This window comes from Phycodurus eques, chromosome 3, assembly GCF_024500275.1.
Source record: "Phycodurus eques isolate BA_2022a chromosome 3, UOR_Pequ_1.1, whole genome shotgun sequence".
NCBI lineage: Eukaryota > Metazoa > Chordata > Actinopteri > Syngnathiformes > Syngnathidae > Phycodurus > Phycodurus eques.
In genome coordinates this window covers 2,244,477-2,385,252 of record NC_084527.1, presented here as the reverse complement: position 1 = coordinate 2,385,252, position 140,776 = coordinate 2,244,477, and the positions used below count along the sequence as shown (strand labels likewise).

Sequence of the window (140,776 nt, the reverse complement as noted above, 5' to 3'; positions counted from 1 at the left end):
TGTTGACTTTTAGGACAATATTGGCAAGTCTTCCATAACTTAGGAAAAGAAAACAATGATTTACTGTGCACGGTTAAATCGTGTTAAAGTACAGCATGTATGTTGGGTGTCTCTTTATGGGTCTGGATGTAGAGTGACATAAACAAATATTGCCGATCTGGCATATAGGAAGCATCACGACCACAATACAGAAAGTCTGGTGTGTCAGAATGTTTCTTCGTTTTTTTCACAGAGTGTGACATGTCCTACGTGGTTCAATGTTTTATTCCTAGACACTGACCAATAGGAAGACAGAGTAACAAAAATAAATGGATGCGTGGGAAACACTCAATACAAATCCTGACAATTTCCCCCTCCTGTCTATAGCAAAGCTGGTAGCAAACGGTAGTTAGAATCTATTACCAAACATTAAGTTAACAAATTTGTTACATCAAGTTCTGTTTGGAGGATAGACAGCCCATACTGCCCTCTGCCCACCATCTCCTTCCCCCCCCCCCCTTTCTGAGCAGAGGGCAGCCACCATGATACAAAATGCCTGGATTGCCATGACTTTGACCCCTCGGGCAGGAGGCTACAGGGCATTCGATGCAGGACCACCAGGGTTTAGAACAGTTTATGTCTTGAAGCTGTTAGACTGTTAAACTCGAACAGCGCTCTGTAGCCCCGACATCACCCCCACGTTCCCTGCCCACCCTCAATGCCTATTCATCCCTGAACGATGAACAATTCTACTCTTCAAGTACAAAGGACCATGGAAATCATGTATTAAGTATGTGCAATTCAAGCATCTAGCATTTGAAATTTTCCTGCATCAAAATCTTTGCTCCATGTCAACATCATATAAGTATATATTTTTTATTATTATTTTTTTAATCTCATCTCATTTTATTTTATTTTCTTAGTCTTGAGATTTATTGGGCTAATCTGGGACTTTGGGTATCAAATTTTGTGCCGTATCATATGTAAATGTGTATCGCTATAACGAGTCGAACAAAGTCCTCGAATCCTCGAATCTTTGAACTACGCTGCAACACACTAAAAGACAATTCCATTGTATTGTGCACTGCATAATTCATCCCATTTGATGACATCTCACCAAAAATTCAATCCCACCTAATATTCACCATACATTGTATTGTTCTGACATTCTGTTAAGACTTGAAGACTTCCCAAATACTACTCCATGCATCCATTAATTCATCTATTCATTTTCTGAACCGCTTATCCTCACTAGGGTCACGGGTGCGCTGGCGCCTATCTCACTTGACTTCGGGCGAGTACCGGGGTACACCCTGAACTGCTTGCCAGCCAATCGCACTACTACTCATATAATGTAAAATCAATATAGGATAAATTCATCAGAAAGTACATTAGCTTGAACAGAATGTGGCATAAAATTGGGACGTCAGAGAAAAATTGGAATGATTACACTTAAAATACGGCCCAGCGCCTCCATTACCGGTTAATGGATCATGTAGAAAGGTTACCAGTTGCTCATTGACCATCAGTCAAAAGAACAAAGTACTTGTGGCTTTATCCTCTTATGCTTTTAATTCAAAGGGATATAATGATAGTGAGACAATCAGAGCAAAGTGCAAACATAACAGAATGAACTCATGGGGAGAAATTCTCCTGGAGGAATTTGAAAATATTTTTATTGACAACATTTTTTGCTTTATTAAGACACAATTGAATCCATACTCTGAATCTTAAATCTTCATTTCCCGGAGATATTTTGGACAGTTCTCATTTCCAACTTTGTGGGAACAATTTGGGAAAGGTCCATTTATCTTCCAGCATGACTTTTCCCAAGTGCAGTTAGCAATCTTGGATGGGTTTGCTGTGGAGGACCTTGAGAGTCCGTAACCTCAACCCCATCAAACATTCAGAGATCTTTGGGATGATCGAAGAGTGATTGTGAGTCAGGCGCTTTCATCCGGCATGAGCGACCTCTGACCACACAAATGTTCTTCTGGGTGAATAGAGAGAAAAAAAAATCACATGAACAAATCTTTTTCCCAGAAGAGTGGAAGCCGCTGTAGCTGCAAATAGATATCTCGTTTACTTTGTCTATATATTGAATGTGTCAATCCATAATGTGTGAAGATTAATATTAATCAAAAGCATTATTGTTGGATAATTTAACATGCATGTACTGTGAGAACATCCATTTTTGTTTTCTCTCTATTTTCTTTTTCTCTATTCAGTAAAAAAAAGTTTTAATGCTCCATGGATTCAGTGACTTAGGCTGAATATGTACCTGTCAAATGGATTCCCCTGCTAGGTTAAGAACTACATTTGAAAGAGAAGTAGCAGAGCATCTGAGAAAAATTGAGGTCATAAGGTATTCTTCATTTTGCTGAGTGCCACAGAAGCGAAGCCGCTTGGGATGTCGCGGTTCGCAATAGAGGACATCCGCTGCTAAAACACCAGAATGCGGCAGCGTAATTATGACTTGATCCTTCCTGCACTGAAAGCTCCTGCTGGCGGAAACCAAGTACCCCGAGGCTTACAGCATGCGGCTCGAGGCCTAAGAGGTAATGGCATGAAATATAGATACAGAGGTGACAGATGTTTACATGCCTTGCGAGATGGCATTGAGACACTACATAGTGGCTCCCTCCAATGGAGAGGAACCTGACGAGGAGTCGAGGAAGACGATGGAGTGATAAAGGAGGTGCTTTGCCAGTGTTTGCTGGCAGATCATTAGGGCTCCTCTTTAACTCAACCCCCAGTGACAATCTATTGCTCTCCTCCCCTGTCAGCGAGTCATTATGGTCTGATCATTAGTGACATCGCCACATGCCCATCACTCAGGTCGCCGCCGTATTGGCAGATGAACGGCCTCTGCCCCAGACCCACTCATCTCCGCTCCTCAGACAGGGCGGATGAAGGAATGTTCTCCGAGCATCAAAAACCCTCACTCGCGACAGTCAAGATCTCCATTCATTAAGATAGCGCTATTGCTTCTTTGATCTATTGACGAGTATGCGGCTTTCAGACGTAATCGCGTTCGCAACAAACAAATCAATCAAACTGATGTCAAAACTTCTATTGTTTGCAAAGATTCAATACTACGTTGTACATGCTGGCCACATACGTAGGATGGAATGAAATCTATTCCAAGAACTGCATTTTCTGATAGTGTCAACCAAAACCGGGAAATGTAAGGACATGGTTTTGGATTTATACGTAATCCTAATGTTGCGGCCGGTGATTCTCCCTCGCTCTTTCTTAAAGGTCAGAGGACAACGATTTAAAATTTGTTCTTGATAACTCTTGAAACCCTTTTCAAACCACATCTGCCATTTCGAAGTGATTATACAGCAGTTAAATACAGCAGAAGCAGATATACAGCAGTTAAATCGATAAATATGATGCAGAATGCGCCTTCTGCTTTTTTGCATCCCGCGCCTTCCGGTCTTCGTTTCTCTCTGGCGCTGTGACATCACATGAACCAAACATCCTGTTCATTCGGCGTTGTGTGCTATTGTTCCATGCTGTTGTTCCCGTCCTTGTATATTTGTCGTATGATTTAACGATGTCACGATGGTTTATTCTGTGGCATTTGGTTGTACAAATGGTTCAGGCAGCGGCAAGAGTTTTTTTTTGGGGGGCTTTCCAAGTGAAGAAGGAATATGTGACCAGTGGATAGGGAAAGTCAATCGACAGGGGAAGAAACGTGCTCAGCTATGCGTGCCTAGCAAGCATTCCAAACTCCGTACTTCGAACCGGCGTGTTTTGAGAAAGCATTGGATACACAGGTGTAGTTAGGCACAGGCCGCAACCAGCTGCGGTGCCGACTATTTTTGCCACGGCCATCGGGACCTCCACCGCCAGCAAGCTACGCGCTGGGGGGTAGGAAAAAAAAAGACCCACACAGTACTTTTCAGTACTGTCGTCTGTACTTTTGCCAATATGACAAGCCAGCAGACACGCGGCAAAGACTTCGTGTGCGACGTGTTATAACGCTACTCGAGCGAGGGGCACACAATATTTAGGAATACCGCATCCTATGTAAAAGCTTGTGCCGTGTCACTGAAACATATATGAATATATTATAACTTCCCAAGGATGATAAACACAAGGCACAAACTCACATCTTGTTAGGAAGGCATAAGAAAGAAACAATAAAAATCATTTGGATCTATTACAAACAACTCCAAATATGTTTCAGTGCAGTTATACATCTGCAAATGACAAATGTACATCATAAACACAGTGACTAGTGAATTCATATTCATAATTTTTGCTTGTTTGTTTTTTGCATAATGTATGTGATACACAGACATGAAATGGGCATATTTTCAACTGTTGTGAGTGCAAACATAAAACCCAAAGCTCAACTTTAGTAAATGTAAACTTTCAGTGACACGTTAATAGGACTCAATGAGCCTATTTGTAGTAAAATAAAGGTTCAATAAATAAAAAACAAAATCATATGAACTATATGTGTTAATGTAAGATGATCTAGATATAACTAACAGGCATAGATCAGTTTATGAATTTTAGTTTATCAATTTCGGTCACTCCTTAGCTCATTGTCCACGCCCCCCCCCCCCCCCCCCCAAAAAAAAAAGATGACTGCTGTGACTTCACATGGTCAATATTATTAGTGCTAACTTAGCATATAATATTAATGTTCTAATACTACATTGGGTAGTAATGACTCGAGACTCTGTGCTGTCCACAGTCACAAGAGTTAAACACTGAGCTGAGTGAATTTTCATTTAATTCAGAATTTCACATTTAACATTGATTATAATTAAATGGTACATGAGTAAGGAACCAATAACCCATGCATACTTGGGTAGCCTGCCATACCACAAGCAGCATAAGAAGTAATTAGTTTGAACATAATATTCGTGTTATGATTGATTTCATGCGAGGGAAGGTGGCAGAGACGCCGCGCTCTGAGCTGCTTCGAGACGACGTCACAATGAGAACAGCAATGCTTGGCCTCTGCTCCGTGACCTGTAAATAATGGATCAATCCATTTTCTTGACTAGAAGACCAAATAATGAAGCAATGCGATTTCTAACAATTGCGTTGCTTTGTCTTAATTGTTGACTTCACTTAGTACAAATCAGCATGGTGGAACACCGGGCCATTTTTCAATTAAAAGGTCCAGATGTTTTTGGAGGCTCCAGTACACACAGGCAGTTGTGAGGAATGCTTTATCTGCATTGTAATCATCAGTAGAACATCAGCTCCAGGCTGCATTTGTATACTCATGTTTTATTCCAGGCCTCTCTCTAATGCACGGCTTAATTATAGCGAGCGCAGACAATGCCAGACCCCCGTAGCTCTGAATGGATTAGTGCACTGTGTGAAGCTGCAACCATCAAACTCTGCTTCCCCCACCGCCACATCACACGCTCGTTCCTCTTCCAGCACAATACAATCATAATGCATAATAATAGCACAGATATATGTTATAGGCGTTAGAATCCACTGCATATTATTGGAAGACATTGAAAGTCCAGTTATAAGACTAACAGTCCAATGTTCTATCTTACAATACGGAATATTTTACAAAGGAATATATGAATATTTAATGAAAAGTTATTGGCTATACACCTCATTGAATTTGGCATACTGGTGATCAGTGTGATGTTGATTTTTTTATTTTTTTTAATTATTGTTTTATGTCCTGACTTTAGAACTTGAAAACAAACTAAATAAAGAAATACTGTGCATCTATTACCATTTGCTATGCAAACTATAACTAAGTCACAAATGATTAATCATTGTGTTAGCTGCATTCATTACATTTATTATGAGCAAAAATACAACCAAAAACAATGAGTTCTCATGACTTTTAATCCATCAAATATCCAAAATGTCTTTCATAAGAAAATGTCTGGTGTCGTTTTTATTCTGTTCTCAACTTTGATGGAAGCATCGCTGTCATTTATAGAGTGGTCGTTGTTGAATTGGTAGTGTTGATCACTTTAATGTGTTCTACTACACATTTATATAGACAGACAAAAATATGATGAAACAGAAAAAAAATTACGCTATTGCTTTCGATAAAATAGACATCCCAAGTGCACACGACATTTAATGCTAATTTAGTCTGACATCTCCCACTTGGTGAGGTCACCAGCGCCGTTCTCAAAACAACAAAGCTCCATTCACCCCACTTACATCCCACGCCTCAGGTCGGCTACACAACAACAATTGTGAAAACTGCCTCGCCTGGAAGAAATATTTTTATTCAGATGATGGCTGCAGAAGTAGAAAAATACATGCGTCGAGAAGGACTCCGATACTGGCCGCTTTGCAGAAAGGCAATCAGATCTGGCAGTCGTGTGGAAAGATACTTATCTGCCTGGAGAGGATTTCAACACCATATTTCTGGGAGAAATGGAAATCAGTGCTGACAGCAGCGTGTCAGTGTGTTGTATGTTCACAACATCCGATCTCAATAGAGAGAGTTCCTTTCAAAACAGTGGAAAAATGAAGAGATATTCCAAAGCAAAAGGTCATTCTGTGTTGTTTGAATAAACTTGAAACCCAGAGCAGTGCACTACGAGCTGATGCACATCACAGATCTCCTGGCTCTGGTTTTGTTTGCAATTTGGTGGATAATGTTGTTTCACAAATGCTCAGCCATATTTCTAAATCCCCAAATAAATACGCCTTGCGTTTGCTTCCCTTGACATCTATAAATCCAGCGTCAAAACTAACTACCACGTCACCTCCTGGGGATTCATGAAATATGACAATACTCCGCTAAAGAGATATTTTGGCAGCGGCAAAAACACTCGAGGAGCCGCTATTCCGACAAATGTAGAATCGTTGGCCAAGCAGTGAAATGACTTCAGAATTTCAGCGTGCCGTGTTAATCAGATTTTCCCACCGGAGCTGTAGTTCATTGTCATTGCTAATGGAGCTTCCTCCGCAGGTTGTTGCTCTTCACTAAATTAGTGTGAAGTCTTATCCCCAAAACATTGACTAACACTGCACTTAATCTTCGAAAACTCTCAACTCCCATGAAAAATCTCATACGGAATGACACTGATGCATCGGAGCTTCCCCCAGGATCGTATTCATCACGTGGCTGACAAAATGAATCTTGACAGACACGAACCAAATTACACCTGAGTTCACACCCACCGCTAACCACAACACCTGAATAATATATAGTATTTATTAATGATATGGACACATTTTAACGTGGGATTTCATCACTTCAGCGTGGAAGAGAAAATATTTGAGAAGAAATAAATGTTATTTAATGTTCCCTGTTCGAAGTCACATTTGGAAGAGGCAAAGTGTAGAAAATTGCCAAATTGACAAAACTGTTTCACCAGCACAGCATGAAACTTTGAGTCTCTAAAAATATGGCCCTTCCCGTGACAAAATCACATTCGTTGAAATGTTTACACTTCATCAGAACAGCAAAAGTGTATAAACTGTAGCAGTATAAAATATTGTGGAAATATTCTGCCACATCCCACAACAATTGTCATTTCATGTGCGCTTATTCAGGATTTGGAAGCTTGCTGCAATGGTGTTTGAGTAGCTGTGTAAGAAACGTAAATGTTGTGTTTTCTTTACATGATAATGCAGTGAAAAATACCCGTCTTTAGTCCTGCCAAGCCACAACAGACACGCACTATTTATCTTCCAAATTAACTCATTTTTCACCAGTAATTAAAAGACGTTGAGATGAGGGAGAACATGGAAGAAGGAGAGCAATTGTTCAGGATGCGCACAGTCGTTCATTTTGTCTTGTCGTGTGTTTGGCTTCTGAAAGCCAAGTGTTGTACGAACACAGCGCAAATGTTGTCACTGGCAGTGAGATGGGATCGGTCGTATTGTTGTGACAGCGCTCACACGCCGTGCAGATTGACAAGTCTTCTCTCAAGTGATTTGTGGATAAGGAAACAGTTTCAGCGATTGTGTGTGGAAAAGGTAAAAGCAGGTCCCATGCTCAATGTGAATTATTTTCGGATGACGGTTTAGAGCGGGTGTGTGGCAAACTAATTAATAAAAGGATAGCATTTCACAAATCATCCCTTTAATTAGTTGGATGGTCGCCGCCTGCAAACAATGAGGCGGGTTGGGGGAGCAAGCCACAGCTCCAGCGGGGGCCCAGGGGCCATCACGGTGTTTGGGAAGGCTGGGGAGGAAGCCGGCGCGAGGGGGCCGAGGCAGTCGGCGGCGGCGCCGCACGCTCAGGTGCTGCTGTCAGCTGGAGTCCTTCTTCAGCTGCTTGCCGCACATTGAATTCATTGAATTCATTCTCTATAGCGTCGATTCCTAATCTGTTATCGATTATTCTGTGATTCCCGCATGATGGCGATTCTACTTTAAGGGCAGTTCCCCACCAAATTCAGCAGATGGTGCTGAATTTACCTGAACCAGTTCATTCAGTGTACTGGTTCAATTGTTTAAATACAAGTGAAATGATAAAAAGAAATAATTGGTTAAGTGCACCGATGTCCAAACAATGGCCCGTGGACCATTGGACCACTTAAGTCAAGTCGGGCGGTGTCGCTGGGTGAGAGAATATTGTTGTTTGCCAGGTATATATGTTTGCACTACAACCCCTACAGTATATAATGGTGTGTTAAATGCACATACTTTATATCATACAGAAGGTCTCAGTGCCCAATTCCCATTTAGTTCCAATAACAGATTTTGTGCACCGTTTATTTACAGGGACTGTATTTTCAAGTGACCCATAGCTTAAATCTTGTTGAATCAGAATCAGAATCAGAATGATCTTTTTATCCAAAGTATGTCCAAAAAAAACATAAGGAATTTGTCTCCGGGAGTCGGAGCCGCTCTAGTACGGCAACAGACAGTCAATTGACAGAGAACACTTTTGAGACATAAAGACATTGAGAAAAACAGTCACTGAGCAATAAAGTTATCTGGTAATGCCGCCACAATATCTTTGTTGACAATCGTGCAAAAAGATGCAGAGTCCTCTAGCACTTAGAGCAGTTGGAATGAGTCATCTCGCAATAGTCCGGTGCAAAGGGCGCTGAGACTTCAAGGAGTGTATGCAGTTTAAAGTGACTAGTAGCGTGATAATCTGGGCCAATGTTGATTGTGAAAATGTTGCAGTGTGCAAGTGGTGCAGATGCTACTCTGGCATGCGTGACCAGTATTGGTCAACAACAGATGTGCAAATAGTGCAGCGTGGCGAGACTACTACAGTGAGTGCACAAGTAGTATATAATTGGCCCGACGGAAATGTGACAACAAACTCAAGACCCAAAAAATGGCAGCATTTTGCAATGGAATTGTAGGTTATCTGTTTAAGAAGTTGATGGCAAGAGGGAAGAAGCTGTTGGAATGCAAACTAGTTCTAGTTTGCATTGATCGGTAGCGCCTACCTGAGGGAAAGAGCTGGTGACCGGGATGCGGAGGGTCCGAGAGGATTTTGCACTCTCTTGTCTTAGTTCTGGCAGCGTGCAAGTCCTCAAGGGAGGGTAGGAGGGGTACCGACAATCCTTTCAGCAGTTTTGATTGTCCGTTGCCAGTCGGAGTTTGTCCTTTTTTGTAGCAGCACCAAACCAGACTGTGATGGAAGAACGCAGGACTGATTCGATGACCGCTGTGAAGAACTGCCTCAGCAGCTCCTGTGGCAGGCCGTGCTTTCTCAGAAGCCGCAGGAAGTACATCCTCTGCTTGGCCTTTTTGAGGACGGAGTTGATGTTGATCGCCCACTTCAGGTCTTGAGAGACTGTAATTTCCAGGAACTTGAAGGTCTCGACGGTTGACACAAGGCAGCTGGACAGCGTGAGGGGCAGCTGTGGCCAAGGATGCCTCCTGAGGTCCACGATCATCTCTACAGTCTTGAGTGTGTTCAGCTCCAGGTTATGTCGCCCGCACCGCAGCTCCGGCCGCTCCACTTCCTGTCTATATGCAGACTCATCACCATCTTTGATGAGGCCGACGACAGTGGTGTCATCTGCAAACTTCAGGAGTTTGGCAGCTGGGTGCGTTGAGGTGCAGTCATTCGTGTAGAGAGAGAAGAGAAACAGGATCGTACTTCGCACAGTTCCAGAGATCTATTGAAGATCTGTGTGAAGACTGGAGCGAGCTGGTCTGCGCAAACTTTGAGGCCGGATCAGGACGCAAGGTCCGGGCCTGCCTCTTTGTTAATCTTTTGTTGTTTGAAGCTGCGTCTCACATCCTGTTTGTGGATGGTCAACGCAGAAGTCAGAGGTGTGATGGTGGTCGGGGGTGCGGCCGGATGGGTGGGTGTGAAAGTGTCCTTTTCAAATTTGCAGTAGAAGGTATTCAAGTCGTCGGCTAGTGTGCTATTGTTCTCAGCTTGGGGAGACCGTCGCTTGTAATTAGTCAGCGATTGGAATGCATGCCAGATTGATTTAGAACCGTTAGCGCTAAACTGTTTTTCCAACTTTGCCGCATAGTTCCTCTTTGCAATGTTAATTTCTTTAGTCAGCTGGTTTCTAGCTCAATTATACAGGGCCCTGTCCCCGCTCTGATATGCCTTAGCTTGCCGAAGTTGCTTACGTTTGACAGTGAACCACGGCTTGTTGTTGTTGAATGTGCGAAATGACTTTGTTGGTACACACACATCTCCACAGAAAGTGATATAGGATGCGACAGTGTCCGTGTATTCATCCACGCTGCCAGCTGAATTTTTAAAGACACTCCAGTCTGTGCAGTCGAAACGGCTTTGAAGTTCCATCTTTGCTTCATTGGTCCACTGTTTCACTGCTTTCACTGTAGACTTTGCGCATTTAAGTTCTTGCCTGGACATTTACATTTACATGTCCTAACACCTGAAACAACCAGGGTGGGCACATGCCGAAAATGCGTGTCAAAATACGGCGCTGCCAATATCAGGTACATGGAATTAAACAATAACAAATAAACGAATAACACAAATTATACGCCGCTAAGTTGGCCTCGACTGAGTGCAGGTCACTTGGCATTACTACACTGGTAACTGCCGTGGCTTTCTTTTTTTCCGCACTGCTACATGGAAATATTTACACCATATTTGAACGATCTTCCATGTGGCTTTGTTTTACACAACACAGATAATTGGCGTTGTTTGTGAAGATATCAGTTTTGTATCCACATTTGAAAGAGGCACAGAATTCACTTTGACTATCCAGTCCCAGTCTAGTACCATAATGCCAGAAATACTATATAATATAATATTAAACATGTAAGAAGACCTTCATAATTCCAAGCAGCGCCATATAAAACCTACATTGAAAAACACTGTATAGTTCTTCCTTTCTAAGTCAAATTTGGACACAATCTTTAATCGACTCCTACTCGTTCCATTTTCAGACATAATAGGACCGATTTATTTTATAATTACAGATGTACTGCATTGTTACAGTTCACATGTGCTAGAGGAGATTCCCGCTCCGCTTTCTGAGTCTGAGGTCGTATGACTCGTGTTATCAATTCTCAATGATTTAAATGGCTAAAGTTCTTTTTCCTCTTATCTGATCTTTTAAAGGGCAATGAAAAGAGCCATCTTTTCATTGAGACCCGTCCTCAATCACTGTTAATGTTAGCTCCATGTACACATAAGAGGGCTGATAAAGAATCATTAGTCTCGTTAATGGAATCACGGCTCGATCCCTCCATCCTTTTCCATTGAAAAGCGCTCTTTATTTCAAAGTTGTTCTGCTTTATTAAAGCTCATTACCATTTCCCTTTCAATAAGCACTCTTTAAAGTCATTACCTGCAGTGGAGTTAAAGGCTCAGCTATTAAAAGGTTACTTTAATGTGAAAAATGGCTTCGCGATATACTCAAGTTAATTACTATTGGATACTGGTTCTGGTTTAATCTAGTGCCCAAACCTTAATGAAAGATATGTTGCTGTACAATGAGAGGCAAAAAATATTTGTACTAAATTTTCCTGATGCACAAGACTTTTTGTGTTATCTCTTGTCATACATCGTAGTCACCAAAGCTCATTCCCAATTCTTTTAATTACAGCCTGCGCCATGTTGTGCAGAATATCAATGGACACGTGGTTAGTATGGTTAATGGCACCTGAACCTCTATTTTTTCATCAATCTTTATTTTATTCCAGTTTTGTTTTTGCAGTCAGTAACCATGCCTTAATGGCATGGTTACTGACTGCGCTATTCTGACTGAGCTATTCATTATATTTCATCTTTTCCCCCCAAAACTAAGAAATTTAATATCGGTTATTCACCAAAGGTGCTTGTTTTAAGCCATTTATTTTGTTCTACTAACCACTCGAAAATACATACAGTACATACTTTGACTCTGTTTTTGTCATGAACCCTCAAAAGAAAAGGAATCGCTAATGTGTCAGATCATGGAGACTATATCCATCCATCCATTTTCTGTACCGCTTATCCTCACTCGGGTCGCGGGCGTGCTGGAGCCTAGCCCAGCTATCTTTCGGGCGAGAGGCGGGGTGCACCCTGAACCGGTCGCCGGCCAATAGCGAGGCACATAGAAACGAACAACCAGTCGCGCTCACATTCCCGCCGACGGGCAATTTAGAGTCGTCAATCAACCTACCTTGCATGTTTTTGGGAATCTGGGAGGAAAGCGGAGTTCCTGGAGAAAACCCACGCAGGCACGGGGAGAACATGCAAACTCCACACAGGCGGGGCCGGGTTTCGAACCCCAGATGTGCTGACCAATTTTCCACCGTGTCACCTGGTGACTATAATATTTACATAACTATGTGTATAACAATGAATCATTAATAACTTTTGTGACTTGTAATATCCTCAAGAAAAAGTGGGATTTTTGTCTGGTTAAATCCAAAGAAATCGAGTAACCATGGCAGCATAAACAGAAAGCATTAAAGTCTGTACTACTCCAGTATTGACAAATAACCAAAATGATTGAGGCCAACCAAGCGATCAATTCCTGCAATGCATTTAAGCTGCACGACCAATGTTGTAAGATTTAAGGGCACGAAAACGAATGTTTTTGAGAGTAAAAAACTTAAGTCTTTGGAGTATAAAGACCAAATTGGAGCAAGTTTGAGTATTCACCATAATCTGCCATAATGAAGCACTTTTGAGGTCTTTTTCCACTTGAGGTCAAGGGTCAGATGATGAAAGCTGACCTTTTTGCTTCCAACAGCTTTAATTCACATGTGGAAAGTGTAATTACTGTGATCTGCACAGTGGGCCAGAGGTAAAGACTCGAGAGGAGCATTAACCTTGAGAGCTTACTTAACTATACATTCTTGAGAAATATGTGCAGTATAAGTCAAAAGGAGGATTGTGATCAAATGTTATTGTTTAAAACAAACAAATCTTCTAACAGAGCAAATCCAAACCCATCTGTTGCCATTACTGTTTTTTCTCCCCTCTTGATGGAATACTGAAACCTGTCAAATCAGCAATATCCACTATTCACTTATCACCCAAAAAAAATGACTATGATATCATCATTTACTCAATGAAATTCACTGCTAATTGCTGAAGAGCAGAATCATGTTACAGACACGGGAAATAACGAATCGTCATAATGCTTCATTAAAATGTTTCCAACGGTGAAATATGTCGCCTGCATCCACAGAACTAATGTGCACCACATTAGCATTTATCAGTGGTACGTTTCCCTATCTCTTAAGGTCATGTGGCTTTAACAGGAGTCTTAAGTAAGACGCATGTGCAAGTAAACGACCCATTTCATAAATTCCACGGCCTCGTCAGGGAGACGGCGGCCACTGAATGTCACAAAACAGCAGGTCGTCTCATCCTTTTGTCTCAGCCAAATGCTCTAAAATGGGAGCCGGGAATATGCGGCTCATTGTACCGAGGGCTCCGCCGTGCGAAAATACTTTGAAGGATATACAAATATATTCCGCGGTGTCAACAAGAAATGACTGAATGGGACTTTAGATGGCACGGACAGATGCAGGAGCATTCGTTGGGCTCCATGCCTGACAGTTTACTTGCAGAACTTCAATGTATCTTTGAAGCCCAGAGGTCGCCCACTGTCAGAGAAAGGATGGACAGGCGACTCCCGGATGAAAAGATACAACAATTGTTTCTTGATCAAGAGCGCGGAGCAACGGCTTTTAAGATCAAATATCTCGGCTGAAAATTGGCTGCAGCGCAGACGTGTGTGGCGGCGCGCTTCATAAATATTGGACTGCATGTTTCATATGAATGGGACATATTCACCTGAATGTGTTTGAAGGAAGCTGACAATTAAGTGTTAGCGTGTGACTTCATTGAAGCTAAAAATAAAGACATTTCTTTTTGCATTTATTAAAATGCCGACATGACTGCATGTACAAGTGTGACTGCTGAGACACACGTGATCCCCGTCTGACTTTCTTTTTGTTTTCAGCCTTCTTTTCTGCCGAGGACCTGAAAAAGACAGCGAGTGGTGAGTGCAGTCACATTCACACCAACACTTGTCACCACAGCAACATGAATGAATTCTCAGTCTTAGATTTAATATCACTGTTCTTTACTTTTTTTGTAATCTGTCACGAGTTCATGCAAAGGGATGGATAAAAAAATTTAAAATAAAAAAAATCAGGGACATGGCTGAAAAAAAAAAAAAAACTAAACTAAACCGCATTGTCTGTTGCTGCACACAGTATTGCTGCTTAATGCATTCAAATAGAAATTGAAGAAAAAATATATATTTTTCAAAATACAACATATATGTACCTTCTCTAAAACAAGACAGGGGTTGCTGGTTAGACTGCACGTTTCAAGTGACACAATTCCGGAATCAGATATCCTCCGATCGGAATCGGGCCTCTTCCAAATGTGGAGTGGATACAAATCTGATACGTTTCGGATACCAGCAACTCCCGGTGCAGCGTTTATTGGATGCATTGCGAGCCCGATTCACCAATTTGTGACGGATGGACAGAGCCATCTGCACAAACAACACAAAAATGAACGCATTCAACTCCAGCGAAAGCACAGAAAAAGAAATCTGGTCAAAATATTGCACATTAGAGCTATCGATCATGTAATACGTAAAATAATTGCGCACGGTGACCAATGGAGTAATGTAGAGTTCCCCTCATTTAAATAAATACTAAATAAAGAGTCAGCCTAGGCCAACTAAAAGCAGAACGTTACGTTTAATATTGATATTATGTATTATCGTTTACTTCTGTTTTGACCCTTGCGGAGTCCCTTACGCACAACTTGTGTTCCGTCAATGTCACACAGCCATGTTATCAATTTACTGCATGTCACTTGTAACGTAAAAGTAAACAGAGAGTCAAACAGATTTGATGTAGGCATACAATTGTCCAATTTTGTTCGTGGGCACTTGGACTTGCCTAAGTTAAAACATGGCCAGTAAAAATCATTTCAGCACATCCATTGATGGACATTTCTACATGTGATAGTTGACTTATTCGCAGCTTTTTGTTTTCCAACGAATCATGTGTTTTCGACACTCACAGATCCTTACAAACTTGCTGTTGGAAGACAAACTGGAATAAAACAGAAACACACCAGACAAGCACAACCATTGTTTTTTTTTTTTTTTTATGTATAAAACGCCACTGTCGGACGGCTTCACGCATACTCTGCATAGAAATATAAGACGTGACCTTATGAAAGTATAAGTATTATATATTAGAATCCCTATTTTTTAAGGTTGCGCTCAGGTTGAAAGAGGAGGCTGTTGGCCATTGTCATTCCAACATTTTTGCCTTTCATGTGCAGCGTACGGCGTCTCCTGTTTGCGGCCGTACCGCGTTGGGAATGTGTGTCGCCAAAGCAACAAAGTCATCACTATCCTCAGCGCGTGCTGGCCTTATGCTGATGAATGGAAAGCCCTGCCAGATTACTTGATTTGATAAGCAGTACAACCCATCGGAAACATAATACATCACAAATTGTTTTGTCAACAATTTATGATAGCATTTATCAAATGACCATCGCAGTAGGCTGAGTTATGGTGTCATAGCTGGCATAATGTCAATATTCAAGCTGAACAGAGGGCAGCTTGGCCGCAATGATTTAGACACCGTACGTACACTTTTTTTCTTCTTCATTAGTTTGTCCAAAAGTGCTTTGGAAGGGGGGGGGGGGAAAGAGCAGAATAATTTTAAGTCTTAAGCTTTTAATCTACATTTACGTACAACTCAAACGCAAATATTTCGATGTTACCAGACTGTGCGGGTGTAGTTTCTTTTCCAGTATCTTAGTGCTGTCGTTCTTGCGTCCGCGCACATCTATGTTGTTGACCACCCAAAACAGGTTTCATAACGACAGGGAGGAAAAAAATGTAGTTAAAAAACATCATCTTGAGCTGCAGTTATTGTCTTCCCAATAAATTGAACGCATGCCAAATTGCCAACAGGTCAGTTCGACAGGCTGAACCGTTCGCTTCGTTCGATTTTTAACCACCTTTTGTCCGAAATGTCCGTTTTTGTTGGAAATGCTTTCAGATGACTGATCGGACTAAGGTTAACGACGAAATAGGTACACGCTGATTTAGAAATCTTGTTGAATCGCCATTTTGAACGTATTGTGTCGTACTACTTGAATCATTTGATCGGTTTTAGATCTTGCTTATCACTGATCACATGTTGTGCTCCCAGCTAACATTGGGCCTATCGCTATCCGCCAGGCCATCGATGATTTCATTGATTGATCAGCACGCGGGAATCAATTAGAGCTCCCGTCGTGTTGACAGCGAAAATGTTCGACCTCTCTGAGTCATTCTCCGTCTCCTATTGAGCAGGATATATGGCACATGTCCAGACCAGTCTTAAAGGTTACTGCAAGCACAACATTAACAGGACACCCGCTTCCAGGTTTATGGCGCGTGTCGTAATTTTAAGCCCAAAAATGGGATCCCTTTTGGTGGAGGCAGCGACAGACAGAGATGAGGCAGTCCGCGTGGAGTATGATTAATCATGATTGAGCACAGACAACCGTGCAGCAGTGGCGCTTTCAAATATTTACTTTCAGAAATTATTTAGCGATACAAAATGACATGCGCTTGCTAATATGTTTTAACGTTGTTTCAAAGAGAGAAACGATTCAGGATTTATTGTTTTCGTTTGTGCAAAACCGCTGTGACTTGTATTGCATTGCTTACTAACATACTACTTATGACACAATTTTGACAGAAATAATTACAGTAGGTATATGAATAAGATTAACCTGGGAGGTACGTGTCAGCTTGCCTTCTCTGTCATCACTTGAGTTTCCCACAAAAATAAGGCTGAGCATCATCTTCAAACGCAAAAGCAAACCTTGGAAGAATAATTTGCGACCCCTTTGCGGACAGTAAAATTGTGTGAAATTAGGCACCCTTAACTTCTCACTTAATCTGCATTACTCTCATCACAACAGAGCAAGCCACTCCATCAGTAAATGCTAATCTTCTAATTAACAAGCTAATTAGGCAATTACAGCTTTGCTGAAGGATGCCTAAATGAAATATGACAACACAGTCACTTTGTACAGCACCTGTGGGTCTTTTCAGATGTCACGATGAGAAGCATGATGACAAAGTGTCGTCTCCACATTCCTGCGTGCTCATTCCTGGGCCGGCTCAGCTCACTTGAAAACGATGTCATTCGCTCCCGTCGAGCGTTCAGGAAGTGTGAAAACAGCTTGTCCAATTACCTTAAAAGTAAATATGCTTCTACTGTGAAGACGAGCCGCTGCATTTTAATGACATTTGCAAGAGCGTGCTGTAAGGAGGGATATCTGCAAAGAGTGAAAGGCAGCATTCGCATGCTGATGTGAACATTTGAACTGCCAGTGCCAGACTCTCCCAGTCAGGAGCTGTCGCATACAGAAATGAATTACGTTGACACGGGCCTGAAAACAAACGCGAACGGGCCTGCGCTGCAATTCGATGAAGAATCACGCACTGCAACAGAGGAGAAGAGCTGCCTCTGTACCTTTGAGCCCTCCGTGACAGGTGCGCGGCGTGACTTGACAGCTCAGCATTTCAATGATAAATGCAGCGGTCTCGGGACTCCTGTTCACTAAACTCGAGACTGCCTTGCTCTTGCGCTTCAAGGTCGAGCAAATGAACCACGCTCACCGCTAAAGACCTTTGTCTTTTGTTCAGCCAGTCGAATTTCATGTATACATTTTTTGATGAACAACTCAAGTTACACAATCACCTTTGACTGTCAAGGCAACGGGAATCTACTGTGTAGTGTAATTCCCATCACATACAAGCCCTGGTTGGAAGCGGAAACGATGACGTCAGCCGCGCACTCACGTCAAGACGGCGCACGCGCAGACAGAGCGCAGCCCAGCACCGTTCCCGTTGACGGCTTACACGACGGAAATTTACTTCCGATCGGTTTCGAAAGGGAATGTCCCACCCTGTGAAATTCTGTTTGCATTCGGCCTGTTTTTGTCCCATTGCGGTGTTTGTACGGAGCATTTTCATTCGCTTTGGGCTATTATTTGCTGTGTTATTTGCTGTCAAATTGCTTAAAAACCTTTGTTGAAAAGGGTAAAAAAAAAATAAAAAATAATAAATACAACAAAAATTGTACAGTTAAAAGAGCACATCCGTGTGTTTTTTTTTTTTTTTGTTCCTCATGTTATAATAATGAAAAGCAATTTCCCTTGTCATTTGACTGGGCAATTGTGTACCATTTACTATGCTTGGTTTCATTTGTGGCCACAGCTTTAGAAGCACTCACCAATCACAGTGTTTTCAGTTTTGTCACTGTTCTCTCGGTCTGCTCAGTCGGCTCAGTTCACAAACCACCCGCAGCTTGGGATCGGGATGACTGTAAAAAAAAATAATTAAAAAAAAACCCACATTTAAATGTCTTACAACAACAGCGCAATAAAATCAAGCCACCTTTAAGACCTTGTCCAATGAATTCAGAGATTTGTTTGTTTGAAGATAATTGCTGAAAGCATCTGCAAAGGCTAAGAACTGCGTAGCGGCCTTCTCAATTGTGGCGCTGTAGATAAAGACATTTAATCCACTGGAGGCTTTAAGCGGATATATTTCCGCGGCTCCAACATATAGGTAGGTATGTGTAAGCGTACGAAAGACGCTCGACGCGCCAACGTATTTGATTGATAGTTGAAAGTCGAGCTGGGCACAGCGTCGACGTCAGCGCGCATGTCCATAGGATTCTCGTTCGTACGAATGTGCGCATTCGTCGGCCACAACATTAGGTACGTCGAGTAACTAGAAGGTCGCTGAGTAGCAAGGTTGTAACAATCCTTTTAGCCTCCGGGGACCCGCGCACCCCTCAGGCCAGTTAGCCAGCCCTGAAGCTGAGCTCGTCTTCTTCCGCTCTATGGCGGAACAACGTGGCGTTGTTCGGGCGCTCAGATGGCTGAGCAGCGGTGCTTCTTCTCACGTGTTCGGACCAGCGGTTTATTTTGCTACCATTCATAAAAAAAAGCAGACCACTGAAATTATTATCCCTGCTTCCCTTTTTATCGCCTTTTGCCCTGAACCTAATAAAATGTGTTGCTGCCCGACGCAGACGTAACATTTATAAATGTGTCCGCTTGAAAACAAAATGGGCCCAATCTTCATCGTGGGCGCAATGGCAGCGGAGCGTAAAAACCTATCGCTGAGCAGTCTGCGACAAGCTGAGCGTTACGGCACAACGAGGGGGTCTCCTTGGAAATGCGCCCGCCTCAGTGGCAATTTGGTGGCAGAAAGTCAGTCTAAACTTACATCTGCCTAGACCACAGCTAAGTCCAGCGCAGTACGTAGACCGCTGGTCTAACGTGATTTCGGTGGATTTGATCGAGGCGCACGTAATCAATACATAAATATGTGAACGGCAATTTCCAATTTGGGTATTTTAACAAGAAAAAGTTATTCGATGGAAATGATTTGCATCAAATGATGTGTCGGGCCAGATCTGGCCCCCGGGCCTTGAGTTTGACACCTGTGGACTACACAATTCGTGACCTGAATGCAACAAGTTAAACTATATTTACACACACACACAAAATGCCTTTTATCGTATTGTAGGATATATTTCATTTTTGTCCCAATGTTTTCTTTCAGCTCGACACGCTAACGCGCTTTTGTGTCATTTCGACGGCCACACGAACCACGACGAAGCGGCATTTGTTCCAAGAGTCGACGCAAGTGAATTCTTTCCCCCCCCCCCCCCCCTTTTTTTTTTCTTTTTTTTTTTTTCTTCCAGCTTGTTTCTCAATGTTCGGCTCCAAAAGGCCCTCGGCGAATGCAGAGTACAGTAGATTTGCTGCCTCGCATCCCGCAGCCCAACAACGTGTCTGCTGCCATAGCAACTGCGGAGGAGCACAGAGCAGCGCCGCCTGCTTTGTGCAATGGATGTCGCTCTTAGCAACGACCAATCACAAGTTGCCATTCTTCCTTTTTTTTTTCTTCTTGTGCAGGGGCAGTGTGAAGATGGAGGGATTGAGTGGGTGGGCTTTGGCCATCACGCATCTGCCAAGCAATTGGACACGCGCGTCGTCACTCTTGCCGCTTCTGGACGTGGATTGGTGGAGCCGGCTTGATTTTGCAATCATATAAACATGTCTGCCGCTCGCCGAGCAAAGCCTTAGCAGGAGCGCGCGCTGCTCTACATCAAACTGCATAAAAGTCTCGTTATGCATTTGCCTGCCCGGCTTGCAGGAGTAAATCTTGATGACTGCGCGGGACACGCACGAGGACGCCTCCCCGCAAAGACTGCCGCGCTTTCATCACTATAATCAGCTGCCTAACTACTCGCTCGTAACATTTTGGGCTTTTTCGCTGCTCGGGTGAGAAGTGACAAGGAGCGCGGAGCCCTCCTCTGTTGGGCGGGGCCTGCATTTCATTTTCTATTTTCTCTCTCTCTCTCTCTCTCTCTCGCTCTCTCTGCGTGCGTGCACGCGGCGCGCGCGCGCGTGTGTGTGTGTGTGTATTTTTTTTCCCTCTCCCCCCCTCGTGTTGCCTGCTCTGACACGTCTGCACTGAGTGAGTGGCATTGGCACACTGTCAATCGCTCACCATCAAACAACATAAAACACACACAGGCACACAGGCTGCACCTCATAAATATTAGCAAGGCGAGGTCTTTTTTTTTTTTTTAATTTTATTTTTGGCGCATCGCTTTATAATACAGCGCTGCATCCTTATTCATTTCTTGTGTTTTTTTCCCCCTTTCCTCAGCTGACATCGCACAACTTTTTTTGTATTTTTTCTTTTTTTATTTATTTAAAGATATTCGGACACCACCACATTTTTTTAAAAAAAAATACGTGGACTTCATTTCTGCACTACGATTTTGAATTTTTTTTTTTTTTGTGGTTTTATTTTGCAAAGAATGATTTGCAGCTCTGGATTATTTTGTTTTCCGATGATGCTTTTTGTGGACATTCTTTGGTGAGGAGATGTTCCGGGAATCCCACGAAGAGCGCCAATAAATGAGAGATCACCAAAGGAGCAGTGGTGTCCAAAGCCGTCAAATCTCGCGGACAGAGAGAAGATCCATTGGCGTGAAAGTCCAGGTGGAGAAGATGGACAACCTTGGGCAATTTTGACAATAGAAGTTTTGCACGAAATAGCCAAATTAAGGCAAGATTCCCGTTTTGGCACTTTGGAGCTCGCGTCAACTTGGACACATTTCCGCCGCCACATCGCTGCAATATTGTTGTTTTTTTTTTTTTTTTTTTTTTTTGTGTGTGCGTGTGTTTCGGACCAGGCTGCCGCGCACCCTCGTCGTCTTCGGCACATGTTCTAGCCCGTTTCGTATATGAGTTTTTCAATTTGTGTGGCTCAGTGCACAGACTCCTTAGCGGCTCCGATGGACGATCAAGCCCGGATCATGCAGTCGATCGGCGGCGTCAGTCTGGCCGGCCACTCGGTGCAGGGGGGCATGGCCCTCCCGCCTCCTCACGGACACGACGGCACGGACGGGGACGGACGCAAACAAGACATCGGCGACATTCTTCATCAAATAATGACCATAACTGACCAAAGTCTGGACGAGGCGCAAGCAAAGTTGGTTGCTTTTTTATGATTTGTAACTCCTAACCCCCCCACCCCCAGTTAGAACACGCATTCTTAGTATTCAAACATGCCCCCCCACCCCTCGCGCGCCATGCATAAGAGCAGGCTGGGGTGCGTTTAATGACGCTGACAATGATCAGGTGCATTTAGCGCCTCATAAAGATGAAGCACATGAGAGGCTTGTCGCGCTTTGGAATTGAAATGATTGTCTGTCCACGCAAACGTGGCTCGTGTTGTTCCCAAAAAGTTGAAGTGCACGCACACACACACACACACACACACACACACATTCTTTGGTTGGAAAAGAAGTGGCATAAATAAATCAGGTTCATTCAAATTCGGCATTGACATTTACTGACGCTGTGTTTAGTCTAATCCAATAATGTGTAAGTGGCACTATACCAAGCAATCTCTCTTTTTTTTTTTTTTAAAGATAATGTTAATTATAGTGCAGATGTGACTCATCAGTGAACTTATATCAATATTGTATCTTGTCTTATACTGAAACAGGAAACATGGACTGAACTGTCACAGAATGAAACCAGCCCTCTTCAGCGTTCTCTGTGAAATCAAAGAAAAGACAGGTAAGCTTTGTCCAACTCTTATTTTTGAAGAACGCCGCGAAAAGCTGCACAACAATCACACACTTTTGCCTGCAGTCTGCCTTTGACACACAAGTTGCAGGGGAACTTTGTCCATTTGAATCGTTTAAACATGACAGCGAGCAGTGGAGCTGTGTACGTACATTATTTTGTCCTTTATCTATTCAAAACCTGCAGCTGATATATATATATATATATATATACACCTTATATATTTACACATACATGCACGCTCGACACAGCTGCCGTTATTTTCTATATGGCAGCAATGCTCTATACACACCAATTGGTGAATTTGTTTCATTCTTTTTTTTTAATCTTCACTGAATTCTGGTGAAATACAAATACCATATTTCACAGTACATGTTAATTTTGGAGAACTATTTTGCGGCAATTTCACCCTTGCTTTTTGTGACCATCACGTGTACATTTTAGTGAAAATATTTTATATGTGTGTTCATGTCATGAAATATCGGAGACCGATGTTGATATTGTCTCTGATTATTCAGAGCGTAATCATGGAAAACAAAAGTTTCAAGCTGCCACACTGTATATTAGTCAAGTATCTTCTCTACATATGTTACATTTTTGAACAAACACACACTGAAAATGTCCACAATGCGCACTGTAAAACAAAACAAAATACTCTGTCATAAATATGTCGATTAAATACATTTAAAAGAAGACTGTAACGGCACCTGCAAAAATGATGGCACTTTCAAACTATTGGACTTCACATACGTAGATGAGATTTCTCATGCGACGCCCAAGCTGTCAGAAAACAAAAAAGGAATAGGAAGAAAAAATAATGCTGTGGATTGGAAGTCATTTTAGCACCTCTGATAACTTGTCAGATTTGTGACCTTTGTGCAGTTTAGAAGGAAATTGGCTCGGGGGAGATCATAAAAGTTTATGAACTCCCCCCCCTGCTCAGGTGCCGGTCACAGAGGCAGACGGAGGGTCCGCGCCGGAGGCCGAGGTGCTCGGCTTTTTGCGAGAGACACGACCGATTGTCTGTCGCTTTGCATTTTGCGAGAAAGTTCCCGGTGAACTGCAGACTTTTGGGAATTTGATGTATTCCCACAGTCGCACCTCACACAATGAAGTCCAAACGGGCAAAACCAGATTACCGTGTTTGTGGAAAACATACATGATGGTCTCAGCGGGAGTGGTTTTTTTTTTTTTTTTTTTTTGCTGTCAAATACGTGGCACCGTTTGAACCAGCTGGCGAAAGCTGCGGCTGCAAAAAACGTGCACACCCGTGAATACGTAAATGCGCCCGCCACACAGAGCGCCAGTGTGGATGCGCATGTTCGGCAACTTGCGGTTCGGAGTGGGTGACGGAGCTCAGCCGGTGCGGCGGCCTTGTCGGCCGCCTTCTCATTGCGGCGCGCGGTGCGACGCGTGGAGGGATTCCTCGGCCCTTTTCATCTCTCCTCAAAAGGGGGATGCAGGCCTGCGTGATCTTTCATACTCAAATGTTCTTTGCTGAAAGAGTATGGAATGTTTTCAGGACGTCATTGTCGATATTGGCTCGGAGGCTCTTTTTGTATGTGAAGGTTAAATGCAGTTGCGCTGTAAACAATTTCAGAGCTGCATTTGAGATGAGGGCTAAAGAGGATGTGGTCGAGGCATTTCCAGGACTTTTGAGAACTTTCTGGCTCTTTGTTTTTTTTTTTTTGTCGAGCGGGAGAATATTTTCTACATTACTAATGTATTAATTCACTTTGATATGCTAATCAAGCATTATGCAGGAAATGAGATGAAGTGGCAGCATGAAGTCATTTGCTTGTCAGTAAATTCAGTGTTTTTAGCAGGCGTGCTACAATTTCCTTGGGTTTGCTCGTCAATATAATACACGTGAGCGGTGTGCTTTCCTTTTTTGCACTCCTTTTGTTTGTCTTTGCTTACGTGAACGTCACTTTAAGCACAAACTGAAGTCACTTCGGAACGCCGGGCACATTTGGTTGCAAGTTGTATACGCAGAGTGAATTGTGCATTGACAGAAAGTCGGACGAGCTTTGCAGTTGTTCTCGCATGTGTGCTGGCTTTATGTGAACCCGCTGGCGACTCCCCCCGTCTCGCTTTCATGCTTGGAAGAGTGGCTCGCAGGGGCAGCGGCGGCAACAGCAGCAGCGGGAGAGGCAAGAATAACAAAGGTGAAAGATTACCTCCATATGGTATTTGTGACCGGGAAGAGAGAGCTCGTGTTGCAGGACTCCTCTCTGAAGTGAGGTTTAATCAATAGAAAGAGATTACACAGAACTATTACAGGCCGAATCACAGAGTGCCACGCAGGGGCTCGGTCCTCTCCACAGCTCTCTCAGCTGCTTGGCGCTGCTTTGGCTATGTATTGACTTGTTGTTTTGCTGACCTTTGACTCGCCAGGTTCCAAAAACAGGGGGCGGGCTCCGCAAAGGGTAGTACTACAAATTGCCGGAAGACTGCATTGGCACGAATCCCGAAGTACGTTTGGAAAGCTAAAGATGCCTTCAGAGATGCGTGTCGGCCATGGCCCGTCTCACGCGATGCTGAGCGGGGGGGGGGGGGGGAACGGTGTTAGCGAAATACGGGCCGCGATGAGACTGTAATTAACCACGAGCGAGGCAGACGACAAGCGTTAGCTGCGGTAAATAGCGTTAGGCGCTAGGAGGTAAGCGTTTGTGAAATCTATCGGGAACGTTCATTTCAGTGTTACTCGACGCGCCCAACGAGGCAGCTCAATTCAACTGGTTTATCGGCGTCATCAATGCACATTTGCGTATTTGCACGTTTGATTAGATATACAGTGCTGAAAACATTCATTCGACCATTTGCTACTATTTGCTCTCCGACCATACAGCGTAGTGTCGTGCTTTAATGCGGATGCCTTCATTTTCAGTGAACTCTCGACAGACATGTTTCCATTTTGAACAGGAATGAGAAATTCATCTTTTTTTTTAGGACATTTTGAGCTGCTTTTTCTTGGATTCTCTCAGAAGTCAGAAATGAATCAATATTAACATTCAACCACTAAAACAAAACTCTTTTGTTCAGGAATGCAAGTAATTAACTATAATTTAACATTTTTGTCCCCCCCCCCCCCCAAAAAAAAACAAAAAACCTTAAAAGTCACATTGTAACATTTGCAGCTAACAATAGTAATTAGATTCAATCATTAAAAGAATTATTTTGATTAAACAGCTTTTACATTCACTTGTTTTAAGCATAACAGAAAGATAAAAAATGATGTTTGGATTGACAAATGATTTTGATTTAGGGCAGGTTTGGCATAAACCTTACATGTCATGGTGGTGTAAAACATATCTATGCAATATATATATATATATATATATATATATATATATACATATATATATATGTTGTGTGTGTGTGTGGTTTGTTTTTCTATTGTGATTTTCCTATTTTTTAAAAATTGTTTTATTGTTTTGATTGTTTTTCTATTGTGATTTTCCTGGTGTTGAAAAGCTCCAGTGCGCTCACGGGAGAGAACGGCAAGCCATTCAGCAGCAAAGACAATTGACTTTGGCTGCTTTTTTGTCTCAGGGAGCCCCGGTGATGCGGCCGCGGCGACTAGATAGCGCGGTGCCCGATGGCTCCCGCACAGCCGGGTTCCCGACTGCCTTCTACGGCAGGGCCGCTCGTGCTTCCTCTGAAGCGCGAGGGGGACGCGGCAACATATAGCTATTATCTACACGGCGCCCAAACACCCTCCGATTCCCCATCAGCGAAGAGAAGATGAAGCCGAGCCAGACAAAGAGCGAGGGGGGACCAAAAGCAAAACAAAACAAAACAAAACAAAGAATATGTATCGGTTTCATTTGGAAGGCTAAATGCCTTTGTCCTGTGGCTATAAATGTCTTTGCACGGCTCCTATCAGGTTTTTGCACAATGGTGTCTCTCCATCGGCACCCATCTTGCACGTCTCTCTCTCTCTCTCTCTCTCTCTCTCTCTCTCTCTCTCTCTCTCGTTCTCGCCCTCCTCCTCTGTCGCTGGAAGCGTTTTTCGCCGGGCTCCTGTGCGATCAACAGCTCATAATTGTTTTTTGCACATACGTTATGCAAATGAGTCTTTATGGCAACTGGCATAACAATTAGCATCCTCCAACAATATTTTAGTAGGTTAATTGCAAAATTTCTGAATTGTGCGTCTGAGCTGTTAATTAGGCATGACAGAGGTGGTGAAATCGTTATCTTCAGGCGCTGGCAGCCAGCAGAGGCTGCTTGGGAAGCAAAAGGGAAGGATTGATTGAAACCGGTTCACAGCGCGAGGCTGCTGCAGATTTTCACTCCTTGCGCTGTTGTTCTTAAAATCCAAATGTAAACCAGAAACAGAAGAAAAGAGGCCCTCAAATGTTGACCCTATTAGAAATAGACTGCTGACTTGATCTCAAATGTGCCAGTCCTTAAACCTAAGGATACTTTTTTTTCTTTGAAGTTTCAAATGCATTGTCAACGGTTCATAATAGATGATCCCATTCTATTAGCACAAAAAAACAAATAAATTTGGGCTTGCAAAAATACCTGCCTTGCAAGAAGAGAAAAAAAAGTTGACTTGGACGAAAAGGGGGAAATGACTGAGGAGCCACGATACAGCATGCTTCTGTTGCACTTTTTCCCGAAGAATATCTTTTGACGTCGACGCTCCCGTATCGGTGTGTCTACACCCATGTCCCCACGGTGTAACGTCACTCAGCGCGTTATTGGTCCAATACGAAGACGGCTCGTGTGAGACTGGTGCAAAGCAAGTCCTCTCTCAGTAATGACTCTGCTATTTATAGGTCCCGATTTCATTAGCTCGAGCGTTTTCTCCTGGGACAATAGACGCCGTGATGTTCATTTACTCTGCACACATTACATGCGGACACCTAAATGAGCGATCATTTGCGAGTGCAGAGTCCGGCCGTCCTTTGCTGTCGCTCACCTAATGTGCATTGTCGGTGTTTCATTTTAAAAGTGCTGGAATTGCTGCGAGTCGAGGGGTTTACCTGCAGATGATCATGAATGAACTCCATTTGTATCCAAGATATTGTGACATCACCTCTCTTGGTCTAAGATAGTTTCCCCAAAGCAAAAAAAAGGGAAATACAGTACATGCCGTTATTTCCCCCATTTGCAAGCAAGAAAATGAAGATCTGCTCCTCGTTGCTCTCCACCGTTCAGCGTTTCCCCACATTAGAATGATGCATTGAAGGCAGAAATAGGAAAAAGACGGCAATGCAATGAAATTTTAATCAGCGTCTTCTGCCGCTTTAATAAGGCAAATAATTCTTATTGGCTTTCTAATATTTAATTCATAGCAAACCTTGCATTATTCCGTGTTAGCCTTGAGTTAAGCTCCACATGCTGCCTTCCAGTGCGCAACCGTGGGGACACTGCGCCTTTTTCTATATGAGTTGAGGCACTCTACTATTAAATTGTTTTGATGTTGTCTCTGGAATAAAATATGCATGTATAATACCTTTAATTAACTATTGTACTGGGAGAATGCAATGACCCCAGTCGCTGATCAATGCGTAAACACTGACTCGCCTGCCTTTGTAATTTAGCCAGCTGTCAGTAAGGTATGACCATTGGCTGAGCATAGCTTTTTTTTTGACATTTTTTTTAAATTATTATTCTAAGTCCTTGAAGTGCATTTTTGTGTCTGAAGTAATGGAAAGATGGCAACGGGCCAGCAGGCTAGGTGCTGGCTCACGTTACACTGAAACAGCGGGCCCTGTTTTCGTCTCTGGCTGAAATGGCTTAATTGGTGTCAGAGCCCCGGGATAAAGGCTCCTTGCTCTGAAACGCAGCCACACAGGCCCTGTCTTCCCTCAACCGGCAGCGGCGACCGGCGTCTGCTGGTGAACGAGCACTAAGCCCTGGCTCAACAATACCAAACGATGTTCGGGATGACAGAAATTAATATGCGCTTGCTCCCGGAAAGCTGTGATTAATGACGGCGAGCGGGGGAATGCTGTTCCTCTCTTTGCTCCTCTTTGATAGGCTTTGAAAAACAAAACAAAAGACACAGATATACAAGGTTGTCCTCGCTTTCCGAAGCGGAGGTCACCAAGAGTACATAAGTGGACTAAACCTGGCACGAAGCAGAGCAAAGGAACATCTAAACCTGGACATGCTTACTGTCTAATTACAACTGAGAGCATTTTAAATATCCTGTGTGTCACACTGATAGTATTTTTTCATAACATAACGCGAGATGATTTAAAGAGATAATACGACTGAATTGGCACTCAATACGGCGAAGACTGTGCCAAGACCAAACAATCCTAATTTGGATCAGCACCAAATTGCAGCCCTTCATAGTTACGCACATCATTCGTATGTCTGCATTTTGTCAAGAGGGCTCATGCATTATTCAGTGAGAAATTAAGCAATATGTCGAACAATGGCCCGCTCACACTGGAAACAAAAATCCCTGATCTGCATCTTCATCTGCACCATCATGTGTTTGGGAAATCGTCTTTGGCCCCAGCTCCTTTCCTCAGCGTAGTTTTGTGAAAAATCTGTGCTTTTTGTCGCACGGAGAGAAGCTATCAAAAGCCATGCATGCCTCTTTTACAGAGCTTACAATAAATCACATTTCATTTCATTGAAATTATACACGCGAACAGACGCACATCGAGCTAGAGCAAAACGTGTGAACAAAATGGTGGTGCGCCGTTGCCATGATAATGATCTGTATCTGTTGTGTCCTAAGGTGGAGACGCATGAATATTTAATTGTGTCTGTGAGAGAGAATCCCCAGACCCTTCTGTTCATTTTCGACTTTCTCTCTAATGTGCATCCAGTTAGTTCCTCACTGAGTAATGCCGTATTGAAATCATACAAATTGCAATGTAAGGGCTTTCACAGGACATTTATCTCGACAAAATGCAGTATGCAATTCAAACGGCAAGTTTTGTTCTGCTGAATTGCTGCGAGCGCCTCACGCTGGCTTCTTGAAATCTGTCCGAATGATTGACGGGCACTTTTGACGTCACGCCGTTCCGGAAGATGATGCGGGTGCAAGGATATGAGTTAAGCACTGAATGAGTTTCCTTCTTTTATTGATCCATTTGTAGAGCAGGTGCTCGGTGAAGACGCGTGTCAGCTTTCGGCGCCCGCGTCAGCGTTGCACACCGACAGAGAGCTCATTGCGGCGTCATTTGCGTGATCGAACAACTTCAGTGTGCGTTCTCGCCGTCTTACATTTGCCAGGAAGGGACCTAGACGCCCGTCCTTAGGCTAGTTTTTGCTCTCGTAATGCAATTAAGTAAAAGCTTTCCATGCAAACAGAATCAGTTGTTGAGGGACAGGAGGCGTGGTCGCTCGCCTCTAAATATTCAACATTAGCTGTTCAATTGCGTGCGTGTTGGCAGGCCTGCGAGGCTGCAGTGTGAAGGTGAAGTGCGTGATGCTTGGAGATGCCCGTGTAAGTATGCAGAGCACGGCAAGCATCTCGCGGGTGCTGAAGGAGAGCGTGGAGTGGCAGAGTTAATTTATTTAATGACTGAGCGTCTTATATCTCCCAAGCCCTGATTAGAATCCATGCTTGATGAGGGAAGCGATAGAAGGGTCTGCACTGCCCCCAGGCCCTTGCACACACGTTCTTGCTTTGCTTTTTTTTTTTTTTTTTTTTTTTATACCCCCACCGCACCTCCTCCATAGACTTTTTTTTTTTTAAAGAAGAAAGAAAGAAAGAAAGACTACTTAAAACTTGTTGGCAACGATCTCATTTCCTGCAACAATGTCCACACAGCTGCAGGTACTTTTAAATCCTTGTATTTCTTGGGGGGGGGGGGGGGGGGGGGCCCTTTTGAACTCATGTAAATTGTGTCACTGATAATGTAATTTTTGAAAAATGTTGTCCGAGCGTGAAACCTTTCAAAAGCTTCATTTGAATGTTTGCGTGTAGATGAGGAAAAACGGACTTGCGTGCACCATTTCCAAAAGGGAGATTTTTTTTTAAATACAATTGAGTGGAGAATTTTACATACCCTGAACAAATTTTCTGTGAAAATGAATTTGTATTTGTTGAATGGGTTTGACATCAGACAGTGAGTGTCAAAAGACTGTAAGACAAATGAAGGCATATTTACTCCCAAAATATCCACAATTTTCGTGACCAAAAGTTCCATGATTAGCATTATTCATGGTGATTCTCAATACATGCATCTCAAATGTTGTAAATTACAATTTGTTGCTGTCTTTAATCAAACAAAAATGTGGTTTCCTCAACACAGGTGTCAGTTAAGATCAGGTATACGAATGACTTTTAAAACACGTAAAAACAATGCAAATGGTGAAAAGGTCAACAGTCATTTCTTTCACACGGGTTTTGGGTGGGACTGTTTCTATTAAAGTGTGATTTTCAGGTTATTACATTGCAGTTCAGTACACGTACAATTCTAAGTTTCTCATGTTGCAAGCTCATGTTTTTTTTTTCTACTTTCCCAGAAAGTATTTTCTTCAAGACTCCCACTGGGCAATAGTGCCCTTACTGTTAGTGCTTATAGATGTGGACGAAGTTGATGTTGTTTGTTTTCTTTTTTTTTTTTTTTTTTTAAATTGTCCCAGTGTGGACATTTAAATTTTCCACCATGTTTGGATCAACATAGAACAAATATGCGTTTGTTTGTGTGCAAGAGCGAATTGATGTTTGAGTGCGGCGGGCTCTGTGATAAAGACAAAGTGCCGGTGCACTCTATGAACGTGGGAAAGCCAAACAGAGTGTGTCACTTTGGCAGCATAGGCTGTCAGCTATGTGGAGCCGCAGTTGTAAAAATCATGACCTTCCTCTTTGCCAGCGTGTCTCTCGCAGCGCCAATGCTCTGCCCTGCAGATCTGTGCTGGCGGTGAGAGGGAATACAAACAGCGGGGCGGGGGGAAAAAAAATAGCCACAACCATAATTGTGAGTGGGCGTGGGTGGCGAAATAATAAAATACTTCTCGGCGCCGTCATGAAAGCAAAGGTGAGGCAGAGAAAGCAAATGGACAGGGAAAGAACAGGGAAAAAAAACAAAAAACACGAAACTTCCCGGCTTCTTCTTTTCCCACAAGCTATCATCAGTAATGTCGCAGCAGCCTCACAAAGCAGAAATTATTTCTTCCGGCGTTGCTGTCAAGTGTTATTCAAATAACGCCAGCCTCACATTTGAATAACAGCCGACATTTTGAATTAATTAATCAGACAAGATAGTCTGGGCCTTTTCTCATTAGTGTACAGGTCAGGCTGTGGAAGATATATGCGCTGGTGATGATATACTTGTCTTTAATAGTGATTTATGGAGATTTTGGATTGTACTCGATTTGTCAAAGGGTCTGCTAGCAGAAAAATAGGACAATGCATATTTCATTACCTGATCTTTGATACGTTCCGTGATGCTGAAAGATACGCTCCTGTTGTTTACATGCCTTTTGATAGTCACTCTTCTTGATTCAGGTGTGTGCGCACACACACACACACCGCCCCCCCCCCCCCCCCCACATACACACACACACACGCACACACACTTTTCGTCTCCTTTCATAGATCTTCCCCATTTTACTTTCCCTATGCAATTAAGCAGGAGCTGTAAATTATAACTGTGTTGTACTTTAATGATCACAGTGTAAAAATAGAGTTCCTGTCTTTGATAGGATTTCATTAACTCACTCAGTACTCCATGTCAAAGTCAAAATGTATTATTATTATTTTTTTTAATGCAGGAAGATTTGAACTGAATAAGCTTGAGGTGTGAGTCAAATGCATTTTTACTGTATATACTGTATCCTGGTGGAAAAGCTTTAACACAGACGTAGCTTGCGTATTTTCAAAAGTGTGTTTTTATGGACTAAATATAGGCGTGGTGTGTGAACGACAAGTATATTTTAGAATAACGCCACGTGTTAATGATCTAGTGACACCTGCCGTTTCAGGTGTTAGATAATAATCAACACATTCCATTTGCAAGCTCAGGTATGCCGCAAATACAGAATGCTTGTGCGTCGTGTCGCTAATGTGAGTGTGCGCGCACGATCGGGAGGAAAGTGCGAGCTGTTGCCGTTGCGCCGAACAGCCCGCACAAAATGCACCAACAGCGAGCGGCGTGACAAAACATTCAAACAAATTGCTGTCAGGCTGCCGTAACAGCAAGTGCAGCGATTTTGATCTGACACGTGGAAGCCCCAGACATGCAACACTGACATGCATTGCCGAAGCACCTTTGAAAGACGGCTGATAAAAATCAGGATATGCCCAATCCTCTGCACAAGAATGGCCATCATTATTTGATATTATTACTCCTTCCTTCAAGAGTCAGTTCCAGATAGAAAGATATGCATGTGTTTGTTTTAAGTCGTGATAATATATATTCCCGGGTTGTTGTTTTTTTTAGCAGCGCTTCAGTACAAATGAACAGTTCAACTGAATTATGCGGTCTTATCAGAGAGTACAGAACGCCGTTTTATATTCATAGAGAAATATTTATTGCTCGGAGCAAAGCGCCTTGTTTTTGTCTGCACGCTCACTGCAAGCTAATTCCAAGGTTAGGACATCGGTTGAGTTGGGTCGAGCATCATCGTCCACAGGTGGATCATGTCGAGGACACGCGTATACTTACACCGGAAAAATGATTCTTTTCTTTTTTTTTTGTCTGTGATGACAAAAGCGTCTTCCATTTTGTCACATTACTAAGCTCAAATGTTGTTCACCTTATTCGTTTTCCACGTGTTACCGTAATGGGTAATGATAGCCTCTTGAGTAAACACTGCAAATTCAAAATATTCTCATTGCTTCAAATTGTTTCAGATGCTGTAAAACAAAGAAGTGACTGCAGGATGCAGCGTCTATTCTCGACTGTATTGTTATTTTCTCCCTTTAAGGTTCCTAATGAGGAATAGGCCCTCATTATGATTTTAAGGATGAGAGAGGAAAGCTTTTAATTAATGATATGTAAATGGTTCTGAATTGATTATGTTACAATATCAAGAGAGATGGGTAGAAGCTGTGGTGTAATATATTTTAATTAAGAATTAATTAAAAATGATGGCAATTTTATAGAGGCTCACGGAAAATAGAAAAATGTATTCTCTGTCACAATTAAATCAGCCCTTGATTAAATAAACAGACACGTGCAGGCAGTATTCATTGAGGAGTTATAGATATTAAATCCCAAGAAGAGTTATACTGAATATGAAAAAAAAAACAAAACCACAAAACGGATGCTCGCGGTGTGTCGTGGTCGACCGCAAGCTGGTTTGTCCGGGGTTAATGGTGATTTATCTCATTCCTAATTCATGAGCTCCTCCTGGTCTGCGATCGGTGGATCAATGGCGCCGGGTTTCCCTTTTCACATTCAACATCTACAATTAGACTGGCAAAATGAAATGATGACACGAAGGCGGGCTTTGGATCACGTGTGGCCGCCGAATGCGTGCCTCGAACAATATCAGCCTGTTTATGAGGCTCAAAGATTTGTGTGAAGACGATGATCCTCGTTAACCTTTTTAATTGCTGTCTGCTTTTCTTTCGTTCAGTCTTCAGCTCAGAAGCAAACAGAAGACATGAGCTGCATTAATGGCGTGAACCGCAATGAAAGGCAGCGAGGTCTTTGTGTTCCGCTAACGGCGGCATGCGTGCGCTGGGCTAAAGTCGGCGATCAATGGCAGGGAGGCTGCTATCACAGCACTCGGAGCAGGCGGAGCTCCGGGGGAGGGAAGAGGGGGTCCCTGGTGGTTCATTTTGATTGGAGCACAGAGTTTGGTGTTGAAAGGCGAGGGGGAGAGACAGGCTGTTGGAAGCAAATCCCACTGGATCAGTTAGAGCTTTGCAACAAAAACACCTTGATTCCCGGGAACGTTTGCTTTGGAAAAGGCTGAATTTAAATAAACAGGCAAGGGGAGAACGCAATGATCTAAAGCGTTTCTGAAGGTTTATGTGTTCAGAGAGAGACAGTGTAGCTCAAGCTTGCAATTCATCTTTCATATAACAGTAAACAGCGCAAGTGTGAAAAGGGAAAATTGAACTTTGGATTCGCGACCTTGTCTTTGCTACAAAGCTCTCTTAAAAACAAAAAATAACATAAGGTAACAGGATGTTTCAAGATGTAACTGATGCCATAGGTGTGTCTGTGTGTGCGCAAGCTTGTGTATGTGTCATCGGAGGGATTTTATGAGCTAACCAATCTGTTCTGGGCGTCATAGAGGTTGTGCTGCTTGAAATGTGCTGAATGGATTATTAGTCCTGGGCCCTGCTCATGTCACATGTGACGGCTCGGAGGCGACATGAGCATCCACATGTACATATGTGCATACACTGGATACTGCACACTACTGCTGGGCAGAGCGTCTTGTTTTTGACATCTGCAACTAGTTGTAATACATCACTGTCTGAATCGTTTTCTCCACCAATCCGCATTTGAGCGTTAGTTACCCATGGAGGCTTTCGTCTTCTCGGCATGGAGAAGTTCTGCTGTGTTGAGTGTCATTCACAGCTCGTACGCTCAGCACCATACAGTGACCAGTGTTGGGGAATAACAAATGACATATTACAATATTTACATAAGTGTAATTTGTTATATTACTGGGAGAAAATGCGTAATTAAATTACAGTTGCTTTTGGAAATTTGAAAGAAATCACAGCAAAAATATGGTTTTATCAAATAGAGTTTTTTTTTTTTTTTTTTTCCATATCTACTTCCTCCTTACAGTCTCCTTCTAAAGCCAACGGCGGTGATTTGTTCTCTCTGGTCATGAGTCAGTCGACTCGGTACGGCAGTTAGCAGCCACGATGGAGACATTCCCGGGTTGGAATACAAGAAAATCTTAACGCAGACTAAAGAGAAGGCTCCAGACATTTTAGTACAATCCAAAGATTGTTTGCCACCAGTCAATGCCAATGTCGAACTTGCGGACACATCTGCAGGTACGGCGTAGCGTGTAGCATCTGTTAGCGTTATGTGGCATTCTTTCTTTGATTTTGGAATTAAAGAGAAATTGCTTTAATTTAAGTCCTGCTTCTAATTTGCACTAACTGTTGCAATTTTGACTGTGAAAGATTTGTTAAGACACAGACAAATGCTACAGGAGGTGTACTGAATATAGCTGTTCGAACAGTAGAAGGAAAAGCATGAATGAAGCTCAGTTTTGTGGACTCTTTTATTATATTGTCCTTACGTACTGCTGAAAGGTTTTGAACACCATCGGGTCTTATAGGTGAAAATGGTTAACAGCTGAGCGCCTTCATTCAAAATAATAATAAAAAGAAATGTAACCAAATGTAATATGACATATTACTTTGAGAAAGTAATTGAAATAGTGACACTACTGTTACATTTTCCAACGTGTAACTTGTAATTGTAACCAACTCCATTTCCAAAGTCATCTTCCCAACACTGAGACGATGTGTAATAGATTAGAAGGCAGTTGCTATTGGGATCCTTCCACCTCTCGTTATAGCTGTAAACACTTTTTTCATTTTGATTACGAACCAAAAGCCACCGTAAGATGTCACCGGAACTAGGAATGCCTCTGGAAATGCATGTTTTTGTGACAATGTGTAATTTGAATGTAAGCTAAAGATGTTCCGCCCTCAGAGATGGGTACTGTCGTCAGCGGTCGTGGCGAGCGGCGCCAACACTGGCCACGACAGAGACGGAACGTAAGCGAGTGCGAGTGGGGGGGCGAGGGGGGACGGAGTCTGAACTGGATGATGGGAGCCAGAACACGAAACAATGCCGGGGCGACGTCTGGTGGGTTCGCTGCACAGAATTACAAGCGAGGGAGCAGGCCTACTGAGGCAATTACAGCTTAATGGGGTCATTTGGAAGGCAATTGTCAGGGGTTAATGTAGTATGGAGAGATGAGGTGAGATTGAAGTAAAATTTTGGGTTCGAAAATGTGTTCAAATGAAAAGGGAGCAGGCGGAGCGATCAGGCGACGGTGGCCTGGGCCAACGTGAACGCAAAGACATGTTGATGTTTGCTCTTGTACGCACACCGGTCAAGCTAAATCACACCTGTGTGCACGTGCTGTGTTTTTGCTAAACAAATGCCCTTCCACCCTACAAAAATGTCGACACTATTTCACTTCTCCCACCTACTCACATCACATCGTCCAGTTATTGTTTTCCTTTGCCTTAGTGTCCTGCAAATGTTATAAGAGACAGTTTTATAATTGATACAGATGAATATATCCTGGAGAAGCGATGGGACACCTTTGAGAATGGTTTAAAAGGTTCATTATACACTGTTGCGTTATCCAGTTCATTACCTTAATTGCCCGACATAATCTGCTGCTGGAAGGCTACTCTCGAGCTTCGGGAAGGACTGTTTGCCAGGACCCCCTGGCCCTGGACTCATCTCCCTGATCCCCTGATTTGCAGCAAGCAGACCAATCATGCTAAAGCCAAACTTTGATCAAAGCCAAGTTTACTTAAATCCCCGAGGAGCCGCCATGTTTGCCGAAGCATAGGAAGCAGTCGCGCTGCTGCGGCCGCTTGCTGCCTGTGACCGTGTTGAATCGATGCCGAAGAGTCGATTCACGATCAGCCTTTTCAGATTTCAAGCGTTGTTACATTATAATGTTTAAGAATCCAACTTAAAATCCTGTGTGAGTGTCGATTATTCACCTTGCTCTATTAGTCCAATGTCTTTCTGTGTTTGTCGCTGCTTCTGCCCTCCCTGCCCCTCTGATCAGACTTTTGGCCACTACACTGAGGCAGATTTTCCCAGGCTCCCATAAGGCCGTTTTACCAGGATTCCCATTTGGTCTTCACTCATTAGTAAGGTTCCAAATCATTTCCAGAAGAATGTATTTGCTTTAAGTGATAATGGGTTCATGACTTGCCTTACTGGAATCAAAGAACCAACATGCACAGGTCAAACGTTCATTTAAAAGTTTGGTTTACTTTTACGGGTTTGTTTGTTTCAAGGCATCTGCGGCTTTTCTCGATACATTCTTATAGGCTGCAGCCCTTTAACAATATAGAAGTGCTGGAGCATTGTCAGTGCTGCAGGGCGGAAACGGGGATGATGCAGCTCTGTTGTCATTTTAGAGTGACAAATAGACAGTGGCAGACCATCAGAAAGGGGGAAGAGTGAAATGGTGTCACTGACAAACTGCTGTGTCCTTTAGGCCCTTTGGCCTCAAGAGGATACGGCGCATACAGTGTTTACCTCCGGTCAGCTGCAGTGTGAACATGCTGTCCGGTGATTCCCCCTTTCCCCTTTGGAATAAAGCTTCTGCTATCACACTCATTAAACGTCTTCACTATTAATCAATTCATCAATTACTTTTCTCAAATTCGATGTACAGTGCTGTATGTGGAGAGTAATGCGTGAGCGATTTGGGTCATTGTGAAGTACAGGAAGCAAAAACGTAATAGCCAAATGCGAGAAGCAAGTGAGTATTTTGACACCTCGTCCATGTCAACAAAGCATCTCAACAAATGTGGCCCCCTTCCTGTTGGAAGGTATAAAAAGAAAATCAATGCGGCAATCTTTTTCTTTTTTTGTCTCCTCCAATCCGTAATTGAAATGGAAAATCAAATGAACGCAGAGCGGATAATTGTTTTATCAATATTCCCTGCCTGCCCTACAAGGGTCAGTGCAGAATGATCATGAGTCGGGGATATGACGAGGACAAAATGTGAAATTGAACAGCTAGGAGGCAATAAATCAGCCTTGACAACTGAGAGTGACCAGCATGTAGCTGCACACACTTCTCCCTTCACTATATGTCCTGAACCGGCCGCACTAAATGGGGAAAATTCATCTCATTATTGTTGCACTTAATATTATTGATATCAAATATCATTCTTAGAGTCCAGACGGAAGTCAAGGTCACTTGCGCCATAATTGTTGTCGCTCTTGGTACGTGATATCGAGAGTATAATAGAGGGCGAACAACGCGGTCTGCAGGAAAATGCATTTGGGAGAGCCGCTCAAGAAGTAACACATTTTTTTCTCCCATAAGAAACAATCTTATCTGGAGTCAAACATTTGCCATCATCAAAACCTTAATTAACTGTGCAGGCAGTGTTTCGAGAACCATTCTTAATAACCATACAAATCCAAAAGTAGGTTGAGCAGTTTAATATTAATACTGCACTTCCGGTGACATCACGCATAATGACGGCTCAACATCTGAGTTCATGTGTGACTTTTATGGAATACCTTTCGTGAAAATGTGCGGCAAATTCCGAACACGACCACTGGAGTGTTTTATAAATGATAATATTTATCACGATTGGACCCAGTAAAATTCAAGCCGCGCAAACAAATGTACGGGTTGTTGTTTCAATATTCTGAAAAAGGCTGAATTTACATCAGCCAGTCCAGCGTTAGCCCCTACAGAGTGGCTCAAGTTACACCAAACCCCAAAGGGATTTATGAATTCGAATGAACACAACACAACACACAACACGACCGCATTCTCAGTAAAAAATGTTGCCAGAGAATTGCCAAATCCTAAATTACAGTATTTGATGTCCATTTGCATCTGACTCCTTCAGTCACAAGGCATTGACAAAAAGAAGAGGGTGATGCAGTTGAGTGGTGTCAAGGAGAATGTCACAAACAATAAATGGTCACAGCTCAGAGGAAAATCAATGACAGAGGTTGAAGTCGGTGTGGTGTGCTACTTGGCAACGTTACACCGGTAGTGGAGAAGAGCCGTCTTCTGGCGTCGGCTCGCTGATCAAAAGCCAAACTTGATAAAGGCGGATACAATAAAAGTGAAATATAGACACTGCAGCAAAGAATGCTTGTGTCGCTCTAAGTGGCAGCTCGACTCGACTGCCTGAACTTCATTTGAATTTGCTCGCAACGCTCCCACCTCGTGTGTCTGCACTGCATCAGAATGACCCTCTGCTTGCTTGTTGGGCAGCATTTCGCAAAGCCTCACACGATGAGAGCGTGGCTGAATTTATTTTAGCAGTGCAATTTTATGACATTGTTAGGCAGCTGGCATGTATCTGACATGTACCGTACTGTACGTACATAGACAAATAAGGTCCAGTATTCCAAACATATATATTTACTCTTGACTGAGAGAGGGGAATAACTGACAGAGGGTCTTGCAAAGGGCCAAAGTGATGAACCCCCCCCCCCCCCCCCCCCCACTTTGTTGGGATTGCAGTTGTAAGCTTTGCACCATATGCTACTTTCCTCTTTAGCTGGGATTATGCCATCATTATTGCTGATAAAAGCTGTTTACTGCCTTGGCTCCAAATCGATGCTCGGGGCGCTCTGAAACTGGCATTCCCTCTCCAGAATAGTTCATTCCTTGCCAGCTGCTCAGGATTCAACCCCTTTGTTTCAGATTTCACTGTTTTTCTAATGTTTATTTTCACTTCATCCCCGCCCCTGTCCCGTCGCTCCCCCACAGGTTTCTTCTGCATCAGCATGCATAGGCAACTCTTTGACATTTACGTTTGATTTGCTTGCAGAAGATTGAAGGTATCTCCGTCAGACATAGCCGGTCAAAAAATATTATGTTCCAGCAGAGAATGTATTCAAAAACAATAATAGCCATTTTCTTGAGCGACAAAATGTAATTTTTGGGGAATTTAAAGAGCTGTGAGTCTAGAACTGATCGCAAAAGGCTCCCTTCTCATGGTGGTACCAATCAATGGCATAATCAGTCAATCCGGATCCAGCTGGACAGCTGTGTTAAGATAACAATTGGTTCACACGACTCTGGCGGCCTCGATGACCTTCTGTGGCTCAAATTAATAATGTAAAGCCAACACAAGACAACCACTCCCCTGGTTCTCATGCAGCCAATGATAAACTAGCTTTTTGCCTTACCATCAAAGGCCACTCAGACTAAGCCATGTTTCAAGCAATGATCCATAATGACACTTTTCTTTCCCTTCCTGTTTTTAACCGAGGCTCCAGGTCCCTTAAATAATGTCTCTCACTCTTCCTTGTAGCCCCCGACTACCCGGGGAAATCATGCTGATCAATATTTCCCATTTTAGAGGAACTGCAGCAAACGTTCACAGTAGATTTACAGTAGCCCTCAGTTGGACTTTAATCAAGCTGTAATTTGGATATAATCAAACAAAACTATTCATCTACGTTGTCTACCATTATCTGTCTGTTTGCCTATTGGTCCATCCATCCATCCTAGCTATGTGCTGTCATATGGATGTGCTTCTGTAATGTCTTCACAGCACATAAATCTCAGCATGCGCTCTCACTACTTGTGAATATTGGTCAAGGGCCATTGAACAAAACAGCTTAATACACCCTTCACCATTTTGGTCGAGGCAGAAAGTGGAGATGGCTGACTGGCGGACACCAGGGATCAAACCCTTTGTGGTTTATTAGTCAGTTGTTGTCGAACTACAGCACCAGACATTTTTGATTTAATTTAAAGAATTGGGGGAATATATTTGCCCTGTTGACCATGAAGTTTGAGCCCTGTCAGCTTTTAAGAGATGAACTGCTGTTCCTACTCTGTACATGGTAGCACATTCCTGCATTCAGTGAGTGTATTCGTGTGCATTCAACACTACATGCCTGAAATTTAGCTTGAGAGCGTTCATTCATAATTGTCGAAGCTTCGCTAATCTCAACAAAAATAATGTGCAAAAAGTTCTGAGGGGCCATTTGCACTCCATTGTTTACAAACCAAATAGCCTGAAACAACAACTGAAAATGTGTTTCATCGTCCAGGTTTTGGAAAATCACATGAAGTGCATTCTTGTGCAAACCGCTGCACCACCAATACAACAATGGCGGCTCACAGAGCTGTTTGTGTTGGTCGAGTGTTTCTTGAAAAAGTGACTACACTAACTACTGGCCTGGCATGCAAATTACAGCGTTTCAAAGTCATTTGTTTGTCAGGTCTGTTTGTGCGGGGATCATCTGTTTTGCGTGAAATCTATCTAAAAACGTCATATTGTTATTGAAACTGTCTTTTGGACTGTAAATGCTTGATAGCTGGTCGTGTGGAATGCAGGGAGTGGAAGTTGCTGTTCTGGATGGCAGGTGTTGACGCAGCGTGTGCGGTCCCCATCACAGGTGTATGCAATTAGCCTGACAGCTAGTCCTGGACTTCCATGAAATAGAAGTCTCTAGTGTTTACGTGTGTGTGTTAAAGCATCTGTCTTTGACTGCGTAAGTGCGAATATTTGTGCGTCTAATAGTCACCCATGTGGATAAACTGCTGTGTGGCCTCACGATTGTTTCACATAGCGCACGTTTGGTGCAGCACGACGGTATACACTACATGCGCTTGATCCAAAGTGTCTGGGTTTTGTTGCGAGGCTGGAGAAAATGTACGTCATTTATTTAGCACGCTGTAGTGGGAAATTGACTTGGAAGAAAGGAGAGGGTAATGTATTGGAAAATGTCCCTTTCGGCACCTCAGCGTTACTTGTCATTGGTCAGACTTAAAACGTAGCTTGATACAGTTATTAACCCTAATCCAGGCATAAACACAAATCCTCAAGCACCAGCCCAATTAATAATTAGCATAATTAACATGCATTTTAAACAGGGGCTGGTCTTGTCATTGCCAAAGCAAGGATGGAGGTAATTAGGGCTAGCGGAGCAGCGCCTAGGGCCCGTACCGGCGGACGCGCTGCAGTCGTTTCCCGGCGTAGGAATTGACAAGTGCACGACAAGCTCGCTCTGCTTAGAGCCAAACCCTCTTTGACAGTATTAATCGTTGACAAACCACTCCTAAAGCCACGGCATTGTTTCTGTCACTGCTTAGGTTTGATGTCACTCTTAGACATTGTAAATCAATAGTGTCAGGATTTCGCAATGTTTATAGCCAGCAATGCTTTATTATTTCATGCGACTGTCACGGACAAATAGTATTTATCGCAGCGGTCAATAAATTACTGCAGACACACACTGTTGGTTTACCCAAACCCAGTCCGCTCTTACGGGGACCATTCCAATGTCCGCTTACATATTTCGAGTAATTTATTTTCTCAGCCGCAGGCCCACATTAACCCTCTGGTTTCCCACACTCCTCTGAGACTTATTGGGTCTTGATTGCTCACTCTCCTCTGACACATCAACACGAAGATGAAAGCAAGTTTCCTAGCTGCTTGTCCCTTTCTTTTTTGCAACTCAACATTTCAGACGCTCGCTCTTAAATCAAGACAGTCATCTTTTAGTAGTCATCTTCTCTTCGGGCAGAATGCATGAATGTAATATTCAAACTTTGTGAGATGAGAGCCAGTATACTGTCTTCATCGCTGTCGCATTTCGACATTGTGATTTTAACAACCAGTCTGCTTTCAATTGAACAAACAATTGAGACTTCAGTTTTACTCTTTAGTGCCGCACTCAAATTAGCTTGTTTTGAAGCTTGTAAACACAAGAACACAATCAAAGTAAGAATCATTATTTCAGCATTATTTCAGTGACATTGACATGGATTTATGCTGCTTATTTACTATTCTCATGCATACCTGACCAAACAAACATAAAACAAAAACTACTGCATACGATACACAATACTACTATATTTGTAGCATTTGGAATGAGAATAACAAAAGTCCCGGAGGTAGCTTTTCATATGGGCGACCGGGGCAGTCATTAATCGGCGAAGATTTGTCCTCCACTAACACTTCCAATTCCTTCAATTCAAACTTAATTTTGCTCTCCCAAATATTCCGACGGTGCAAACCATCAGAGCTTCCTAAATTGCAAAAACATTTAAATACGGTGCTCTTTTGAAGCTGTTCTCAACAGTCTGCGCAATCCAATAGAGTTGGTGAGCCGCTAGTGCCCGCTATTTAGGATCAAAATAAAAGACAGCAATCTGAGAAGATCACGCACAAGATGCCAACTAACATCTTGCACTCTGTCACTGTCAGCGTGAACATGCAATTTAGCACCCCCTTTACTGTCATTTGTAATGCTATAAATGTTTCTACACATTTTTCATAAACTGAAAATCCAAACCAGAGTGTGAACTGATCCAAAACAGTGCTATTGATCAACCGTGCCACGGGCAACAAGGTCCATGTTCCGAAGGGCAGTCATTAGCTGCTCCCGTGTGCTAATTCATCCCTGTGTGGAGGCGTAGCTGTTAGAATGCTAATTCCCCACTATGATCTGACAGCTGGGGTAAAGAAAGGGCCTCGTGGAGGGGACCATGGCGGCTGAGTGCTTTCGGGCTTCTGTTTTTGGTCATGAGGGGGATTTCATGGTGCTGGGTGCACAGATAAAAAGGGGGGTGCGCAACTGACCCCATGCTGTCTTTGCCCCCCTAGCAGAAATGATATAAAAGAAAGATGACATTTGGTGTCCACATTTAACTTGCATTTGCAGTCCACTTGAGAGGTCCAGTATGCGTGACCTACCTTGATTAAGCCCGGGGCTGCGAGGACTGTACCCTTTAGACTGAAACAAAAAAGTCGAGGCTCAGAGGAGAAAGCAGAGCCTGTATAATTGGGCCAAGTAGAGCTGCGGGAGGCAGCCAGTCTCCGCTTTGCCTTTTGTATATTCATGACCCCCCCGACTTGATTGATGGAAGGATAGCATTTGGTGACACTGTCATTTGCAAGTTGAAAAGGTAGCGCAGTGGCTGAAGCGGTGCTGTGGCTGTGCCTGAGAAGGAGCATCGAGAGGAGGCTCATTTCTATGCTGATGATATCCAGCCCCCTCTCATTTTCTTTGTCTCCGTTAGAAGGACATCTGCTGACAGCACATAGTTGAGAAAGAACCTAGTTGGAAACGAAAGGGAAGATCAAAACATACATTGCCGTGTTTATGTCGTAAAAGCCCAAGCGTGAAACACGATTTTAATCGGTGCAAAAGTTCGCTATTCCATATCTGCATAATTGTGTCTCATTTTTCAGAGAAATGAAGCCATTTGGAGCAGATAAGAAACACGACACACCAAAAAAAAAATAGGAGTAGCGCAGACTGTTTTCTGATGTTATTCTGGCCGTCAAATAACTAATCACTCAATAGGGCTGGAAAAACAGATCGAAATAGCACCATTAGTTTTCTTATAACAGGTCATTCTCTCATACTTTCATTTCAAGTTGTCTGCAAATCCTCCACGTGCTTTTTGAATACAGTCGGATATAATATTTGATCATATATAGGATGGGTGAAAAGTAACTTGGCATTCAAAATTGGGAATGAAATCCAGATCCTATTACAATACAAATGAATTGAAAGAAACGATGTGTTTGTTTTTTGTTGCCGTGGAAAATGAAAGTTAAGCTTCGTATTTTAACATAAGCACTGGTGGCGTCAACAAAGAAAAACCAGCAAATAGTGAAGCGAATGGCCATCCGGAAAATACGAAACAAGATGACGAGAACAGAGGAAATAAGGCCATGAGAAATCCCCATTAGTGTTGTCCATTTCAAAGAATGTTTTCATAATCACGTCACTGATACGACAAATTCTGTCAGCGATTTCTATTGCCTATAGTTAAAAAAAAATAAAATAAAATGAATGATGCTTTTCACCCAGTCTGTACATGAATAGCATATTTTCAGAGAAGCAATGTCTTTTCATGTAATAATAATAATAATAATTTACACTTGCATGTTACACACTGTATAAAGAGGTTTTATTCAGTTTTACTTATTATTATTCTTACTGTCAATAAGGTTGTCTTGTTTTTAATATTTATATTGAGGTCATTATACTAACCCCAACCAATTTGCACCTTGTCTCGATATATACAGCTATAGGACTTCAAAACGTTACAGTCATCCTGATTGTTTAGATTGTCATTTGCTCGCACATAAATGATGATTCGAATTTTCAATGTTGACATCTAAAAGTCAATGCAGACTACATAAAAAAGTTTAAGGCTGCGTAAAAATGTTCACGATGTCGTGAACTTTGAATGTGTAACAAAGGAACGAGAGAGCGAGAGCAGAAAGTGTTGCCGCCACCGCAGCGCAGCAAGCCGCACTCATCGGAGCCCCAATTTATTGCCGCAGCGTGAAGCGAGTGTCGGCAACTCTCGTCTTTGTGTTTCCACCAATTTGCACGAGAACGCCTACCACCGCGATCAGGAAGTGTAAACGCAGCGCCACATAGAGTAGGATGCCGGCCGGGGGAAGGTGACAACAAATATGGAAGCATCAGCGATGCAATGATGCATCATTGCATCGCTGGAGTACGAATTGCATCGCTGGAGTACGAAACGCGCGGGGCTGCAGGTTCCACCCAGTTAGCGACGGTGGGCCCTCACATGCTGACACACTGCACATGAGACGGCCCGCTACGATTCAGTTCCTTTGGAACACCAGAACACCATTTTTTTGTTTGTCAGTGAGAGGTAATATTTATCACTGGGATGTCCTTCACGTATGCTAACCGAGAAAAATGTCATACTTTGAAAGTAAAATCACGTAAAACTCAGACAGAAATGGTGTAAAGTGAACACCTCGAAATGGAGGACATATTGGATACTTTAAACTCAAGGACTGAAACTCACTAGGAAGGTATAGATATTTCTTGTAATAACTTGGACTCGAATCTCAGGTTAATACCCATAAACCAAACATGATCTAAGACCAACAGCAGTAAAATCAAATATTGCTCTGCTCATTAATCTAACAAACGTATAAAACAGGACTTGCTTAGCTCAGTAAATTAAATGGCAGCGATAACGCTGATCTGGGCAAATTCTGCCCGCACTGACTAAAGGTCTGAATTCTTGTTATCCCACACTGTCTTGATGTAGAATGGGTTTCCCCCATGCTGGTGCAGCACGTATTCGGCAGCATGGCCCAATGATGAACTTGGTAAACAGAATGGGGAGGATTAAAAAGCTTCCAAAAGGCCCGTCAACATTTGGCCCGATAATGTTAATATGGTTCCCGCTTCCGCTAACCCACCCTAATCCTACCCTTAACCCATCATAAACCTCCTTAAGCCCCAACCCTTGCCCTGAACCTAACCATAACAAACGTCTTTGTTTTTATTTCGTGCAAATGTGATACAAGGTCGGGATGGTCATCTCGTCACATCTGCGTAGCCTGCCCTTCCCGCGACGCAGAAACCAATCACGTTGCAGCGGGGCGTGTCCTGCCTGGAAACGCTATGGGAATCCTCATAACGCGATGTCGAGGGGATATCTTCAGCATCCAAAATGCTCGCAGCGTCGCCAGGAAAGGCTGTGAAGAAGGAAACACTTCCAAGTTCCACTTCCTTCCGAAGTGTGGCGCGGATATTTGTCGTGGAGGGCTGAGTGATCGATCCGGCAGCCCTGGCGGATGCTAGTGTGTTTATACACGGCTTGTATGGCAGCTTTCATAAGACATTTACCCCATGATTTGCGATGAGCTTATGTGTGAATAATTAATGGCAATTAATCCTTAATTACAGTAATTAGGCAAGTCACAGGAAATTAGGCTGCAGCTGGAGAAGCCCATGTCTAGGAAGGGGAGAACTGGGGATGCATTTAGTGACAGTGGACCTGCGGTGCTGTTGCACGGCGGGCCTGCACTCTTGTGTTCACTGGCCAGCAGAGGCAGCACAATAGCCCACCCGATAAAGGCCACTGATAAAAAGTCACATTAATCTGACCTCCGACCACTTCAAGTTCTTCCGTGCCCCTAAATGTTAAGAAGAGGCGATCCAATTCAAGAGGTTGTGACTGTTGAGCTCACAGTAATTGGTTAAAGTTACACATCCACCTCTGCTTTTCTCTCTTTTATAAATCTCGTTGCGCTCTTTATTGAGTCCCCGCGGCTGCACTCTTTAACACCCGATGTGCTTTTAACACTAACTTTATGAATCTGCTGTGCCTGGAAGGAGGGACAGTCCGGGAGATATTTATGTGTACCTCAAATAAAACAATTAGCCTCTTTAGAATTATTAAAGGAAACGATAGTCAGCAGAGTTGTTTGCTTGCTGATTTCATTGTTCGGTAATGGCCGTAGAGATTAGGTGTGTCTGTAAGGCAAAGAATGAGAAGAAGAAGAAGAAGAAGAAGACGAAGAAGAAGAAGAACAATAGGGAAGAGGCTCTCTGCGTCTCGCTCGGAGCTCATTTGCGCTTCTCCATGCTTGCCTTGATGAATTTCCATTTCTTTCTGCTCCTGTTGCTTTCAATTACACTCTTATTCACATTCCTAATTGATATGCCAGTCTCAGTAGATGAGCCATGGAGCCTTTACAGTCATACTTCTATTCTTAGACCAACGTTTTCGTCTTGACAAAATGGAACTATGGATATCACAGATGTGAACTTTATAGAGCTCATGAAAAGCATCCTGGTATGATAAAGTCACCTGCACAATCCAGCAATCTAGACCAAAATAATGATGCTCAGTTTTGTTTTCATTTGTTTACGTTTGATTTTTTGATTTCATGTGGTTTATCAATAATAGTGGGATGACATAAAAACACATCTCATAATGATGCAGTATAACTTTACTCCACAGCAAACTACAATCACAATAATACAGTTTGAAAATCTGACAGTGATAATAAGAACTGAGCATTGGTACCTTGTTAAAGCAACACTTTTAATATGGTTGTACTGGAACATATCTGATTGTGGAGGTGTACCTAATGCTGTGGCTGTGTAGCTTATGTGATTTTACATAACGCGATTGCATTCGCTACACCAGCTACCGTACGATGCACTTCTTGTCCCCCCTCCGCTCCCCTCCCACAGAATGGCTGTGCAGCTAACAGGGAATGTAAGTGAGTTGAGGAGGCATCCAACTGTGATATTACATTAACCCATCGTGCTTGGCCATGTCTGTTAGTGACTGCAGTATAAAGAGAACATGCGCTGCTCAACTCTTTAGCTTTCACAAGTGCTATTAGAAATAATGAGGATTTATAGGAAGCAAAAAAAGGACGTTCTCCTTGCCCCGAATTCTGAACGGCAGTTCAAATCCACATCCTCCGGACACAAGCTAAATAAAGACGAATTATCGCTGATGCATATACAGCTACGTAAATAGGATAAGTGTGTGCATTGTATTATTATTATGATTATATTCATAAATGTATTGCCTATCAATTGTTCTTATCAAAAACAAGCTGGCTGTTCAAAGGGCAGATTTGAACTTTTTATGGTGACATCTAATGAAACATTTTCATCAGAGCTTGGACATTAAGTGAGCGACGGTTCTGCTGTCATACTGTTTTTCTTTTGTGAATAACACGAGCAGAGAGCCGTTTGCTACCTGCGCACCAGCGGGCTCCTCACTAGCAGGGCTGGATGCTGCTACAATGACAAGGTCAGCATGTTCTGCAGGCCCGGCGAATACATCCCTCACCATAAGTAATATAAATGAGCTTGCGTTAGTCGTAAACTCACAGTGTGTTGCCTGCAAGCTAAAGGGCAACTACACAAGAGCAGCAACTCCAAATCTCCTCTTGAGCAGGTCCCGCTAAATATGGGTGTGTGCAGGATGAGAGATGATGCTGCCTGCTTAAATCCGATGTTTACATAAAAAAAAAGAAAAAAAAAAAAAAGAAAAAAAAAACACCATTCCAAATAAGAGGCACAGTACAACCGAATATATACATGGCGTGCATCCCTCTGAAATACAGCTTTAAGTTGGTAGTAGCAGACTTTGTGTTGATTGGAGCATTCTTATATTTACACTTGTGTTTACTCGCAGTGACAATAAATTATTAATGCACATGCACTGCGAGGTTATAGTGATATGGCGCTTAAGCTTTCCAAGCACAGTCCATAAATGAACAGTCAACACAGTGAGAGCTTCAAAGGAGCCCTCTGAAATGTTTCAGGCTCTCATGGAGGAGGCTTATTACAGTTGAAATGTTTTTCTCGCGGCCCCCAGATTCTTTGTGAATGCTATCGCCTGGAAAATTCTTTTTTTTTTGTTTTTGTTTTTTGTTTTTTGTAGTCTATGTCAAGAGACATGTAAACAAAGAGACAGTCAGCAGTTGGCTTAAGTATAGCAGCTCTCACGAAACTTTCAAAAATAGTTTGCCAAAGAGTGAGTTTTTGGGTTGTTTATTTTTTTCTTGCAAATGGTAAAGCAAATAACTTGTTGTAGATTTAGCGATTTGTAGCATTGATGTTGCTCTTTTGAGGCGTCTTTGTTTGGTCCTCCTGGTGACAAATCTATGGATCCGCTAATGGAGGAGGACCTGCAAGGCTTGCCCTGGCCTTTGTCTGACCCCTTTTGTGGCGCAGAATTCTTCAGATGTTTGCAGGATCAAGCCAGTTAATCTGCAGCACAGATTGGAGCACCAAAAAAAAAAAAAGGACGGAGAGCACGGCGGGAGAGGGAGGAGGGGAAAGGACAGCAGACAAGTGCTTCTGCCCGTCTGCGTGCACGGGGAAGACGTGCACGTCCGCCTGCCTGCCTGCCTGCCTGCTCTGTTATGCACCATTGTTTCAGACAAAGCTCAAAATAGACAGAAACAGTGCAGCAGGCCCTGTGTTTTATTACCGTTATAGACTGTAAAATTTGACATTCGCGAAAATGGTTCATTAAATGGCTAGGAATGTTACAATTCTACATAGCTCTTCATGTAATGCCATTGTAAATGAATCCTCTTTCTTCAGCCACATCTCCATTACAGCTGGCCCGTCAGCGCTCCTTAAAAGAGGTTATCTGTTATTGTCGGTATACAAGATTCTTCCTCTATTTAGGTTTGGCTTGCTTGATGAAGAAAGAATATATAGCAAATCGGAGCAAACTAAAGAAAATAGTTGAAATATAACATTCATATGGTGGAAGATCATGTCTCGCAAATAAAAGGGATGGAGCACAGGTTGGAATGTTCTCCCATATTATTTGTTCTCAATCACCTTGATGAAACAATCCTGAAGGCTGTGTGAATGAGACCACTGACAAGATGATTTTCCACCCCTGGCATGAAGCCGCTTTCTCCACTTAATGTCCTCCGATAAAATGTTCCACACAAGTAAACCAGAAGAGTCTCCGCTCTTGACACATGTGGCAGTATTTGCATCAATTATGCAGTTTGCGGCTGCAGCGGCACCAAGCGGGTGCGAGGAGGGGGGTGGGGGGCAAAGTAAAGAAAAGGGTTTGTGACAAGATGCAGTGGCAGAATTTGAGGTTTTCCTCTTTAAAATGCAGTCTTTAGAAAATAACATTCAAGAGCATTTACATGGAAGCAGCTGTGGCAGTGAAGCCCACAGAGGCGGCAACAAAGTCTATGGAGCGTTTTGACACTAAAGACTTTGCCAAATAGAGTACAGTATATTGAATATGTAATCAACTACAGTCCATGCTGATTATCTACCATGAGGAATGTTGAGGGTCACACATAAGAACCTGGTCTGAGAACACGTTTGTGAATGCCACGAAGGAATGAATCATTGCAAACTAAAGAGGCTGTTTGACTAGAATACACATTTGTACCGTTCGCTAGTTAAAAAAACGGATTTCCATAACATTTCTGGAAGGTTGACACAAGGACCAGGCAAAGAATGGCAAAAAATGAATGATGCATGAATCTTGTGTGCAGGTTAAATCCTGTGAGCTCACTCTAAATCTGGTTTTGAGCGAAAGCAGTTCTTCTTCCCTGGCCTCGGTCTACCCTTACTACTGAGGTACCTTCTAGTTTAAGATGTGCAAATAGGTTGACGTGTTTGTTAGAGGGAAGGCAAGCTGAAGATGTTTTGCTTCCATGGAACGGCCATTTGCCGAAGTGCGTGTGACAAACCCAATTTGCGACGTGCCTTAAAACCAGAGCAGTGCAGCACAACGGCCGCTCTTTGGCGGAGGGAATAACTTTGAAACAGTGTCCCACTTTCAACAGACTTCGGCAAAGCGTTTCACTTCACTGTGCCCAACCCTGTTTCACATCCTCGTTTAGTGGAACTTCCAAATCTGCTGTGCTGTGGTTTCTAGGCTCACGCACACGCGCGACTCCACACTTGCACACCCGCTAATGCACAAACACACATCAGCTGGCCTGTCATTGCCTTTTATCCATTGTCAACCTTCAGTTGTATGCTTTATCCGTAGTGACACTATAGCAAGGTGCTTGACTGCTTTTTGCCAACAGACTGCAACACTTTAACTGCACTTAGTCATGCATCATTATGGCAGTGTCTGGGAACGCCTGCAGATGGTGGAGGCTGAACCATTTAGAAGGGGAGGTCCTGAGACAATGACGCTTAGGGCATGTCTTGTATTGTAGCTGTGCACGAGAATATATATATATATATGTATATATAAAAGGAAATGAAAAAGGTGCACTTCAGTTCAAGAAAATCCTCTGTGTAGCGCACTTTGTGTTTGTTAGCAAAAATGTATGAAATGTACTTGTAAGTCTTTGCTCGAATGAGCCTTTTATGTGCGTATCGATCAGTGATTGTTTACGGCAAGGGATGCTGACTGGGTGAACTGCACCCTCCTTTCTGAGATTTAACCGTCTCGCTTTGCCTTTGGTTGCTTTGTTCTCCACTTCAAACCTCCTTGTGTCGAAAATGTGATAACATTACTGTCACTTGTCACTTTCTCTTTATTTCAACACATGACGAAGCTTTTACATTCAGCATGCTGCACCGCGCGGGCGTTTTCAACAGATCTTGTCTGCTATTGCAAGATAAACGCTACCTCCATGCAATAGAAGCTCATCCGCGGTGCACATAAAGCTGGCTTCTTCATGCTTTAAGGAAATGAAGAAACCATTAGCACAATATTCTCTGGCTGAGAAAGAGAATCTTATCTTTGTTCCGCATGACCATGCAGAGCCATATTCCTTTTGACATCATTATGTAAAACCAATTTCTGGTTCATATTTCCACTGGGCTGCATTACCACATGTATATACTCGCTATTCCTTATTACAAAGTAGGTGGCCTCGAGGAATAATATATGCATTTGCTCCCTATGGCATTAAATATGCATATAGGTGCCTCATTTTATCACCGATCTGTGTTATTCCTTTCGAAATTCCACACAGCCTGCAGCCCCTTTTTAATAGTTAATTTGACAACTTTTAAATCTGTCTTTACGTGATGATGAAGTAATTGTTAGCTGTCACCATAATGATTGAATGATACAATGCCACAAAAGTAGCTCAGGCGTTGTAGGCCGCATTCCACCATTTGTTTAGCTTCAGCCCTAACGTGAGTTTCTGGGAAAGGATTTTCTTCGTCTTTGCCCTGTGGGGCTTCCACATTTGGGCTCAAGTGAAGCGGACCACACCGGAGTTCACTTGGGATCGGACCGAGGCCCGACTCCTTCTTTTGTGGGTTCACACTTGAGCAAGCGGACCGCACCGGTACGGAGTTTGTTTCACCGGTACGGTACCTAACGTGGAGTTTAAACGCACCCTAAAATTAGAATTGTGTCCACTGTTGCTGATCACAATATAGAATTTTGAGCTCCACTTCTTTTGGTGAAGAGACGACATAATCAGACCACAGCGCACTTTAATAAGAAACCAGGACAGGAACAAATAGATGATATAATATAAAATAAAGATTGTTTACGTTGAAATGACTATGTGTTGTTTCTTTAAGTGGCATTTGTAACTCTCTTGGGATGTTTTGGCCCCGCAGGACATTGAGCCAGCATGGCAATGCCAGTTGCGGGCACCCCTACACGCCTTAGGCTGCTTCTGCCTTTTGTATTGGCACTCAAGGTTAAAAGAATCCCAAATAGCTCTTTTAACACTGTTTCCTTATCACTAAAATATTCACACTACTGTATTTGCTGCCACTGTGCGCAGTGGAGAAATAATGTATAACGAATTCGTAACCTTTCGAAGTGTATATCCATTTCTTTGCTCCTCTTGCCTATCTGGTTCAGTATTGCAGCTGTTATCTTTCAACAGCAGACCTTTAAATCCCTCCGCCGCTGTAATACTCTTCTAAAGTAGCAGACGTAAATGATTTGAATTGCGTTGCCGTGAAGATCCATACACATGCAGCTTCTGCTGACATTCGTTTGGAAGCCACACGGCGCACTGGCAACTGCAAGTAACAATGTGCTTGCTGAGCTCTACACTGAATATACCTCTGACCCAGACAGAGCGAAGGGAGATTTATGAAATCCACATGTTTAATACATTTCATTTTGTCCGAGGGATTTGTATTGCTTACCACAGTATTTTAGGTGGGAAACATTCTGTATAGTCACAGCTCGTATTGTCTGAGGAGAATAAACCCCGTCCTGCTCTGGCTGCCGATGATTTGTTTTCGACTGCCTCCCTTTCTTCACACACATCCGCCATGTATTTGCTCACATATTGAATTTTGTTGCGTCGAGGTATCGGGCGTACACACCCTTAATCTTTAATGCATAATCCCCCTGAAAATCCGCTGCATAAATGAAAAAGATAACCCCCCTATCAATGTGCTGTCAGAATATAAGATACTAAGGTAATTTAATAAAGGATTGGCGCTGGCCTCGGTGTGATATGGCGTGTGACCTCTATGTATTCATTGTGTAATACAGATCCCAAGCATGGCGACGAGTAGCTCTTCCTAGTCCACCAGCCCATGCAGAGTCTTTGGTGTCAAACAGAATGCAGCATATGGATTAAAGACCAGGGAGAGTAGTCTGTGAAATATTTGCTTTCCCAAAGTGTTGACACAGTCGAAGGGGGAAAAAAAAGGGAACCGAGCCTGTGCTTTCCCGTGGTAATCAGGTACAAGTTATCACGGTGAAGTGTTTGCCTTCCTAATGGTGTTTCCATTTAGCCTGAGTCTGTGTCATCGGCTTCCCATTTGGAGTGCGGGCAGAGAGAAGCTGCTAACTGCTGGCCTAGCGAGGCTCCGTGTGTCATCCATCTGTGTTTGTTCTGCTTGTGGGAATCAACAAAAAGACGAACCAATGAAAGAGAGCGAGCGGGAGGGCTCCTGTGTAAACAGCAAAAGCGTCGTCGTATGACGCGTCCGGCAGCTGACCACAACAAGCCGTAAATACACCTTCCGGGGTGCGCTTGTTTCGCATCTAAAATACACTCGAGTGTAATGCTGACCGATATAGCTTGTGACGAGCGATAGTCAGAATGTATGAGCGCACATTAATGCCGCTGTCAAGTTGTGGTGCCAGAGTGGAAATAAGCGGTTCACCTCTGTTTTCATTCAGCGGAGAGCACAAGACAGCGGTGGCTTCTCCGCTGTATTTATTGACTTGTTTTACTAGGCTGAAACAGGGTGCTTGCTCGCTCTCAAGACTCTCCAGACGTTTACATTATTCCTGACTGAGTTACACACACTTATAAAGCAGCACTTCCGTTGGCCCGTTGAGATATATGCTCCAGTTCCACCTCTCTTACATTCATACACACATTATTGCCACATGCGGCGTTCTAGATATTGTTACACTACCATTGTTAACTGCCGTGCTTTGCCAACCTTGAAGGATATATTTTTTTTGTTTTCCATGTAATTAAACAGCTTGCCAGATTTAAGTTTGAACATAAACAACAGCAGTTTTGTTTTCAGCGCTTTATAAATTGAGATTTTTTTTTTTTTTTTTTTTTTTTTGTGTGTGACTACGGTGACAAAAAAAAAAGAACACTTTTTCTCTGTGTGCGCTCAAGCTGATTCAGTAGTATAAATCTTTGATTTCACGAGGCTCTAAAAATCATCATTCGCTGACTAATCTTCACAACTGCAGTCGGAGATAATGAATGCCAACACACAAGTCCCGGCCAACACTGTGATCCCCCACCCAGCCTAAACCTCCAGCGCTATTTACATGGCATTTCGTTTGAGAATAAACCTCTTTTCTTTCATACTGTGAAGATATTGAATCCTTTCACGGAGATGTCTTCTTAACCAAAGCTTATTAAAAAGATGGACATCAAAGTTGCGGGTGCCCATTTATCGTATGGCACTTTAATTGGCCACCACAGGCAAAGTACAACTCCGTCCAAAAATAGGAGGTGTTGAGCGGTTGGGAGGATGTCTGAAGACCTCTCAGTGGATTCATTTCCAATAAAATTCCCTGCAAAGAAAGCACAGCGTTTTTTGTTTTTTTTTTCTGTTAGTACGGAATTTCACAAAACAATTATGAAACATAATACGCTGAATTAACCGAAAACTTAGGGCCACGGGGTTGGGTCTCCTTTTTTCCCATATCCCGGTCCTGACCTCCATCTTGACATCTTTCTTAAGTGCTTGACATGAGCCAATACACTCTGAAAAGGTCATTGCAGTGCGATCACCACGAGCCAACTGCGATTACATTTGGTTATCTTAAGGTTAACCCTTTGTGAGTACATGAAAAGACCCTTTTTTTCCTCCAGGTTTCTTGGAATTACAAGTTAGAGCCAAGTACTTAATGACAATGATCAAATGTCATCATTCAGTATTACTTTGATCGTGACAAATCTTTCCTCAAAACCTCCTACGAGTAAGTTCTGTTTTACTACCATTTGATTCATTAGGTGTAAGGATTACACAAAATCTACTAAACCATAATATCACAAAATGGGGCAAAACCCCCCATAAAATGGCGGGTTGGATCCAGGTCTTTCTTTCATTTTTGAAAAGAAGTCTAGTTTGCAACAGTCTATTTAAGATGCATGTTATTATTGCAATTGGTTCTTAATGACGTTATGCAGTTTGATTCTAAAACAAATTAGGATTGTTGGACCTCAACGTTCAGTCTGGAGCTGTGCGACAGATCCAACACAATATAACAAACTGGTTCAAGTTTCTCACTCCATTCCAGTGAAACAGAACTCAGGCGCGTGGTGAATAATTGATTGTTTTCCACTCAAGTGAACAATCATAACATAAAAACAAAGTCATTAATTGCCGACATACAATAACCGAATGGCATCAAGAGCTGGCGTTCTCATTAACCTGTCACCTAATTATCTAGCGCCAATCTGAGTCCTGACGAGCCCTGCCGTCTGAACCCTCCACAAGGTTGCGTTGTGTCGTGTCAGCACTTGCCAACCGCAGTCAAAGCGCCATTAGGTGCCCCGAAAGACAAAGGCGTCTTGCAGCAGAGGTTCCCCCCTGCATGCACGTCCACAGTGTTGGCCCTGTTAATGCCTTCCCTTCCAATTAAATCTGCAACTGTTAATTATTGTAATTATGGGCACGGGCTCCCCGGCTACACGTCGCCCCCCCTCCCCAGCCCCTCCTTCGCCTCGTGTAGCGACGCAACGGGAGCTGTTGTGTTGCTTCAGCGGCGCCTCATCTCTGCTCCACTGAAGTCCAAGGGGGGATTTGATGCAGAGGGGTTTTGGGTAGCTCCAGATGACAAGGGTGACGTGAGGGGGACTGCACGGTTCAAGTCGGATAACGACGCGAGCAAGTCACTGCCAATGGCCACACCTCCAGTCTACATATTTGCTACTTTGGCGTTCCTGTTTCACGAATGTGATCTAATACAATATCGGCATCGACGTTTCTGCTTATTACAAATATAATACAATAATGCTTAGTTTTAATTGGCACCATAAGAGAGGTTTAGATTTATGTCAGCGGTTATTGTTTTGTTTGCAGTGGCATAGAAGTCACCACACTGCTTGATGTTGAAAAGGATTTGCTTATCCTATCTAATTGAGAAGAGATTCTTTTTTTTTATCTTGTTCTACTTCTTTCTTATGGTAATATGAAACTCTGTTTTGTCTGTCAGAGCGACAGTCGCAATGGATGTGAAGTGATGTGTTGAGTTTAAGGCGAGCTGAAAAAGAGTGGATGGCAGGCCGGCTGCCTGTTAAGTCTGTGCGTGTCTCAGCATCCTCTTTGGCCTGCTTCTGTCACAAGCTGTTGTTGGCCCGGACCTGATCTGCCCACCCACTCCTCGCGCTGCACTCTGTAGACCTACTTGTAACCTGAAACATCAGGCTCTGGATGATTCCAGAAACAAGGCTGTTGTGAAGGTGCGTGCAGCCCAAGACAAGAAGTGGATGTGTTTTTTTGTGAGCTTTAGCAGTTCTCCCTGAGAATCAGGCTCAGTCGTAACCTCAGTTGCCTCACAGCAGAGTCCTTAACACGCCAGCGCGCCTAGCAAAGGATTCGGGCTTTCCAATTTAGAGCTGAATTCGTTCCTACAAAAGACACTGGGGGAAAGAGCAGCTCCTTCTGCTTCAGGCAATGCAGCCTTTTCGTGAATACACTGCAAAATCTAAATGATGGACTGTCAACTCTCTTGTAGGAATGCCACTGCAAAGAATAATCTCTCTGGCAGTGGATCATGGTTGGCTGTATGCTACCAATGCCGTTTCTTTGTTTATGCGTCCATGTAGCCTTCGCACGCACACCTGCCAACACGAGCACGCAAAAATAATACATGGAACACGGACAAAATGCTTTGGATAAAATGCAGCGCCTTTACAATTATTGTAAAATGTATTGGATTAACTGCCTATTTTCTCCACCTCGAGCATTTAAAATAATTAATTACGAGGTTGGCTTGGTGTCTGGACAAAGTTTTTCTTCCAAATCTTGTCTGGTTATCTGTGTGTGCAAGACCTGCTGTGTGACCTGGTTTCTTTCAATCTCCATCTTCTAATTAGGAGGCTGCAGAAAGGCTGGAACAAGAGGAGAACTGATTAGTTGCCGTGGGGTATTTCATAAGTGGCTTTCAGTGCCGCATTTGCATTATTTGCTCGGGGTCTGAATAACAAAGCAGTTTACCTTTGCAAAAAAATAGAGGCGAGCAGCTCAAGACAATCAATATATTAAATATACAATATCAAAGCTGGAAAATAAATAGCATCATGAAACGCAATATTGTCATACGAGATGTCTGACTGTCGAGCTCTTAACTTAACGAGCTCCAATGCCTGACAGAAATATTCATAGGCTCGGTTACACTTTCGCTAAAGAAGAATGTCTGTGATTGCAGCTCATTCATGTGACAAGCAGACCTTCACGTCGAGGCCCCGCGTGGTAGTCGTGTAGGGTCGGTCTGTTTTGTGATCTGTAGCAAAGGTCCAGCGCACTCGCTTGGCCGGAGTCCCCCGACCGCCACCGGGCCCGGCCAGCCATCACTGTACCACTTGGCCGTTTGCCCGCATTGAGTCTTTGAGAGCTGGAAACAAATCGCATGTCCAGATACAGTAAACACACACATGCACACTGTCAGCGCACACATGCGCGTGCGATGACTGAGAGTGACAGTGGCTCTTGTTTGGGCAGGCCTCCACCCTCCACCCTCCTCCTTTGTCATGTAGGGTGTCACCTCACACAAATGTCAGAGCCACCGCAGGACAGTGATTAATTTGAGTGTGCTTGGCGAAATGTCTTCAAGATATAAGTTTGCGTTGTTGTTCCCCATGCTGTGCCCACCGCAGCCTTCCGCGTCCTTACGAGGAGGTCACGAGCGGCGCCTTTCCCCAGCCTTCCGCTACTCCGCCAGACATTTGTTGGATGGTTAAAGGGCGGGATTAACATCGAGGCGACCCAACCTGACACGGATCGTCTTTTACGAGCACTTTTTGTCAGTCGTCGTCCGAGCTCAGCCCACCGCGAGCCCATTTGCTGCCTGTTTTCTGTGTACTGCGGGTGCGTGATGGGGGAAGTCTTGACCCAGCTCTGGCACTGAGCGGCTCGAACATTTCACTGTCAGCACAGCTGATTAGCTTATCACTCACTGTGGCGGGAAATACATCATCATTCTAGACAGGGATTCCCCTGTTTAGCTTGAATCATTTGACTCTGCAGCCACCCAACTCGCAAAATTTCGCCATCAATTTCTAAATGTTGTTTGATTTACCCTTTGAAAGCTGCACTCAATTGTGCATACGTTAAATACTATTGAGACCTATTTCTTAATTAATGAATAAATAATGTCACATTGGGCAATGCCATTTGGTTCCATATGAATCTTAATTCTGGAGCTTTCCGGGTCAATTCTATCAGTCTGGACTGAGCTGTAAGGTCCACAAAGAGATGCTAGCATGAGTTTTGTGTGGGGAAACCTATCAAACGCATTTGAGATGACGCGGATGAGAGATTGTCAATCATGCAACATCAATGGCTTCTGGTCATTCTCAAAAAAATGAACAAAAAAAGCCCACAAAATGTATGAAGTGTAGGAAGTGTATGAAAGCTCTGCAAAGGGGGACACAGTTCTTAGTCAAAGTAGTTTTCAAGAAATGTAACTGGCATGTACGTGTCCCATTGCTTGTACAATAGCATAAACACATTTAAATACAATTTCCAGTGTAGATGGGTTTTTGGAGCAATGTTAAAATATATGCATTGCAGCTCACTTACCCGAGACAGTGACACTCAAAATTGCTAATGTGCTTTGCCTCCCTACAGTGTGGTATCAGGTATGGTAATTACTCTGCCATTAACATTGGGAATAGTTAATGTGTATTAATGTGTTAATGGAATGTTAATTACTGTACATGCAATAGAGAGCCCGCAGGCAGTCTCTCAGTTTCTTTGTGCCATGTAGATGTAGGCCAAGGTTTACAAAAAAAGTCTTTTCAGAACATCAGTGAAAGCGGATCCTTATGTTTCATTTGTCAGAACAAAAGATTTCCAGTGGTAATTTGATCCCGCTTCCAGCTTCTAGAGCTGAAAGTCACTGATCCAGCCGCCTCGACAAAGAAGATGACGTGAAGTCAAAGGAGACGTGGAACACGGCAGTGGTGACACTGGCCCCTTTGTGAAAAAAATACTGTAAGCTCTCTGTATTCTCTAGTGTGTTGCTTTGGCAGCGGGTTTTAATAACACGGTGGATTAGAAGCCTTGGATCCTGACTGCCAACCTGGAGTTAAAGCTCACCTTGGATGAGACCCAGTTACAGGCTAGATGCCACGGCTTCCCCCTCCTTCCTCCTCCTCTTCCTCCAACCAGACGCGTCCCTGCTCACGCTGTCCACTGCGCACCTTAAAGAGAGATGACCTTTGCAAATATTGACAGAAAATACATTCTGTTTCGATTAGTTAGCTTTGGGAGACCGTTCCTGGATCGACGCAATTCGATGAACGGGGTGTCGATGTGCGGCTGGAGCCGTGCGCTAAAGGCACAGGCCGAGAGCAGAGCAGCAGGAGGTCAGGGTTACTTGGAATGCGGCGGACACGATCACATAGCGCGTCATCAAACACCGACACACCGCTGAAAGCGGTCTTTTGCAACACATCTGCACTCTATCTGCATGCGGCAGTATATCTTCACATATGTCGTCTGCTGCTTGACGGGGCAGTCACGGCGGCAGAATGAGGTGCAGGACCCGGACGCCGGCCCTTCCCTCCTGAGCCGGCCACATTAACCCAGCAGGGCTCTGCCTTTATGGCTCTTCTGCTCGCACTTCAGTGATGAGAGTAAACAAGCGGCGGGCCAAAGGTCATCTATCTAAGCCCGCAGAAGAACGGACGGCGCAAGGGAAGAGAAAGTGGGAGGAAAGGAAAGCGGCCCGGGGCGACCCTTGGCTCACTGTCAGTGATTCAAGCAGGGAGTGACGGACCAGACAACAGACGCGCACCGAAATTTGTTATATGCGATTAAAAACCCGCATTGTCTTTGTCGAGCAAATGCCTCGCTTACTTGGATCAAACTGTGAAACAAAACAAAGAAAGAAACAAAAGAACCTCCCTGACTGATAGAGATGGATTATCATAGTTTCTCATTTTGTCTCATCCACAGTGGAGAAATACTCCAACTTTATTGTTTGAATGACAAATGAGGCTGATTTAGGCTTTCTTTTCTTTTTACATCATTAAACAGGTTCTGGTAATTAAAAGAGGCCAGTATCATTGGAGTTGTGCGAAGTAACCAGAACAGCTATGGATTTCTCATTCTGGAGTTGCTTTAGTAAACGAGGCGCACCAAGGTGACAAGGCTCGTGCGCGTTTGTTCCCTCGCACGGAGATAAATCCCACTTTGACTGTGGAGGTGGATTAACCCGGGCGCCCAAACTTGTTTGAACACCCAAATCGCTAAAGATTTGTGCCGGCACGCAGCATTTCAAAATGTGAATACGGCTTTGCAAGTTTTTAGAGAGATTTGTCAACCACACAGCAAATTAAAGATATTATCTGGCCCGAGCCTATTTGGAGGGAGCCGGGTGATGATGCTGAGTTGAGACAAGTGATTCTGCAAACTTGAGCTCCCCCAACAAAGAAGCAGAGACTGAGACACATTGCACTGTTGTTACGCTTCCATTTTTGCTATTTCTTTCCCATTCTTTTCTAATTTTCTGTGCTGGAATGGAAGTCAGACACATCAGCCTTTCAAACGCGCGCGTTATGAATGACCTGCCGTAGCTGATTGTGGCTCAAATACACCTTGTGGACTCCTGCGGGGTCGTCGGCTTCACAGGGGAGCGGAGTAATCATTTTTATCCCGCTGATTTCAGAAATAGAAATGGACATGTATGATAAAAATGTCACGGCCACTCCGCATGTCAGCGGACTAATAGGATTACATGTCACTTACTAATGTTGCGCTCTTTTCCTTTGCTGTGAATGGCCGCGTTATTGCACACCCCGACTTTCTGGTAATATACTGTGAGAGACAAGGAGCTCTTTATGGTCCGTGATTATTTAGTTTGAATGAAACTAGTGATTTATGTCCATTTAGTTGAAAAGCCCTGTAAATTCCCTCAGCTGCATTTCCGCTGGACACAGCGTGAGTAGAGTAAACGTGACAACTGGGTTTGCTGTGGAAATGTACACCGCGTCCCAGAGTTATATTTAATATACCTGACACGAAAAACGTGCCGAGCTTCTCACAAGTACAACCTTCTGAGAGCGAGTAAATACTGAATTAGGAAAATATGAACCGCGGTGGCAGACGAAGCACCAGCTTTTAGAGCACGCTGAAATACATCAACATTTGAATCATGTGCCATTTTTGTGTGTGCATAACCTGGAACAGCCCCCCCCCCGATCCCCCCCGCCCACAATGAGAGCTTTTGGGTGTGAGAGTTGCACAGATGCTGTATGATGCGGACGGGGGTTAGTGGAGCAAGCGGCATATTGTCCACATGGTTGGGTTGGCTGTGCGAGCCTGATGGAGCCTTGTCCAGCATCTCAATGTCTCCAACACAAATAGGCACATTCATCCACTCCTCTCACACCATTACACCTCAAAGACTCAAAGCCAGCCAATCCATAAATAGAGGCAAATTTCTTTCTCACTGACATTGCAGCTCAAGAAAACACGGAATCAACGGTGGAGTGGGTACAGAGGGTGGTGTTTTTTTTATTTGGTTATGGAAAAGAGCAAAATGATAACTCAAGTTTTCTGTCTCAGTGCTGACTCCTGTGAGTGATGCAGAGGGTCAGTCAAAGCCTTCTCTGATTGCATGCCCGCTAGCTGGCAAAACCAATCTTCTCATTTAGAATCCAGAGGCCAGTCGGATCTTAATGTCGCTGTAATGAGCTGTTTCAAATCCTTGACTTCTGAGAGGAATTATTCGATTGAAACAACTCTGCCAATCAGTATGTTTGAGCAGCCACTCATTGTACTTACTAACCACGGAGCCACTTTCTTATTTTTTTTCCGTTGTTTTGTTTTAATACTATAAAGCCTGGAATCAAAGCTGCATTGCCAGTGCGTCCAGTTGTGCATGCATGCGATCTCCTGGGTGATTACAACTTACTGACAGACTGGTGAGACAGAGAACAGCAGGGTCTGATTGCATGAGCAGAATTAATGAATGAACACTTCACAAAACATTTATTGGGCTCTCATTGTGCTACTACGAAAATAATGCTATAAAAAATCAGGGCTGCGCATTCAGATCTTAATAACAAACAAAGAACAAGTAGGGGGAAAAATGTGGTATATTGCAGAGGTCCTGAAATTCACTGTGTCAAAAAAGAGACACTGGAGATATACTCTTCTGTTTAGGATCTCTTCACAAAGTAGACGTGCCACTTTCACAATTGAGCATTTGTCAGTTTATGGATGTTGCTGTCTTGTCAAGCTCACTGTACACAGTGTGCACAGCCGTGTGTAAATAAAAGAACAGGCTTAGACATAGACGACAGCGACACGGCGCATTCTTAGAAAATGCTGACTTACTTACCTGCGGGGTAAACATCACACTGGGGCAGACTTTGTAGACGTAATACTTTTAATTGTGCTCAGCAGCTCTGTCAGGTTTAATCAGAGTTCAAATGCAAATGTACTGCATGTCTGAATGTATACCCCGGTTGTAATTGTTTTTCCAGCTTGAGCTACTTCTGCCAAGACATCAATACAAGAGCGTATACATCCCCAAAAAAAAAAAAAAAAAAAGTTGATCATTGCAAATGTAGGCTACATGGGGTAGAACTCATACACTTGTATTTCTCATACAAATTGTATTTCTCATACAAATAGACGTTTCCCATGTTTTGGTGACATTATTTCCCTTCAATAGGGTACGTAACGAAATATCCATTACTGCATGTGAGTGTCGCCGCACGGCTTCATGCGAGTCCCTCTCTCCCTCGTCCGTGTGCGTCCGCAGGGCTCAGCATCCGGGGCGCCCAGGAGGAGGACCCGCCGGACCCCCAGCTCATGCGTTTAGACAACATGCTGCTGGCAGAGGGCGTGGCGGGACCAGAAAAGGGTGGCGGATCCGCAGCCGCCGCGGCCGCGGCGGCTGCTTCAGGCGGGGCAGCTGACAATTCTATTGAACATTCCGACTACAGAGCCAAGCTCACCCAGATCAGACAGATCTACCACACGGAGCTGGAGAAATATGAACAGGTAAGTACGGTCTCCATTGTCTCGAGATTAGGATCTCCCTAGCATTGAGATCACGGGATAGGCCGTTGTGCTGAAACAATGGATCTTCTAGCGATACCCTGATTCATACATTTTCAAGCTGGAAGATTCTGTTGCTTTTCCTCAAATTCAGAATACAATATATGTAGTGTTGGAAAAGTTCATTTTCAATGCGAACTCATTCAAAGTTCAGTTCGCAATTCCCAAAATGAACTAGTTCAGTTCATAGTTCACAATTCAAAAGTTTGAACTCAGTGCACTGTTCCAAACATGACCGAGTTCGTAGTTTGTTTGAGTTATTTTCGATACTGTATGTTGTTGACTGAGATGGGATTTTATTAAAGGAGGAATTAAAACAAAACCAGGACTTTTGTCCATGTGCAAAGAAAAACACATTATGACAGGAACGACGTTGAAAGGACATTGGTAACTTTGCATTCCTCGCAGCTCTGGCTAACAACTTCTCCATCTTTTATTGAGTCTTATATTACAAATCTCCATATTATGTCAGTGCTATCGTACAGTGTTTTAACTACAGCATTCTGATACAAAAAAAATACTAACAAAGAACATATTCTCTCCCCTTTAAGGAGTGTCCCCGAACGCACCTCGCGCATGTAAACATTAACGGGAGCCGCAGTGAATGGGTTGCCAAATACAGCGTTCATCCCCCGACATATTAAGGCTCGTATATAGTGCGCTCTGACAGGTTTTGCCCTGGAAATCCCTCAACAAAGCCTGGCACTTGAACTTTCAGTGCGGAAACCGTTCTCAGACACCAGAAAGAACGTGTTCTCTATAATCTATAACGTTCATCAGGCAGAAATGAACTAAGTGCAGTTCACGTTCGCCCAAAATATGAACTAGTTCATGAACTTTTGTTCAAAAGGCAAAAGACTTCAATTAGCGGATAAATCAGACTTGCAACTTTGTCAGAAATGGTTGGTGAAGGCCCTCTACTTTCCTGGTATGAGGTCCACGAAGGTCCGCGTGAATGAGTTTGTTCGATTGTATAGCAAATTAAACACGAGAATGCCTGCCTCAGAACAGGAAGACCGTCAAGACACTCTTCGCCGTGCCTGCACGATCTGCGGTGCGCATGCGCAACTAACTACAGTAACCACACTAGGACAAAGCACGAAGGTAGTACGTATCCGTAGCCTTAACCCTAACCATCACACAAACCCTAATCCTAACCTTAACCTTAACCTTAACCTTAACCTTAACCCCAACCAATTTTCAAGCGGACCTTTTCGCGTATCACGTCGGTCCCTATGTACTGATGTCTTTTTTGTCCTACTGTTGTAGCTAGCTTTCAAAGATGGCCGACCTGTTGCGCATGCGCACCCCAGATAGCTCGTTGATAACCCGGGTGGTTAATTTCCAACCAGTTCCCTTGACCAAGGTGCTGACACACAAGATCCGGATTCGGGTGCCACACGGTTGCTTTCCACCATATTAGCTTAATGCATTGCAAAATTAATTAGCAAGTATCAGGCCGAGAGCAGCTTTTTCAAGAATGTATGACTGTATGTGTAACTGTAAGTGAACTTTGTCCAGTTACAGTATGATTAGCTCACCTGGTGCTTTGATCCTCCCATTAAAAACAGAAGCATTATGGTTAAAAAAAATAAATAAATAAAAATAGCAAGCTGTAGCAGTAATGCTTCATCCAGCCAGAGAGGTAAATTAGACTTAATTTACTCTCGGTAAGTGGAGGTGGGTTTGAAGGGGCATGCGCCACTTTGCCTAGAGTGAATGCATCTTTCTTAGGGGTATTTCCAGGTTTTAATTATCTTAATGTAAATACTTAACGAATTTTACTCAGAGTAATGAGCTAAAGTGTGCACTGCATAAATGGGTTATTCTAATTAATCATGTATGAACTACTGATTTAACGGAAAGCTGTTTAAATTCACTCTGCATTAGGCCAAAGCCAAATTGCAAATTGGCATTTATATTCATACATGACTTCACCTATTATGTCAAAGTAATATATAAACACTGTACTCACTTGGAGCTTTTAACAAGACCGGCTTGCATCTAATGAACCTATAGAAAAATGTGCGCAGTTGTCGAGGATCAATCAAAGGGCTTTTGGGCGTTCTAAAGCGCTCACGAGTGTGATGTTTACAAATCCGACTGGTTTCTTTTGTCTGCGTTTCGACTCGGCAGGCGTGTAACGAATTCACCACCCATGTGATGAACCTGCTGCGGGAACAGTCTCGTACGCGGCCCATCTCGCCCAAGGAGATCGAGCGCATGGTGGGAATCATCCACCGGAAGTTCAGCTCCATCCAAATGCAGCTGAAACAGAGCACCTGTGAGGCTGTCATGATCCTGCGCTCCAGATTCCTTGACGCCAGGTCAGTGCGTGTTAGTCACAAGAAGCCATCGCTGCCTCCCATATGGCCAAACCCAGTGGGGAAGGGCTCTGCTTTTTACTTTGGTCCACAGGTCTGAAGTTTAGTATTATTTTCCACAAAAATGGAGTAGAAAATCCTTTTATATATATATATATATATATATATATATATATATATATATAAAAGGAAAAGCATTTTCCCCAAGTCTTTAATGAATCTATATAATGTATGAGGACTGAAATAAAGAAACTTTTCTACTACATTGTACCATTTTGGGTTTTTTTGGGGGATGTTCTTGTATTTGCTTTTTAACTGAACTACTGTCCAGAAAAGAAAAGCTTTAGTGCCTAAGCTTTCTGTGGTCTCACAACTCACGGTGGCACACCACAAAACAATTCAGAACATTCTGGGCTGAAGAATGCATTATAACTAAACAGCTTTCACGTAAGAACCGTGCAAACACAAAACTTGACTTTGATGGATGTAGTGGAGGTTTATTCCGTTTCTACTAATTGTTGTGCATTACTTTTATTCAAAACCATTTTTATAGCAGAGATGCATGGTTGTAATCAAGTTTCCGTTCCATGCATGATGACTTTCCCGCACAATCATCCCGTCACACCTGAAAGCAGACTGAATTGAGGATCAGTTTGTGTGTAAAAGAAATGTTGAAGGGCGGAAATATGCAATTTTGCGAGGCGCAACACAAGTTTAGGCCAAACGAGCCGAGCGGAAGCGCATTTGCTGCCCGCGCTCGGCGCAGTAAACAGGGCAACAAATAAGCAAATGCTCAAGAATGCGATAAGTAGTGCCCTTGGGAGGGAAGCGGACCCAGATCTAGTTTGAGTTTGCTTGTTTCTGCCGGAGATCCCCGGGGCTGTGGCACTTAAGGAACAATGCTCAACTGTGCATGCCGTGATTTCTATAATGTGCCGAGATGCACTCCGACTGGGCTTTGCGCTCCATCACGAAGCCCACCCATCCACTGCACTAAACCCTGCACATTACACGCTTGGACTAGAAATTGGAGACCAACGGACCAAATTAAACACTGTATGTGCTTTGTGCTTGTGTGCGCGTTTGTTTGTGTGTCTGCTTGTCAGCGTGTTGGTCGGAAGCCAGTCTTCTTTGTCTTGACGAGACTTGCAGCAGGACACAGTGCAGTATTTTGCTCCTCAGGCCCTTAGAGGCCATTCCTCATCATTTTCACCATTTATGTGTGAGATTGATTGTGCAATTTGTGCGATCCAAATGGATGCGTTAATGCTGGTCCCACTAATAGGCTCGCCCGGCCTTTCTCTCGTTTTGCTCCCCACTCAGGCGGAAAAGGAGAAACTTCAGCAAGCAGGCGACTGAAATTTTGAACGAGTACTTCTACTCGCACCTCAGCAACCCTTACCCGAGCGAGGAGGCCAAAGAGGAGCTGGCCAAGAAGTGCAGCATCACAGTTTCCCAGGTGGGTAGCGCACATCCAAACAGTAGCTGGTGGCTAATCAGGGTGGGGAAGGGGGAAGCCACGGGTTACACCACCAAGACACAGCGTCCTCAGCTAACCTTGACATTGTGACTGCCTAATGATGCTTCAGTCGAGGCAGTGTGAGCAGGGCCACAGAGAGGGGAGGACCACCATCTTGGCCTCAATCAAAGCACTATGCTGTCCTTCCTTAACTGCCCCGACGCCGGCTGCCCCGCCATCCGCCTCCCCCTTCGACACTCATTCCCATCCTTCTTGCCTGTCACTCACTCAGGTCATAAACTGGGGAAGAAATCATCCATTGTTGAAAAAGATAAGATTCTCACGTTATGCGTAAAAAAAAATATACAGAAAAAAACCTTTTAAAGCTTACAATATGTGACTTAAGCGCTCGATAGCCGAGCCTCCTTTTTGGGTATAAACCTGAAGGCAATATCTCGCACACCTAACCCCCTCATCCGCATCTAAATTATTACCGTGCACGCTCCCCTGTTATTTCCTGCTGACTACTCTCCAGACGCTTAACACAAACACGTAATATTGCTCTGCGCTCGTCCTCATGAGGCGCAATATCAGAGAGACATGAATCTATAACATAACGATTCATCTGCAGTGTTTTGTTCTGTGTGGGGAGGGGAGTGTTAAGGGGTGTATTGAGTGTAGTCATGAAGAGTCAGATACTGTAAAAGCCCATTCTTTTTTGCCTTCAGGGGGTGGGAAGCACCATCACAGTATCTCAGGTATGTCATAACTTCTCCTGATCCACTGTTTTCATTTCTTTGTTACCTCTTTTGTTTATGTATGTAATAGCCACTTCACTGCACAGAACCCCCTCCCTCTCACACAGCTAGATCATCGCTAATGTTATTATGAATTCAAATAATAAGATTGAATTTACATAGTACAATTCACATCCCACCTTGAAATATTTTGGTCAGCTCATATTTTACAAGCACACTAATTTGTTCATCATATTTTGTGTGTACAGACTCCAGTATGTGTCACATGCTACATTTTGCATTTACTATTGTTTGTTTGTTGTTTGGCATCAACAGGATGTGTGATGTTTGGAATATCCACCTTTTGTTGTCTTTACTCCCCCCAAGCCCCCCACCACCCGGCCCATGCACAATCATGCTACAACACTGAAAGAAATGGGCACTGGTGGAACTTGGCTTCGTTTTCCAAGTGCCTTGCTAAGCGGGCCACTGTACCCCCGTCCGTCCCTCATGAGAACAAATCAGTCCTCGCAAGAATTAGAGTGCCTTTAAAAATTCGCTTGAACTCATCGGGCCCCATTAGTGGCGCACGCAGTCCTCGGCAAACAGAGGCCACAGCAGACATTATTATTGACTTATTCTTTAATGCTTTAGCTCATTTTAAGTGAGTAGCAAAATGCGAGGCTCACCCTAATGCCTCGTGCACCCAAAGTGTGTTATTCCTCACAGCGCCACGCACTCACAATCCAATCGCAGTGGCTATTCTGTGGGCTTAGTTTAGCCATTTGTCAAAATCCCAAATTCCTTTTTTTGTGTGGGCTTTGTTGATTATTCAAACAGTTCATCAAGTAAAAACCATCCATCGTGAGCTCTATGCCAATATCAATCGCAAGCTTTGCCCGATGCATCACTGCTGACGAAACACCTTGCATTATTGGTCGCGAGGTTGACATTCAGTGTAAACTTTTTCATCTTTTCTTTGCCACCTTGCATGTTTGTTTTAGGATGTGTGGCTGCTCCAGAGCCATATTTTTATACAATCTGAAAATTAACTATAATTTTGTTTTCTCTCTCTCTCTCTCTCTGAGCCACACACCACAGAAACAAATCTGTTTGTGCTCACTCGTTATTTATGGGTCCTGCCTAACTGGTGGCATCACATTCAAAAATGTTCCATTTGTTTTGGAAATTCAAGGTTGTCCAAACTGTAGTCATAAGCTGATCAAATATTTTCATTGATTAGGGAGGATTATTGATTTAAATAGACTCTAACAGCTCCTCAGCGCCTGAAAATGTGGAGCAACTCTATTGTGTTCTTGCAGCCAGCCCGCATGCTCATTAAACGATGACTGGCTTCAAGGCTGCTGATGTCAGGTTTTCTGCTGTTAACGCCCCGGCTCTGCCCTTACTTAGCAGTCGACTGGATGCGTGGCCTTCTCCAAGATGGAAGCGACTTAGCGCTATAGATTAGGTTGTGATCCACACCTTGCACTGCTCAATACTAGGCTGACCCGGAGAACGGCTAAAGCTGTTGTTCAGTGGGCAGGAGAAGAAAATATGTGACATTTAAGGCTTTGCCGCTATGTGCCTGTTCAGGCTTATATGTAGCGGCCGCCTCATATTACACGTTATCACAAAGGACGGGCACCACACGGAAATGGATTATGCTTGAACTGTAAATACTGTGTGTCCACATTTAACTGGCAAACTGCAGGACTGCTGGTTGAAGTGTGGTCCCAATTACATTAAAATACATCAAGGTCACACTTGATCATCAATGCGTTTACTAATTAAAAGAAAAGTTTCAGTGAGACAAGAATTATCATGTTAATGTGATTTCATGTTTGTGGGCTGTTTAAAAAAAAAAAAAAAAAAAAAAAAAAAGGGTGACGATTAGATCATTCCAATCCACTATAAGCAGGTTAAGTAAAAAGGATGCTAGCCAGGGCTTTCATTGCTTCCAATTAAACCTTGCTTGTTAGTTTAACCTCTAGGTAAAGCCATCAAACAATTGATGTCAAGGAAACGCTGCTGCCGACAGTGGGTCTCGCCTGAATGGTCATTAATTTTAATTGCTTAGATATTAAAGATTTAGAGCGCAGAGACGTGCAGGATAGAAATGATCTGTTGTCCTGCAAATCCAGTCACTTTTTATGCCACTACATTGGCTGGCTGCTGGGGATATTAAAATTTAAGCACATGGGTGGAAATTAAATAAAGCGTCATTAGGGGCAGCTGCTCTTTGGCTGGTCCAGCAGTGGGCTGCGAGGCCAGCGAGATAGAGTGGACGGGGTGCGGGGCGTAGCAGCACAGCAATGACACACTCTAATTTATAGAACCATTAAAAGCACGCATCATCTCATCATTATTCTGCGCGCACAGAGCTAGCCAGCATCTACACGCAAGATTCAAACAACTTTTTAGGGTCTCACGATTGTGAGATGTTTCACTTCTATGAAATTTGAATTTAAAACTACTTAGCTTAGCCAGCTAATCCTGTCATCTCAACACGTGTCCCTTTCTGTAGAATAGAATTTCTCCAAAAGCAAAATCATTTAACACTGACTGACAAAATAAAGTATTCTGTGACCGCTATTTGCTACAAGTACTTTTCTCTCACTGAAATACTGACACATACACGTAATTTGAAAAATATTAACTAATAATCATATACCCTGGCTTGTATGAAGGGAAGTGCCAGGTATGTACAGGACAATCTTAATAACTGTCACTTTTCTACCATATTGTAATTTATTGGGATGTACCTGCATGTATTATAGGAAGCCGCTGGAGAAGCAGCCCCATTGCACTTACACAAAGATTCCTTGCCAGTCTACAGAAAAGCATTTCACCTTTTTTCCAAAGGTTATTTGTTGTGTTGTCTAATAACCTCTAAACTGCAAACGACAAACATTGGTAACAATGCATTTTTTTGGTTTTGCACTGATTTCTTCATCATTTTTTGCATCACTCACTCGCATTGTGTGTGCGTGTGCGTGTGTATGTGTGTGCGTGCACCACTGAGGGGAGGGCTGCATCCTTAACAGCCAGCCACGCAATAACGGACATGTCGAAGCGGCAGGGGCCCCTCGTGTTTGGGTTTTGTCAAGAGACAGAGCTGAGAGCATGTCAGGCTCCCATCCATGAGAAGACACAAGTGGCTCCTTATTATGGCTTAATTAGCTTGTGTACCCAGTGGACGTTGCTGCAGGGGCTGGGAATTGGGTACTCGATGGACCCAAACATGACATCTTGAAACAGTCACACTGCTCAAGTGCACGCTGCTGTGGCTGCTTGACGCCTGACTCCTCTGCTCCCCCCCCCCCCCCCCCCCATCCCCCCTCCCCTCTTGTGCTCTTCCACACAGGTATCCAACTGGTTCGGCAACAAACGGATCCGCTACAAGAAAAATATCGGCAAGTTTCAAGAGGAGGCCAACCTGTACGCCGCCAAGACTGCCGTAAACGCGGCACACGCTGCAGCCGCTGCAGTGCAGAACAGCCAGGCCAACTCCCCTACTACACCCAACTCTGGTAGGCACTCCTGCAGAATGAAGAAGAGAGATGAAAAAAAAACCCAAAAAGAATTGCCCTACACTTCAGGCCGTAACCTGCTGCCTACCTCCTTCCCGCGTGCCCCATTCACACAGGCGAGAGAGTGACAGGCTCAGCTCCCAGCTTGGGGATCACAGTGTCTCCCGTCTATAAGACACTCGGTGCCAAGCAAACTCATGCATAAAGGGAGCGTTCCTGACTTGTGAACCGAGAATACATGTATTTTTGGAAAAGAACAAAAACAACATGGCTGAATGATGCCGCGGGATTTGTTTTCCCTTGACTTTTCTGTCAACCTCCTGTCATTTTAAATGTAACGCTACGTAGTCACATGGAATGGTGGCATATTATTTGGCTACACAAGTCTAAACAGGAGCATTTTGGATTAAGGTTATGTTCGCACCGTTTGCATTTTCTATAATACCAAAAGGTCGGTTGCGGTGCAATGAGTGAAATGTAGAATGTGATCGGTTTGGACTGGGATGAAGTGCATCGGGATTTGGTAAGCTTATGAAGTGGTCCCTTTTTCTTGCACCCAGGATTCCAGATGAAAGATGAGGAGTTTCAGCTGGATTCTGCAGAGAGCAAAAACACTCTTTTAACCAACATGTTTACTGGTACTGGTCTTTTCATAAGCTTCTTATTGTTCTTGTCATTTATACCGTGTGATACCTCCGGGCAGTGCTAGATTGCGAGTAGTAGATGTGTAGCGATTGGGAGCTTAAGCGACCAACCGCATGTAGAGTGTGAACCTCACTTCATTTGTGCCCATCGTGTTGGTCAAAATATAAAACCTTCTTCAGTCCTCCTGCATATTGTCCCCATCCGTTTGTTTATTTGCTTCTTTTGCTTTCCTCCTCCTCTCCGGTAGTTGCTTGCTTTATGGTCATTTTTTTCCCTCGTATATTTGTATATTTGTATTCGTCGTCTCTTTGAGTTGGGTTCCATTTATTCAGACACGTTTGCGTGTATGTGTTTTGTGTGCGCCTGGTGTGTGAATGTGCAGTCCTATTATAGCCCGTTCATGTTATTCAGCTACTTACATTTTCCCTCTCTAGGTTCTTCAGGTTCTTTTAACCTCCCAAACTCTGGGGACATGTTCTTGAGCATGCAGAGTCTGAATGGGGATTCTTACCAAGGGGCACAAGTCGGAGCCAATGTACAGTCACAGGTAGGATTAACAATCAGGGACAGTTCCTCAGTGCCGGTGCAGAGAGCTGTCCTTGTCTTGCCTGTGTACTGAGCCGTCCGCAGTGCAGTCTGAAGCACGTTAAAGCAAAGGTAGAAAAACGTATCTTGGCAGTGTAGCCCACATTTGCTCAGTGAGGCTCTCTGATAACGGCAAACGGTCAACAGAGTGTCTACGGATTATATATTTTTAGATGGAAGATTTGGCTGACAAAATATTGTATAATACCACAATCCATTTAAGATTTCACACACCCCAAGTGAACATTTGGTGAATGCATTTGGCTTTGACTTGACCTCTTGGATTGGGATTGGGTTTTTGCTAATGTGATCCCCTTTGTTACTCTCCTCTATCCTCTTTTGTCTCATTGTGTTACTGCTTGTTGTTGCTGTCTACCATTCTGTAAGCTTAATGCACAGCGGTCACAACTGTGCACCTACCAACAATAATTTGTTATCAATTTATATAGTATTCATTTATGCTATACCGTCTGTTATATTAAATGTAAAATGGATAAATAATGAACGATAAATGCTCAGTTAAAACAGTTGGAGTGTTACTGATTTTTGTTATTTGTGCTCATTGTGATTTCTCAAATATAACTGACTCAATCATGCTCGCAATATCAGCATTTACTTTCTGTATTAGAAAATATTGCAGCGTTCTTATCAAATCTGGTTAGCACGTTGTTTGTCTTTGGCTGTTGTGATGGCGTTTTACCCAAGTTAGTGTCTGTCCCTGAGCATGTGCACAGTGAGTGTTGCCCTGCTGCCGCGCACAGAGTTGAACAACTTGTCCAACTTGTCTGCCCCTTCAGGTGGATACTCTGCGCCATGTTATCAGTCAGACGGCAGGATACAGTGATACTGTCAGCCGAAACACCATGTACAGTCCACACAGTTTAAATGTGAGTACACCAAAACTCTCTCCTAAAAAAAAAAAAAAAAAAAAAATAGAAATATATATATATATATATATATATATATAGAGAGAGAGAGAGAGAGAGGCATGAGACATTGACAATAGACATGATATATATATATACACACATATATATATATATATATATATATATATATATATATATATATATATACACAGACACACGCACACACACACACTCACACACACACACACAGTCAAGATATTGAACGTTCAAACTGATAACCGTTGTACAAAAAAATGAACTTTTTTGAACACGTCATGGCGGCACGGTGGCCGACTGGTTAGAGCGTCAGCCTCACAGTTTTGAGGACCCGGGTTCAATCCCCGGCCCCGCCTGTATGGAGTTTGCATGTTCTCTCCGTGCCTGCGTGGGTTTTCTCCGGGCACTCCGGTTTCCTCCCACATCCCAAAACCATGCATGAATTGGAGGCTCTAAATTGCCCATAGGTGTGAATGTGAGTGTGAATGGTTGTTTGTTTGTATGTGCCCTGCGATTGGCTGGCAACCAGTTCAGGGTGTACCCCGCCTCCTGCCCGATGATAGCTAGGATAGGCTCCGCGACCCTGGTGAGGAGAAGCGGCTCAGAAAATGGATGCATGGATGTATTATGTATATATGTATATATAAATATTATGTATATATATAATGTCTCTTGTCAATGTCTCATGCCTCTTCCCAAAAACAAGCCACACAAATTGGTGTTTGCGAGTCTTAATAACACAAAATAGCACTCTATAATGTTGTATTTTATGAAAAGTAGATTTCCGTAATTTCTCGTGTATAATGCGCACCCATGTATAATACGCACTCCCAAAGTTGACCTAGAAATTCTGGAAAACCCTTCTACATATGTATAATGCATTTTTACAATGCATGATTTTGCTTCTACCCATATGATCAAAACATGAAGTATTTTTTCAAAGAATTGATTACCCAGGTATAATTTGTAAGATGGGTACAATTCTTTAAAGAAAACATGAAGGGCTAGGCGAAACACATTTAATTTTATTTTAATAGGATTCAAATTAAACTGTCAAGCATTTCAGAAGAACATTATCATTAATGAAAACATAACCATTAAGAAATAAATGATGGGGGTTGTTCAGTCATATTATTAAAAAAAAAAAAACATTTAACAAATTCTGCCATGGTATGTAAACTTATGAGCACAACTGTATATACAGTATATGCAGTCATATGTACCCCTGTCATATTGGAATGTAAGTGTAGGCTACACCTTTTTCATAACCTCTAGATGGCGGCATTTAATTATAAAATGGGAAAGTTTTTTTTCATTTTCTCCTATACCTATGTATAATGCGCACTATTGACTTGACAATTTTTGGGGGGGGGGGTGCGCATTATACACGAGAAATAACAATTAAATATAATATAAAGAATTAAACAGTTTAAATATCCTGATTTAATGCAGCAATTCAATTCGTCGTGCCTCTCCTGGTGTGCCTGCCTTGGCCACCGCTATGAGTGTAACGCACTCATACAGACACAAATGCAGAAGATTAGTACTTCTACTACGACTGTGAGTGACTCAGTGAGATGCAGTAATATTAGTATTTTTTTTTTTAATGGAGGCTAATTAATATTGAATATTGAGCATTTGTAATATTATCTGTTTATATAGGTTGCTTCACCACTTGTGCTCAAATATCCATTGCTTAAAGGTTTTTAAAATCTATGTAGCAGTTGCCCACAAAGGTCAGTCAAGAATTGTTCTCCAAAAAACAAATACAGGTCAGGTTAATAAATGACAACACTATCTGGAAATTAGCTCTGTCTCTTTTTGTATTGAATACATAAAACATATATCAGTCATAATATACACTCGTTCAAAATAGTTAACAGCGAGAAAATGCTGTCGTCTGAACCGGCAGCTTCCGGTGTCATTTCGTCTCCGCTGAAGCCTTATTACTTTAAGCTCTTCTGACATGTCAGCCTGCAGCTAGATCAAGTGTTTTTCACTTTCTCACAAGGTTTCTCACTTCCATGTGCACTGTAGACCTGTGCCTCGTGGCTCACTGAAGCTTTGCACAATCCTGACTAAAATAGCAACAGGCACTACTGAGTCATCCTCATCTTCTCCCCAAAAATGAAATAAAGATTTAAAAAAATGAGAATCGAGGGTCTCACACACACACACACACACACACACACACACACACACACACACAAAATATTCTTGAATAAGTCATTGTAGCACTGGTTCTGCTTTCAGCCAGAAAGTGCTTTGTAGACATATTAGCATAGACTAACCTTTAGCGTTGTTGATGGTGACGTAGACGGATCCAGTAAAGGCTAGGTCGTGCCTAGAGCGAGGCAAAGTCAGGCTGGCTAAGACTGGCTCTCTTGGCGAGGCCCTGCCTTGTCACTTCCACTCAGCTCTCCCCACCTCAGCCCGGCCGAGCCCTCCCTCCGCCTGACTGGCAGGAGAATATGCAGCGACAAGCTGCCGGACGCCGCTGAACTCGGCTTACACGCTGATTTCAGGCATCTCTCCCATTGGTTGGGACGCAAGACAAATTTGTCTCTTTGCTGATTTGACAGCTCAAAGGCTAGTCCAAAACATTAGAATGCTTTTTCAGGAACGGAAGCATGTTTGCTAGTTGAAGTGATGAAATGGACCTAACAGGCCTTTGTGTCAGGCAGTAGAATGACATCAGTTTGCAGTCAATCAGTAAATGACAAAACGTGTCAAAACAAATATGTATGAAAACCAAACAGTGAAAAACGTACTCCAACAATTGTGTCGTAAAATCGACTGCAGTGCTGACTCTGCATTGAGAGACGGCTGTAACTTTATACAAAGCCTGATTCACTCGCTTAAGTGAATGAGTATTAATAAAAGTGCCTAAATATCATTTTGGTGCTGCTGTTTGAGTTTGAACGTCTTATTTGACTTCCTGCCCATGGGCACAGTACTATCAGCCCCTAGTTGGCCATTCAAACAGCATGGTTGGCATTTGCCAGCTTTTCCATTGGCATATGGGGCAGTTCCAAGGTAGCCGCACTAACTCTTCCTGGCAACAAATTGTAGTGCAAACATGAGGTGACAAGGAAGAAAATCTTAACAATTCTGCAGCTCTTGTGCAAGACTATGTCATGTTGTGGACGGTAATATATAATGGTCGATGTCCCTAAAACACAACTGACCAGATGCCATTGAAGGATTCAAAGTATGTAAAGTGTTTGCATTGTGCAAGTTTGGTTCCGTTTTGGTTTTCAAAGCACCGTGCGATCGTATGGCAGAGAATGTGACAGCCGTCTCGGCCTTCTCCTGTTTGTGTCCCAGACTAACGGGGGGTGGCAAGACGCAACAACTCCGTCTTCAGTAATATCTCCGACAGAGGGGCCCGGCAGCGTGCATTCGGATACCTCCAATTGATCCGCTCTCCATGCATTTGAGCCTCAAGCTGGGCAAGGACTCTTAACTGGCTGCACAACTGCAGAGGACCTCCAAAACCTTATCATGTTTTTTTTTTTTTTTTTTTTTTGGTGCATTTATAAATGTCCCACGACAACATGCCACATGTTCAGATGACATTTTTTACCATGGGAGTCAACTTTTCATGATTGTCTCAGTGTTTCATTTGTAAATCAAATTGTTTGTTGAGGGGTAAGCACACAAACTGTATGTGCAAATATCAAAAAGCCCTCTGATATTCGTCAAACATTCATTTTATCTTCTGTAATGAAAACACAGGATGACTTGTATTTACATGGCATTTTAAATGTCAGACGTACGCCTATTTTGAAAATTAGGTTTTCTTTGTATTCTTCGATGAAATGTATTAAAGCAGCTGTTAATGTGAGTCTAAAAATGCTACCGTTGACAGATCAATGGGAGCTTTGTGATTACTTCCGAGGTTTAATTTGCATTGCAGCTGTAAACATGAGTACAAGCCAATGATTCTTCATAGTCCGGAGGATAAAGAAGTGTAATTGATTGCGTTATCATAACATGACACCATCCCATATTTTTATCATGTGATGTTTGGTATGTACATATTGTAAACATTTTGTACTGCTTGTGGAAGTCATCGAATCCCCCACAGTTGATCATAACTTGCCCAGTGACACACAAACTTGTACAAAAACATACCTTAAGAGTACTTCAACATCCTAACAATCAAATCACAGCTTTATTGCCTCGTTACAATTCATACCAACAAATTCCACCATTCCTGTAGCTTAGAGTGCTCACATACTACCTCTGAACACCATTATACCATGTTAGTTTTTTTTTTTTTTTTTTTTGCCCGACTTATTTTGGATTCTTTTACTTGTTTTGACAACATCTTGCAACAATGTAAATTTACTCATTCACTATGTATATTTTAATCTTTTAATAAAATTCTGTTGCAATATTGCAGCTTAAAATGACAAAAACAAAAGTGAATCTGATAACATTAATACCATGAAAAATAGCCGAGCGAGTACATTGTTGGTCTGTGGCTTTTATGAAGGAGGTGCGATAAAATTGCGATAAATTAACAGTGAAACTGTTGTAAATACTAAAAAGAAAAAAAAAAAAAACATTTTGAATGTTGCTCATCTTATTACTAAATCATACCCAAAAAACTGAGAGAAAAAAAAAATCACTATTAAGACTGTAATGCATAGAAGTTTCAGTATTCAGAACTGTATATTTCCAGCTCTGTTCAACAGGGTTCCATTTTTTTCTCTCTCTTTTCTATTGTATGTGATTCTGAAACGGAAAAGTCATGACAAATGATGTGTGGCAGTGATTCAAATGTAATAAAAAAAATGTTTAGTGTTGCTTTCTAACCGGACTACACCCTGGACTGAAAAGTCTTCTTTGTGGTAGTTGTGTAATTTAAAACATAAATAAAACTTTTGCTTTGATGACAGCATGTAGTTTTGTTTACTTTTTCTTACGTGTGATGACTCATTATAAGAAACAATGATACCATAATTCTAATAGTACAGGTCTTTTGAGAAGGCAAGTCCATTTCATTATGTTGTGAATACATTTCACACCGTTCATAACAACTCGGGGAACTAGTTTTTACGTTCCCAAAAAAATCCCCTTTTTAGAGTCCAGTAACCCCCCGCTGTATTCTGGATTTATTAAGCGTTATTACAGCAGTTATTCTATTTTTTTGTACTATTTGTATATTTTTGTGTGATGCGCTGCACCTGCGCTCTCTCAATATATGTTTGAATGGTTTTGTATTGTTTCAAAGGTGTGTTTAAAGACCTTAAAACTGTTTCAAGCGCTGTAAATGCTATAAAAACATGCCTCGGGTGTATTTCAACAGGGTATTTCTATCCCGGGGGTGGTCTGGAAACTAACCCTAGCGATGCAGGGGGGGGGGTTACTGTATTCCACATTTTCCCAAAGATCGCAAAACTGGATGACTTCTTTTCTAATTTCCTCCAATTATTCCACTTTTTTCAACCGATTGAAACCATTCCAGCTTGAAAATGTTTTACAGCATTTCAGTTCAGCATTCACACGCAATCTCTATTGCTGTATTTTATATTATAGTACATTTGTATTGGATGTAATGTATTCCATTGCTGTAATAATGTTATCATTCTTGCATGTGGTTTGCAACGTACCTGTTGTCTCGGGAAGCGATCCAAAGCACAGGACAGAAGGTGAGCATGTAACGTGATTTGCAGTCAGTCAGTAATGGAGCCGACATTAGCGCTATTAGCTGAAATGTCGTGAAGTCTAGTTTTGGTCGCTGTGGAGTTAATGGATCACGGGGTTGCCAATTTCACATGGAAACTGACATCCATTTATTCTCATTTTCTCTTGTTCACTCACTGTGATTGCGTTCAGCTCAACCCACCTGGATACTTAATACCATCCATTTTGCTATCAATAGACCGCACACTGGCACATAAAATATTTTCTTTGGTCTGAGCTCAAGTGTAGATAGGCAGCAAAGAGACAAGTGAGATGTAACAGCTCGAGTCTAATTTAAGTGCAATGCGCAGGCAGTTTCCCATGAGAGCATATTGTCCATTCAACCAGTGCAAAACTTTGTTGAACACTTTTGTGTGAAAACCATATCTTTGCAGTGGGTCCTTAGTTTATGACATTTCCTGATTATGACACAACCCCCACATATGAAGAAACAGTTGTCTACTTGACATTTGACATTTGTGTTAATGTGCAAGCCAACCACAGGAATAAAGATAAGGAATTGTTTTTCTTGTTTGTTCAAGTTTTTCATTTTATTCTTTTATAGATGTGTTTTTCATACAAATATGTACTCTAATTCCGACTGAACTACTCTGTTAGCTAGTGACATACAGTAGACTGTAATGTGTGCCGGAACGGAACTATGTCGTGAGTTGAGGATCCCGTGTTTTGGAATACCACACGCCCATTCCACTAATACCAAAACTAAAACTATATGGAATAAAGGTATCTACAGGAATTGAACATGGAAAAATATACGTTGGCTCCCCCGCTTTGTCCAAAAGTATGTTTGTGATATGTGTATCCATTGAGCCAAAAGAACTTTGGCGAGGGAAAGGTTTTGATGATGCTGGACCTGAGAGAGGACCTGACTCTCAATCTCTGTTTTCATTTATCCCAAAGGTGTTCGATCAGGTCCAGGTCAGAGTTCTCAAGTTCTTCCATACCAAACTAACTCAAACTTGCTTTTTTTGGCCCTTGCTTTGTGCTACGGAGCAACGTCATGATGGAGGTGGGAACTAAGCGGACTTGCTGAATATTTGGGGAATATAAGAAAAATTCCCATTTACATTCTTGTCTTCATAGTGTAGTTTGCTAAAGTTCCTCTTTTATTGACTTTGCATTGAGCACCAAGCTGGTAAGCACAAGCTAAATTCTGTTTTCTAATAACACACTGCATATATGCATGTGCCTGTACTAGGAAAAAATATGAAAGCATTTGGAGTTTAAGGTCCATTACTGCTCAACTCGGCCATTTGCATTAGAATCTACTAGTTCAATATACTTTTACAAATAGATATATTTACTTCCTCAACTTCAAGCATTGGGTTTTAAGTACTGTACTCAGTAAAATTGGCCCAGAAGCATTTAAATAAGAGCATTACATTTTCTGAGATGATACCTATTAGTGAATTCTCATAGGTTCATTAAAGATGACAATATAAGTAAGTAAAATGCACTAGGAAAAGCATGCATCATTAAATATGGAGATTTAGAATTACATTAGCGATAAGCACCAAGCAAGTGTCAATTAAATTTGAAAAAGATATCATTTACTGTATAGTATGAAAGTGAACTTTTATTAAATTAGATGAAACGTGTATGTTCCCTCATTGAATTTATTGCTTATCTTGCATTGTTCACAGACCCGTGTTATAATGTGTTACATGACTACAGTGCTTGTAAATATTGAAATACAAAACAACATTACATCTTATTATTGTTGCATTTATGAGGGGGGTTCACACAGATGTAGTAAAATAATGTAGATTAGCACGAGCATATACATTATATACAATACATATAAAGTACACAATATACAGTAGTCCTGTGTTAGTCATTGGCCACCATGAGCAGTGTTGGGCAGTAGCGGCTGCTTTACTAATTTAACTACATTTTTCAGTGGTGTGGTCAAAACGTCGCCGGTATCAACCATCAAACAGCACGCAGACGAGAACGATGGTGGGGGGGGGTCCAGTTGCGCTATCCAAAAGGTTGAGCACAAATTTAAGGACATTGTTTTTTTTCTTTTAAAGGCCCTCCACCAAACTGGAGGAACTCTGATGTACGGTCGTTTCGATAATTCTGACATTTTACCGGAGCTTAGCTTACTTTGCCACCGTTTTTCTGGTGAGTGGCTTCAGTGTGGTTCATAATAATCATCATAAATTGGATTTATAAGGCACCTTTTAAGCCTCTTGAAGACAGTTTAAACAGAGTTAAAATACAATGAAATATACAGTAAACAAATACATAAAAATAAAAACTTAAACAATTTGCATCAGACCAACAATTATCAGGACAACGTGATCAGTTAAGCTTTTTTTAATTGTATGATAGCTTGCCCAACACCGACCATCGCTTGAGTTACGTCCCCAATGCTATTTTGACCAGTTGTGGCTCCAATATTTCATAAAGCTGTATTTTTTAATAAAAGGTGACAACAATTTGTAACTCATCATATTTCTGTTTGTTATTTAGCAGGCTACTTCCTGGTTTACGGAGGCGATGATCAGGTGGGAGGTGCCATTATGATTACGTGGGTAGGCGGGTACCACAAATGATAAAAACACATCAATGTTAATTAAACTAGAAAGAACAAAGACATTTAATGAGTAGTTTTTGTGTGATAGTTGTTCATTCGAATTAGCCTCCCAGGGATTTGGGACCCTCTGAAAAATGCCTCACTTTGGAAACCTTCACGACAAAGCCACAAATGAAAGATTTTCTTTTCTTGGACACTGATCCTGTGATATGATGATGAGACTATTGTATATTTAAATGAATATCCATATACACTATGACATTTTAATGTGTTGGCAAGTAGGTTTTTGTTGAGATATTACTCCAAATCTGTAATCAACTGATTTTGGCAGTCTCCAGAAACAAGGAAAAAAAAATCTGGACAAATCTTTGCCTGGTCCATCTCGTGCAGTGTTGCTACAGACTTCCTAAGTGTAATGAGAAGTCATTAGATTTGTACGTGATGCAGTTTGTTCTCAGTCCCTGGCTACATATTTATATTTCATACTTTGTGTTTCACACTGTATTACCAGCTGTGCCTTGTTTTTGCCATCTGCAGACAATTTACAGTAGAGAGATTTGTAATAATACCATGTTTTCTTCCTGCAACTCTCTCAGCAGACAGTGCACTGCCGATTCTTGACAGGTGCGCAGACATTTGCTCGTGAGACAGGGCGAGGAGGATTATTACTGCATTATTTAGTTTTCCTGAAATAAACACACACACACACACACACACACACATTGGCTGCCTGGAATGATGTGTGACTATAAAGTCGGCATTGTGCTGCGCATGCACCAGCAGCCAATTATGATTTACGCCGGCCACCGAGACCCACGGTGCAGCTTTCCCCCCTCCAACAAGCGCCACTTAGTACTGAGGATTTTCCATCCATACCCTCTCATTTGCTCTGTATCTCCCCTTTTATGACCTTTTTACATTCACCTTGGCTTGTTCTCCCACTTGCTATCACCACAGTGGCTCAGGTTGTACTCGGCAGTCTAGTTTCAGTATAATAACTTGACACTTCACATTGCATTAGTCTTAGTCCTGACAACAAGGTTATGTGACCTATAGTGTCAGAGAGCATACACCATACTTGCTTGGAGAAGCTATTTATCAAGACAGCTTTGGGCCACCTATGATTCAGAGCAGAGCAAATACAGATCAGCTCTACGGAGGACATACAGTATTTGTACACAACCTTAGCGAGCAAACACCTTCATACTGTTTTGGCTCATTTTAAACAAGCCATGCCACAGGATCATCATTACATTATGAATTTAATGTAAACTGCAATATTTATGTGCAATCCGGACATTTAGTGTACGTGTGAACAAAACGTTTTAATTTATGATTGAAAGCATGCGAGAAACAGTTCAACCAAACAGTGACCCGAAACACTCGCTAAAAAACAGAAGCTAGGAGGGGTTATCGGCACCCGCCGTTGCAGAGACAATGGCTGACGATAAGCCTCGATGATGTCATTCGAAGACCGAGACCCCACTGGTGCAGAAACAGGACAATAAGCAGCCCTCTGGCATGAAGTCAGATTTACAATACATTCATTTCATCGGTGACCCTACCACATGCATGCAGAACTTCACATTTACATGGTATGCAAATTTTGTTTTTCTTAATAATGTGTGGAAATGGAATAATAATTCCATTTTATTGCTGATTAGAATTTTTGGTTTCTTAACTAGATTTTACAGCGGTAAAATGCTGACTTTTTCCTACTTTATTTGGGAATTAGTCACCAAAGTGGGCGTCAAGTTGGAGACTTTACATTGGGTTAGCGCATCTGGCTCACAATTATTATTCAAAAACATCCATGCTCGGTGCAATGATGAATGTACAAGCCCAATTCCAATGAAGTTGGAATGAATAAAAACAGAATACAATGATTTGCAAATCATGTTCAACCTATATTTAATTGAATACACGACAAAGACATTTAATGTTCAAACTGATTAACTTTATTGTTTTTAGCAAATAATCATGAATTTAGAACACGTTTCCAAAAAGCTGGGACAGGGTCATGTTTACCACTGTGTTACATTACCTTTTCTTTGAACAACATTCAACAAACGTTTGGGAACTGAGGACACTAATTGTTGAAGCTTTGTAGGTGGAATTCTTTCCCATTCTCGCTTGATGTACAGCTTCAGCTGTTTAACAGTCCGGGGTCTGCGTTGTCGTATTTCATAATGCGCTTCATAATGCGCCACACATTTTCAATGGGAGACAGGTCTGGACTGCAGGCAGGCCAGTCTAGTACCCGCACTCATTTACGTGCAGAATGTGGTTTGGCATTGTCTTGCTGAAATAAGCAGGGGGGGTCCGTGAAAAAGACGTTGCTTGGATGGCAGCATATGTTTCTCCAAAACCTGTATGTACCTTTCAGCATGAATGGTGCCTTCACAGATGTGGAAGTTACCCATGCCAATGGCACTAACACAGCCCCATACCATCACATATGCTGGCTTTTGAACTTCATTGGAATTGGGGTTGTAACTCCATTGTTGTGTCAGTTTTGCAGTATTTTGTTTGTTTCTACTTTATTTTTCACTCTTTAGTTGAGTAATTAATGGTGGCTTGTTGTTCAGTGCAGCTGCCATACATGTTAATGGTAACAGTCACCTCATGCTAGTGTGAGCTGTGTTAAGGTACACTTTGTAAATGAAAGGGAATTTGTTTCTTTCTTTACAGTATTATAAATTGGAATACAAGGCGGATTACCATTCGTATTGGAATGCTTTAGTTAGGACACACTGTTCGATCACAGTTGGGATAATTCATTCTGGTTTTGTAAAATGGGATTTATTCTGTTTAGTGTTATACTGACAAGCCGTAATGACGTACTCATCCATCCATCCATCCATCCATTTTCTGAGCCGCTTATCCTCACTAGGGTCGCGGGCGTGCTGGAGCCTATCCCAGCTGTCATCGGGCAGGAGGCGGGGTACACCCTGAACTGGTCGCCAGCCAATCGCAGGGCACATACAAACAGACAACCATTCGCACTCATGCCTAAGGGCAATTTAGAGTCTCCAATTAATGCATGTTTTTGGGATGTGGGAGGAAACCGGAGTGCCCAGAGAAAACCCACGCAGGCACGGGGAGAACATGCAAACTCCACACAGTCGGGGCCGGGGATTGAACCCGGGTCCTCAGAACTGTGAGGCTGACGCTCTAACTGGTCGTCCACCGTGCCGCCATGACGTGTTCAAAAAAGTTCATTTTTTTGTACAACGGTTATCAGTTTGAACGTTCAATATCTTGACTTTGTAGTATATTCAATTAAATACAGGTTGAACATGATTTGCAAATCATTGTATTCTGTTTTTATTTATGTTTAACACAACGTCCCAACTTCAATGGAATTGGGGTTGTAAATTGCCCATAGGTGTAAATCTTTGCCTGGTGGTTGACTGGCGACCACCTCAAGGTGTACCTTTTCCTGGATGGATGGACGGACCTCAATAACTCTAGAAGAATTGTAATGTTATGATATGCGCTGTGTTGAACCGCTCTCTGTCACCGGTACGCAATTGCAGGCGTAGCGCCGGTGTTGATCTTATTCATGCCTCTCTGCCCTTCCCTGGGGTCCGTTGGCCCCTGTCTGCTTCCCGGTGCTCTCGGGAGTCCAAGTCTTTTGCGGCACCGGGATTTTTTCCCCCTCTGCAACTGTTGCCACTAGCATGGCCACGGTTAATTCATCTTGCTAATGGCAGGTGTGTCAGTTGGGCGCTGTAATTGTGATTTCCATGTCCTTCTTTTTTTATCTGTTGCAGTTCCTTGATCTAATAAAGAGCACCGCCCGTAAACGAAAACATCTCCATCATCACTCAGGATGTTCACACACACACACATAATCGTAATCTTACCATTAAAAAAAGACATTGTTTTAGGCTGCTATTTACATGATTAGGTCATTAGTTTTCATGTTTGCCATTTTCATATGGGTCAGTAGACTGACATTCAAATGTGTTCCCCCAGCTTGCAAATAGAAAATGAATACAAAATACTCCAGTATAAATATAACGGGATGTGTGCTATTCATAGAGCTAACAGGTATTTGAGGACTAAGAGTTGCCAGAATGAAGTGAGCTCTCGGAGCAGTCGGAGTCGCTGGGGCATGAATCTCTAGAGAGCGCCAGACGTGGAATGAGCCCGGCTGATTTGAGTCAGGAGGAAGGTCGTCACCACACAAATGAAAAACATGAGAAGTGGTTCAAGGTCTAATCAAGTCCTCAGACTGCACTCACTGGGAGCAATTAAGTTCCTCCCCCTCGCTCAACATAGGTAACCAGATCCTCCTATTGACATTCTCAATAAAAGGTCATTTATTGTACACGGACAAAATGATCAGGTTCCATTGCCTCACAACCTCATAACAAAATAGAACCTGGCAATAAATTGGTGTCTTAGGGACTGCGTTTGACCCGGGTTCTCATTTACAAAACTGACAAGGACATCATTTTCTTTTATTTGATTAGCAATCATTTAAGAGAGCGCTTACATAATGAGTGTGTTTTGTGCTGTATTTGTCGTCTATCTTCAATCAACACGCACAGCTCTTCGCTGCATAAATATCAAGACCTTGGCACGGAGTCGTCCCAAACCGCTGGAATTCATTACTATCATTGCTCGCCTGACACTAATGAAGTCCTGCTACTTTCTGCAGTCTTGTCTCCCCAACCACAATATTGTAATAAGTCATCCAAGAGTTGTGTGTCCAATAACCTTGCATCTCCTTTTGACAAAGACGATCAGGACAACGCAGCCATGAAAGGGTTTTTGCTTTTCAAAAAATGATTATTCATTATTCTCTCAGCCGTTTTGTGTTTTCCACATTTAAGAGACATCAACACATTACATGCAATTAGGCAGTGTATTAAATGTTACACGAACTGGAATTGCACAGTTCACGACACACATCTAGAAATTACATGATCGTGGTGGGAAATTCAGTATTCCTCCTTTCTTCAAATTCCCAAATTAGATTTCAATGTAAAATGAATTAATTTGTTCCAGGCTCTGTATATTACTGTATATAAAATAAATATGAACTAAAACAACTCGCTCTTATGAAGAAAAGATGTTTGTAGAGTGATATCGGAACCTAAAGATTGATTTATAGGTGAAATGTATTTGAGTGAAATGTATTTGTATTTGAGTGAAATGTATTTGTGTACGTATTTGATTTATAATTTATTGTATTGCTCGAAGTGCACTGAGCAGCCAGACACTTTTGATGTCATAAGTTCCATTTCCATTACACATTAACCCATTGAATGTATGATGTGGAAATTTAGCGACATGAATAAGACCACCAACACATAGAATCATCGAAAAGAAAAATAGCCAGAAGGAGAACAAATTCTCTGCCTGCTATTCTTTACCTTTAACACCTGTTTGTTTTATTTCAACCAGCAATCAGAATTGCACTTGTGATTAACAACAGTCTGCTATCTCGTTTGCCCACGGTATCACGTGACCTGGTTAAACCAGGAAACCGTTAACCTGGTTCTGTCGGAAAGTCACAATATCCGGGCCACTAATTAAGGTGTTAAATCTAGTTTCTCCAATCCATACAAAACTGTTTAGAAGGGAGAATATGCGCTTTTGCAGGAGGCTATTTGTCATCCACCAGCTTCCTCAAATTGTTGCTGCACAGAGCCAAGAAATCATAAAAATACACAATATGACCCTATGAAAACACTTTTTTTTATACTTCTGATCTGCATGGATTAGGCTGTTAGATGAATTTTCTTCCATTTCTTCTGAGACATTCTTTAAATGAGCCCAAGCTTACCATCAGCTATACACAGCGTCATCTGTATTTCCGAAATGTAATTATTATATTTGTGTCTTCCTTTTTCCTTCGCTCCCTTTTCTCTGCCTGGGGTTCAGGAAGGGGTGACAACCCGTAAGACTTGTACCTTTTCCTCTCTTTGCAAAGACCTTTCATTTTTCCTTGTAATAAAAACCCACAAAGACAAGATTGCTTGCTCACTTATTCTGTCAGGAAAAGAATGGCCAAAACAATAGCAAACGTGATTTCTAATCCATAGTGGTATTTAGCATAGCCTATTGGTATCAATATCACTGTATGCTGTTGAGGGCATGGAAAACAAGGAGTCTTTGGAATAAGTAAAGGGCTTCTATTCCTAACACATTTATTTTGGCACGATCAGCAATGAATCATGGATGTGGCATGAAAGAGATGTATTTATCTGAGACCAGGACAAGGACTGGAGAGGCTTATCGAGCACTTTCACACATCTATTGATTTCCATGGAAGTGAGATGTACCATAGAGAAGTAAACATGTACACAGCAACTGTCACAAAAGCCTGGCAACATTTTCATGCAGTGATTATTTATAGAGAAGAGCATTTAAAGTAATTGCTGCACGCCAGCCTGCATGTGAGCTCTTTATAGTTTTATTGTGCACATCAAGTGCTTTGTTTTGATGGCTGCCGCAAAAAAAGCTCATTTCAGCAAAAGGTGTCAAGGCCATGCGCGTCGTACACGTTCCTCATCGTGCTTACTTGCAAAGTGCCATTCTTATTCATGTCCGAGTGGGCATACGCCACACAACGGAGCGCTCACACAGAACCGATTGCATTAGCTACGAGCACGCACAGTCGGACTGTGGCATAGATGCACCGACTTGACATTTAAAGCAAACCTCGACACTTCTTGGCTATCTTTGAAAAGTGATGATGATCTTTGCTGTGCTGCTCATCAACAGTGAGAAAGATTCGCAACGTACAGCCTTCTGCGGGCCACACTCATTTGACATGTTGACACAGTAGGTCCTTAAAAGTGCATGTGTCAGGAACTTGGAACTAATAGTGCAATGTGTAACTTCAGAAGATTAGCCGTGGCTGCTCTGGTGTTTAGAAGCAGTTTTTGAAAAATGTGTATGGCAGACGTACGTGAGGTGGGAGAAATGAAGGCGCCGTGGACGGCTCTGCAAGAGCGGGAACTAAGTGAAATATAAGATTGCTTTATTTTGATGAAGTAATCATGCGTGGGGAGCTAAAGCTCAGACTGGGATGTCGGCCTTTGGTGATTCCGCAGAGCTTCTCTGAAAATGGCAGCATCAGATTTACAAATTGAAAATCATTAATAATTCTAACCAGGATGTGATAAATCTGGAATCACTCCCGATGAACCTGGACACACTTTCATAAATCAAAAAGATTACTTGGAAATTTTTTAAAATCTGACGTCAGGGTGTCAGGCTTACTAATGGTTTTTGTAGATCTCTCACCGTGATATATCATTAATCTGTGATACATTTGAAGGGTGTCACCAGGGCGATATGTGATTCCTCCAACATTAAGGATACGCTGGTCTGTGTCAATGCAGGAGTTGCGATGGCTGAAAGCGGTATGGGGGCGGGCTCATTAAGTTGCTGTGGGTTCAACACTCCATTGAATGTTGACCGTACAGAGGAGGAGGAGTTCAATGTTTAGGTTTTAATATTATGTATCAGGATGATGACAAACAAGATTAAGGCAATCATAGAATGCCAAATAAGAAGCATTTTCGGACGAACCCGACCTAATTTCGTTTATTAATATTGTAGATGCTCATCAGCGTGTATATGATCAACAGGATCCTGTCAGTTCCTAACCAAAATATTTGATATGCACTATATTGCCATAAGTATTTGCTCACCCGCCTTGACTCACATATGATTTGAAGTGACATGCCATTGCTAACCCACAGGGTTCAATATGACGTCGGTCCACCCTTTGCAGCTATAACAGCTTCAAATCTTCTGGGAAGGCTGTCCACAAGGTTTAGGAGGGTGTTTATGGGAATCTTTGACCTTTCTTCCAGAAGCGCATTTGTGAGGTCACACATTGATGTTGGACAAGACGGCCTGGCTCTCAGTCTCCGCTCTAATTCATCCCAAAGGTGTTCTGTCTGTTTGGGGTCAGGACAGTCAAGTTCATCCACTCTCATCCATATCTTTATGGACCTTGTTTTGTGCACTGGTGCAAAGCCATGTTAGAAATTGAAGAGCTGTTCCCACAAAGTTTGGAGCATGGAATTGTCCAAAAATATTGGCTCCTCAGTTCCAGTGGAAGGAACTCTTAAGGATTCAGCATACCAAGAGCTTTTGGACAATTCATTGCTCCCAACCCTCCCAAAGCCTGGGTCAAAGGCATACACCACTATCGAACACTGAGGCCACTTCATTTTCTGACAGCCCGTCACGTTTCTCAAATTCTGATCAAAATGTGACACGTTTATCATGTTCCGCCAAGGCTTTCTACGGATGCTGGGATGTTTGTGACCACAGCAGACAGGAATGAAGCTCCTTGGCACCTTGTCAGACCATACGTAGGAGGACAAAACACAATCATCACATGCTCAGATACGCAGTGATTGAACGCGACCAAACGGCTACCATACAACCGAGCTTGCAGTGAGAACCGTGACACAATGTGACAAAACGGGACAAAAGGCACACCAAACACGGCAGAATGTGGCAAAACTTGAAAGGGCCAGGAGATGTTGGAGAAATACACATGCTTCCCGTCCAACAATGGACCGCCTCCATGTTTTGTTAGGCCCTCTTACTCAGTGTCACGTTTTGTTGCGTGAACCCCGTTTTACTACGATGGACTGGGTTTCTCATTGCCGTGGCAAATGTTTTGGCAGTTTAAAAATTTGGCAAGGAATCCAGGGAAAACACGGCCGGTCAATTTTGCCCGTCTGCTCCCCCTGCGTTGTGTCACGTCCATCCTATTTTGTCCATCGTGGCCCGAAACGCTATTGGCCAGGGAGCCAGGAACATAATGTAAACGTAGCAAAACCTTTTGGAACGTGGGAGGTGAACAACCTGACAAGCACAGGGAGATCATGCTTGATTTCATTCAGGAATGCCGTGCTGTCCAAATTAAATCCTATTAATGTTTTGTAGCTGCAAATAGCAACAAACCAACAGTACAAATGGCTGTTGTTTGACATCCCATTGTTCTTCAGTTGTGTCGTTTAATGGTGGTAAGCAACCGAGTTAAACAAAAATACTGCAGATGGAAAGGATTATAGGGCAACATGATATGTGAACAGGGTTGTGATTACCATTTCAGGAAGTCACCATATTGCACAGGTAGGTAGTGTTCCTTTTCAGAACAAGTTCAATAGTTGTGTGACTGTATATCCACACTCTGAGCTCTGTGCTGCTGAAAGTATGTGCTGCTAAGACTGTGAGTAGACGCCATTGGAAACTAGGAGCTATTGACCATGATGGCGAACAAGGCACCTCTGTAATCTCGATGTCAATCAGTGAAAAGCATCTCCCGCATAGCCAATGGCTTTCATCTGAACGTCTCTCCAAAAGATCCAATTACTTTTTCTCTCCTTCTGTTCCTTTCACCATCTAATCTCCGCCCTCCTTCCTATGTGCTCGTTGCTTATCTGCTGTGATTATAGTCATTATGAAGCAACTCCGTCTGTTGGCGCCGAAAAGCTCAGCCAGATGCCTCTGCAAGGTTCTCTTTGGCTGACCGGAAAGTTCCGTGACTCTGCTTGAATCAACCGGAAGTTTTGTCATACCACAAAACGGAGATGAGGCCACGTTGTATACAACCAGCCACATGACAATTGTACTATATACTGACTGTGAGCTCCTCGCCCCTCTCTTTTTATTTTCCTAACAATTTTTCTGTTAATTAACCATAAAGTGACAGTAATCCAGTGGCTGCCTGCTACAAACAAATGTCACAACTTCATTAAAACTGAAGAAGCAGATAAAATATTCATGTGAATGATATCCCCCAAAATTGTGACCTTACAGCTCACTGTTCACGGTTCAGTACCCTCTGAGTTTCTCCCAATTCGTTATTTCTTGAGTTTATGTACATGAAGATGGTGAAGCTCAGCTGGGCAGGCAATGTGCTGTCCTGATGGAAGCACATACAACACAGCTGCACTTTTCATGTTCAAACTGTCTCTTGCACGGCTCCATCAAGGTTTTAGCGAAGGGGGCGGAGTTTAAACCGAACAACCGAACAAAACGGCATTTTTTTTTTCCACAATGACATCAAAGGAGATGGCTGCTTTTGTGTTTGAAGTGGAGAATGATGAAAGTGTTGTGAAGACAGTCGAGCGGTAGGGTGAGTTCATTGCCGCCTCGCTCCGGGTCTGATTATCGTGTGCTATTGGCACCGAGCCCTGAAACAACTGTCAGCGTGACATGGGAATAATGATCTTCCTTTTTCAAGTACTGACACCTAGGCAACTCTGACATCTAAATATCTACAATACTACACTTCAGAGATTCAACTTTTTCCTTTCTTTTACTTCACTTATTTTTGATCCGGATCAGAAACTAGTCTTGAGGAGCTGTTTAGAAAGTGTATTATAAATTATAAAGATTTAGAATATGTTATTGTAAGATAAATAACACAGTATATTTAAAAAAAAAGCCCATTTAAATCTGTTGTATAAAAAAAAAAAAAAAGGGGCTGATTATATGACACCCATCCATCACTATCATTGCCTTGTTAAATTATTGAACGGTCAGGATTTTTAGTTTATTTATTTATTTACAACATAATTGTCCAAATGTAATGGAACAATCAGCTTAACTTGTAATTTAATTAGCCCAAATATGTATGGAATGGAAATTTGCAGTCACTCATGCAAAAATGCAATGTGGTTGGATTTGCGCACCCACCAAAACTTTGAAACTTGCGAGGAATTTTTTCTCAAGAACCCCCTCATATATAAACACACGGTAACTACCATGTGGACTACGGAAATCCATATATTTTCATTTTTTAAGCATTTTAATCCAAATATTCAGATATTCTCCGATTTTCCCACTTGATGTACAGGCTATTTAGATTGTAATCTATCGTTGGTGGCTAGAAATGCTGCATAACAAGTTATCACAAGTTATCCATTTGTGGGTATGCACTTTGTTTTAATTGTACAACTCAATAATTTCATGCAAATTATTTTGCAGACACCCAACCTGTAGGGCTCAGTTTGAGAACAAAAAAAACAAAAAAACAACAACTCTTCTTCATACTAATCAGTTTGTCTGTTTGGAGTAAAGGGGAACGATTGATGATGATGTTTGTTTTCTAAACAAACAAACAAAACAAAACAAAAAAAGCATCTAATATTTTCAAAATAATCCACCAAAGGTATGCAGTGAAACTATGTTTGATGTGACCATGGTGGAATTTTTGGGCCAATATCTCACTCATGGTGACGCAAATGGAGCAACTTTGAAAAAAAAAAAATCCTCTTTAGGAATTGTTCCTTTCATCACAACAATCACTCAAAGAATGCATCCAAATAACAAAAGAAAATCTTCCCCAGATGAAAATGATTACGGACTCTGCGAGGTGGTTACCTTCCAGCAACCTTCCAGCAAGGAGGTACCTAATTAGATTGCAACACCAGACTGTATTTAATTTGGGGGCTTGAACGTGGGGAGTTTTGTTGTTTTCCCCATGCCAATCTGTGTCCGGGTGCTCCAGTTTTCACACTCAATCAAAAACATGTATCACATACACGTCAGGATTTGCACCTTCATGGTTGCAGGCATGTTTTGCAGTACATTCTCAAATAAAGTGGCTTTACCTACCTGTAACTTGTACAGTTTTATGACAGTTTGTACATATGACCCAGTCATATGTACACCCTAAACCTGATTGACCAAAAAGTGGGCGTGACCTAAAGCGAGTGGCAAACAGGAGAGGTCCTCACAATCTGACAGATTTGGCGCGCACACGTTTTCCTAAACCAAGATGTGCGATGCACAAAGACTCCAAATCTGACTAAGTGCTGTAATAAAATAAAATGTTGATTTCATTTTGGATTTGTATTCTACAGTGATTTAATTTCACGTTGTAGAAAACGCTCTGAAATTACTAATATTGGTCAAATACGATTTCCACCACAAAAACCTGGCAATTTAACAGGTGCGAGTACACGTTTCATATCCAGCAGTCATTTTTCATTCATGACAATTCTTTTTATAACTGTGTGTCCTTAAATATAGGTTACAATTACCTAGTAAAACAGACAAGTTAACAGTCCTCCCAATATGTCTTGCAAGCTCCACATTTAGTCAGGCCGCTAAAATGCTCCTCTGCTAACTATTATTGTACATAGGTTGGCAGTCTATAGTCCAGCCTGTAAAATCTTTCAGGAAGGGTCATTAAGGATATTTCATTATCTCCATATTGCCAAGGTCAGGTTGTCCATATATCCACTTTACGGCTGCTGTGGGAATATGCTGCGACTGTAGTATAATAGACCAAAAAATGTCCACACCAGGAATGATGGCAAATCAATACCGGGCGCGACTCATCAATACAAACCCCATTTCCACAAGCAGGAAGAAGCTACTCAGCTCAGGGGGGAAACATGTTGGGGAAAATATATTGAATCAGGTCTGGATAAAAAATAAAGAATGTTGTTTTACTGTTAATAAAATGTTTGTTTTGAAATTTTGTATGTGCCGGATGACTTGTCACAGAAGTGGTTCAAACTGGTTTGGCTTGATTTAGTTTTAATCTGCCAGCACTGGATCAGACAGTCCATAAATGTCCCCGCAGTCATGTAACCACGTTAAAGTAGAAAGAAACATGGCTTGTGACAATGATTTGGCCCATTTGTTACAGCTCTGGCAGCCAGGGGCCTCAATCTGCCTTTGGTTTGTTAGAAGAATGTTGATGCCTTCACTTTATTGCGCAGTAATGGCAGAAGAAATGTAGGATGCAGACAAACAAAGGAGCGTTTATATCATTGCGATTTATGGAGGAAGTGAAGCGAAAACCATTAAATCATTACAAAGACAATTACAGTATCATGTTCGACATGTACGCTTTTGAGTGAGTATATAAACACAGACTGCGGTGAGGTATAAATAATATAACGCAAAATTGTCTGTACACATAAGCTATTTGTTGAATAAAGATAAAAGAGAGTGTTGTGGCCCAACACAGAATTCCCAATGTGATGTGATGGAGAAATGAGAAAACAGCCTGTGGTTGTTTAACCAGCCGCTAGTAGCCTTGGGCGTTGTTTGTTTATGCAGCACAGCTTCCACCAAATGAATATCATACTGGTAAACGGATGCTAGAAAAAAAGATGATGCGTATTTAAGCTTCGGCTGCCCTCCCTGCCCAAACATTGAAATGTTTATCAATATCTTTATATAACAAAAAATATGAGAAGACGATCGGAATGTTGTTCGTCGCAAACGCTTTGTCCATACCGTTACTGTAGAAACATTGTCTTTGTGTGAGCGTTACACATTATGTGCCGCATGCTAATAGCTTATTGACCATGTATGGTGTAATGAGACCTTGAGTGCAGGGGCAGCCATGATATATGAGGGTGACAATTGGCCTCTGCTGCACTGATGACCTAATTTCAATATTCAGGGAATGGGGATAGAAAAGGACGCTTTTCACATTTCGAGCTACTGTACGGACCGCATTAGCCGCCGGCTTACTGTACCGCTGCCTATAATCCCAGTGCACGCACAGCTTGGCTGGAAAAAAAACCCCACCAAATCCCAACCATTCACCGTAGACACAGCAAGGTGTAGCCTGCCGTACAACCGCCGACAGAGTGCACACACGCAGCACAAAGAGTTTGACTCATTCCAGGAGTCACCTTCATCTTCTCCGTTCAGTTGACTTGATGCATGCATTCAAGAAAAATAAAGCAGGGGCTGATTCCAAAAGGGCTCTGTCTTCACAGATAACCTTGAGGATGTATGGCATTTAGCATTCCGCTCAACCCCAGACATGGCTTCCTGAACGCGGTCATGGCTTCCCTCAAGCACATATTTTCATCCCATGGCCTAATGCTGGGAAATAGTAATACCTTTCCATGCTAAACGGAGGCGTTCCATAGGATTGTTCGTCAGAAGGTGGCTTCAAATCTGAATTTAAAGATTGCCATTGCACGTTAGAGCAAAATGAGATTGAAGCTCAATGACCTAGTTACATTTTTGTCTTGAGAGGAGAGGAACACAAGTGGCACAAGTGCAGCATTTATCCTTTATTTCTCTTGTATTACTGCGCAGAGATGTCCTGTATTGGAAACAATCATGTTGAATCGCTGCACCAAAGATGCGTGAAGCCACGAGAAATATTTGCTGTTTTAAACTTGAGCAAATATGAATTTGACATTACGTGTGGTATCTGTTGTACTGCAGTTTACTGTATACTAAGTGTAGCTTTCACTGGAGACACGAATACGGGCTGTCAGGCTGCGCATAGCGGACATGTGAGCCACAGGATGGCAGCTTTGCTCTCTTTCTTGCCAAGAATCATCTGTAAAGCTTTTAACCCCAAAATAAGTAATTGATGGAAAGACCAAGTACACTGAAGACCCGATATAACAGTAGATTGGACAGGAAGTTGGCCAAAGCAAATGCTTTGTAATAAAAGAGTAGTCTTTGAATGTGTGTGTGTGTGTGTGTCTTTGTGCTACAGGGACAGTGCAGTAGCTCACGGTGCTCCGACAGGTCCACTGTGTGTGGTGTTCTGCAGCATCAGCAGCCGGACAGGGGCCAGACGGTGGATTTATGATGCCAGGGAACGGAAATGACCTGCTTCTGTCATTGGGTGTGTGCCCCATCACGAGAGGCTCTAAACTATATTGGCACAGCGCTGACAGACATGTTTGTCATCCAGTCACTTTTGAAGATACCAAGCAAGGAGTATTACTCCTCTGACAATCCCTTCCACTCAGTCTGTGTGTGTGTGTGTGTGTGTGTTAGCACTTTCCAACTCTATTTTTTGCCTCCACCAAGCATAAAAGTGCAAAAGCCAGAGGAATTGTTTTCGCCCAAGTTGAAAAACGATGTCAATGAAACTTTGTGGCCAATCGGCGTGTGAATAGCAAAACACATTTCCCCAAAAATTTGAGAAATTGATTTGCTCTTGCCGCAGTTTGTCTCAAAACAAATGGTAAACTATCCAACGCTTTCACGTCAACTTTTTTAAAATTTATTAATCAGTTTATTTGAAAGGGGACAATGCAATTTCATAAAACACATGAAATACACATGGTTAAAAAGGCTAAAATTAGCCAGAAGGCTAGTTTTCATCTGTAGTCCCCTGGCCATGATGTAAAAAAGCAGTAAAATACATCTACAAGACAATATAATACAGGATACATAATCAAAGACTTACAATACTATTACGAGAGAATAAAACCACAAATCATTTGATCATAACAACAAAAAAAACCATCATAACATACTTGTCTTTTAGTGTTGGCAGCTATAGGTGTTAACTAGCCACATTTTCTGTTTTTTTGTGAAGGCCTTGTATGTTGTAAGCAGTTTAACCTCCTCAGGTACTGAGTTCCACTCACCAACAGAGCTTCTTGTGGCATCTTGTGGCAAGGAATCCTTATTGTCACTCATTGGTGAGGATTTGTAAAGGTTGTTACCAAGTACAGAATTACATTAAGCACAATGCAGAGTCAATCGCAGTTTTGTGTTAGTTTGTAGGACCCCAGCGCAGGGAAACAAGGCGGTAAGGCAATCTTAACAAAGGATTTACCTTCAAAACACAAAAAGCAAACAGGGCACATGGCAAAATCTACATAAACAAAGTCCCAAAAAAACAGGTACAATGTAACAAAGAAACACTGGTGATAAACTCACGCCAACAGAAAACATATTATGACAAAGGAAACATGACTACAGCAACAATGACCAGAAACAGACTGAAAGAAAGAAGGCAACTTAATACAAACAAATTGACGAGACAACAAGGCACACCTGGACTAAACACGAGTGGTAGCGGGTAGCTGATTGGTTGACACAGAACGAGAACAGGTGGGGACGAAAACCAAAGGAGCAAACAAGAACATGGAACAGAGGAAAACATGAAACCAACTAAATCTAATCAAAATCAAGTTAGCAAAACTACGGACTGTTACTGCACTTACGTAGCAATAAGCGCGAGCCACGTGGAAATAGTGGAAATAATAAGACAGAGAATGTCTCAAGTTTGGGATCGTTTCACACTTAATAAAAGAAGCTAACATGCAGTGTGCCAATTGCAATGCTCAACTGGCTTAAGTAGCCTAACTGCACGTCTACGGTAAAGTAGACCGTAGCTAATTAAATACAGCCACCCACTGCTAGTTAGAACAAACCGTAATCCCTCCACAGGTGGTCAGGATTCAGTCACTTTATTGAACAAACGGTAACAAAATAGTGGAAACACAAGCAAATTCTGAGACAACCTGCCGATGGCCTCAGCTGACGTTGTCCCTCACCACGCAGAGTGGTTAACAGCCAGCTCTACGTTCTCATTTGCTGACTTCCACGTCACTCATCAGGCCAGGCCTGCCTTTTAAAGGGACACACACTTTCAACGTCACAGATACTATTTTGTAGAATGTGAGGATGGCAAGTGGACAACCTTTATTGTTATTTCAGTTTGAGTATCTTTTTTATGAATATTGAGGGAGCAGTGCTCCATTAGGTTGTCTTGCTTTTAAAATGGTCATAAAGCACAGGTAACTGCCGTGATGGCGCTGTGTTGAAGTGTATGGAGAGATGCTTAGCGAGAGTAAGTTCAAAAATGTTTGGTTTTTTTCATGTTTGATTCGGTCTCGATCCTTGGTGTTATGCTTCGATTATGTACAGCTTGTCGACGGAACGCACGAGCCACTTATTCTGCCCTGTAGTCAAAATGGCAAAGGAAGGTTAGTTGCCACGACACTCACCATTCAGTTTTTAGTTTATATTTACGTTTTAGGAAGTTAAACACTGAGTCAGAGGGGGAGTACCGAATGTCAGACTGGCTCGACACACCAGAGGGTGTTGAAGAGTGAATTTATAATTAACTCTGACCACATGTATGTAGAGGCAAGCAGATAACACATACCAAGATTACGCAGGGGGAAAAAAGAGCAGAGACTGCCAAGTGGATAATGAAAGACCCATGACTAATTAAATCACAATCGTATCTTAAATCAATCTGTTGTCAGTGCAAAATGGATGTAAGATGCTGGAACAAAAGCAACCTTTGCCTGTGGCTGATTCACAACTCTGAATCACTTGATCAGCTCATTTACTGTATGCACTATACCATTTATTAAAGATGAGGGCAAACCGTCAACTAAGCCCATCATCAAATCGTGTTTCAGATCATTTTAAGCAGTTTTACCGTTAACTACCTGGCCTACTTACAGCATGTGATATGCACAACAGACACCAAATTGTCTGAGCATCCGACTTGAACTTCCAAACATTTCCACCATCACCCAGCAACCATGCACGCAGCCTTGCCTCACCCACCCATACTGATGAATATTTTATAAAGATGCAAAGAGTTCCTCCTTCTCCGAGAGTAATCAAATGCACACAGTGCTGCAGGGATTTAAAGAAAAGCTATAAAGTCACATCTTCAGGAAGAAATCCATTTTTCTCAAGGCTTGCATTCATTTGAAAATCTTTGCAGCTCTCGGGAGACCAACCTCTTTGAATCACATTCATGCACACACAACCTTTTTGTGATGATTCTGATCTTCTTTAAGTGCTTTAAATACAGTTAGACAGTTGGTAGCAATTGACTGCACGTACTTAGTCATCAAAATGCTGCCATGTAGTTGTATAATGTGACCACTCCTGATACATTTTGAATAAAAAAAAATAAAAAATTGTGACCAAAACAACGGCTACAATTTGTACATACCCATTTCATCTTTAAAACTGATCTTGCGCCCAACAAAAATGATTTTTGTTTGAACTTGATAGATTCTACTTGAGAAGGCGCGATCGATGTATTACTCATGTTTATTTTCATCGTCATTTTTCCTGGCATGATATGATTCTATTAGAATAGCTGATATCCTCTGAATCATTGGCACAGGGTGCAATCCATCCTCTTGTTATTGTTATTGTCATCTTTGAAATGCTGTATTGCTGAACTTTTTTAATTAGTACTCTGATCTTCATGTAGATCATTGTTCACGCTTGCCGAATTATATTTAGATGGAGCAAATCTGCATCAAAGGAAATCACTTATTCTGCATAGAAGGCAAAGCAATGGGCTTCTATCTCGGCCCCTGTGACAAGACTATTACTGCTCTACTTTGGCTTGGACACGCTAAATAAACACATCAATTTCAGAGTTCTGCAAAGTTAGGGATTGAGGGTAGAGGGAAATTATCAGCTGCGCATGGGGAATGATACTTTACTGTATGTGCATCATAAGACAGTTTGCATTGGCTGTATTAAGCAGCACTATTTTTTGTTAACCTCTGCTCGAGCACAAAGCTACTTAATGTTGAGAAACCGACAGTAAGAAATGCGAGAATTCCCAGCCTGCATTTGCATTCCCAATGCTTATCATAGATAGTGATGGGGGAGGGGGAGGGGGAGGGGCACATGATTGGTGATGTACTTTTTTTTTTTTTCTTCTTTTTTTTGCATGCATCCTCGCCTGAGACCCGAGCGAATGTGATGGTTTCAGATTTGATTAGGCAGCCCAGGGGCGTCAGCAGTGCAGCTTTTGCGGTGGGCCGGCAGGGGCCTTGTACAAGCGTCTCATTGCTCACCATGCCTCAGTGGTGATGTACACATCGAGTATGACCGCCCGCTTGATTTAAACGCAGTGCGCTAAGACTGTGTTCACGCTGTGCAATATTGTGGCTCATTCATCCACTCACCACTGGACATTGGACTCTGCCAAATGCATTGGGCTTGCCATCGTCTTTAGATATGGAGAAAGAGCTGATTTTGTATGAGCACTGTATGACTGCTGCACATTATTACTTGAAATATAAACTATAGAAACCAGTCGACATGATCACATTATTGGCAGGGTCACAATGTGTTAATAAAATGGGATTTTGTTTTTTGTTTTTTTGCTTTCACTAAATTAAATTGTCTCACAGGCAAAGACCTAGCACACAAGCGTTATTTGAGGTCGTATTTAATTGTAAAAGAAATTAATGTACAGATATTGCTAAATGAAAGCACTAATAAGCAATGAATTACTCATTTGTCATTATAGTTCTGCCCGAGTTGATGCTTAAGCCTTGTCCTTGCATGACGAGGGTGACCCAAACAAGCCAGTGTTGGATTCAGACACCCACCAAAAGTCAAAATGTTTTTTGTTTTTTCTCCTCCCACTATTTGTTTCCCCACAGCAATAACAGCTTCCATTTTGTTGGGATCTCTTGGAGCAAGCCTTTTCTACAATTCTGGGGAGACTATCTGTGGGGAATCTTGGTCCACTCATCCAGGAGAAAATGTAAAAAGTGAGAGGTCACTGATTTTATATGAGAGGACCTGGCTCACAATGCCTGATCTATTCCATCCCAAAATATTTGATGGGGCTTAGCTCAGGGCTTCAAGTCCTTCTTCATTAAACTTATTCAACTATGCCTTTCTGGACACAGAGATCCCATTACTTTGGCTGTATTTCTGTATTTTTAGGGATATTTTAACACTATATATAAAATATATTTTTCACCTAAATGTATAAAGAGTGTGACCCAGACTCAAGGTCACATCTTAGACCATGCAGTCTATCAGGATGTTGACATTTTATCTGTTGACATTAAGGACTTGGCTTTTTCTGATCATTTTTGTGTGTTCTTTGTATTACAGATTCTCCTTAAAACACCATGGAGCTGCACTTTAATAGGATAAGGCCTTGAAATTTCAATGTATAGAAGTAGAGTGCAAGTAGAGGAAAAACTCAACATTTACTATGACCTGTACAAATAAAAAGTCTTTGTAATTTTAAACAAGAGTTAGTTGGGGCTAGGCAGTGACATTTTTTTTTTTTTTCCAAAATCATCAGTAAGAACCTCAACAATGCTCCGACTCTGTTTGCTGCGGTTGACAAGCTCACCCCCCCCCCCCCTCCCCAAATAAATAGCTGCAGAACTCCACACAACCAATAAATGCAATTAATTTACTTGCTATTTAAGGGAAAGAATACAATCCTTCATGACAAATATCAGCACAAATGAGCAAAATGATAAAATGACACAACACTTAAAACCACCTGGGGAATTCTCTATTACCATGCCAGAATTGATATAGTTGACAAAAAATAAAGAAATAAAAAACATAGAGAAAACGGTTCAGCAGCTGAAATCATCCACTTGGTCTTGACTCAACACCATCTGACTTTTTCAATGCTATTGCGAAGTTTGTATTAGCTGATTTGCAGCAAATGATCAATTGCTCACTTCAGTCAGACGAGATTCCTAAAGCTCTTAAAATAGCTCCCATTAAGCCTCTTCTAAAAAAGAGAATACCAGATGCTTCATGTTAGCAAACTACAGACCCAGCTCACACCTCCCCTTCATTGCCAAGATTGTTGAGAAAGTTATTTTCAATCAACTCAGCAATTTCCTGACTTTTTGACAAGTTGCAGGTTTCCGACCTCATCACGGTGCAGAAACAACTCTTATCGAACTGCTAAGTGATATAAGGTTGAATACTGACTCAGGAAAGGTTTCAGTTCTGGTCTTGTTGGATCTCAGTGCGGCTTTTGATACGATATATCATAATATACTGCTGAACAGGTTGGAAACGTGGGTTGGACTGAATGGAAAAGTTCTTATGCTAGCTCAGGTCCTAGTTGGAGGAAAGGTGTTCAATCTCATCGAATGGCAATGATATATCGAGTCCCTCAAGGGTCAGTTCTTGTACCCCTTCTATTCAGTCTGTATATTCTACACTTGGGTCAAATTCTTCAGAAACTTAATGTTGATGGTCATAGCTATGCAAATGACACACAGTTATATGTAGCAGTGTTTCCAGATGACTATGGTTCAATTGAGGTGTTGTGTCGCTGTCTAAAACAAATAAATAACTTTAATTAACCGTTAAACCACAACAAAACCGAGGTAATTGTTTTTGGCAGTCAAGAAAAGAGGATTACTCTTAGGTATACGAGTGATAGTCAAAAATTAATGAGTGGAATTTAATTTAACCTACTAATAATTGTTTTTTCCCCCCTGAAATGTTCACGATTTGTTCTTTAAATACTTGTTTGAAGCTATCCATCAATCCATTTTCTGAGCCGCTTCTCCTCACTAGGGTCGCGGGCGTGCTGGAGCCTATCCCAGCTATCATCGGGCAGGAGGCGGGGTACACCCTGAACTGGTTGCCAGCCAATCGCAGGGCACATACAAACAAACAACCATTCGCACTCACAGTCACACCTACGGGCAATTTTAGAGTCTCCCATTAATGCATGTTTTTGGGATGCGGGAGGAAACCGGAGTGCCCGGAGAAAACCCATGCAGGCACGAGGAGAAGATGCAAACTCCACACAGGCGGGGCCGGGGATTGAACCCGGTCCTCAGAACTGTGTGTGTATATATATATATATATATATATATATATATATATATATATATATATATTTTTTTTTAAAGTTTTGTTTGAGGTGTCCAAAAAAGTGGGTGTCCTGGACCAAGGGCGTAGAACAAGCGCCTGCTTTGAGTGACTGCTTTGACAGGCAAGGGAGTGGCAGACCATTTTCAGTGGTTAGTTCTGGGAATAGCGCTAAGGTCAAGGCACTGATCAGAGAAGCTCGTCAAGTCACCGTTGATGACATCACCGTCATGTGTCACCATTGATGACATAACTCGAATCCCATACTGGCTGTATCGCTCTGTTTAACCTAGAAATAAGAATGTGAAATTCCACTTGATTGATTGATTCTTACACGGGGAAATTTCTTTTGAAATGTAAACTTATTGGTGGTGACCAGTGTCACAGAAGTGAGTTCGTCTTTAGAGGGTCAAATGTATTGTGTATTTGCCCATAAAGACGTTGAATAGACCCAAAACAAGCAACGAGTTATATCACTTCCTAAATATGCACACATCAATAGATAAGCGGAGGCAGTAAGGACCATTATTTTCTGTGGTGCAAATAAAAGAAACAGAAAAGAAGAAAAGAGAAAGAAATACTGAGTAGCTTGAGCACTACAAAGGCAAGCCTTGAGGAGAGTTTGCGGTTCATTAGTTTACATGCGCTGTCCTCCTGGTCGTACTCAGTGTGGGAATATGGTGACGAATTGTGCATCCATTCACTTGGACATTCCTGGTTGCCATTAAAAACCCAGTCTGGATTATAGTGTCACCCCTGAGAGCCACTTGCTGCTATATCTGTGTATTTTTCTTTCAAACTCTCTCTACTGTAAGTAAGAGACTTTATAGGTCCCACAGAGAACAGCTCTGAAGTTCATGGTATAAAATCTGACAGGAATACAAGCAGACTTTTTCAATATTTTGAAGTTGCAAGGTAAAACTGGCTCAAGTTATCCCAAATGAGGCTGAGGAGATCTTTTGTACTGCAGCATATACAGTACGTCCTATACTTTATGCATATCAGGGCCGGTGGGTTTTAAGAACTAAAATCTAGTCTCGATGTGGTGCTTCCAGGCTAAATTCACAGGTGAAACAACAACTGGCATTCAAAAAGAGAAGCGGCTGCCAGGTGCATGATGTGGTTTTCGCAGTTTGAGATTTTTCAATGCGTTGCCATGATGAAGGCTGACATCTGAAGTATGACATCATGCCACCGGGCAGCTTCTTTGAGCTCTGCACCAGTGAGGTCACTGGTCTCCTAATGACTTCCCCGGGCTTCGTAGCCGGCCTCCTTTTCTGCAGCCCACAGGCTGTCCTCCACCCAGCGCTTGGCACACCCGGCATCGGCTTCTCGGCACTGTGCAAGCTTTCCTGCTCATTGTCCTTAATCAAGAGATGCAGCCATACAAACGCGCAGCAATTCAGTTAATGCATGCCCACTGGGGTCGTTTAGAAGAAGCCGAGTGGAAAAAGTCCCCTGTGCACATGCACATACAGTGCAATTATGTGTGTTACTGTTCATGACTGGTTGGTTTTCTGTACTTGTACTGTAAGTTTGTGCACATAATCTTGTATTGGATACAGTTATGGTCTCATCACTTTTTCTCATGAACAAACAGCATCTCCTCATGATATTATTATGATTATTTTATTTTGCATTTTAAAGTAATGGACCACAGGCCAAGAGTGATTTATTTTTATTTTTTTCATACTACATGCACATCCAAAGGCAGGATGAGAGGCATGTAAATCAGGCAGCCCATGTACTTCTTTAATATTTAACATAGGTTATTAGACGGGGCAAAGATTTGACCCCCGAGCGCTTCTGCACATCACATGAATAACTAATGTTGGCTGATTATGTTAATCAGTAGTACCAGGCAGGGACAAGCAGGATTGCAGCCCCAGTGCTGCAGGAGAAGCTCTAATCTCAAATGCATCACAAAAAAGAAAAAGCGCAGAAGAGAACACAGAAGCAGCCCATCATTAGCTTGGGAAACACAGCCAGCAACTGTGTGCGGCACACAGTGATTTACACTTCATTTGCTCAGCTGGAATTTTCCTTTCATATGGATACTGGAAACAAACATGCTGCATGTGTGATGCGACTGCCTGTAAACTCTCTTAACAGATAATCGCATATTTGCATAATGATAAGCTAAATGGTTTTGAGAACATAAATCTAAACAATCCATGTTGCACACCATTCTCCAAGCCAAATAACCAAACGTGCGAACCGATCGGGGGATCCAATCCTCAAACGGAGTAACACTTCACTCATAACTTTATTTTGGAGATTTCTGATGCCTTTCTGAGCTGGCAGGAGATTTATGTAACCTGCCAATTGCGTTCAAGTATTCTTGAAGTGTGTGAAATGGGTGATGTGAGCATTCAACTGCCCTTCAATCTTTGACATTTTTATCTTATGAGTGAGTGAACTTTAGATTCACAGAAAGCAGTTATAGATATATTTTTTCAAAGTCAACAGCCCTCATTTTCAAAGCTTATTGCTGTGTCACGATGCCAGCGTCTGTCTTCTCTCATGTTTGTTTTGAGCCACAGATAAAAACACGCTCTCGGAAAACCATTTAGAGGGAAGAAGCGGGGTGATCGCAGCTGTATTCCAGCCCCATCACCAGAGTTCTGTGGCCCCCCACCATAAAGAATTCCAACGAGACAATTTTGCGGCGTGTGGGGTGAGCTGACAGGGAGTGTTATTAAAGCACAGGGTGCTGACCGCTCTCAAAGTTATTAAAGTGCTGCGAGATTGTGTCTGTGATAGCCCTGCCGGTCGTAGTGTCCTTCATGCGCAGGTACATTACGGTGGGGATGTGGTCATCACTGGAAGAGGGGTGGGGAGAAGAAGGCTGAGAATAGACACCAGGAACCACTGTGTACCATTGTCACCCTTCTATTTTTCAGAAAAATCATTGTTGACCCCTGGCAGAATAGACTTCCTCAGCTCCCAAGAGCTAAGTTGCATGAATGCATCGACAAAGATGCGCATATACTGTAGTAAGCAAAGTCAATTTATACTTATTGAAATGGAGATGAATACCGTTACAAAGTCAGAATTACCTTTAAATGTTCTCCTGTTTGCAACTTCATGATATGCATGATTACCTCTTGTCAAATATGTCAGGATTGTATTGGTACAAGCGAAGGTTTATCGTTGAATGACGCTGGGGTTATACAATTTAAAATCAAATGTTTTTTTGGGGGGGGGCGAGGGGGTAATTATGCCTTTAAACAGGCACAAAACATCCGAGTTTGAAGCAACATCATGAAATGCATCACACGGGACATCAACATATCAAGTGAGACCTCAGCACAATTCACACGAGCATTCATGGTTAACTATTTCTTCCACTAGACTGATGGGTAAGAAACTCAAATCTGAGATGTGTGAGGTGCACCCGTGATCTGACTCATCTTTGCATTGCACCCTTGTGACGTGTCATGAAAAGAGACATCCATTTTCTTTTCTGCTTGTCCTCACTTTGGGTCACGGTGAGCTGGAATCTGTTCAAGCTGCCTTTGGCTGAGAGGCGGTTTAAACCCCGGACTGGTTGCCAGTCAATCGTAGGGCACAAACAGACATTCAAACTCACATTGACACTTGAGCAATTTAGAGTTTTTATTTCAAAGAACATAACAGTCAGGTTTTTACAATGTGCGAGGAAGTCGGAATGCATGGCGCACAGGGCAAGCGGCTAAATGCCCTGCGGTATTCAAAATGTTCGAACGTTGCAATTCATGTGACTGGGCCGTTCTCTATTTCTTTTTTTGTTGAGTAGAGATAAGATGTCATCAACATTAATCAGCTGTCTGCCCCTTCTCAATCTGTTTCAGCTCTTCTCTGACTTGACAGCTTGGGCGACTGCAGCACTCTATTCATCACCAGACCTGGATATAACGGGACACCCCAGTTTGTCAAACTGGATTAGTTTGTGGCCCGTAACCACCGTACCTAATAGAGCCTCATGTGTTCCATCCGAGATATCCATAAGACCACCACTTCAGACCTCTGGGGGGGGGGGGGACAGAAGGTGCATTGGCATCCCTTACACGGATTTATGTGTAGGGAAAGCTGCAGTGTTTCACTTTCAGTTACGCAATGATCTTCTGAAAAGGCAACAGAAGCATTACTATTCAACGATTCTGCTGTTATAAATGTTTCTGGGATCCAAGTGTTAGTCTTTGATATCAACGCTGCCCAGATCCTGCACATAAAATCAATTGATTGTAATCCATAATATAGCTTAATTGGTGATTAGCTGTTACTTTTTGGATCACAGGTCCTGGCAGCGGAACTGGCCTCACTCTTTAATAAGTGCTTGACCAGTCAGTGGCAAGTATAATGGACAGCGCAGGGTTAGATCAGGACTGGGATAGCTCCTCACTGCATCCACTCTTGACCTTGACTGGCAGAATAGTTCTTTGAAAATGTAAGTGTCCATCTTAGAGTATGCCGTAAGCAATTTATGACTCCATACACCTTTCCATAAAGTCCTACCGTTCTCAAAAAGTCTAGCAATGGGGAGACCCATATATTATGATGTTGCTCGTCATTATCTTGGAAAAATGTGATCCATTGCCAAAGAATATGAATCTCAACAGATAAAAGACATTTTTTTTTCCAAATGTACGACTCCTGTCGGGTGCGTGGAAGGTTACTGTTCGGTATAAACAAGGCAAAATTGTAAACTCATTTCAATTTCTGACTTTGTAGCTGTAACACAGAAATGTCACAATAACGATGTCCATTTCAAATACAAAGTCAGTGTTTAGCTACAAAAAAAAAGGTTATTCAAAGTTTGACTATTATTTATATACTGTAAGTATACCAGATTGGCAACTTTGATTGTGGACATATATGCATGTGCATCAGCGTCAGCGCCCCAAGTGCAAACAAAGCTGCTGGGCTTGCTTATTTAGTCTGGGATGATGGCTCCAGAGGCTGCTGTGTGACTGTTTGTGGGGGGGGGAGTCCTCTGGGGTGATAGTTGAGCTGAAAAGCCCAGTCAGAGCCAGTCAAAGAGAGCGTGGTGCGGTCTTGACCTCGGCTCTCCACTCATTGTGTAGTGCAGCGGTGTAATGAGGCCCTGTGTGGATATTGATATGACAGAACAAAAGGCCAAGGTGCAGTAAGGACAGCAATCCACACGTTTCACACCATTTGTTTTTCACACCGTATCCATCACATTAATGGGTCACCTTTCTGTGACAGCTCATGATTACCTGCTTACCCATGGAGAGAGAAAGGGTGGGAGAGAGAGAGAGAGAGAGAGAGCGAGAGAGAGAGCGAGTCCGAAAGATAAGGAGCAAAGGGTGCTCCACTAGCCAGGGTAAAGGGTGAGCTGTGGTAGGAAAAGCGCTTAGGGAGATGGGGGGATGGGATCCATGTGCCTTTTTTTTTTTTTTTATTCTTTCATGAAGATTGGCTCTGGCCCTGTCATCATCCCCACACACAATTTATGACAGGGCAGCTCTCCGTGTAGTCACCTGATGGATGGAGAACATCCAGTTTTATTTGGGGCACAGTGGAAATGCACACACAATTCCCAAAACTACATACACACACTTTTATATGTATATAATTGAACATCTATTTTTTTGGCCCTTTGATGCGGCCTATTGTCAAGTATATTTGGCTTTCCATTGAAAAGATATATCCACATTAACCTGTACATACTGTATATACACAATGCTGTTTTGAATCCATCTTTTTGTTGGCTCATTTGCTGTTATTTTTGTCTTGAACTAGGGGTCCATTTCATTGCTGCACCAATTTTTTGGAAGGAAGTTTAAACTCAAAATATTTTCTCCCTATGATTAATGCTAATACCTCCAGTAGATTTAGTCTCACATGAATAGAAGTTTTTGAAAGCTCATATATAAAGAATGCATACATAAATCATTTGCGTCACCAATATTTTGTAGCGATTTTCAGTCTTGAAAATGCCTGCTGTATTGTATGTATCGCGTTGCTCAACAATTTTTTTATGTGTTTGTTTCCCAATGCTCAAACTCTCGTCACTCATGAAATCTTAATTCACTAAGGAGAAAATGTTAAACCTTTTGTCACTGAAAACCATATCGCTAGAGCTCAATTAATGTTAAAATAATGCTTCGGTGAGGCATTGTTGAAACAGACCTTAGCTCAGCAAACTTGACGCCTTTTTCTGAATTATCGGTCAAAATTGTTTTATCATTTAGACCAGAAAAAAACCACGTGACTGAATATATATTTATATTTTGACTTATTGATGTATTATGCTCTGCACAAGGTCTGTGGGAATAATGTGCATACACAGTACTTATTTGTTAATAGGGAAATGCTTGGTAAATATAACTGCAGACAGACAGACAGTTTTCCTGTTATCACCGCAATGCAGCAGATGAGTTGATGGAGTAAGGACATCTTGTCTGCCCAGTGAAAGCTTACTCCGCCTTACACTAAAAGATGAATTATATAAGTGGAACAACAGTGTTGGGTCGTGACGTAAATCAGAAGGGAAAGAAATTGCTGACAAGTTTTGCTATTAAAAGATAATTGCAATCAAGGTGCACGACGAGCAATGGAGTGGTGGTAGCAGATAGATAGACAGCTGCAAAAGATGGATTGTTTTAATTTGCACCAATTAAATTGAAGTCCACTGGATCATCTTCAATCTTCATGAATACTTGATTTTCTGGCCACTATAAAGCTATTAAAGAGAGTGATTGGACTCTAACACTTGGTATACCAAATTTCATGCTGCTGTACTTTTCATTAACATTGGAAATAATACTGAGGTACTAAAAGTAAAGCACTCAGGAAACCAGGCGTATATTATGTAGAGACAAACTAGATTTGTTGTCTCATTGTGAATGAAATATTTCACTCACTTTCGCTGTCTCTGTTTGTGTGTGTGTGTGTACATATATATTGTACGTGTACTGTGTGTGTGTGCGTGTATTCATCACCGTTTTGGGAACCAAGATCTGTATCCACAGTCTCATCATAGGGACCTCTTGCTGTATGTGGACAAAAAATCCGGTCCCCAAAAGGGAACCCGGTGTTGATTAGGCCATGCCTGGACCATTTGGTCTCTATCCCTGTCCACCCAGTGTTTATCTTTCTGAAAATATTGATTTTTTTTTTTTTGGTATTATTTGTCATAGGAGCTACCAGCAGATGAGAAATGTTCTTTTCTGGAGAAAAATGAAATTCTAAAACACAATTGAGACATGCAAGCCATTAGAATACATTATAAAACACTAAAATCAGATGTCGTGTTAGCTCAACTAATCACTTTTGCAAAAGCGCCACAGAAAAGGAAAACATTGTGGAGCGACTGAAAATCGCAGGCTTCATGCATTGCAGCAAAGCATGACTGTGAGAACTGCGAGCTGAACCAAAAGCATTTTAGGCCCAAGATGGGAAAAAAGGTTACTTTCTACATTTAAAAGTGCATTACCAGCAGGAAAGGGAAAATGCAATGTACTGTAAATAGTGCGAAACTGAAGTCAATAAATGTTTTATCAATATAAGTCCAGCGAGTAGTGCTTTCATTTTAGTAAATGGAGCTGATTCATGTGGAGGAGATGCAGAGTCGCAGCGCCATGACCCGGCCCCCTCCGACCGACACATCTTTCGACACGGTGAGGACCGGGCGGCGGGTCCTCATCCCACATGGAAACCAGTATGTGTGTGTGCGTGTGCATGTGCTCAGCTACCACCTTAAGCACCCCAAAACTTACTGCAGGTTCTGGACAATGCCTACTTTGCTTTTTTTTTTTTTTTGCTCTCACTTTTCCAAACACTGAAAAACATTTACAAAGTTCTAATCTTATGGAAAGGGTAAGTACAGGAAGTGACTGTCCTGTTAAAAGTGTGTAACCCAAAAACCAATGATTGTTTTACCTATCTCAGTCAACACATACACTTGTTAGTGGAACACACTGGAGCAGGGGGCAGCTGAGGCCGTTTGGGGTATCAGTGTCTTGCTCAAGGACACCACAGCCATGAGTCCGGGGGATGTTGGCAGATGGTCCAGTCGGGGTCTTGAACCTAGGTCCCCCACGGTGATCTTAATCATTGGGCCACGGCTGCAGAAAACCCACGCAGGCACGGGGACAACATGCAAACTCCACACGGGGGGGGTGGGGGGGGATTTGAACCCGTCCTCAGTGAGTCCTCTGAGGCAGATGTGCTAACAAGCATAATTATCGACTGGCAGAAGTGGCCCACAATTTGGATTATGGACAGGGGTGCATAGAAGTAGTGTGCCTGTGCACTGAAAATATTAAGCCACCTATTTTACACCTGTTATTTAGTACACCAGCAGTTTCTTTATTCTCCATTTTCACAATTGCTTGATTTTTACCCTTTGAAAGCTCTCCGGTTTATATTGTTGGAATAGTATGTGCTCGGACACAACTGCGAAAAATAACCCATGTCAGTCACGAGTTACTGTACATTTCCTCATTGAAAAATGGGAGGAGTCAACCAAAAGGTTTTATCGTCAAAGGAATGTATCTGGGCGGCACGGTGGCCGACTGGTTAGAGCGTCAGCCTCACGGTTCTGAGGTGCGGGGTTCAATCCCCGTCCCCACCTGTGTGGAGTTTGCATGTTCTCCCCGTGCCTGCGTGGGTTTTCTCCGGGCACTCCGGTTTCCTCCCACATCCCAAAAACATGCATTCATTGGAGACTCTAAATTGCCCGTAGGCATGACTGTGAATGCGAATGGTTGTTTGTTTCTATGTGCCCTGCGAATTGGCTGGCAACCAGTTGAGGGTGTACCCCGCCTCCTGCCCGATGACAGCTGGGATAGGCTCCAGCACTCCCGCGACCTTAGTGAGGAGAAGCGGCTCAGAAAATGGATGGATGGAATGTATCTGATCCAAATGTAAATTCCTGAAAATAAAAGTTGATCGATTGTCTCATACTCATCTTTTGAAGCCATAGCCGAATCTTTTCAAATGCTCTCACTTGCAAATACGTTTGGGGGGTGTCGGGGGGTTAGGTCATTTAAGATGAGAGGAGACATACACACACACACTGAACTCTCCCCAACCTTTCCAACCAAACAATGTGTCCGTTTATTTTTTGAGCAAATGTCAATCATTTAATTATGGGTGAACACATTTAGTTCATGGTCAATTGAAACTTGATTTAAACAAAGTATTCATGCACATTCTCCTGTCTGAAATACTTTAGTGGTATATGTAAACGCTGATGGTAATGTTGTAATGCCGAAAGGTCAGTGATCGTCACGTTTATTTAACTCTGATATACTATACGCTATCATTGTGTTTTCAAAGCAATACTGGAGCAGAAATGTCACACATTCAAGTTGGAATTCTTTGCTAATGTGCTCTAAACGCCAATTCCATCAGAGAAGAAGGCGCTTGGAGTGGCTGAGTGTCGCCAGACATTACGGTGGCGGCTGCAAGCAATGTTCCACAGTGTCTGCTTCAGAGCCACACTTGCTCCCAGGCAGGCAGGGGTGATTAGTGCTTGTCTGTAATTTGGTAACCTTGACCATGTAACCTTGCTAAAACTGGATTCACATTTTAGCTTTGTAAAGCGAGAGATGCCTTAAAACATTTTCCATTTTTCTACTGCTTGATGCAAGACAATAGCCTACAGCACCCACATCTGTCAAATTATCAGTTGCTACTGTTATAGACAATATGTTCTCACAAGCAGTTTTTACATCTTTCAAACAACATTTAATGCTGATCTTGTTTTTGATAGCTTGGGATATTTACCTTCAAGTGTTGGTTGTCGTGTGTTTCGATATTTTTTTGTGAGTGTATTTTTCTTAAATGTGATAAATAATGCATGACTCATAATTACACAATTCTAGAATATGCAGAAGATGGTCTATTTGGTACAAAATGCAAATTAGGATTGTTCAGCCATATTAGCTCTCGTGAGCTCTTTTCTAGTATTTTTAATAAACCGTAGGTGTGCTTTCTGCTTGAATGCTAAATGAAGTGAAGGTTGGAACTGCTAAAAGATAAATGACAAATGACGTGGTCTCGAGAGAGATAAGGTGCTATCATTAGTGGCCCTCCCCCAAATTTAAACCCTGCTGCCTTTTTAATGTCGCCTCAAGCCTTCTGTGGCCGGTCCTTTCATGCTCAAAGGTTTATATTTCACCACTGGACAAGGTTGTTTCCTAATCTCTGTGTGGCCAAAGTGCTTTTGTGACATTGGTGTACTTGGAGCGCACTGCTGCATTGCTCTCCTTCAAAAGCTCTGGCTTCTTATTGAGCCTCTTTATCTTTACTGAAGCTAAGTTGTTAATTAGCTAGACCTTGAATTAGATTATTTGCATGTCTGAACAAGGGCTCAGGTATTAATGCTCCCTTAGGACAAACTGTAATAACCTCTTCGGTGTCTGCAAGATCCCCGTGGAGGGGGCTCCATGGACGCTTTCCCCTAAAAGAGGGAAAGAGCACAGCCATTTCATCCAATTAGCTGTGGATTGTCCTGCTCCTCTCCCTTTGAATCCTATTTGCCGTGATAAGGTGCTCTTCTGCAGGGACAGAGCTGAGCTTTACTATCAGGGCAAAATGATTAATTCACAAGCGAATATCAAAATGCAGGGCCTTCCATTTCGCACAGCCTGACATGGGAGGAAGGAACAGCTCAGAAATCAATAAAGGCACTAAAGAACGACACGGGAGAAGCCGAGCTCGGCCAAGTAAACACCCCTAAACATTCTGAGGAATCTCAACAGCAAACTGCATTTCATTCCACACGTCACACTTGCAGTGCTCTCCACGGTGGGGGTGCTCTTGAATTATTCAGGACCTTTTAAACTGTGGGGATGGCTTTAAGACTAATGTAGCACAATATCATGGATGCTTTTGTTATTGCATTGTACTGTGCAATGTTCCCATTTATTTGTCTCTTTTGGTCTGATCTTCCCAAGGGTATGCATCGTAATGTGACCGTTCCATGCTGCTCCGTGCACCGCTCACAATTACCAACATGGTCAGAAGCACGATGGATTCTGAAAGACTTTTTTTGGAGGAGATTTTGGTCCTCCCTGGGTTGTAGCTAAGTATGGAAAATTCGGTGTCCAGAAACGTGTGTGTTTTCCAAGCCCTCAGACGCTTGCAAATGATGTTTAAACACCCAGCACCTAGGGTTTAATTAAGTCCCTCTAATCGTGTTCCAATCAGAAGCTTGGACTGATGGGCTGGAATACCTGATGTGCATTTCTGTCAGTCTTAATTGGATAATTGATTGCCAATTTGAACCTGGCCACACACTGCATACACAATAAAGCTCCTGGCCAGGTTCCTGAGGATTCATTTTCCATGTGAATAAAGATACTGCCTCGATAGGCTGAGCTCCAACTGCAGGTCTCACTGAAAAATATCCCACATACACTGAAAGTTCATGTAGTTGCAATGTTTTTAATTATGCATCTTCATTTACATACGCAATATTATTTGCGCGGCACGGTGGTCGACTGGTTAACACATCCGCCTCACTGTTCTGAGGACCGGGCTTCAAATCCCGGCCCCACCTGTGTGGAGTTTGTCCAGTATTACAATACACGTTTGCGTTTAATACATAATAGGCTACTGAAACCAATGCTGAACAGTTGAATCATCAAGTATATTTGAACTGATTTAAGAATGTGTATGTTTTCCTATTACAATTTGTTCATTAAATATTCTTTTGACCTTCCATTGAAATACAGTACCTCTCAATTAAACATCTCATATTCTTGGGCTATATTTGACAACTATATGCCAAACGATATTTCACCAACTGTACTAATAGCAAAGAGTGCCTTCAAGTTGCTTGGTGGTGTTTACCTTGAGAGCATGATGTTTACTGTTTGTTTCATCCAACACGTGGCATATGTTCTAATTGAATTTAAAGAGAACACTAGGAGCAACAATGTTATCAACTATAGAAATGTTTTTAAATTATTAAAATTACTCTTGATGTTTTAGTTTTTCTGTATTTAAATAAATATCCCAACCCTGAATACTGTGATGTTCTGTGTGTCAGTCACACTTTTCTGTAACATTCTGAAGTGATTTGTGAGTCACCGGCATCAGCTCGTAGAAAAAAACATCACGGAAAATTGCAATACAAAGACCACAAGAGACGTGATGATAGCTTTCACGGCGTTTCTCGTGAAAAGCAGAAAGCAGTAGAAAATGTTAATGGACAAAAACAACGAACATAAGATATGTGGCTGCGATTCTCACAATTTCTCTTGCGATGCATTTCATTGACCACAGATGCTTCAGGTTATTAAAGAAGAGTAAATGCCGTGGTCACAAAACAAGCCACGGAGACCGCAATGCTCCGGTATGCCATAAGAGCTTATAAAATTCAATGTGAGAGTCTGTGCCGTCATCGCTTTTGTCAGGAGATTCAGTCCGCTGTAGTCAGGATTGGCTTTACAAACAACCACTAAATTCACAAATATTAACAAAAAGTGCCTAAGGAGAGTGGCAAGTTGTGAGGTTTTAATACAGTAAATCTGCTTTGCTAAGGAATTTTTATGACATAAAATAGTGCTCACTATAGAGTGAAGCAATGCCTGCACAGATGCCAGCTTCATTACATATCTGATCTCTTTCATTTTCACTTTATTTTGGAAAGTCAGACAATTTGAGTTTAATGCAGAATGATCTGGTAACTGTTGGCAGCTTAAATATGTCCGCGGTCCTCAGTATCTGTCTGCCTGTGCCCCGATCAAATTCACCCAAACCACATTAGACCAGCTTCGCCTGCAATTAGACAAGGTCTGAGCAGGCATGAGTTTAGATCGACTTTCTGCAATCAAATTTTCATTCTGCCGGGCGCATCTCCAAGGACGCATCCTCGCTGCACCGGAAGGCCCAACTTGTCGTAGGCCGATCTGTCAAATTGGAAAACACGAGCAGCAAGCCTTGCGCTTGCACGAAAATCAGGATACGTCGGCATTTGCGCTCCGCCACGGATGTACCGACGACTTAGATTGAGGCCTGTGCGTTTACGTGAGTAGAACCAAATACAATACTTGAATTTACTTGATGTGCCGTGGCACGGCTTCGTGACAAAGGCGCGGAGCCTGGCCCTATGCCTCCCGGCTGGCCTGGGAGGGACACGGGATCCCCTGGAAGACGCTGCTGTGGAGAGCTAACTCTGCTCTTCCCTGCTTCGGCTGGTGGATGGATGCTTGTAGGTATGAATTTCTTAACATCCATCATACATCTGGTACAATCGTGGCAAAAGTGTGGGTAAGTTTAAGCATTATGATTCCTAAAAGTGCCCTAATTTGGTTACTGGTGGGGAATTCTTAATTTCTATTTTAACGCTCATACTCCACAGTTACACAGATCAATCAATTGGTCTGCGGTCATGACCACTTCGAAATAACACTTAAAAGTGTTATGTCACAGATGACATCAGCCTATGAATAATGGTTACCAGATTTCTAGATAACTGAGAGCAATTATGCACACTTACCTCGTCAGGGGCTTGACAATGGTTGGATGGGAAACAGATCCGAGCAGTCACCGCCGTATCAAACGGTGCCCTTCACTATCCAAATGTCAACAAACATACCACCATTAAATGATTTGGGAGTATAATATTTTCTCAGCTTTTTTCTCTTGAACTTGAAGGTGACAAAATATTTTGAAATGCCAAAGCACAAAACCTCTGGAGACCTAATTTTGTGTGGACAGCCACCACTAAAGCCTAGACGAAGAAACCTCAAGTCGCACTTTGGGTGGGCTCTTCTAAGTACTTCTAGTCCCTCGCGTCTGCCTCCCATTATTTGTCTTTCAAGGGATTGCTTCTCTCCTCTTAATACCAGAGCCAAATGACCAAAGGAGAGAATTCTCTTATTATAAATGGCCTCTCAGCGCTGTACCTTTAGCAAGTACAACCCTTGGTGGGATTAGATATTTTGGCCACCATTTGTAAAGTGTGAAGTTTCTCTGGAGTCTCCTTGAGACAAGTGACCAGTGTAAGGCATAGTGAAGGTCTTATCAGTCACCCCACAATGGTGCTACCCAATGAATTATATTAGGGCCGCTGCATTGTGCGCCATCTGGGTGACAATAAATATGTCGCCACATGGTTTCCTCCATCATTCAAGTCTAGATAGGAGATCTGGACCTTAACTATGGCCCACTATCTCCTGGATCTCTGTGTGACCTGAAGGTGAGAGATGAAGGTGAGGCTCAAGGATATCTCTCAAAGAGTCTGCTCCAAAGCCAGGAGGTTATTACAGCCATGGCGAGAGGGGGTGGGGCGGGTGGAGGATGGGGGGGGGGGGTGCAGTGCCCCCCCCCACACACATGTCACTATGTTACATAAAGATAGTGAGATACTGAACATTGGTCGAAGACAAAGTTCCAGAAGAAGACAACAGTTAAAACTCATTTGCAGTAAAGGTTAATTTATTGTCTAAAGTAAGAATAAACTCCTCTACCAGTGTTGTGGCAAACGAATAGAATACAATTAAATTTTTCTTAAATGCTTACATTTCATAATTTCTATCAAATTAAATGTACAATAAATTGCAATGCTGCATTTTATTGATCCATCCATTTTCTATACCACGTGACCTCATTAAGCTTGTGGAGCTTATCCTGGCTGACTTCTGGTCAGAGGCACGCAACACCCTGGACTGGTCAGCAGCCAATGAGAAGGCACCGCATGATGCCAGTTGGTCTCTTCTTGTTCTTATGACACGTGGTGTAATACTGTACATCATGGTTTAACAATGAAATTAGAATTCAAGTGGAAATATTTAGGAGCTATTCCACCATTTTTCCAATTTCAAACATCGCATGGAGAGGAAAGTAGGAACAAAAACAACAATTTCTTCTGAACTGTAGTAGTGTGCTGCTTTCAAGATTTTCTTCATCTGATTGCTGGAATGATGTGACTTAACTTTTATCATCCCACCTCTGTTGCTGTGTGCCATAAAAACATTATTATTTTTTTTTTTTTTTAAAAGAAAATGATTGGTGCAGGCCCCCATTCTAATGCTGTCCCCAACCTTGCCATCAGTTGGATTGGCTTATATAAACGTAAATGCTATCAGTAGGAGTCTTGGCTTTGGCAAATTGTCCTACTTTAAGCGGCTGCTGTTCACTAAAAAAGTCCGGTGTTGTTACTGATCTTCACGTGAACCATGAAAAATGAATCCTTCCCAAGCAAAATGATGAATGTGAGCTCAGAAACACAAGGTTCTGTGAATCTGGCTTGAAGAACAATTGGTTAATTTGACTAAACGTGATAGTGCCTCAATGATGAAAGCTAAAGTGAAACTTAAATGAAGCATTTAAAGGGTGGGCAACAAAACAATGGTGGAAGACAAATGAGGAAGTGAAAAGTGAGGCATAAACAATGGCATTTAATACAATTTAATAAAAGCACTTATAGAAGATGACAGGGGTTCACATGTAATCACTGTAAGTGGAGGCATGGACGGGGGCTGAGGTGCCGTCGCTGCCACGCCAAAACACTTTTCCACGACACATCCCCTGCTTCTTCTCATTAATCCATGAAGCTACATTCATTAGCAGTCACTCCCTCCGTTCGGCAAGATTACACACACGCCGGCGGAGGTACGTTAGCACACACAAAAATAACCTGCTGCTGAAACCCAGCTGGATGATTTGCTGTACATTATCGTGCTTACAACTTTCTTAATTAGTGTACACGGCGACTTGCAGGATACGGATGAGAAACAAGGATTGCTTGCTTCTTCATCATTTTGAAATTCTATTTCATCAGAAAACTAGTTGACAAGCAAGGACAGTTGCGTAAAGATGACCGTCGGGGGAGAAAGGTCCGAGTGGAGATTATAAATACGAAAGATTTACAGGTCCTGGGAGTGTCAGGTGTACTGTGAAAAATAGTGCTGGGTGTGCTGTTATCAAGATGGGCCAGTTAGTGGCTTTTGGAGAGGCCCGTGTTGTGAATGGCGCTGTAGTTTGGGAGGGCAGCCTTTATGGCTCACCAGTGCACTGACCACAGCCCATTAACTCAAAGAGCCTCCACAGGAGCACTGGAGCAGCGAAAGGGGCCATGACCTGCCAGAGACCATCTTATTACTTTAACACATTATGTCTCCCACTGCGATCTTTTTATTTAAGTGACTTCAGCTGAACGTATCATCTCGGGCCAAGTTGGGGACAGACAGGAGGGCTTCCAGACAACTGTCAAAGAAGAAGAGGGGGGTCAGATGAGTTATTGGAAACGTCTGCTTTTGGGCGCTGGAGGATGGACAGTGAGCAGAAAACGATCAGGGAGGAACCTGGCTGCAATGAGAGCTGTTTATGGCAATAAGAGGCTGAGCTGACCCCAGAACGAGCTCCTGAGAGGATTGGCAAATTCTCACTGATGAGCTTTTGCAGCCCTCTGATGACCACAGAGTCCATACGGTCAAGAGGACGAGGTCTGCTCCAGGCTTGGGATTTGATTTATTTTACCAGCACGCCACTCTTTATTGGCCTAAGCGCTAGAAATATACGCTCTCGGGGTTACTGGCCTCAGGAGGAAGAGGAGCACACTTTGCCCAGATCTTGAAGCAAATCAGACTGACTTACTCAAACAACAAATGCCCCACTATGATTTTGGAGATTTGCGTCAGTCAGAGTTTAAGAATCGAAATCGTATTCACTCATATTATGCCCACATTCAAATGCACAATTGGTCCAGTTCTACAATGGTGAAGCAACACAAACAAACACATGGCGATTACCATTGTGTTCTCATGATTTCTTGTTTGTCTGCAGATACAAGTAACAAACACATAACGAACATTTTGCTGTTGTTGTTATAATTCTGTTTTCAGTTTTAATAGCGGCCACATTCTCCACTAAGAACTTATTAGAACACAAGCTGGCTCAAATCTTTTTACTCGTCAAAGCACGTTGATTATTATTGAATATATTTAAACATTTTCGCTGTTGTAAAAATAAAACACTTAATATATAAATATAATAAAACACGACACTTTATTCATATGGAAATTCAAACTCAAGTTAATCTTTATTTAAAAATGTATTGTCTTTATGTTATTAGTTTACAATGACCTGTTTCCGTTTTGGCCCACGGAGATTTATAACACAAGTCCTGGACATTTAACTATTGCTGAATTATTTCAGACCATTAATGTTACGAAGACAAATCATATTGTCAGGTAGCTCTGTTTTATCTTTTATTTTTTTTCAGCCACCCCAACACACCACACATCAAAAATGACCATTAGTACTTGTTAGTTCACACTGTCGATTGGAGAGGGGCAAAACACATTGATGCCGAGGGCAAAATGTGTTTCTTCTATTTCCGACGTCATCTCTGCTTTGTAGGCGACGCTCGCAAATGCACAACATCCCAATGGCTCCAACAGCTCAGATTCAATTCTTCAGGAAGCGGAAGTAACCGATTAGATTATGTCATTGCCACAATCTGTTACGAAAAATAAACACTGGGCCTTTTCATTAACCTAATGAAGACGAAGCACGTTGATGAGCTCTTAAGTCAATTAACGATATTTAAAAACAGGCGGTGCAGCCCTGAGGTAAATTAGCATGCAGAGAGAGAGGAGGACCCAGGTTCAAACAAATTGTGCGTGGAAACCCCCGGTTCAAGCCGCTTGACTCGCTCTCTCCGTCTTTAAGCGCAGCCCTCCTCCTCTGGTCAAACACGCCTTCATTAGCCATAATTAACTGCATGCTTTCCTCTCTTTGCATTAGTGAGAGAGTCCAAGAAGAAGTGAAGACGCTGCCAAGCATGTGCTAAAGTGTCCTACGATGGCCCTTTTGCTACTTTTTGTCATTTCTCAGTACGAGCTAATGGTTTGAAGATAGTATGTTGCAGTGCAAGCTTAATGAAGAATATCTCAAGGAGAAGACATTTCATGGCTTTCTTCTTTGTTTTTCAGGCAACTTATTCTAAATCCTCTTGTGTTTTAAAACCTCTCTTTCTCTCTCCCACACGCTCACACAAGCAGTCTCGCAGACACACGCACGTACGCGTGCGCACACACACACTGGGTCTCTGGGCTGCAACAAGGTCTAAAAAGATTGCAGTTGATTTCGACCCAGGCTGGATGGAGGCCTCATTTAGTGGCTGCTGGCAACTCAATCAGGCTGCCTCACACTGATGAGTGAGTGACTACTTTCCGAGCAGCGGTCAATATGTGTCTGCTGTGATCGAATGCCAGCACCGTGTGTTCCCTGACCCAATGTTATGGCTTTTTTATTTTGTCTAATCAATGATATATGAAACAACGCAGAGATGTTTCAACAAAACATTTTTCCCCAGCACACTCGACTGTGTTCACCTGAGACCATATACAGCAACTGCTGCAATATTTGCCATGAAATAAGCAGTTCACCATTCTTTTTTCCATTTAAATTTTGTTGATGTTTAGAACAGTACACGATGTATTTGAATCAGATTTTTATTTTCAACTTTGCACAGATGCATCACATTTGACATGAAGACAGGAGCACTGTTTGTGTATCTAGTGAAAGACAATGCGTACAGTGCATCTTTTCTTCTCTACGATTTTCTATGTAGGGAGTGAAGAACAGCCAATATTTTGAGGGTGGTCAGACGAAGCGCGCTCACTTGTCCCCTGTGTCCTTTATTTCACACAGCCCACTGCACATGCTCGGCAGTCTGACGACCTCTTGACCCGCCTGTCACGCTGATGGCCTCAGCGGTCTGCAAGTAGTTATTTCATATAGATGGGCTCCTTTTATTGAAAAAGATCATTAAAAGATATTAACTCAAGAGGAATAGCCGCAATTGCTTTCAAAGTAAAATGTTATTAAACATGGAGGGGTTTTATGATTTGTACAGATATAGGTCAACTACCAATAATATGTTAACCCCTTTGGACTGAATGCAATCACTATAATGTTATATTTTTAATTAAACCTTATGTATTTTTTATTGTCAGGAATTCATTTGATAATATACATAAAAAGTAAGGTTGACTAAATAATGAATTATTTGGGAGATGAATACTGGATCTAAGATGCTCAAAACCAATATAATGTATTGTAATTTAACATTAAATCATGATTCACCCATAAATCTCATAAATCCATTAAATGTATGTAGTACCGGTAGTTATTACAAGTTAGATGGATTTCAAACAATAATAAGCAAAATGTACCAAACAGTGAAGAGATTCACATGTTCATTCTTGGTAATTGCCAGATTTTGGAATGAGATCTGCAATGACTTTTTTCAGTGGCTAATGACGTTAATGACAACATAAAACCTTTGATCAATTAATATGTAATACTACTAACATTAACTCCCATAATTTATGTGAGGCATCGGCGTGAAGTACCCAAGACCTGAGTTCAAATGTTTGTCTGATTCATCATGTAGACCTTTAGGATTAATTGGGTTTTACCAGTGTCCGGATAGCAATAACAACTGCAAAACTTCAGGATGAATCAGAAGGTGGAGTCAAAGGGCAGCAATCTGCATGAAGAACACATACAGTCTTTTCTTGTGTATAATTCGCAAAGAATTGTCAAAAGTCAATCGTAGTAATAGTAAATGGAAAAAAAAATATTTCCCTTTTTATAAATGTATGCCGCCAACTAGAGGTTATGAGAAATCTGTACACTTTCATTCTAATATGCGACCGCCACCGAGAGGTTATGAAAAAGGTGAAGCCTACACTTTCATTCCAATATGACAGGGGTACTTATGACAGCATAATATGTACAGTTGTGCTCATAAGTTTACATGCCCTGACATAATTTGTGAAATAGTGTTTTTTTTAAATACGACTGATGACTGAACAACAACCAACATTAATTTCTTTATGGTTATCATGATAATGCTTTTCTGAAATGCTTGACAGTTTAATTTTAATCCCATTAAAATAAAATTGTATGTGTTTCGCCTGGCCATTCATGTTTTCTTTGAAGAATTGTACCCATCTTACAAATTTTGCCTGGGTAATCAAACATATGAGCAGAACTGTGTGTTTTCTCATTAATTAAATCAAAGTAGGGCTGTGAATTTCAAAATAAGAGCAAGTAAATAAAAAGAAAGGTAGTGTTCAAATAAAGCACTTAATGTCAGAGAAAAACTAACAAAATACAGATGTTTACTTCATGTTTTGATCATATGGGTAGAAGCAAAATCATGCATTGTAAAAATGCATTATGCATAGGTGAAAGGGTTTTCCAGAATTTTGAGGTCAACTTTGGGTTTTTTGCGTAATATATATGGGTGCGCATTATACATGAGGAGTTACGGTACGGATGTAGACTTCAGCCGAGCAGTCAAACACACCAATGTCCGCCTAAATCAACCATGAGTCATATCGGCTATGAGAAGAATCTTCAGGGAAAAGTGTTCATGTTTTACAGTATATTCTTGTTTTGATATATCAAGGGAATAAACTTAAAGAGAGGAAATCCATCAGTTTTCATCATTTTCAAATGTATAGCCTTTCTTACTTCATGTGTCTACCAGCAGACACATCAAGCAAAGAGTTTGTATGTACTTCTAATACAACATGATGTATTTTTTTTAGGGGATTCCAAATTCCAACTAGCCTGAAAGGCCATTGCTAACTTTTCATTCTTTCCCAGCAGTCCTCTCCAGATGTTATTAAAAGCTTTTGTTGATGAGCGTGAGATCATTGCAGATGCGTTTGATTACCATACAGTATGCTGCTTTCGCTGCAAAAGATGTTTCTCTTCTCCAGTAAGAGTTTGCTTGTGTGCCTGCGTGTGTGTGTGTGTGCGTGCACGTGTGTATTCATTGCAAACAATGTGAACAACTGCAATCATGTGCAACATAAGCTAAAATGTTTTTTTGTTGTTGTTGTTGTTTTTTTTTATATAGGCAAAACAACACCAATGTCCCATTTATGTCATTGCATTTCATCAGAAATGTAGCCCTAAGCAAGTCTATCAATGTCCAGGCTGGGCCACTACCTCTGAGTTTATGGCCCACCGTGCACAAACTGAATTCTCTCTCTGCGAGACATAGCCTGGAAATGGCGGCAAATAATTGCACAGGCTGAATTTGTCATTACGAGTCATAATGAGATTCTCTTCCGGAGACGCTTTGTTTGGTGGTGTGAGAAGAAGCTTGCTTTTAATGCCTCATAAAAGAAAGTGTCACAATGTACAGCATCAGTTGGCACTCACGCTTTCATTCTGTATTTCATTTTCACTTTTATACTTCGAGAATAATTGGAGCCATGTGTATACTCCCAGGTTTAAAGAAACATTCATTCAATAAACACATTTAGATATTGCTGGAATCCATGAGTCATCGTTGATATTTCTTTCTGGGGAAAAAATGGCAGAAATAATAACTGGAAAATTAGCTCTGTGGACCACAATTCAATTACTCTTTCATTATTTTTCTCTAAATGTCTACATACAGTAGATATAAAGATGGGAAAATATACAGTATAGAGCAGCGGTGTTATGATAAAAAAAAATATATATGCTCATGTGATTAAAGGAGTGCAGTGGTGAAGAAAATAAAACAGCACATGAAAAACAATCCCCCCCTTGAGTGCTGCACGCTCTTCGACTATTTAGGGCAGCCATGTCCAGCAGTGGATTTGAATATGCATGACTATTGTAGCTACCCTTGCAGCACTTCTCTGTGTCCAGGCACCAGCCTCTTCACACAAATAAGACACATGCATCTCATTTGAATATGTTAAAAGCCCTGTCATACACCGTGAATACATGGTCATGAAATAATATTTATATAGTAAAGGATGATGAAAACCCCCAAACACACACACACACACACACACACACGCACACACACACACACATGCTCGCACGCATGCACACGCGTAACAAGTAACACCAGACAATGGCCTGAGTATCACATTGATATATGAGAGTTTATTCTCGAAACCAGCGGTGTTGATATTTTGGGAATAATTGTCATAATCATATCTACTCATATATTTTGAATGACCAGACTGTCTTTTGTGCTATACCTTCAGTTGTATCAGCATTATGTTTGATTGATTTATTTGTCATTTGGATGTGATTGAAATGGCCGCCCTTTCTCACCACAATTGAACAACGTCAAAATGAAGTTTCAATTACTGTGTTCACACCTGAGCCACAGGCCACACCCAGGAGGATAACCAGCTAGACTTTGCACCGATGGCTGTCGGCATGAACGCATCCTTGGCCAGAGTGGGCGGTTTTCGATGTATCACACTTGTCGGAGAAAGTCAAGTGGGTTAAAGAAATGAGAATTATAAGATATCAAAATGAAGTTCCTAATTTTGCAGCGGTGAGGCCTTAATAGATCAAATCAGCATTGAATCCCAAAGCGGGCCGTCGATATATACACGGCAGCACGTGTAAATACACAACGTGACTCCACTCCAAGCAACAAGTACTTTCGATCCGCTGCGTGGAGAGCAAGGAGCTGGAGACGGCCACTTTGCATCCCAAAACTTGGAAGGCGGCAATGTGCTGAATGCTTCGCCATCATCCTTGGTCCCTGTGCTAGACTAGCTAATTAAATACTAAGGAAGGAATAAAATCTTAATGAGAAACACAAGCTTGGCATGGTGTTTGGCACTGACCGGCTCTCTCTTATTAGGTGTACTTGCCCATATGTGCTTGAGTGAAGTGCACATTACACTTGTCCCTAATGGATCCTCATCTGAGGCCCTGAGATGCGAGCGGGACCAACATTGCGACTGTTTCCAAATTTGGCAGATGAGCGGACTCGGCCGACACATTTCCTTGTCTGGATAAATATTTTATGCAAATTAAAATTCTACTTTTGGCTGGATTAACCAATGTCTCGTGTAGGTAGTGTATCGGTGAAAGGGATTGCAACATTTGCTAGTTTATTTATAATTTAATTTTGTGTGCTGTGGCTGGCGGAGGAGAAAGACAGAACACCTGTGAGTGTTTCTAATGTCCCATCTCCCTCACAGCTGCTCCTTTTCAAAACACCTCACTGGTGCAATAATTTCATAAAATTTCATGATTTACCATCTGGTAGACTGAGCTATAAGCACATGCAATAAGCATTTGTATGGCACCAGTCCCAGAAAGGTACAATAACTGTATATTTTAACTTAATGGCTTTCCGGAGCATGCAAATTTACACTGAGCAGATTGCGGAGGTGCTACAATGTAAGTCTGGTCCCGTCAGTCTGCCTCGCCTTCACCTCCTACCACACCCCCCGCCCCACCCCACCCCACCCCACCACCACCACCCCACCTATACACGCATGCTCCATCGTATGTGTAAACCCACATTGACGACCGGGAAGTGATCCATGTCAAAATCTAGATATCAAACTCTGGAAAAAAGAGAGACACAGTAGGAGGTACAAGCAGATTACTTCCCTTTTAGCATCTAATGTCTGTGCATTTGGGTAATTAAAATGATTACTACAACAATTACACCAAGTAATTAGAAACTAATTACACAGGCATTTTTTTGTGATTACAGGAGCAGAGGAAAATAGTGTTCAAAATTAAATCCATTGCATATTCATGGAAATGAAATTAAATAGTGCTGGGTGGATGAGATAATAGAAGCTCAGAGTGAGAATGCTGTGCAGAGGGCTTTCCGAAGCATCTGTAGCTAATGCTCGGAGAAGGCATTTTGTTCAATCAGTGATAATCGTCTAACTGCCTTCATAGAGCTTTATATATAAATGAGTATAAAATGCACTAGAAGGTGTGGCGTTGTTCTTTTTTTCCCCTATGGTGCCAGGAAGGATTAAACCTTTTAGCTGTGTAGCACAATCAAAACATTCAGCTATCATCTCCTCAAATAAAAGAAGAGCCAATGGCTATTTATGCTTCCTTTGTGTTGCTCTGTGCATGACGGCGAGGTTAAATGAAATAATATCAAATGTAATATAGCCTCATATTCATTTTTTGTGGGGGTGCATCAATGCTTCCTTCCTCCAACCTCCCGTCTATTGATAATAGTCGAGACTTTAGCTGCTGCCATGATCATGTAATGAGATTCTTCAGATTAAATAGATTTCCTGTTAAACTTGGGCCCTCGTATATCGGGTGTCAGGAATGAATGGTTATTAACATTTAAATATATCACAGAATGGGAGAGAGAAGGCTGTGAGGGAGAGAGGTGAGAGAAAAGAGGGAACGTGAGACGGAGCGAGATGAGGGGGGAAAAACAACAATATGAATTTTTCATTGTTATCTAGTGTGGATTTTCCTCCTCACCAGATTTCTGTTGAAGCTGATGAAAGTAATTTGAGAGACACAAGTGGATCACCTCAAAGTCATTACAGCAGAGAGACTTCTTTGTTCACGGCGCAAAGGCTGCTACATCGCCGCGTGCAAAGGTGTGGCTTGTGCTCTAGATTATTACAAGATATTAACACCGTACAACGCACTGACTGCTGTGCTTGTGAAGGATCTCGCCAAATTGATGGTGTTGCAATCTATCATCATCATCTTGTCAGCATTTCTTTCTTCTTATTTCATGTTTTTCTTGCTGCGCAAAGACAAGAATAACACGTAGAAGGCCGTAAGAGGGATCAGACTGAACTCAGTCTCTGACTGAATCAAAACCTTTGGGGATAATGATAGATATGGCAGCACTTTAGTGTTGATGCATTCACCGACCAAACCATCAGGTACACTTGCACAATCTGTTAACAATCCTTACATGAGCTCTATTACAAATCCTGCCTTTAGAATGTACAATGCCCAATTTTCATTGAATCGGGAGGATATTCACTTTCAAATATTTTCACAAATGCTTGATGCCTGTCACACAATGTGGTCCAACACTACTCGGAAGATTTTCCCATCAAAATTGGCAAGTCCGTGGGAGGACAGGTGTGCCATTTACATAGATAGCGTTGTTACTTGACCGCCGGCGAGCAGCCTCTGTAAATAAATGTCACATATCAGCTTTCACTTGTCTCGTCGTCAAGTCGAGCAGTCCCAACTGGCATCCATCAAAATTTGGTTCTGTCCAGCCAGAGATGTGCTGACATTGTTCACTCAGTACATAACAGCGTCGATATGTGATGGAAAGTGGTCAAAAGTCAACGTTTCCTCTCATATGCTTTAACATCATTCTGCCTGGAATCAATTTTTATAGTGTGTGTGTGTGTGTGTGTGTGTGTGTGTGTGTGTGTGTGTGTTAGGGCAGATCTATAGGACAACTGTGTTTAGTTGGTTGGTTGTGCATGGATATTTTGTGAGATTTCAAAAAGAAAATTACACGAGTGTAATAAGATAGGCTTAAGGCCTTTTGAAAAAGCTCTGAGGGGTCACACAAGGACAACAGTGCCACGGTGCAATCGTGCCCATATATGCAAGTGCTTGTGGAGCAGCCTGACCAGGAAGTAACACGTTGGCTTTTCACGCTGGTTCGTCTGTTGATGTTAGCACTCGGAAATCACTCTGCCAGCCCCTCACCTATTGGATGAGCTTTCTGATATTACCGCGACATCACAATCCATTTAAAAAAAAATTATTTCATGGGAAATAGCCACCTTGGGCGTTGTGCCGCGCCACCGCACACCATTCCATCCTTCTGCCCTCTCAGCACATACACAATGAATGGGTTTGTTGACAGAGTGCTGTGTGCTGCTAAGTACAGTGTGAAAAGGCCTTTACTAGAATCCATTGCTTCTCAAAGTTTTAGGTATTCTTTTTGGGGGGATTTTTACAGTAGACAGAGTGGCACGCCTTCGGTGTAATGTATGACACAACATGTTGGACAGCACTGAGGTCTACTGGAAGGGATGCAGCATAATTCAGAGCAAGATGAGAATACCCTTTCATTTTCATGGTTTGCTGTTTTAATATTTGCTGTTCCCACAGAGCACGAAGAATATGTGCCTCTGAGAATTGTTTTATGTATAGTCTGTTGTATTGCTTCTGTGTGTGTTAACGTAGCAGCTTTGTGAAGGTTTATAATTACCGTAACATCTATGCAAATTTCTATGTTCAGAAGCCTAATGAGTTGCCGCCTTCCAAGTGAGCATGAAGCTAGCATTTTTCATTAAAACACAATTATATGGGGTTACTTGTTGTTTTATTTCTGTCAGTTTTCCAGTGAACGTCACCTGGGAGTGAAATGTTCAGTGTGTGGGAGGGGTAAAACTTCCCCAAAATATTTACCCATTTATATATTTTCACCTATAAACAAGGGTTCATTGTGCTTGTATTTTTCCATTTTCATAAGGATAAATCATATGATTAAATGAAATATGTGTTTTGTCCAGGAATGGTAATGGACTACATTATTTTCATTAATTTTGGGGATTGCATTTTCTAGCAAGTATGATTTTGAAAATGTTTTGGAAAAGTCTATGCAAAAATGTAACTTTAAAGAGGTTGAAGGGGGGCACGAATTTGAGAGGGAATACAGCATAAAAATTGTTCCAACAAGAAAAAGCAATTATGCAAGTGACCCCTTGTGCTGACCTCTGGCAGGAAGAGCAGAAAGACAACTACATCACCATTATTATATCTTACTATACTGTATTACTGTATCTATTCTAATGTGATTTTGTATTAGGTACATAAGTACATACAGGTACATCTCAATAAATTAGAATTCTGTCAAAACCTTAATTTTGTTAGGTTGTAGTTCAATTCAAAAAGTGAAACTCATATTAGAGATGCATTACACAAACTCAGCGTGAAATATATCATGATTTTTAAATATATGTATAATTTTGATGACTATAGCTTACAACAAACAAAAACCCCAAATTCACCATCTCCAGAAGTTCGATTATTACGTAACAAACAATCAAGAAACAATAGAAATGATTTTTAACGTTGAAATTAGGCAGGAATTTGCCCCCTGAAAACATTTTCCTAAGTGTTTAATGAATCTATAATATATAATGAATGAGTACTGAAATAAATGGACTTTTCCACCATATTGTAATTTATTGAGATTTACCTGTATACAGGTTCTGTGATCGTATGAAAATTCTGCACTCCCTAACTGGAGGAATGTTAGCAGTTATGCAGTATTCAGTCTCTTGTCTAACACTCCAGATTCTCAAACAAACAAGACAAGAGGGGGAGCAAGGCTTTCCCAAGAGTTCAGCACACTACAAGTCATCCTTCACGCTGAGCCATTCTGGCTCTGAGGATGTGGAAGCAGGTGTGTTGGCAGGACCGTGGAAGGCGCCGCTCCGCCACTGCTGCCCACTTGTTAATGACCCGGCTGTGGGAAGCTACTCCTTTGTGTGTACGCCGTTATAAAGCACTCAAAGCCTCCAGGATGGCAGCGAGCTCACTCCTTGGCCCTGGGGCACGCTACGGAGAATAAGACACACCTCATGCTTTGTTTTCTTGCTCCTTGGTGGCCCCACACCTCCCGGTAAATGTATAGAAGACACTTGTTTGTCTATTTGTGTAAAATAATTTCATATCGATATCTTGAACACTGCTTCTGACAGGATAATTTGGAACTTGTCGAACATGTATTTATCATCAGGAAAACCTGAGAATTAAAGTCAGACCCAACTTCATGATCCTGCATTTTGTGCTAACCATGGGTAGCATGTGAATGAAACAACAACAACAAAAAACAACAATTTTCTGCAAATCCATATCCAGTATATGATTTTGCTCGATTTCACAATGTTCAGCTAAGGTTTGGTGTGTTAACGCAATTCAGATCATCCAGAGTTGATGCAATTTATACATAGCCTGATGTTCATCTGGCGTTCACATCAATATTTATCACATTAATCACAAATGTTCAAGGTTTCTCTGGTCAGACAATAAGGCTTACAGACCAAAAACTCATAATAGTTTGATTCCAATTACTATTGATTTTACAATTGGATTACTACAGGACATTGTTTTATTGCTAATATAGTTAATGTGCAAATCAATATGAACAATTGTTTGGATCATTTATAGGAGGGTGTTAAAATCAAACACACTTGTCGTATTCAGAGTAAGTTAAGAGTCTTGAAAATTGCCTCTTACTAAGAATATGCACGGTTATTGTTTAAATGATAACTCAGTTTGGGCTCAGTGCGTCAATTGTCTTATATTGTAATTGTATTTGCCAGGGGTTAACAGATGGCCAGTTGTGGGGAAAGAAAACAGTAATCCGTTGCAAGGGTGAGATTGTTTGCGTTGGCAACCTGAGAGCTGCCCTGACCTTCCCGTGTGGGCTTCACTTTGAGTGATGACGGTTCAACACGACTGAGCAATGCATAGAGAAGCAGACCTGGTGGAGTAGCTTTATAATCTGTAATTGATAACGTAATAAAGGTTGTGAAAAAGAGCAGCGTTACCGTCTCTGTGTTTGTAGTCGCTATCATGACAGGCTTGTGTTTTTCATGCCTGCGAGGAGGAGGCTGCAAGGTGATGTGGGCTCATTCTACTAAAATTACCAGCGTTACTCCCTCTATCGCTCTGCTTGCTGTCAGCTCGCTCTTTATCACGGACCACCTTGATCTCTTTTTTCGCTTCGCGGACCGTGTGACACGCAATTGACATGTAGGTTTGAAGACAACGTGATGGTATTGAGCTGTGAAGTAAAAGTAGCTCCCAGGCTTCCTAACTGCATCCATGCAAGAATTGGCGCAGAGCAGGGGCACAGGCAAGAAACGCTGTGGAGTTTTTAGCTCGGCTACAGGCCTGTTAGAGTAAATGAACCACTTCATGCTTCTACACCGACAAGGTCACGCTGGGGATCTGGAGTGTATGAGGTCACATGACCATGTGGGATTTGAGTCTGCTCAGATAGAATCAGTGTTCATGAAAGCTGACAATGGTATGACTGCGAAGGGAGTTTTACACAAAGACCTAAAATATAATCGACTTGTAAAAGCAAGTCCTTCAAGTGCTCCACTTCAGCTCAGCTCGCCATAGACCGGTTTGGAAGAGTGAACCACGATCGTTGTCTAATCTGTATGTCAATCTGTGGTTAGCAACGCTGTAAACTAAAGACACAATTGAGGAGATACTGTTTCTACTTTGACAATCTGTGGAGAGCTTCGTAACTTTTATTGCTGGTTGCTGCCAAAACTCAAACTCTTACCAAGAATATTTGCCTTATTTCTGCTGGTCAAAACTAATCTGATTATCCATCTATCCATTTACTTTCACTTATCCTAGGTTGGGTTGGGGGGGCAGTAGCTTTAGCAAGGAAGCCCAGAGTTCCCTCTCCCCAGCCACTTCATTGAGATCTTCCGAGGGGATCCCGAGGTGTTCCCAGGCCAGCCAAGAGACATAGTCTCTCCAGCGTGTCCTGGGTCATCCCCGGGGTCTCCTCCCAGTGGGATGTGCTCGGAACACCTCACCAGGGAGGCATCCGGGAGGCATCCGAATCAGATGCCCCAGCCACCTCATCTGGCTCCTCTCGATGTGGAGGAGCAGCGGCTCTACTCTGAGATCCTGACCGAGCTTCTCACCCAGAGCCCGGACACCCTGCAGAGGAAACTCATTTCGGCCGCTCGTATCCGGGATCTTGTTCTTTCGGTCACGACCCACAGCTGTTGACCATAGGTGAGGGTAGGAACGTAGATCGACCGGTAACTAGAGAGCTTCACCTTTCGGCTTAGCTCCTTCTTTACCACAACGGACTGATACAAAGTCCGCATCACTGCCGACGCTGCACCGATCCGCCTGTCGATCTCCCATTCCGTTCTTCCCTCACTCGTGAACAAGACCCCAAGATACTTGAACTCCTCCCCTTGGGGTAGGATCTCATCCTCGACGCGGCGTGGGCACTCCACCCTTTTCCGACTGAGGACCATGGTCTCAGATTTGGAGGTGCTGATTTTCATCCCAACCGCTTTACCCTCAGCCGCAAACCGCTCCAGTGAGAGTTGGAGATCACGGCTCGATGAAGCCAACAGAACCACATTGTCTGCAAAAAGCAGCGATGTAATACTGAAGCCATCAAACCGGACCCCCGCTACGCCCTAGAGGCTAGGCTGCACCTAGAAATTCTGTCCATAAATGTTATGAACAGAATCGGTGACAAAGGGCCGAGTCCAACCCTCACCGGAAACGAATCCGACTTACTGCCGGCAATGCGGACCAAATTCAGACACAGGTCGTACAGAGACCGAGGGGGTTTGGCGCCCCATACTTCCGAAGCACCCCCCACAGGACAAGCGATCAGTTGTCATTATGTAATTGAACACATTTCAGGGTTTGGGGTAACATTCTTAACAGTTGGACGACATCAATGTTAATTGATTCCCCGATGTGGCTCATTCTTTTTCTTCCCTTGTAACGGAATTAAATCTCGCAAAAAAATCTGAAAAAGACAAAGAAAAAGCAAAAGCCACACTTTGTTGCCAGCCGTTCAAACTCTGAGCTCTCTCAAACTTTGTGCAAATTCAGAGGATTCTCTTTTTCTTATTCAGAAATGCTGGTCAAATTCCTAAAAAACTGAGTGAGTGAGTGAGTGAGTGAGTGAGTGAATGAGTGAGTGAGCGAGCGAGTGAGTGAGTGAGCGAGTGGCATAAATTTGCAGATTTCTCCGAGGCGGCCTGCGACTTGACTACTCGTCTGTCAAGGTGGGGGGTGTTGGTTGTTGGCCTCTAAAGTGAGATGAAGGTACAGACTGGTCAAATCGAAGGATAAAGTGCTAGCTATGGCCGCACTCATTCGTAATGCCCTGCGGCACCTCCACCATTAGCATTCCCCACTGCGACTTGAGTTCATAAGACTAATGGAGTTGCTACCTGGGGACATTAATTGTGCGTGACACGACTTGGGGGCTTTGGTGCACTCACACTAATATCACAGTGTCCGCCTGACAAAGCGCCCGAAAAGATTACAAACAAACCCCAAATAACTGCCAGTGTTGTGCTGTTGCTTGACAGGAGAGGATGTGCGAGTTAGAGGATCGAGGGGGCCCCGGCTGGCTTTCGGGATGTTCTACAACCTGAGAAGTCGAGTGATCTGTGAAGCAAAAGGATGACTTCATCATGACAACTCCCTTAAAGTGAAATAGCTTGCATCAAATGCCCTCGCGGTGACACATGCATGACATCATCCGCTAAAACTGCAGTCCTGGCCTTAAGCAAGTGCAAGGGAGGCCCCAAGAGGGTCTTCAATTCACGGGGGCACAGGGAAGAGAGCATTGTACAGACACTGGTCTCGGTGACTATAAAAGGTTGAACACATTAATGTAGACTGAACTCTGCCTTCATTAGGAAAATCTAATGCGAAGAATTATGAGGGTCAATATATGGTTGTATTCGTTCAATTCTACTAATGGATGACAATACATCCTTGAAAAACAATGTTATAATTTGTGTATACACTGTATAGTACTAAAGTAGTACTAAATTACACCTTTTCAACAGAATATTGTTTCATGCAGAACAAAATATGTTGTTCATCTACATACATGACATTAACTGTTATCAGTTATACTTTACATTCGTCAAATTACAATTTCTTATTCTGTATATCAACAAACAAAGCACAAATGAATGTTAAGTCCACATGTCTACCTTTTAGTTTCAGATAGGAAGTCATTGTCGTTTGCAGATTGCCTTTTGCTGACATCTGGATTTTGGCCTGTTTTACCGCCGCTTCTCCGCCCCTCCCCCCCTCTCTCACGGTTTCTTTCTTGTTTTAGCCAAAATAGTTTTTTGCTGTTTCAACCAGAAGATTTCCTTGATTATTATGAACTGTGGGCCTGAAACCCCTTTGAAACTGTTTTGTGATTAAGGTTCACACAAATAAACTTGAAGCTTGAAGCCCACAGTTAAGGGATTTTACAAAGTGTACTGTATTTGGTCTTGAGTCCAGGAACTGTACATCCTCACAAAGTGAATGTGTTGAAGGGATAGAGCGTGACTGAGAGAGGAATCAGGAAGACGGAACAAATTGCAACATTGTTCATCACTGTTGCTGCTTCGTCAGTTCTGTCCCGACCAACTAGAAGCTCCAATATTTGCACAAAGAGTCAGCGTTTATCCACAGAACCCGCATTGTGGGTTACATGTTATGTAAGTCCCACATTATATTCTCATTTGCTGCTGGTGTCTGCAATCAAAATGTGTTCATTTTTTTTATTCTTCCTCAGTTTCATTGTGATAACGCAGCGCGCACATAAACAAACAGCCTTTCCCACTCACATTCACACCTTAAGACAATACAGTCTTCAACAAACCTGACAAGCAGGTTTTTGGAGGGTGGAAGGAAGCTGGAGTGCCTGGTGAAAAGCTACACAAGCACGGGGAGAGCAGGCGAACTCACCCAGGACGGCCGGAGGCTGGAGTCAAACCCAGACTTCAGAGCTGTGAGGCGGATGTGCTAACCACTCTTTTACTTTGAAGTCAAAGGACAGTAATTTGAAGTTGTCATTGTCTGACAGTGATTGTGTTTGCTTCTCGATCTTTATCATGCGTAGCTAGAATGTTTTTTTTCCTTCTAAATTTCCTTTGATACTGACCTTCGATATTCCTGCCGGAATTGCAGAGGTTCCGAAGAACATTAACTTCTGCACAGATTACTCAAACTAAATATTTCAAACTTAGAACATGCTTCTTTTAGCTTTTCAGTATAACATATTTAAAATATAATGAAGCAGTATATTTTGCCCCCTCATTTTGCTGCATTTATTAACCCTTACAAACATTCTTGAGTTTTACGGCACTGCAAAGTACGACCACAGTCACGAACATAAAGTTGAATTAATAATTCTCTGACTGTGAACATGAGCATGATTTTCAACAGAGAATTGTTGTCTTGTTTCTCAACAGCTTGCACCTATTTGGTGTAGCTATAAAATACTGCAGCTAGATAACAAGAATGCCCTTAAGTAGATCACATACACTACCTGTTCTGGGATGTTCCAGCTGCCCAACAAGGCATGGCTGTTAAAAACAAACAAACAAACAAACAAACAAACACATAAATACAATGAATAAAGTCATAACCTTTTTTCAAACCTTAAGTGTCTTACAAATATGAAGCCACAACAACAACGAATCAGACAGCGTCATTTCCTTCACCTTAGGTGGAGTTTTCCTGCAATTCCAGTCTGCACGGCACAATTGACAATGAAGGCTTTTCTATTTTCTTCTTTTGTCAGTAACTCCTCAAAATCCTCACTTAATTGTCATGTGTCAGCCACTCTTCTTTTTTTTATGAATCATGTGTTCTTTTGAACAAAGTCACACTTCCATATGTACTCTTGCATTTACCTTAAAATCAAAATTAAGTTACCTTAAGGATCTGAACTTTTTTTCCATTATTTCTTTATAGTCCCATTATGTTCTGTACTGCCTGGAAAATTGTCAGGTTTTTTTTCTTCCTTTGTCATAGCATGTGTATATAATAAAGCAAGAGCATGTAATGAATGTCAAAATTATTTGCATCAAATATTGTGAAATATGAGTTCAGAGGAGCCATTCAGAGAGATAATATGATAATTTGATTTTTCAGATAGGCTGAAAGGAAATGCCTCGTCTGGGCATTTTGAAAAGCCGAATCCATTACTTATTCTTAATTCACCCTGGCATAAATTAAAGGATTTCTGCAGGCCATTAAGTCATCCATTAATACCCAGGGTCAAGATTATTGAAGCTCAGGCTAAAGCAATGTGAAGGACCATTTCTTTAAGATGTGTCAACTCCTGATTGCAATAGAGTACAATTTATTGTAAAATCATCCTCTCCTTTTACTTCAGATAAACAGCAGGGAAAGAAAATAGTCACGCGGCCTGATAATCTTGTTGCACAAAAAGGAATTTCCATTTGACTTGTTTTGTTGTTCCAGACAATTCAACCCCAGCTGATTGTTTCGGAGGATATGAAGTGTAAGGACAGGGGAACCTACTGAAAGGAGGTGTAAAATTAGTTTTCGAAACCTGCTGAGCTATCTTTAATTTAGATTGTTCAAGTGTTTGCTGGTTGGGGGAGATGAAATCAGGCTGTGGACAATTGATGCCACTATGGCCATTACATATGCTGACCCTCATTTTTGAGAATGTCCCCATTGTGAGAGACAAAAAAAATGATTCTTTTGCTTCCATTTTCGAGAACCTCGAGCCACAAGGTGACTAAAGCTTGTATAAAAGTGATGTGGATAAGCTTTACAAACGGTCCTGTGCTCAGCAGCTCTCTGCCGATTTGGGCCCAGTGCAGAAGAAGATGAAATTAAGGCAAATAAAAATCATATTAAAGAATATTACAGCCTAACAGCCATTAGTCTACAGCTCGGTGTCACTTTTTGATGGATTTCTCACTTAGTTCAATGAATGGTCTAATGACAATGATGAAATCACATGCAACCAAATAGAAAGCCGGAGTATTCCTCAGACACGCGTGCATATAATACTGAGAACAAATTCACTTAGGGTATTTACAATTTTTCAACCCCCACAAATTAAAAAAAGAGGACGCCACATGACATGGCAGTATGAAAGTAGCTTTTAACTTCCGGGACCCAGTCACATTCTGACATACTGAAGGGATTCAGTTTAAAAGCAACGCATTTTTCTGCCCATCGCTGCCCGCATGTGAAAAAGGTCGGCCTGGCTCTGAAAGGACCCTGACCTACACGTGCACAATAGCTGTGTGGATGCTCACATGCGGCCTGTGAATACAAAGCTGAAGTTGCAGCCTTTGCCGTTGAGTCAAGTGGAAATTCTCCAGAACGACTTAATTTGGGTTAACCTTTTGACTTACCCAGAGTGTAAAATAGTATCAGAATGTGATAATGTAAATGTGTCAAAATCAATAATCACTACTTCTCATTTTTGGTCCCATTTTTCCAATTTCATTGCCTGACAAGTAAATGTCACAAAGTTGATTTGTCATATAAAAACATGCTTGACAACAAGCGTTTCCTTTTCTGTCAATCATTAAAATGCCTTCTTTAAACATTATATTCAAAAAAATGTAAACAGCACCCTGTTTCACAGCACCCTGAGACGTGACATTGCAAACAAAAATAAATAAATAAATAAATAAATAAATAAAAACAAGTGAAAGTCTTAAATCGATTTAATTACGACAGTTTAGTAGTGGCACCCAGTAGCAAGGTGTTTAAGCTAATTCCAGTATTAATTACAACATTAATTAAATGACATAATTGCCTTTCAAAACAATGACTCCTTCACGTTCAGTAAGTTAAAGGGTTAATTTACAGTGGAAGCCGGGCTTGCATTATTTACATGTGTGGATGAATAATACATTTAAGAAGTGGCCTTATAAATCTGCTGGCACAAAGAAAAGCAAAGCTCAGATGCTCAGCAAGGCTTATTTAAAAATCTGTCTTAAACGAACATTTCTTTGAGCTATGGTCACACCACTGTGGACTAAATCTGTTTCGCTGCTATCTGCAGCCACTCGTGGGAATAAAGCACACTGTGTAGGCAAAATAAATGTGTAATTTCATTCTTGTCTATTCATTCATTCTGCATAATAAATTACAGTAAAGTGTTTGCAAATTTAAAGACACAAAAGGAAAAAAAAAATAGTCAAGGATTAAGCTGGGACGATACCTCACTGTGCAAAAAAAAAAAAAAAAAAAAAAAAAAAAAATTCATTCAATTTCAGAGGTGCAAGAAAAAAAATTACATCTCAGTCTGACTAATCAAGGCGAGCAAAATACTGCTGCAATAAATTACTTCAGTGTGAAGTAAACCACACAAACAGACTGATGATAATAAATGTAAATTATTTCTGGGGAGAAATTTTCATGGTACATGAGTAATATGAACCATCAGGAAGGAGTCTTCCTTAACATTAATTACAGAAAATGACAAGTGAGCTGACAAGTAGGAAGGCTCATTATCTGAAAACATATTCACAACTTCGCAATTTGCACAAGATGGACTCCAGCTAAATTAATCTCCTTTCTTTGCATGAGCCCCTTCTAATTTTCATGTTATTAACAGGTTTGCAGTATCACTCAGTGCTTGTCACCCTAATCAGATTTTTCGGCGTGTACGGGAAACTGTGGTGTCATTTGAAAAGGATCAGGCCTCATAATGTGCGCTCCATCATGCGTCTGAATCTACAAGGTTGCTTTTAATAAGCTTCCTTTATCATTTCTCCTTTTTGTTCAACTTTTGGCCTGGCTGGCTTCTATTATCATTGCTTTCATGAGGAGGTGTCATTAAAATGGGAGCAGCCTCATCTCAGACAGGAAGCATGAACAAAGACATCTATTGGGTCACTGTGTCACATAAATTCAACATTACCTTCTATTTATAAATGCGATCATGTACAACTTCATTGTATTTGTTGAGGTTCAATTTATGGAGATGACACCCTTGTAAATTTGTATTCATGATAATGGACAACCAAAAACGTGCAGAATTCGTAGTAAAAGCACACACGTGCAGTATTCTGCTCGCTTTAGTTGAAAAACTAACAACTAACTAACTTCCAAATGTACCACATTGCAAACAAGAAACAACCCGTCTCAACACAACGGTTAGGAAATGAGTCGTGTTCGGTCGGCGTGCATTTCAGTATGAGTCAACGTTTGTCTGACCTACACATGCATCATGGGGACTCATGATAATGCCTCACCACAAAAATAAATACAATAAAAACAATAACTCTCCACTGGTATTCAAGTTCAGCGCCAAATTGTGGAGGTATGGGAAACTTTCATGTTCCATGGCCCAGAAGAAAAGTGCCTCGTCGGTGTCAGAGTCACGGAGGGCGGGAGTATTTCCGCAAGACTCCAATTCTGAATGGGACGACATATACCCGACCGTTATATTCACAACAAATCGCACAATGTCTTGACTGGTTGAGAATGTGGAAAATGCTCAATGCCCTGCTGTATGTCAACCATCCGCTTTTGCTGGCAACAGTTGTGGGCAAAAGGCAGGCAGGCTTTTCCCTGTCATGACAGAACAAACCTGTACAAAGACGCAACCATCCACACAAA

General features: G+C 42.2%; 1 protein-coding gene across 4 annotated transcripts; it reads left to right on the top strand.

The window, feature by feature from the left end:
* Positions 1-20,603: 20,603 nt before the first annotated feature.
* pbx3b (pre-B-cell leukemia homeobox 3b) lies at positions 20,604-79,180 on the top strand. Of its 4 annotated transcripts, XM_061671382.1 has the most exons (11): positions 20,604-21,911; positions 22,431-22,504; positions 63,797-64,038; positions 66,232-66,422; positions 67,743-67,878; positions 68,607-68,636; positions 71,983-72,148; positions 72,709-72,786; positions 73,228-73,340; positions 74,176-74,265; positions 77,611-79,180. In XM_061671382.1, exons 1-11 carry the CDS (start codon positions 21,664-21,666, stop codon positions 77,701-77,703), a joined length of 1,461 nt encoding a protein of 486 aa, XP_061527366.1. In that variant the 5' UTR covers positions 20,604-21,663; the 3' UTR covers positions 77,704-79,180. The 4 variants fall into 4 exon arrangements, with proteins under 4 accessions (XP_061527366.1, XP_061527364.1, XP_061527367.1 ...); XM_061671380.1 differs by lacking the exon at positions 73,228-73,340; XM_061671383.1 differs by lacking the exons at positions 68,607-68,636; positions 72,709-72,786.
* The last annotated feature ends 61,596 nt before the right edge of the window (positions 79,181-140,776 follow it).

What these genes read in the sequence shown, in the direction of transcription:
- pbx3b (XM_061671382.1), top strand. Translation starts at nt 21,664, where the DNA reads ATGAGTTTTTCAATTTGTGTGGCTCAGTGCACAGACTCCTTAGCGGCT. An exon ending in GCAGCATCACAGTTTCCCAG is followed by an intron (nt 67,879 to 68,606) that starts GTGGGTAGCGCA and finishes TTTTGCCTTCAG; the next exon opens with GGGGTGGGAAGCACCATCAC. An exon ending in ACAGTCCACACAGTTTAAAT is followed by an intron (nt 74,266 to 77,610) that starts GTGAGTACACCA and finishes TTTGTGTCCCAG; the next exon opens with ACTAACGGGGGGTGGCAAGA.